Source organism: Bos taurus, chromosome 7 (assembly GCF_002263795.3).
Source record: "Bos taurus isolate L1 Dominette 01449 registration number 42190680 breed Hereford chromosome 7, ARS-UCD2.0, whole genome shotgun sequence".
NCBI classification, from domain to species: Eukaryota; Metazoa; Chordata; class Mammalia; order Artiodactyla; family Bovidae; genus Bos; species Bos taurus.
Window position 1 is genome coordinate 427,401 of NC_037334.1, and position 131,484 is coordinate 558,884.

The 131,484-nt window shown below is 45.9% G+C and overlaps 1 protein-coding gene and 1 non-coding gene across 5 annotated transcripts; one reads left to right on the forward strand and one right to left on the reverse strand.

Annotated features, from left to right (window-relative positions):
* Positions 1-54,885: 54,885 nt before the first annotated feature.
* Positions 54,886-55,004, reverse strand: LOC112447631 (5S ribosomal RNA). Its single transcript, XR_003035822.1, has one exon. It is a non-coding gene; the product is annotated as a 5S ribosomal RNA (ribosomal RNA).
* Positions 55,005-69,222: 14,218 nt separating this feature from the next.
* Positions 69,223-110,482, forward strand: FLT4 (fms related receptor tyrosine kinase 4). 4 transcript variants are annotated; one of them, XM_010806455.3, is made up of 30 exons: positions 69,223-69,312; positions 83,127-83,223; positions 83,911-84,155; positions 84,355-84,467; positions 84,592-84,754; positions 84,947-85,086; positions 85,364-85,532; positions 85,828-85,945; positions 88,594-88,748; positions 88,837-88,999; positions 90,478-90,607; positions 91,717-91,825; positions 92,813-93,175; positions 93,458-93,604; positions 93,703-93,834; positions 94,010-94,116; positions 94,378-94,513; positions 94,987-95,091; positions 95,641-95,754; positions 95,922-96,010; positions 96,131-96,281; positions 96,860-96,954; positions 97,327-97,449; positions 98,687-98,798; positions 99,959-100,058; positions 100,418-100,523; positions 101,123-101,271; positions 102,300-102,420; positions 103,495-103,580; positions 108,586-110,482. In XM_010806455.3, exons 1-30 carry the CDS (start codon positions 69,246-69,248, stop codon positions 108,776-108,778), a joined length of 4,098 nt encoding a protein of 1,365 aa, XP_010804757.2. In that variant the 5' UTR covers positions 69,223-69,245; the 3' UTR covers positions 108,779-110,482. The 4 variants fall into 4 exon arrangements, with proteins under 4 accessions (XP_010804757.2, XP_024850495.1, XP_024850494.1 ...); XM_024994727.2 differs by having other exon boundaries at positions 101,156-101,271; XM_024994726.2 differs by having other exon boundaries at positions 90,481-90,607.
* Positions 110,483-131,484: the final 21,002 nt, after the last annotated feature.

Below are 131,484 nucleotides of genomic sequence, written 5' to 3' on the forward strand. Positions count from 1 at the left end.
CATGAGTGTGTGGTAACTTTTCCTCCTTCACGACTCCCTTCCTGGGGTGCAGGTCCCCATCCTGAAATCCTTTATCTTTTTTCATCTGTATCTTTTGCCCTACCTCACCCTGAGTTGATTGATTTGCCTTTTCGGAAGCCTGAGGTCTTCTGCCAATGTTCAGAAGGTGTTCTGTAGGAGTTCTTCCATATGCAGATGAATTTTTGATGGAGTAATATTTGCTTTTCATTTGCTTATCATTTTGTTCCCCTGAATTTGGTGAGACAGTTAACCAGTTTCAGTCTTGAAGGGGTGTTCTTCTGTGGGAGAACCCCTATGCAGACTGTGTGAGCCCAGTACCTTTCGTGGGAGGGCTGACTTTGACGTGGATGACTGTCACATCTTTCCGCAGGGTATGCTGACAACTATCTCCATTGTAGTGAGTGATACTGGAGATGGACTGGCTAGAGCTGGTATCCAATATGAGGCAGGACTTTCTCTCTGCTCAGTGACTATTAGCCCAGAGCCCAAGTTGAATCTGAGCCCAAGTTGCTGGAGCCCTAGGGTCTGTCTTGAGCTGGCTCTTTTAAGTGCGTGTGTGTTTCCCCTTTCCTTGCACTGGAACTTTTGCCCAAGAGGAGGAAAGTGCTAAAGCAAGTTGGGCCTGGGTAAGATAGGTTTAATGCACTGCCTATGTAGGTGCCTGCAGCTCTATTCAGACACAGCCTCAGGTGCAAGCCCCTTTGTCTCAGTAGCTGAACACTGCATTCTGCCCCTTCCACCTCCTGTTCTGTTGTGAAGCCATTCTGCTGGGCTGGTAGGAACCTAAACAGATTCTCAGTGAGTTTCTAGAGTTGAACTGTGGTAAAGTGGTTGCTGTCAGATTCTGGGCTGCCACCTGATTAAACACCAACAAGAGCCACTGCTGTCCCACGCTGGCTCTGCCCCAGGATGAGACTACCTCTGTGCCCCATGACTGAGTCTTTTCCCTGATCATGGCTGCCCCAGATCCACTGCCACATTGTGGCAGGAACTGAAGACCTTCAGCTCAGCTGGGGCCAGAGCACATGGAGAGGCAGCTGTGGGAAACCTGACTGCTGCTAGAGTAGGCCTCTCTTTGCCTTCCCTTGGGGCCAGCCAGCATGCCTGCATTCTTCATGAGCAGAGTTAGGCTTGCTCAGCCCTTCTGTTTGTTGCAGTGCTCTTCCAACCAGCAAAGGGAACTCGTTTCCTCTATCTGCGGCCTCAGGACTGGGATACCCAGTCTGTGGCTTGATCTGCTCACTTCCCAGGTCAAATGTCCAATCCAATTGCTTTTTTTTTTTTTTTCCTTCCAACCCAATTATATGTGTATCTTCCTTACAGTTTGGTTGTGCAGATGTCCTTCTGCCAGTTTCTTGTTAAGTTTTCAGTGAGGACTCTTCCACACATACATGTATTTTTTACGTATTTGAGGCTGGGGTAGGGGAGGTGAGCTCTATGTGCTCATAACACTGCCATCTTGATCTCCCCTCCAGTCTTTCATCAAAGATGATTTTAGCTGAGGTTTTGTAGCTGCCCTTTGTCATATCAAGGAAGTTCCCTTTTATTCCTAGTTTGTTGCATGTTTTTGTTGTGAAAATTTCTTAGATTGTGTCAAATGCTTTCCCTTCATCTTGAAATGATCAACTAGTTTTCTTTCATTTTATTAATGTGTTTCATTACATTAATGATTTTTGGATGCTGAACCACCCTTGCATTCCTAGGCTAATTCCCACTTGGTTGTGACGCATAATCCATTTATTGTTGTTTAGTTGCTAAGTCCTGTCCAATTCTTGTGTGACCTCATGGACTGTAGCCCCCTAGGCTCCTCTGTCTCTGGAGTTTCCCAAGGAAGTATACTGGAGTGTTTTGCCATTTCCTTTTCCAGGGGATCTTCTCAACCCAGGAATCAAACCCATGTCTCTTGCAAGGCAAGTGAATTCTTTACCACTGAACCACCAGGGAAGCCCATAATCCTTTTATATGCTTCTGGATATGCTTTCTCAAAAGTTTGTAGAAGATTTATCTATATTAATAAGGCATACTGTTTTGTAGTTTTGTCTTGCAGTAGCTTTATCTGGTTATGCTATCAGGGTGATGCTGGCCTCATAGAATGAGTTAGGAAATCTTCTATTTTTTCAAAGAGTTTGAGAATAATTAGTGTTAATTATTCTTTAAATGTTGGTAGTTTTCATCATTGAAAATATTTGGTCCTGGTATTTATTATTGGGAAGTTTTTGATTACGGACTCAAACTCTTTGCTTTTTTAAAGATCTGTTCAGATTTTGTATTTATTTCCTGAATCAAGTTAGGTAGTTTTTCTGTTTCTAGGAATTTCTCCATGTCATATGTGTATCTAAGGTGTTGGCATACAATTGTTCACATAATTGTACTGGAATCCTTTTCATTCATATATGTAAGATCATTTGAAATTTCCAATATCACTTGTGACTGTAACAATTTGAGTCTTTTCTCTTTTTTCTTAGTCATTGTAATTAAAGATTTGTCAGTTTGTTGATTTTTAAGCAGAACCAGCTTAGTTTCGGTGCATCTTTCTATCACTTTCTGTTCTCCTATATTTATGGCTGATCTAATTTTTATTGTTTACTCCCTTGTGCTAGTTTTGGATTTAATTTGCTTTTCTTTTCTACACCCTTAAGGTGCTGAGCTTGGTAATTCAAATATTTTTTCCACTCTTTCTCTTTTACCCTTTTTGGACTCTAATTGTGCATATGTAGGTGTGCCAGTGTTATCCCATGGATCACTAAAGATCTGTTAATTTTATTCATTTTTTTTCTTACTCTTAAGACTAGATAATATCAGTTAACCTATTTTCAAATTTGCTAATTCTTTCTTGCTGCTGCTGCTGCTAAGTCGCTTCAGTTGTGTCCGACTCTGTGCGACCCCATAGACGCCAGCCCACCAGGCTCTCCCGTCCCTGGGATTCTCCAGGCAAGAATACTGGAGTGGGTTGCCATTTCCTTCTCCAATGCATGAAAGTGAAAAGTGAAAGTGAAGTCTTCTGCCTATTCAAATAAGCTTTTGAAACTCTCTAGTAAAATTTTATTTGTTAGTGGACTTTTCAGATATAGATTCTTATTTGGTTCTTTTTAATAATTTCTATATCTTTAGTGATGTCTATTTATCCTGACATCGTTCTCTTTTTTCTTTTTTTGTTTTAATTCTTTGTCCATGATTTCCTTGGTTTTGGGAGGCACAGTTAAGACAGTCGGTTTTAATGACTCAGCTTCCTCAGGGACAATTTCTTATATGTCTTTTCCCCACCCCAGACCATACTTTCTTGTGTCTTTTTGTCAAACACTAAATGTTTTGCATCTTATAATGTCAACTTTGGAAATTAAATTCTCTTCCCTACTCAGAATTTATTGTTGACACTTGTTCTGTTTTGTTGTTTGATTAGTGACTTTTCTAAACAATTTTCAGAAAGTGTGCTTTCTTCATTGTATGTGACCACTCAAGACTGTGTATCGTTAGCTTAGTGCTTAGCTCAGTGTTTGACAGAGATTTCCTTAGATGAATGAAGCAAAAAAATTCTCCCAGACTGATTTCATACTGGGGCACTCCTTCTTTGCTTAGCCAGGTCACTTACAACTCTACCTTAAGCCTTCTTCCTGTTTGCACTACCCTGAAGGTCAGCCAGAGGTGAAATTTGGGGTCTTCACAGGTCTTTACTGAGAATGCACATGGTCTTCTAGATTCTTCAATGTAGGCAGGAGCTTTTCAAAGATTTTAATCTCTTACATATCTTTTTCCTAGGCTTTTTGCTCTATTGCTTGCCTAGAATGTTATCCCTTGCCCCCAGCAACTGCAGGAAATATATTTGTGGTGAATAAATTTGCCTTTAAATGCTTCTGACACGTGTCATCAGGGAATCTGCTTCAGATGTGGAAGGCTCTGAAGTAGGTGAAACAAGTGTAATTCTTTCTGGGAGCCAACAGACAGGTCAGAATACACAAACACAGTAAGAATAGGTCTGTATTGAACCCTCTAATACCAGCAACAAGCAGAAACCTGCTGCTGTCTTTTTGGATGCTTCCAAGTTGGAGATTGGAGGAAACTAAGTGAGTAAGTTAAAATGCCATAGCACATTTACTAAAATTCAGCAGCTTTATTAAGCTTTCATTATTATTCATTAAGGCTTCATTGATAAGCATTGTTGTTGTAAGCTTTTAAAAATTGTGATACGAGTTGCCAGTCCAGGTTCGATGCATGATGCTGGATGCTTGGGGCTGGTGCACTGGGACGGCCCAGAGGGATGGTATGGGGAGGGAGGAGGGAGGAGGGTTCGGGATGGGGAACACATGTATACCTGTGGCGGATTCATTTTGATATTTGGCAAAACTAATACAATTATGTAAAGTTTAAAAATAAAATAAAATTAGAGAAAAAAAAATTGTAAGCCTGCCCAGTTGTTGTAAGCTTTTAAAATTAGAATCTAGACTTCTTAAAAAATTAATTCTGATGCTTTTGAAAGTCTGCTGCTTTTGTGGAGGAATGAGATATTAGAATTCCCTACTATGCTATTTTTTTATGACATCACAATTTTTTCTATAGCCCAGTAGTATTCCATTGTGTGGAAGTATTATATCACAGTTCATTTGCCAGTTGGAATATGTTTGTATTAGTCCCAGCTTCTGATGATTATGAATAAAGCTGGTATAAACAAGTTTGGTTAACATAAGCTTTCTCTGGGAGTAGAATTGATGAATAATAAGTGGATGTTTTACTTTATAAGAAACTGCAAAATTATATACAGTGTCTATACCATTTTGCATGCTTATGAGCAGTGTATGAGAATTTTGGTTGTTCTGGAGCTTCACAGCACTTGCTATTGACTTTTTTCTTTCTTTTTTTTCAAATTTTGCAATACTGGTGGGTGTGTAGTGATATTTCATCATTTTTATTTGCATTTCCATAGTGCTAATGATTATGAGTATCTTTTCTTGTGCTTATTTACTATCTTCATAACACTTATGATTCAGTTCAGTTCATTTCAGTTCAGTCGCTCACTCGTGTCCAACTCTGCAACCCCATGAATCTCAGCACACCAGGCCTCCCTGTCCATCACCAACTCCCGGAGTTTACCCAACTCATGTCCATCGAGTCAGTGATGTCATCCAGCCATCCATCCTCTGTTGTCCCCTTCTCCTGCCCCCAATCCCTCCCAGGATGAGGGCCTTTTCAATGAGTCAACTCTTCGCATGAGGTGACCAAAATACTGGAGTTTCAGCTTTAGCATCAGTTCCTCCAGTGAACACCCAGGACTGATCTCCTTTAGGATGCACTGGTTGGATCTCCTTGAAGTCCAAGTGACTCTCAAGAGTTTTCTCCAACACCACAGTTCAAAAGCATCAATTGTTTGGCACTCAGCTTTCTTCACAGTCCAACTCTCACATCCATACATGACTACTGGAAAAACCATAGCCTTGACTAGACAGACCTTTGTTGGCAAAGTAATGTCTCTGCTTTTTAATATGCTATCTAGGTTGGTCATAACTTTCCTTCCAACCATTCAATATCATGGTAATCCAAGCCTATGCCCAACCAGTAACACTGAAGAAGCTGAAGTTGAACGGTTCTATGAAGACCTACAAGACCTTTCAGAACTAACACCCAAAAAAGATGTCCTTTTCATTATAGGGAACCGGAATGCAAAAGAAGGAAGTCAAGAAACACCTGGAGTAACAGGCAATTTTGGCCTTGGAGTACAGAATGAAGCAGGGCAAAGGCTAATAGAGTTTTGCCAAGAGAACACACTGGTCATAGCAAACACCCTCTTCCAACAACACAAGAGAAGACTGCACATGGACATCACCAAATGGTCAACACCGAAATCAGATTGATTACATTCTTTGCAGCCAAAGATGGAGAAGCTCTATATAGTCAGCAAAAACAAGACTGGGAGCTGACTATGGCTCAGATCATGAACTCCTTATTGCCAAATTCAGACTTAAATTGAAGAAAGTAGGGAAAACCACTAGACCATTCAGGTATGATCTAAATCAAATCCCTTATGATAATACAGTGGAAGTGAGAAACAGATTTAAGGGACTAGATCTGATAGACAGAGTGCCTGATGAACTATGGAATGAGGTTCGTGACATTGTACAGGAGACACGGATCAAGACCATCCCCATGGAAAAGAAATGCAAAAAAGCAAAATGGTTGTCTGAGGAGGCCTTACAAATAGCTGTGAAAAGAAGAGAAGCGAAAAGCAAAGGAGAAAAGGAAAGATATAAGTATCTGAATGCAGAGTTCCAAAGAATAGCAAGGAGAGATAAGAAAGCTTTCCTCAGCAATCAATCCAAAGAAATAGAGGAAAACAACAGAATGGGAAACACCCAAAATTTCTCTTCAAGAAAATTAGAAATACCAAGGGACTATTTCATGCAAAGATGGGCACTTATGATTCAGATCAGATCAGATCAGATCAGTCGCTCAGTTGTGTCCGACTCTTTGCGACCCCATGAATCGCGGCACACCAGGCCTCCCTGTCCAACACCAACTCCCGGAGTTCACTCAGACTCACGTCCATCGAGTCAGTGATGCCATCCAGTCATCTTATCCTCTGTCGTCCCCTTCTCCTCTTGCCCCCAATCCCTCCCAGCATCAGAGTCTTTTCCAATGAGTCAACTCTTCCCATGAGGTGGCCATAGTACTGGAGTTTCAGCTTTAGCATCATTCCTTCCAAAGAAATCCTAGGGCTGATCTCCTTCAGAATGGACTGGTTGGATCTCCTTGCAGTCCAAGAGACTCTCAAGAGTCTTCTCCAACACCACAGTCCAAAGGCATCAATTCTTCGGCACTCAGCCTTCTTCACAGTCCAATTCTCACATTCATACCTGACCATAGGAAAAACCATAGCCTTGACTAGACGGACCTTTTTTGGCAAAGTAATGTCTCTGCTTTTGAATATGCTATCTACGTTGGTCATAACTTTCCTTCCAAGGAGTAAGCATCTTTTAATTTCATGGCTGCAGTCACCATCTGCAGTGACTTTGGAGCCCAAACAAAATAAAGTCTGACACTGTTTCCACTGTTTCCCCATCTATTTCCCATGAAGTGATGGGACCGGATGCCATGATCTTTGTTTTCTGAATGTTGAGCTTTAAGCCAACTTTTTCACTCTCCACTTTCACTTTCATCAAGAGGTTTTTTAGTTCCTCTTCACTTTCTGCCATAAGGGTGATGTCATCTGCATATCTGAGGTTATTGATATTTCTCCCAGCAATCTTGATTCCAGCTTGTGTTTCTTCCAGTCCAGTGTTTCTCATGATGTACTCTGCATATAAGTTAAATAAACAGGGTGACAATATACAGCCTTGATGTACTCCTTTTCCTATTTGGAACCAGTCTGTTGTCCATGTCCAGTTCTAACTGTTGCCTCCTGACCTACATACAAATTTCTCAAGAACCAGGTCAGGTGGTCTGGTATTCCCATCTCTTTCAGAATTTCCCACAGTTTATTGTGATCCACAGTCAAAGGCTTTGGCATAGTCAATAAAGCAGAAATAGATGTTTAGTATATTCAAATTTTTGCCCATTTAAAAAATTTGGTTAATTTTTTAATTGTTGCATTTTAAAAGTTCTTCATATTCTGTGTGTAATCTTTTATCTGATTTGCACTATTTATTCTCCCCGTTTGTTGTTTTTCCTTTCAATCTCTTAACAATGTCTTTTGAAAAGTAAATATTTTAATGTTTGTAATTTCAACATCATTTTTTTTCGTTCATGTATTGTGATTTTTCTCTTTTATCTGAAAACTCCTTGTCAAACTTAAGGCCAAACAGATTTTTATGTTGTCATCTAGGTATTTTAAGTTGTACATTTTACATTTAGGTTTATGATCAATTTTGAGCTAATTTTGTATACAGTGTAAGTATAACTTGAGTTTATTTTATTGTACTTGGATGTTCAATTGTTACAGCATCATTTGTTGAAAATACTCTCTTTCCTCTGTAATATTTTTACTGGCTTTAAACTGCCATAAAACTAATAAATGTTTGGCTCCATTTTATATTATTTTTCCCAAGGATATGATTTTTTTTTCAATATCTTACTTGAAATATTTAATCATGGGTTCATTTTCTGTCTAAGTTGTAGATCTAAGAATTATTTTTGCTCAATTGTTACACCATTTAGTATAAGATCCATTCCACTTGATATATACTCCTTTTTAAAAGCTTACTTTACCCCAAACAAAAAGAACAATCACAGGGGGAAAAAACCCATTATATCAATTCTGCTCTATTTTATTTTGGTACTCTACATTTCTGGGTTTTGTGCTAATATCAATAATTTTAAGGTGTGTTTTTTGACAATGTGTTCTAGTCTAATCTGTGTGATCGTTTGGCTTTCATACGTATTAATTTTGTTTCAAAGGAATGTTAATATCATTCTGTTAAAATATCCTTTGATGAATTAGATTTTTAACATCATTTGATTTGTTTGCATTAAAAATATATTTGCGTTTAACATGTTTCTCTTTGTACTTGATTTCCATGTATACTCCTAATAAAATCTTGAAGGGTTTTAATGTAAAATAATTGATTTTTTTAAAAATTGACTATATTTACAAGTATGGATCTATTTCTGGACTTCACAGATCTACTTATATATCTTTAGCCCACTGACACATTGACTTGAATCCTTTGGCTTTATAAAAGGTTTGACAGACAGTGCAAGTCTTCCCACTTCATCATTTTTCAAAGTTGTTTTGGCTATGTTAGGCCCTTTGCATTTCCACTTGAATGTTAGAAGCAACACAAAACTTTGATTTGTTGTATTTTAACTGAATCTGTAAATCAGTTTATGAAGAACAGACTTATTAACAATATTGAGTCTTCTCATCCATGAACAGAGAATCTCTCATACAGAGTTGGACACGACTGAAGCAACTGAGAACGCATAACTGCTGTGTAGTGGGGACAGCCTGATATCCATAGTTTTCCCATTTGAATGTGAACTGATATTCTGAATATTAAGTTTTTCCAAAAAGTATGGTATATGAAAGAAGGACTCATACTTAGGAGAAATAAATGGATAGAAATGGTCCATTGTTTGGGGCTTCTCTTCTATTCTCAGCTATGAGTAAAGCCTCCTCAGACAATCTTTTTTGCCTTCTTGCATTTCCTTTTCTTTGGGATGGTTTTGGTCACAGCCTCCTGTTTACTGTTATAAACCTCTGTCCATAGATCTTCAGGCATCCTCTCTATCAGATCTAAGCCCTTGAATCTATTTGTCATTTCCACTGTATAATCACAAAATGTTTAATCACTGTATAATCACTCAGTCATGTCTGAGTCTTGGTGGGACTGTAGACCACAAGGCTCCTCTGTCTTTGGAATTCTCCAGGAAAGAATACTGAAATGGTTTGCCATTCCCTTCTGCAGGGAATATTCCCAACCCAGGGGCCGAACCTGGGTCTCTGCAGTACAGGCAGATTCTATACCATTTGAGCCACCAGGGAAGCCTGTAAAATCATAAGGGATTTTATTTAGGTCATACCTGAATGGCCTAGTGGTTTTTCCCTACTTTCTTCAATTTAGGTCTGAATTTTGCAATAAAGTGCTCATGACATGAGCCACAGTCAGCTACAGTCTTGTTTTTGCTGACTGTTGACAGCTTCTCCATCTTTGGCTGCAAAAAATATAATCAATGTAATTTCAAAATTGACCATCTGGTGATATCCATGTGTAGAGTCATCTCTTGTGTTGTTGGAAGAGGGTGTTTGTTATTACCAGGTGCATGCTCTTGGCAAAACTCTGTTAGCCTTTGCTTCAGTTCATGCTCCAAGGCCAAATTTGCCTGTTACTCTAAATATCTCTTGAATTCTTACTTTTTTATTCCAATCCCTTATAATGAAAAGGACTTTTTTTGGTGTTACCTCTAGAATGTCTTGTAGGTCTTCATAGAACCATTTGACTTCAGCCAAAACACTAGTGGCTAGGGCATAGACTTGGCTTACTGTGATGTTGAATGATTTGCCCTGGAAATGGACAGAGATCATTCTGTTGGTTTTGAGATTCTACCCAAGTACTACATTTTGAACTCTTTTGTTGAATATGAGGACTACTCAATTTCTTGTAAGGGATTTTTGCCAACAATAGTAGCTATAATGGTCAATTTTAATTAAATTCACCCATACCCATTCATGTTAGTTCACTGATCCCTAAAATGTCAGTGTTCACTTCTGCCATCTCCTGTTAGACAAGATCCAACTTACCTTGGCAGAAAGTGAAGAAGAACTAAAGAGCCTCTTGATGAAGGTGAAAGAGGAGAGTGAAAAAGTTGGCTTAAAACTCAACATTCAGAAAATGAAGATCATGGCATCTGGTCCCATCACTTCGTGGCAAATAGATGAAGAAACAATGGAAACAGTGAGAGACTTTATTTTGGGAGGCTCCAAAATCACTGCAGGTGGTGAATGCAGCCATGAAATTTAAAGATGCTTGCTCCTTGGAAGGAAAGTTATGACCAACCTACATAGCGTATTCAAAAGCAGAGACATTACTTTGTCAACAAAGATCCATCTAGTCAAAGCTATGGTTTTCCAGTAGTCATGTATGGATGTGAGAGTTGGACTATAAAGAAAGCTGAGTGCCAAAGAATTGATGCTTTTGAACTATTGTGTTGGAGAAGACTCTTGAGAGTCCCTTGGACTGCAAGGAGATCCAACCAGTAAATCCTAAAGGAAACAAGTCCTGAATATTCCTTGGAAGGACTGATGCTGAAGCTGAAACTCCAAAACTTTGGCCACCTGATGCAAAGAACTGACGCATTGGAAAAGCCCCTGATGCTGGGAAAGACTGAAGGTGGGAGGAGAAGGGGACAACAGAGGATGTGATGGTTTGATGGCATCACTGACACAATGGTCATGAGTTTGAGTAGGCTCTGGGAGTTGGTGATTGTCAGGGAAGCCTGGGATGCTGCAGTCCATGGGGTCACAAAGAGTTGGACATGACTGAGAGACTGAACTGAACTGAACTGAACTGAACTGAACTGAACTGAATTTACCTTGATTCATAGACCTACCATTCCCAGTTCATATGCAATATTTCTCTTTATAGTGTCAAAATTTACTTTCACCAACAGACACATCCACAAGTGGGTGTCCTTTCTGCGTTGGCTCAGCCTCTTCATTCTTCTTCCTCAAGCTATTTTTCCTCTCCTCACCAGTAGCCTTTTGGAAACCTACTGACCTGGGGCCTCATCTTGCAAGGTCATATATTTTACCTTTTCATACACTTCATGGGGTTTTCAAGGCAAGAATGCTAAAGTGGTTTCCCGTTCCTTTTTCCAATGGACCACCTTTTGTCAGAACTCTCCATCTGTCTTGTGTGGCCCTACATGGCATGGCTCATAGTTTCATTGATTTACACAGGATGTGATCCATGTGATTGTTTTCATTAACTTTCTGTAACTGTGGTTTTAATTCTGGAAGCCATGGTATTGTACTTTTTGCTGCTTCTGTCTGCCCTCCAATGTATGAGAATAAGAAGCTTATGCAAGCTTCCTCAAAAGAAAGCTGTAGTAGTAATCCTCACATCAGACAAAATAGACCTTAAAATAAACAAGATTACAAGACATTAGACAGGACACTACATAATGATCAAGGGCTCAATCCAAGAGGAAGACATAGCAATTGTAAATATCTATGCACCCAACATAGGAGCACCTCAATACATAAGACAAACACTAACAGACATAAAAGGAGAAATTGACAGTAACATAATAATAGTAGGAGACTTCAACACCCCACTCACACCAATGGTCATCAAAACAGAAAATTAATAAGGAAACAAAAGTCTTAAACAATACATTAGATAAGATGGATCTCATTGATATTTTCAGGACATTCCATCCAAAGGCAGAATACTCCTTCTCAAATGCATATGGAACATTCTCCAGGATAGACCACATCTTGGGTCACAAATCAAACCTCAGTAAATTTTGAAAAATAGAAATTATATCAGTCATCTTCTCTGACAACTATGCTATGAGACTAGATATCAACTACAAGAAAAAAAAGAAAAACTGTAAGAAACACAAACACATGGAGATTAAACAGCATGTTTCTAAAAAACCAACAGGTTACTGAAGAAATCAAAGGGGGAATAAAAACTTTCTAGAAATAAATGACAATGAAAACATGACAACTCAAAACCTATGGGATGAAGCAAAAACAGTCCTAAGAGGGAAATTTATAACAACACAATCCTACCTAAAGAAACAAGAAACATCGAAGAGACAACCTAACTTTACACCTAAAACAACTGGAAAAAGAAGAACAACAACAACAACAAAAAAAAACAAACCCAAAATTAATAAAAGGAAAGAAATCATAAAATCCAAGTGGAAATAAATAAAAAGAAATGAAAGAAACAATCAGTTCAGTTTAGTTCAGTCGCTCAGTCGTGTCCGACTCTTTGCGACCCCATGAATCGCAGCACGCCAGGCCTCCCTGTCCCTCACCATCTCCTGGAGTTCACTCAAACTCAGGTCCATTGAGTCGGTGATGCCATCCAGCCATCTCATCCTCTGTCGTCCCCTTCTCCTCCTGCCCCCAATCCCTCCCAGCATCAGTCTTTTCCAATGAGTCAACTCTTCACATGAGGTGGCCAAAGTACTGGAGTTTCAGCTTTAACATCATTCCTTCCAAAGAACACCCAGGGCTGATCCCCTTTAGAATAGACTGGTTGGATCTCCTTGCAGTCCAAGGGACTCTCAAGAGTCTTCTCCAACACCACAGTTCAAAAGCATCAATTCTTTGGCGCTCAGCTTTCTTCACAGTCCAACTCTCGCATCCATACATGACCACTGGAAAAACCACAGCCTTGACTAGACGGACCTTTGTTGGCAAAGTAATGTCTTTGCTTTTCAATATGCTATCTAGGTTGGTCATAACTTTTCTTCCAAGGAGTAAGCGTCTTCTAATTTCATGGCTGCAATCACCATTTGCAGTGATTTTGGAGCGCCCAAAAATAAAGTCTGACACTGTTTCCACTGTTTCTCCATCTATTTCCCATGAAGTGATGGGACCAGATGCCATGATCTTCATTTTCTGAATGTTGAGCTTTAAGCCAACTTTTTCAGTCTCCTCTTTCACCTTTGTCAAGAGGCTTTTTAGTTCCTCTTCACTTTCTGCGATAAGGGTGATGTCATCTGCATATCTGAGGTTATTGATATTTCTCCCAGCAATCTTGATTCCAGCTTGTTTCTTCCAGCCCAGCGTTTCTCATGATGTACTCAGCATATAAGTTAAATAAACAGGGTGACAATATATAGCCTTGACGTACTCCTTTTCCTATTTAGAACCAGTCTGTTGTTCCATGTCCAGTTCTAACTATTGCTTCCTGACCTGCATATAGGTTTCTCAGGAGGCAGTTCAGGTGGTCTGGTATACCCATCTCTCAGAATTTTCCACAGTGTATTGTGATCCACACAGTCAAAGGCTTTGGCATAGTCAATAAAGCAGAAATAGATGTTTTTCTGTAACTCTCTTGCTTTTTTGATGATCCAGCAGATGTTGGCAATTTGATCTCTGGTTCCTCTGTCTTTTCTAAAGCCAGCTTGAACATCTGGAAGTTCATGGTTCACGTATTGCTGAAGCCTGGCTTGGAGAATTTTGAGCATTACTTTACTAGGATGTGAAATGAGTGCAATTGTGCAGTAGTTTGAGCATTCTTTGGGATTGCCTTTCTTTGGGATTGGAATGAAAACTGACCTTTTCCAGTCCTGTGGCCACTGCTGAGTTTTCCAAATTTGCTGGCATATTGAGTGCAGCACTTTCACAGCATCATCTTTCAGGATTTGAAATAGCTCCACTGGAATTCCATCACCTCCACTAGCTTTGTTCGTAGTGATGCTTTCTTTTTTTTATTATTATTATTTTTTATTTTTTAACTTTACAATATGTATTGGATTTCCCATATATCAAAATGAATCCACCACAGGTATACATGTGTTCCCCATCCTGAACCCTCCTCCCACCTCCGTCCCCATACCATCCCTCTGGGTTGTCCCAGTGCACCAGCCCTAAGCTTCCAGTATCATGCATTGAAACTGGACTGGTGACTCGTTTCATATATGATATTATACATGTACTTTCTAAGGCCCACTTGACTTCACATTCCAGGATGTCTGGCTCTAGGTGAGTGATCATACCATCATGATTATCTTGGTTGTGAAGGTCTTTTTTGTACAATTCTTCTGTGTATTCTTGCCACCTCTTCTTAATATCTTCTGCTTCTGTTAGGCAAAGAAACAATAGTAAAGATTAATAAAACTAAAAGCTGGTTCTTTGAGAAGATAAACAAAATTGACAAACCCTTAGCCAGACTCATCAAGAAAAAAAGAGAGAAGAATCAAATCAGCAAAATTAGACATGAAGAGGGAGAGGTTACAACAGACAATGCAGAAATACAAAGGATTATAAGAGACTATTATGAACAGCTATATGGTGATAAAATAGATAACCTGGAAGAAGTGGACAGATTCTTAGAAAAGTTCAACCTTCCAAGACTTAACCAGGAAGAAAGAAATTATGAATAACCCAATCACAAGCACTGAAATTGAAGCTGTGATCAAAAATCTCCCAAAAAACAAAAACCCAGGACCAGATGGCTTCACAGGAGAATTTTATCAAACATTTAGAGAAGAGCTAATACATATTCGTCTAACACTCTTTCTAAAAACTGCAAAGGAAGGGACACATCCAAATTCATTCAATGAGGCCACCATCACCCTAATATCAAAACCATTCAAAGACAACACAAAAAAGAAAACTACAGGCCAATATGACTAATGAACATAGATGCAAAAATCCTCAAAAAAATTTTAGCTAACAGAATTCAGCAACACATCAAAAAGCTCATACACCATGATCAAGTTGGGTTTATTCCCAGGATACAAGGATTCTTCAATATACAGAAATCAACCAATGTGATACACCATATTAACAAATTGAAAGATAGAAACCATATGATCATCTCAATAGATGCAGAAAAAACCTTTGACAAACTTCAGCACCCATTTATGATTAAAATTCTTCAAATAATGGGTATAGAAGGAACCTACCTGAACATAGTAAAGGCCACATATGATAAGCCTATAGCAAACATTATTCTCAATGGTGAAAAATTGAAAGCATTTCCCCTAAGATCAGGAACAAGACAAGGGTGTCCACTTTCCCCATTATTTTTCAACATAGTTCTGGAAGTCCTAGCTACAGCAATCAGAGAAGAAAAAAGAATAAAAGGAATCCAGGTCATAAAAGAAGAAGTACAGCTCTCATTAGAAAACCCTAAAGAGAGTATCAGAAAATTACTAAAGCTACTCAATGAATTTAGCAAAGTTGCATGATACAAAATCAATACACAGAAATCACCTGCATTTCTATATACTAACAATGAAAAATCAGAAATAAAAATCAAGGAATCAATCCCATTACCCATTGCAACAAAAAGAACTAAATTTGTTCTAAATTAGTTCTAAACTAAAGAACTTAAAGAGACAAAGGAATGGGACACAGAAGATTATAAGATACTAATGAAAGAAATCAAAGATGACATAAACACATGGAGGATATTCTATGTTCCTGAGTAGGAAGAATCAATATTGTGACAGTGACTATATTACCAAATGCAATCTACAGATTCAAGGAGATCCCTATCAATTTACCAATGGCATTTTTCACAAAACTAGAACAAAAAATTTCACAATTCATATGGAAACACAAAAGACCCTGAAGAGACAAAGCAGTCTTGAGAAAGAAAAATGGAGCTGGAGGAATCAACCTTCCTTACTTCAGACTATACTACAAAGCTACAATTATCAAGACAGTATGGTACTGGCACAAAAGCAGCAATATATACCAATGGAACAAGATAGAAAGCCCATAAATAAATCCATGCACTTATGGGTACCTTAGTTTTTACAAAGGAGACAAGAATACACAATGGGGCAAAGACAGCCTCTTCAATAAATGGTGCTGGGAAAACTAGACAGCTACATGTAAAAGAATGAAATTAGAAAACTTCCTAATACTATACACAAAGATAAACTCAAAATGGATTAAAGACCTACAGGTAGGACCAGAAACTATAAAACTCTTAGAGGAAAACATTGGCAGAACACTCAAAGATATAAATCAAAGCAAGATCCTCTAGGCCCACCTCCTAGAGTAATGGAAATAAAATCAGAAGTAAACAAGCAGGACCTGATTAAACTTAAAAGCTTTTGCACAGCAAAGGAAACTATAAGCAAGGTGAAAAGACAACCCTCAGAATGGGAGAAAATAATAGCAAATGAAACAACTGACAAAGGATTAATTTCCAAAATATACAAACAGTTCATACAACTCAATACCAGAAAAACAAGCCAGTCAAAAAGTGGGGAAAGACCTAAACAGACATTTCTCCAAAGAAGACATACAGATATATGGCTAACAAACACAATAAAAGATGTTCAACATAGCTCATTATTAGAGAAATGCAAATCAAAACTACAATGAGATATCACCTCACACCAGTCAGAATGGCACTCATCAAAAAGTCTACAAACAATAAATGCTGGAGAGGCTGTGGAGAAAAGGGAATGCTCTTGCACTGTTGCTTGGAATGTAAACTGATACAGCCACTATGGAAGATGGTATGGAGATTCCTTAAAAAAAAAAAAAAAAAAACTAGGAATGAAATAACAATTTGACTCAGGAATCCCACTCCTAGGCATATACCCTGAGGAAACCAAAACTGAAAGAGACTCATGTATCCCGTTGTCCATTGCAGCACTATTTACAATAGCTAGAACATGGAAGCAACCTAGATGTCCATTGACAATGAATGGACAAAGCAGTTGTGGTACATATATACAATGGAATATTTCTCAGCCATAGAAATGAATGCATTTGAGTCAGTTCTAATGTGGATGAACCTAGAACCTACTATACAGAGTGAAGTGAGTCAGAAAGGGAAAGATAAATACTGTAATCTAACGTATATATACAGAATCTAGAAAAATGTTACTGAAGAATTTATTTACAGGGAAACAATGGAGAAACAGACATAGAGAATAGACATATGGACATGGGGAGAGGGGAGGAGAGGGTGAGATGTATGGAAAGAGTAATGTGGAAACTTGCATTACCATATGTAAGAATCTGCTGTATGACTCAGGAAACTCAAGCAAGGGCTCTGTATCAACCTAGAGGGGTGGGATGGGGAGGGAAATGGGAGGGAGTTTTAAAAGGGAGGAGATATATGTATACCAATGGCTGATTCATGCTGAGGTTTGACAGAAAACACAAAATTCTGTCAAGCAATTATCCTTCAATAAATAATAAATAAATAAAATTTTTAAAGAACCTTATGCAAGCTTCCTGACAGGAGGGACTGGCTGTGAAGAAAACTGTTTCTTGCTCCGGTGGGCAGGGTCATGCTTAGTAAATCTTTAATCCAATTTTCTGTTGATGGATGGGGCTGTGCTCCTTCCCTCTAGTTTGGCCTTGAGCAGCTCAGTCCTGGGGTCTGCAGTCTCTATGGGATGGCGAATGGCTATCTCCTCAAAGAGGACTGATGCCAACAACTCACGTTTCTCATTGACTGCTGCTGCCAGTGACCCTGACTCCGTGGCAGGCCAATATCAACCCAAGCCTCCACAGGAGACTTCCAAGCACTCACAGGCATGTCTGGCTCAGTCTCTTTTGGGGTCACTTCTTTCACTGGGGCCCTAGTGCACCCAAGGTTTTATTGATCCCTTCCAAGAGTCTCTGTTTCCCCTAGTCCTATGGAAGTTCTGTAATCAAATCCTGCTGATCTTCAAACCTGGGGATTCCCAGTCCCTTTACCAGATCCCCAGATAGGGAAGTCTGATGTGGGGACTGGAACCTTCACAGCAGTGTGAAAACTTCTTTGGTATAATTGTTCTCCAGTTTGTGGGGTTACCCACTCATCACCTCTATGGTCGAGCTCCAGGCTCTATGGTAGGGCTAATGGTGACCTCTTCAAAGAGGACTTATGCCAACATGCTGTGCCTCCCAAGACTGATGCTATCAGTGCCCCTCTCACCGTGGCAGGCTACTGCTGACCCACGTCTCCACAGGAGACACTCAAACACTCACAGTCAAATCAGGCTCAGTCTCTAGTGGGAATCACTCTTACTTTTCCTGGGTCCTGGTGCACACAAGTTGTTTTGTTTTGTTGTGTTTTTGCCTTCTAAGAGTCTCTGGTGGGTATGGGGTTTGATTTTAACATGATTGCACCCCTATTGCAGCTTCTTCTTTGGACATGGGGTATCTTTTTCTTGGTGGGTTCCAGCATCCTCCTGTCAATGGTTGTTCAGCAGCTAGTAGCAATTTTGGCGTTCTTGCAGAAGAAGATGAGCTCATGTCCTTCTACTCTACCAGTGCAACCTTGTTTAACTCATTCAATTTCTACATAGAAGATCGTGTAGTTTGTTAATAAAGAGAGATTTATTTCTTTTCCAACCTGGATGACTTTCACTTCTTTATCCTGAGCTATTATGCTGGCAAGAACCATGAATGTAATATTGAATATGAGCTGTGTAATCAGACATCCTTGCCTGGTGATCCTAGGGAACAGCATTTTGTCTTTCACTGTAAACTATGATGAGCAGTAACATCAAAGACTGCACATTACAGGGAAAACAGCATTCAAAGGCAAGTCATTTAACAAACAAAAAAAAAGCAAAAACAACAAGCTCTGGAGGAATCAAAATTCAGAATTGCTACAATATATTATCTAGAATGTCCAATATGCAGAAAGAAAACAAAACTGTAAGACATACAAAGAAATAGGAAAGTGTAATCTACACATAGGAAAAAAGATAAGCAATAGAAATTACCTTTGGAGGCCCCAAATGTTGATTTAGCAAATGGACTTCAAAAAAAGCTAGTATAAATACCTTGAAAGAACTAAAGAAAACCATGTTTAAACAAAGAAAATTATGGTAACAATGATTTATCTAATGGAAACTAACAATAAAGAGATAGAAATGATATACCATAAAAGAACCAAATGGAAGTCCTGGAGTTGAAAAACAAAAATTTTCTAGAGGGGCTCAACAATAGATTTGAGCAGGCAGGGAAAAGAATTGGTGCATTTGAAGATGAACCAATAGAGATTATCCAATCTGAAAAAAAAAATTTTTTTTTAATGCAGAAAAATGAATACAGCCTTGGAGTCTTGCGGGACACAGAAAAGCACAATCAACATAGGCATAATGGGAATGCAAGAAGAGGAGCAAAATTGACATCAAAAGGGAAAAAAATGAAAGGATATTGGCCCAACACTTTCCAAATCTGATGGAAAAACTGTCCATACATCTAATGAATTCCAAATTGAATATATTCAAAGTCATCTACACTTATATCCATTATAGTCAAACTGTTCAATGTTGAAGACAGTGAGAAAGTTTTGAAAACAACGAGATAAAATTGACTTATGTACAGGGTAACAACAGTGGGAACAATAGCTGACTTTTCAGAAAAAGTGGAAGACACAGGTATAATAATTTACCCATGTGATAAAAGGAAAAAAACCTGGAGAAGGAAATGGCAACCTACTCCAATATTCTTGCCTGGGAAATCCCAGGACAGAGGAGCCTGGCAGGCTACAGTCTAGGGTTGCAAAAGAGTTGGACATGACTTAATGGCTCAACAACAAGAAGAGAGTCGATCTTAAAACATCTCATTTAAAAAAAAATTTTTTTTAACAGGCTGAGAGACTTAAGAGAACAAACATAAGATTGCCATGGGGAAAGATTAGAAGAATGGACAGTTAAGGAGTTTGGGGTTGACATGTACATGCTGCTATATTTAAATGGATAACCAAAATAAATAAATAAATAAAAATAAAATGGATAACCAACAAGGTCTTACTGTATAGCACAGAGAACTCTGCTCAATGTTATGTGGCAGACTGGATGGGATGGGAGTTTGGGGGAGAATGAATACATGTATATGTATGGCTGAGTCCCTTTGCTGTCCACCTGGAATTATCACAACATCGTTAATTAGCTCTACTCCAATAAAAAATAAAAAGTTGAAAAAGAAATAAAAGCTCTCAACTAAGAATCCTATATCCAACAAAGCTATCATTTAAAAACTGAAAGTAAGAGACAAGATGGCAAAGGAGTAGGTCGATGAGGAGTAGGAGTACATCTCTCTCCACAGATGCATCAGGAATATATCTTCAGGTGTGGAAAATCTCACAGAACACCAGGTGAGAGCTGAAAGAAGTCTCTGACAACTTGAAATGAATATATAGATCCATGTAATACTCAGTAAGATAAAGGAAGGAAGGAAAAAAGAAGAGTGAGCAGGACTGGACCTGCAACCAGGGAGTGAGGGAACTGAAATGGGAGTGAGATCCCCAGATCAGGGCAATTGTTTGGGGCAGAGGGGAAGCATTTGAGCCCTTGGAGAGTGCAGCAGCTCATCTGGGACAGTCTGAATGGAGTGACAACCCACACAAACAATCCTTCCCACAGCCCAAATACCCCAGACAGGGACATAAGTACCCTGGAATGTGTGATGGCTGGGAGCTGGAACATAGAGGTTGGAGAGCAGTCCCAGGGAGAGGTCTGCTATTGACTGCAGGGAGACAGTCCAAGGGGATGTGAGGGACGAGATCGCAGGAGGAAAGCTGGGAAGCCATGCAGACAAGGCAATGTTGCTGAATCATGTGCAGGGGATGGAGCCATCTCTGTAGCTTCTCTCTCAGATGTCAGTGCCAAGAGCTGACCAAAAGAGGAAGATCCCAGAAAGGGTGGCCCTTTGAGTGCCTCACATGCCAAGGAACAGAGGACCCCAACCAGGGAGGCCTTTGAATGCCAGCTGCAAAGGCTAGAAAAAGATTCTAATATCTGTGCTCCTGTGCTTGAGGCTGCTGGCATCCCTGCACACTTGGAGCCCCTAGGTCCCTGTGATCCAAGCAGCTGTGCCAGCTCCATGCTTGATCCACACTGTGGCAGAGCTACCAGAGGCTAGGAAAAAAGCCCTAACAGCCTCATATCTCCTAAGCCTGTGCTGCCAGCCCCACTGTGTACTTGGCACTCTTAGGGTCCCTGAGATCCAAGCAGGGACTATAAAAGTCTTTGGACTGTTTTTGTTTTCTTTGTGTGTGTGTGTGTGTGTTTCCCTTTGTTTTTGTTATTGTTTGTCTAGTTTTGTGTTTACCATCTGTATTTGTCATCTCCACAGCCTGTCCTCAATGGGGACAAACCCAAGTCCTCCAGGAGCAAACTCCTGTGGATAACCCAAATGCTGAGGTGGGGGAAAAAAACAACTGAGCTCCAGGCGCAGTGTGGCTAAGGAAGAAAACTGAAAGCTTTTCCACCAGTTGTACAGGTTGAAAATTAAATCCACACAATCAACTTGTTAGACTCTGTGTCTGTGGAATATATAAAAGGGCAATGAGTGTTCCTACAAAAGAACATCCTGGCTACAAAAGAACTAGCTCTGGCAGGTGTGGATGTGGAGACCGGATTAGAGTCTGAACTATCCCCACAACAGGTCCAGAGACGGGCATAGTATTGGAGGGCATCCAAGGGAGGCGGAGGTGGACTGTAACTCACAGCAAGGAAAAGGACACTGACAGCTGAGATTCTTGTATTTAGATTCATTCTATAGTTGTTTCTGGATTTTTTTTTTTTTCTCTGTGGCTGTGGTTGTTTTATTATTATCTCTATTTAAGCTCTTGAGAATTTTTTAAATCACAATTTCTACTTACATTACATATTTCTACCTCTATGTTAGCTTTTTGCAGTTCTGTGGATTTTTTTAAACCTTTTTCCTTTTTTAATGTTTTGTTGTTGTTTTTCTCATCGTTCTTTTCCTGCTGTAGTTATAGTTAAATATATGTAAATCTTTTTATAGATTTCTATTTAGCTTTGCTTTTCTATTTTTTCTTTTCTTCCTTCTCTTTATTTCATCATGTTTTTTGGTTTGTTTTATTTTTTTCGCTTTATTCACCAGTTTGCACTCTGCTTTGATCTTGTATTCTGGTTTGCATTTTAGTTAGTTTTGTTTTTAATCAGTCTATAAAATTTTTGGATGCTTTTGCTTGCCAAGTCACTCTCCTGTAGTTTGTTTTCTTTGGACTGTTTTCATTTTCTGTGTGTGTTCCTTTGTCTTTGCTATTGTTTGTCTGGTTTTGTGTTTACCATTTGTATTTACCATTTGGCTACCCGGGTGGCACTAGCAGTAAAGGACCTGCCTGCCAATGCAGGAGACAAGAGACACAGGTTCAATCCCTGGGTCAGGATGATCCCCTGGAGGAGGGCATGGCAACCCACTCCAGTGTTCTTGCCTGGAGAATCCCAAGGACAGAGGAGCCTGGAGGGCTACAAGTTCATATAGGGTGGCAAGGAGTCAGACATGACTTAAGTGACTTAGCACGCATGCATGCATGTGTGTGTGTTCCTTTGTTTTTATTATTGTTTGTTTGGTTTTGTACTTACCATTTGTCTAGTGTTCACTTTTTGTTTCTTGTTTATTTTTTGTTTTTGTGTATTTGTTTAAATCACCTTCAAGCCATTACAAATGGCTTATGGAATCTTGGTTCCCATCAGAGATTGGGCCTGGGCCTCTAGAGTGGGAGTGCTAAGTCCAGGACACTAGACTGCCAGAGAACTCACGACCCCAGGGAGTATAAATTAGTGAGAACTCCCACTAAGGCTGCCAGCTGTATCCAAAACCTGGCACCACCCAACTGCTGGCAGCACCAAGTGTGGGAGGCCTCACCCAAACAACAGGCAAGACAAAAGCTCAAACCAAATCAGCAGACAGGCTTCCCACAGACACCTCAAAACATACGACTTTACACATCCCTGTCCATTAGAGGGAAAAAACTCAGCTCCTCTCACCAGAATGCAGAGGCCAGTCCCCCCAACACAAACCTACACAACTACACAACCACTGGACCAACCTCACCCACTGGGGGCAGAAACCAAAAGGAAGAAGAAATATAACCCTAGAGGCTGGGAAAAGGAGATATCAAACACAGTAAGTTGGGAAAAATGAAAAAACAGAGAAATTTGCTGTATGTCTCAAGGAACTCAAACAGGGGCTCTGTGACAATCTAGAAGGGTTCGATGGGCAGGGAAGTTCAGGAGGGAGGGGACACGGTGTACCTATGGCTGATTCTTGTCGATGTTTGACAGAAAAAAAAAACAAAATTTTGTAAGACAATTAACCTTCAATTAAAAAAATAAATAGATTTTAGAAAATAATCGAGTGACCAAAGGAGTCATAACTGATTTAATGGACTATCTTCAGTTTCATTGTACTGGCCATGCACACTTATGCACGACTTAATCTTTGAGATAAGTATGTTACTGGCAGAATCAACCAGGTAGAGAGAAAAAGATATATATATTCCAAAAGGCATGTGGAACTGCTGCAATTGCTTCCATAGCCTTCCTGTTAATCTGCTTGATAATGAAGCCCTTTCTGCACAGCATCAGAGTACAAAAGTGTCTATAAATGACAAAACACTTAAAAATCATGGTTAAACATCTGATCAATTGACAAAGGGCTTGGATAATGTTTATTCCTTAATCAAAGTAACCAGAGATCTCAAAAGCAAATATAAATCATTTAAAGGCAGAGAAACTCATATAATCTGTATCAAAAGTGCATTCCAAGAAAATTTTCTCTGAACAGAAAAAGAAAAGCCATATCCAAGTCTTAGGAAATCCTGATCATGCATAACTCTTTTCAGTATTCTTTTTTTCCCTCACATCTTCTTTTACTGAAAACACATATTAGTTTACTACAGTTTTTTCCACATTGAGGTACATTTTGGCTGACAAATTTATAACAGATATAATACCTTATTTATGTCAAACCTAGGCATCGGCGAAGGCAATGGAACCCCACTCCAGTACTCTTGCCTGGAAAATCCCATGGATGGAGAAACCTGGTAGGCTGCGGTCCGTGGGCTCGTGAAGAGTCGGACACGACTGAGCGACTTCACTTTCACTTTTCATTTTCATGCATTGGAGAAGGAAACGGCAACCCACTCCAGTGTTCTTGCCTGGAGAATCCCAGGGGATGGGGGATCCTGGTGGGCTGCCGTCCACGGGGTCACACAGAGTTGAACACGACTGAAGCGACTTAGCAGCAGGCATAATGAAAATATTATAATTAATAATATGTGTAATATGTTGATAAAAAGACATGTCTATTTTATTACTATTAGATCAACAAACTTAAACATTAATACCAGGTACTAATTTAATATTAAATATTTCCAAGTTCATGTGAATCTGAAACTCATTTTAACTTGATTTCTCTTGTATTTAGAAATTTTTTTTGTTTATAAACCCTTATTACTGTTATTCAAGCCAATTAAATCAAACCCTTTTTACAAATCAAATGCAGCGATGTTATTTAAAAAACACACACATACACACAAACAATGAGGCTTCAGCTCTTCCTTCAAGATTTCAGCTTTGAGTCAGGTACAGCAATGTAAAACCATCAGTTCACAAAAGAGGTTGGATTAAAATTGGGGTTCTCACAGATAAAACAAGTCACGCTGTCTTGGCTAGATGGCTAAATATTAATATTTATAGAAAAAAAAAACTTTTAATTACCTTGGACAGGCAACTTCTAAATTATTTAACCTTTTCTAAAATTTGCATTTAAAAAGACAGCAAAGATAAAGACTATTGATGTGACCAGAGAGGATATTTGCACCTCAAAGATTCAGGCAAGTTCTTCTTAGTATGACTTTGTTTTCCCTTTAATATTTACAAGCTTCATGAGATGAACAGGGAAGATATTGAGAACAGTGAAAGGATTTTTGGAACCATTCTTCTGATCCTGTAAAGACCACATTTGTAAACCAAGAACAGTTTTGTTTTTCCCTCCTTTCCCAAAAGAATTGGGTGGCTTCCCCAACAAGGACTGACACATCTATCCGCCCATGTTAGAAAGCTTCACCACCTCCTACTCTAGCCTAAGAGAGAAGGTCTCTAGGGAAGGCCCAGAGGCAACACCCAGGCCCCTGCAAATCAATCAGGACTGAGGGGGAAAGAGGCAAAGGCAACAGGAAAGACGGGAAATACAGACTGAGGAATCCACCCTGTAATCCCATTGACTTGGTCCTTAGCATAAGGGAAGAAGGGAAAAGGAGTACCCTTACTCACTTGGGTGGCACAAACTGAGGCTCAGTGACCAAAGAAGCCATAACTGATTTAATGAACTATCTTCAGTTTTATTGTACTGGCCATACACACTTATGCACGACTTAAGTGTGCATAAGTGGGCCTTTGGAACACACCAGAGAGTAATCCCTGGCCAAAGTTCCTCAATTGCTTCCACACCCACTCGCCTGTTCCCAGAGGGTTCAAGGAGAAAGAAATGAGAAAACTGTAGAGGAAGACTTGGATGAAGCAGTTAGAACCAAATGTCTGTGCATTACCAAAGTAACCAGAGTAAACCAAAACCTAGCCAGCTGGAAAGTCACATTAACATGACTTCCCAATCCCATTAGATCAGTGACCTTTCTCCAAAGCACCTTATAAACAATTTCCCTTCTCCCTGTGAAGCCCCCCAGATGGGAGCTGAAGCTCTCCAGACTGGACAAGGTCAAAAAGGCCCCAGTGGGACCCTGATGTCAAGCTGTTCTGGGGAAAAGATTATTTGAGTGTTTAATTTACAAAGGAGAGTAGCATATATTAGAAAGCCAATCAACTTGTTCCCCACTGTCAAAGTTATATGGGGCTTTGGGGCTCCTGTAGGGGAAATTAGAACTGGAGGCCTGAAGTCCAAGGGACCCCCACCCTGACCCCAGTCATGTTCATTATCAGAGAGTTCCTCTCCTTTGTAAAGCACTTCTGACTGCCAGATTGCTTAACTGTGAGCCATTCAGGGGCCATTGTTCTTCTCATTTTAAAATATCTAACATGCACCCCAAAATTCTTTCCTTCAGGATAGATGAAATATGTCCCATTTTTATAAGCTTCATAACACCAAAACACAATAGACACAGACAAATTCTAACAAAAATGGCACAAGCCCAACAGGGTAATAAGTTTACCCTACAAAACAAATGAACTAATTCCAACTAGGCTACCCACCACACAAGAACTAGCTCCCAAATGAACCAGTTCCAACTGGATCAGTTCCCAAATCAGGTAAATAAATTTACCCTACAAATGAGCTAATTCCAACTAATGTGGGCTTCCCCCATGAGAACTAGTTCATGAACCGGTTCAGGGTAGAGTTCAACAACACCTCCCTTCCACAAAGGGGTACCCCAACCAAACTGTTGCAGGAAGGGGGACCCCTTCCAGGGCCTGAAACTGGGCTCTTGTCTAACACTCAGAAATGAATTGTCCAAGGAGACACATGTGCTGACAAAGCAAGAGATTTTATTGGGAAAGGGCACCCGGGTGGAGAGCAGTAGGGTAAGGGAACCCAGGAGAACTGCCACGTGGCTCACAGTCTCGGGTTTTATGGTGATGGGATTAGTTTCCGGGTGGTCTTTGGCCAATCATTCTAATTCAGAGTCTTTCCTGGTGGCGTACACATCACTCAGCCAAGATGGATGCTAGCAAGAGGGATTCTGGGAAATGGACGGACAAGCAGTGTCTCCTTTAGACCTTTCCCGAACTTTTCTGGTTGGTGGTGGCTTATTAGTTCAGTATTCTTTACCAGGATCTCCTGTCATAAAACAACTCATGCAAATGGTTACTATGGTGTCTGGCCAGGGTGGGCGGTTTCAATCAGTGTGTTTCCCCTAACAGTATGTCGTTTCCATAGATACTGGGCATATAGCTCTAAGTTCACAGTCCAGCCCAAGATGGAGTCCTGCTTTCAAGATAGAGCCTGTTCTGTTTCTTCCTTCACTTTTATGGATCAGAGATGGCAGTGGCGGGGAGGTTAGGAAATAAAAAGACTTCAGTCCTTGCAAATGTCCCCTAAAATTGCAAGCCTCAGGCATGGGAATGTGTTAGTTTTCCTTACAATCCTTCATAGGTGGGCAGCTCAAGTTGCAGGCCATTATGTATGCTTCAAAAGTCTCAAAGTGAAAGTTGCTCAGTCGTGTGTGACTCTCTGTAACCCCATGGACTACAGAGACCATGGGATTCTCCAGGCCAGAACACTGGAGTGGGTAGCTTTTCCCTTCTCCAGTGAATCTTCCCAACCCAGGAATCGAACTGGGGTTTCCTGCCTTGCAGGCAGATTCTTTACCAACTGAGCTACCAGGGAAGCCCTATTATGTAACAATTATGTAATATGTAACAATAACAAAAAAGAGTTAAAGTCACAGGAGCATATCCAGTGTAAATTTAAAATTAACCCTCCCCAATTACAGAAACGCTGGGCTGGAAGAGCACAAGCTGGAATCAAGATTGACAGGAGAAATATCAATAACCTCAGATATGCAGATGACACCACCCTTATGGCAGAAAGTGAAGAGGAACTAAAAAGCCTCTTGAGAGTGAAAGAGAAAAGTGAAAAGGTTGGCTTAAAGCTCAACATTCAGAAAACGAAGATCATGGCATCTGGTCCCATCACTTCATGGCAAATAGATGGGGAAACAGTGGAAACAGTGTCAGACTTTATTTTGGGGGGCTCCAAAATCACTGCACATGGTGACTGCAGCCATGAAATTAAAAGACGCTTGCTCCTTGGAAGAAAGGTTATGGCCAACCTAGATAGCTTATTGAAAAGCAGAGACATTACTTTGCCAACAAAGGTCTGTCTAGTCAAGGCTATGGTTTTCCCAGTGGTCATGTATGGATGTGAGAGTTGGACTGTGAAGAAAGCTGAGCGCCGAAGAATTGATGCTTTTGAACTGTGGTGTTGGAGAAGATGCTTGAGAGTCCCCTGGACTGCAAGGAGATCCAACCAGTCCATTCTGAAGGAGATCAGCCCTGGGATTTCTTTGGAAGGAATGATGCTGAAGCTGAAAGTCCAGTACTTTGGCCACCTGATGCGAAGAGTTGACTCATTGGAAAAGACTCTGATGCTGGGAGAGACTGGGGGCAGGAGGAGAAGGGAACGACAGAGGATGAGATGGCTGGATGGCATCACCGACTCGATGGATGTGAGTCTGAGTGAACTCCGGGAGTTGGTGATGGACAGGGAGGCCTGGCGTGCTGCGATTCATGGGGTCGCAAAGAGTTGGACATGACTGAGAGACTGAACTGAACTGAACTGAATTACAGAAATGCATCTCATGGTCTTGGATTGGAAGAATTAATATTGTTAAGATGGTCATACTACCGAAAGCAATCCCTATCAAAATAGCCATTACATTTTTCAAAGAGCACGTATTAATATATGGAAACAGAAAAGACCAGAATTGTAAAAGCAATCCTGAAGAAAAAGAACAAATTTGAAGGTATAACCAACCCTTCCAAACCTCAGATAATGCTCCAAAGCAACAGTAATCAAATAGCATGGTATTGGCAAAAATATACATTAGATAGCTAGGTGTTTGTTACAAGATACCGTAAAGAAATTTTAGACACAAAGTTCTTTCAGGGAAGTTGTGACTTTGAAGCTGGGAAAAGCTTAGGTTTCAAACAGGGAAAGGATGTGTCTTCCTTTTTGTTTGCATGTAAAGGCTTGTTCCACTTTAAATACGTAGATGTTTTTTGCAAGCTACATGAATGAACTTTTTTGTACTGAAATATATTTAGTTTACAATGTTGTGTTAGTTTCTGGTGTACAGCAAAGTGAATCAGCTATATATTCTTTTCCACTTGCTGTTACATTATGAATTATTAAAGATATTGGGTATAGTTACCTGTGCTATACAACAAATCCTTGTTGTTTATCCATTCTATATACAATAGTTTGCATCTGCTAGTCTTAAATTCCAATCCAAGCACACATCCATCTCAAGTTTGTTCTCTATGTCTGCAATTCTGTTGCTGTTTTATAGATAAATTCATTTGTGTCATATTTTAGATGCCATATATAAATGATATGATATAGTATTTGTCTTTCTCATCCTAACTTCACTTAGTATGATAATTTCTAGGCTCATCCATGTAGATATAAATGGCATTATTTCATTCTTTTTTTTTTTAAACAGCTGAGCTGTATCCCAAAGTTCAAAGGAACATTTCATCCAAAGATCAGCACAACAAAGGACAAAAATGGTAAAGATCTAATATAAGTGGAAGAGATCAAGAAGAGATGGAAAGCATACACAAAAGAACTGTACAAAAAAGATCTTAATGACCAGATAACCACGAGGGTATGGTGACTTATCCAGAGCCAGACATTTTGGAGTGTGAAGTCAAGTGGGCCTTAGGAAGCACTGCTGTCAATAATGCTAGTGGAGGCCATGGAATTCCACTAGTTATTTAAAATTCTAAAAGATGACGCTATCAAAGTGATGCATGCAATATGTCTGCAAATCTGGAAAACCCAGCAGTGGCCACAGGACTGGAAAAGGTCAGTCCTCATCCCAATTCCCAAGAAGGGCAGTACTAAAGAAAGTTCAAACCACAGGACAATTGCACTCATCTCCCATGCTAGTAAGGTTATGCTCAAAATCCTGCATTCTAGGCTTCAGCATGAACCTAGAGCTTCCAGATGTCCAGGATGGGTTTAGAAAAGGCAGAGGAACAAGAGATCAAATTGCCAACAATCACTGGATCATAGACAAAGCAAGGGAATTCCAGAAAAACATCTACATCTGTTTAATTGACTATGCTAAAGCCTTTGTGTGGATCATAGCAAACTGTGGGAAATTCTTAAAGAGATGGGAATACCTGACCATTCTACCTATCTCTGAGAAAACAGTATGCTGATCAAGAAAACAGTTAGAACCCTGTATGGAATAACTGACTGGTTCAGGACTGAGAAAGGAGTAAAGCAAGGCTGTTTATTGTCACCTTATTTATTTAACTTATACACAGAGCACATCATGAGAAATGCCAGGCTGGATGAATTACAAGCTAAAATCAAGACTGTTGGGAGAAACATCAACAACCTCAGATATGCAGATGATATCATTCTAAAGGCAGGAAGCGAAGAGATACTAAGGAATCTCCTGATAAAAAAGGAGAGTGGAAAAAGCTGGCTTAAAACTAAATATTTAAAAACTAAGATCATGGCATCTGGCCCCATCACTTCATGGTAAAAGAAGGGGGAAAAGATGGAAGCAGTAACAGATTTCCTCTTCTTGGGCTCTTAAAATCACTGCGGGTGGTGACAGTATGGTGAAAGTCACTCAGTCATGTCTGACTTTTTGCAACCCCATGGACCATACATTCCATGGGAATCTCCAGGCCAGAATACTGGAGTGAGTAGCCTTTCCCTTCTCCAAGGGATCTTCCCAACCCAGGGATTGAACCCAGTCTCCCACATTGCAGAAGGATTCTTTACCAGCTAAGCCATAAGGGAAGCCTGCAGATGGTGTCTGCAACCTTGAAATTAGAAGACAATTGCTTCTTGGCAGGAAAGCTATGACAAACCTAGACAATGTGTTAAAAAGCAAAGACATCACTTTGCTGACAAAGATCCATAAAGTCCAGGCTATACTCTTTCCAATGGTTGAGTACAATTGTGAGAGCTGGATCATAAAAAGGCAGAGTGTCAAAGAATTGATGCTCTCAAACTGTGATGCTGGAGAAGAGTCGAGTCCCTTGGACAGCAAGGAGATCAAATCAATTCTCACAGGAAATGAATTCTCATTGGAAGGATACTGAAGTTGAAGGTCCAGTACTTTGGCCACCTGATGCAAACAGCCAACTCATTGGAAAAGATCCTGTTGCTGGGAAAGATTGAGGGCAGAAGGGAAGAGGGTGACAGAGGATGAGATGGCTGGATGGCATCACTGATGCAATGGACTTGAACTTGGGCAAACTCTGGGAGATGGTGAGGGGCAGAGAGGCCTAGTGTGCTGCACTCCATGGGGTCTTGAAGAGTTGGACATGACAACAGCACAACAACAGCAATATTCCATTGTATGTGTGCTGTGCTAAGTTGCTCAGTCGTGTATAGAATGAAGTAAACTTTAGGATCAGCATTCTTTAAATGAAAGGAAGTAATATGCACTGAGTCGTGGAAATAGTGAGTTGTATTATGGATTTCTATCACCATTGTTTTGAAGGCTATATTTAAGTGGCTAGCAAACTAGCTTTAAAACAAGAAAACTTTAACTTCCTTTATATCTTCATCTCTGAAACACTTTTAAATGTTTCTGGCATACTACCTGAAAGAAATTTAAGGCATACTTTTTTTTTACTGAAGGGAAATAATAGTCATTGAGTCATCATTTCAGTGATTTGTCTTATGGATTTGTATCACCAAGACTATACTGAAGTTTGAAAACCTTGCCCTTTTGAAGATATATAGATGGCAAATAAACACATGAAAAAATGTTCAACATCACTCATTATTAGAAAAATGTGAATCTAAACTATAGTGAGGTATCACCTCCTTCCAGTCAGAATGGCCATCACCAAAAAAATCCATAACAATAAGTGATGAAGAGAGCGTGGAGAAAAGGGAACACTTTTGCATTGTTATTGGGAATGTAAATTGGCACAGCCATATGTAGAAGAGTATAGAGATTTCTTTAAAAAAAAAAAAAAAAAGAACTAAAGCTGCCATCACTTCAGTTCAGTTCAGTTCAGTCACTCAGTCGTGTCCGACTCTTTGTGACCCCATGAGTCGCAGCATGCCAGGCCTCCCTGTCCATCACCAACTCCCAGAGTTCACTCAGACTCATGTCCATCGAGTCAGTGATGCCATCCAGCCATCTCATCCTCTGTCATCCCCTTCTCCTCCTGCCCCCAATCCCTCCCAGCATCAGTCTTTTCCAATGAATCAACTCTTCGCATCAGGTGGCCAAAGTCAGACTGGACTTTCAGCTTTAGCATCATTCCTTCCAAAGAAATCGCAGGGCTGATCTCCTTCAGAATGGACTGGTTGGATCTCCTTGCAGTCCAAGGGACTCTCAAGAGTCTTCTCCAACACCACAGTTCAAAAGCATCAATTCTTCTGCACTCAGCTTTCTTCACAGTCCAACTCTCACATCCATACATGACCACTGGCAAAACATAGCCTTGACTAGACAGACCTTTGTTGGCAAAGTAATGTCTCTGCTTTTGAATATGCTATCTAGGTTGGTCATAACTTTCCTTCCAAGGAGCAAACATCTTTTAATTTCATGGCTTCAAGCTGCCATAGGACCCAGCAATTCCACTACTGGATATATACCATGAGAAAACCATTGTTCAAAAAGATACATGTACCCCAATGTTTATTGCAGCAGTATTTACAAGAGCTAGGACAGGGAGGCAACCTAGACGTCCATCAGCAGATGAATGGATAAAGAAGTGGTGGTACATATACACAATGGAATATTACTCGGCCATAAAAAGAATGAATTTGAGCCATTGAACTGAGGTGGATGAACCTAGAGCCTGTTATACAAAGTGAAGTAAATTAGAAAAACAAATATTGTATATGAATACATATATATGGAATCTAGAAAAGTGGTACTATTGAACCTATTATTTGCAGGGCAGGAATAGAGACACAGAGAACAGACTTGTGGACATAGCAGGGGAAAGAAAGGATGGGATAAACTGAGAGGAGCATTGAAACATATACATTACCATATGTAAAATAGACAGCCAGTGGAAAGTAGCTGCATAACACAGGGAGCTCAACCCGGTGCTCTATGATAACCTAGAAGGATGGGATGGGGGGGTGGCGCGATGGAGGTTCCAGAAGGAGGGGATATATGTGCACTTATGCTGATTCATATTGTTGTATGGATAAAACTAATACAACATTGTAAAACAATTATCCTCCAAATAAAAAATTTTTTTAAAGCCTTGCTTATGTTGTCAGTGAAATACATGCTCTTTAGAAATAATCAAATAGCCTGTGGAAACTCTAGTGTTACATGGAAAACACTACCTAGTGTCATTATTTGGGGTAAGTTCCATACATTGAAAACTACACTGTGCTGAAGAGTTCCCTAGTCCTCATTGTGAACATACTTTGCAGAAAAAAAGGAAGCCTTGGCAAGCACTCACAAGGATTTTGCCAGTAAATGCAGGGTTTTTCCCAGATTTTGATGCAACTTCACCAAGAGTTGGTTTGCAGAACTCCAAGCCTCTTCTAAGCTTCTCCAGACTGGGGCTTCAAGTACCGTACTCTGAAGGAACAAGCCATGTAAAACGTTCTTCCTCTAACCTCTATGATAAGGATATTTTCCATTAGTGGGAAATCAGCCTTTTACTAGAAGGGAAAGGCCTTCACAGCTTTTGGTGATTACACATCAAAATGAACACAATCTTAGAGTACCTCTCAAGACAGCAATATTACAGAGCTCATACAGTATTCTTCTAGCAACACAGTTCAAATATATCTTCCACTCAAGGAAAGAATGTGGTGCCTAGAAGTTGTTTCATAGGGTCATAGGGTAAGAAAGAATTGATTATATTCCTTCTGTAAAACTCATGTGTTACTTTGCCATTTTAAAGGCTTTACCATCTCACTGAACATACATTGCAAAGCTGCAGTCACCATCTGAAGTGATTTTGGAACCCAAGAAAATAAAATCTGTCACTGTTTCTACTTTTTCCCCACCTATGTGCCATTCACTTTTTACTTTCATGCATTGGAGAAAGAAATGGCAATCCATTCCAGTGTTCTTGCCTGGAGAATCCCAGGGACAAAGGAACCTGATGGGCTGCCATCTATGGGGTCGCACAGAGTCGAACATGACTGAAGTAACTTAGCAGGAGGAGCATGGGACCAGATGCCATGATCTTAGTTTTTTTAATGTTGAGTTTTAAGCCAGCTTTTTAACTCTCCTCTTTCACTCTCATCAAGAGGCTTTTTAGTTCCTCTTCACTTTCTGCTGTTAGAGTGGTATCATCTGCACATCTAAGGTTGTTGGATTTGCTGGATTTCTGTTGGAATTGCTGGATTTCTCCCAGCAACCTTGATTCCAGATTGTGGTTCATCCAGCCTGGCATTTCGCATGATATACTCTGCATATAAATTAAATAAACATGGTGACAGTATGCAGCCTTGACATACTCCTTTCCCAATTTTAAACCAGTCCATTGTTTCATGTCTGGTTCTAACTGCTGCTTCTTGACCTGCATACAGTTTTCTCAGGAGGCAGCTGATACAGTCTGGTACCCCCATCTCGTTTTTTACACATTGTTGTGATCCTCACAGTCAAATGCTTTCTCATACATAGTCAATGAAGCAGAAGTAGAATTTTTTTTTACTGGAACTTTTTTGGAAATTCCTTTGCTTTTCCTCTGATCCAATGTATGTTGGCAATTTGATCTCTGGTTCCTCTGTCTTTTCTAAATCCAGCTTGAACATCTGGAAGTTCTCACTTCATGTACTATTGAAGCCTAGCTTGAAGGATTTTGAGCATTACCTTGCTAGCATGTGAAATGAGCATAATTGTGTGGTAGTTTGAACATTCTTTGACATTGCCTTTCTTTGGTATTGGAATGAAAACTGACCTTTTCCAGTCCTGCGGCCATTGCTGAATTTTACAAATTTGCTGACATGTTGAGTGCAGCCCTGTAGCAGCATCCTCTTTTAGGATTTTAAATAGCTCAGCTGATATTCCATTATCTCCACTACCTTTGTTCGTAGAAATGCTGTCTAAAGTCCACTTGGCTTCACACTCCAGGATGTCTGGCTCTAGGTGAGTGATCACACCATCCTGGTTATCTGGTTCATTGAGATCTTTTTTGTAAAGTTCTTCTGTGTATTCTTGCCACCTTTTCTTAATCTCTTCTGCTCCTGTTATGTCCCTGCCATTTCTGTCCTTTATTGTGCCCATCTTTGCACAAAATATTTCCTTGCTGCTGCTGCTGCTAAGTCGCATCAGTCGTGTCCAACTCTGTGCGACCCCATAGACGACAGCCCACCAGGCTCCCCCGTCCCTGGGATTCTCCAGGCAAGAATACTGGAGTGGGTTGCCATTTCCTTCTCCAATGCATGAAAGTGAAACGTGAAAGCGAAGTCACTCAGTCATGTCCGACTCTTAGCGACCCCATGGACCTCCCCCGAAAGTATCTCCAATTTTCTTGAAGAGATCTCTAGTCTTTCCCTATTGTTTTCCTATATTTCTCTGCATTTGTTCACTTAAGAAGTCTTTCTTATCTCTCCTTGCTATTCTCTGGAACTCTTCATTTAGTTGAGTATATCTTTTCCTTTCTCCTTTGCCTTTTACTTCTCTTCTTTCCTCAGCTATTTCATTATGTAACATTTTGAGTTCTTTAAAGATCTTTTTGCACTATTTTTTTGTTATTTCCTTAGTGATTACTCCGGAGAAGGCAATGGCACCCCACTCCAGTACTCTTGCCTGGAAAATCCCATGGATGGAGAAGCCTGGTAGGCTGCAGTCCATGGGGTCGCTAAGAGTCAGACAGGACTGAGCGACTTCACTTTCACTTTTCACTTGCATGCATTGGAGAAGGAAATGGCAACCCACACCAGTGTTCTTGCCTGGAGAATCCCAGAGACGGGGGAGTCTGGTGGGCTGCCTTCTATGGGGTCGCACAGAGTGAGACACGACTGAAGTGACTTAGCAGCAGCAGCAGCTAGTGATTACTCTTGGGCTTACATATACATCTTAGTCAACCAGAATCTATTCAGATATACTGTAACTTAATTTCAGTGAGATATAGAAATATTACTACTATATAGCTCATCTCTATCTGATGTTCAAGCTGGTTTTAGAAAAGGCAGAGGAACCAGAGATCAAGTTGCCAACATCCGCTGGATCATGGAAAAAGCAAGAGAGTTCCAGAAAAGCATTTATTTCTGCTTTATTGACTATGCCAAAGCCTTTGACTGCATGGATCACAATAAACTGTGGAAAATTCTAAAAGAGATGGGAATACCAGAACATCTGATCTGCCTCTTGAGAAATTTGTATGCAGGTCAGGAAACAACAGTTAGAACTGGACATGGAACAACAGACTGGTTCCAAATAGGAAAAGGAGTACGTCGAGGCTGTACATTGTCAACCTTTTTTATGTAACTTATATGCAGAGTACATCATGATAAACGCTGGGCTGGCAGAAGCACAAGCTGGAATCAAGATTGCCGGGAGAAATATCAATAACCTCAGATATGCAGATGACACCACCCTTCCTGCAGAAAGTGAAGAGGTACTAAAAAGCCTCTTGATGAAAATGAAAGTGGAAAGTGAAAAAGTTGGCTTAAAGCTCCACATTCAGAAAACGAAGATCATGGCATCTGGCCCCATCACTTCATGGCAAATAGACGGGGAAACAGTGGAAACAGTGTCAGACTTTATTTTTCTGGGCTCCAAAATCACTACAGATGATGACTGCAGCCATGAAATTAAAAGACGCTTACTCCTTGGAAGGAAAGTTATGACCAACCTAGATAGCATATTCAAAAGCAGAGACATTACTTTGCCAACAAAGGTTCATCTAGTCAAGGCTATGGTTTTTCCAGTGGTCATGTATGGATGTGAGAGTTGGACTGTGAAGAAGGCTGAGCACCGAAGAATTGATGCTTTTGAACTGTGGTGTTGGAGAAGACTCTTGAGAGTCCCTTGAACTGCAAGGAGATCCAACCAGTCCATTCTGAAGGAGATCAGCCCTGGGATTTCTTTGGAAGGAATGATGCTGAAGCTGAAAGTCCAGTACTTTGGCCACCTGATGGGAAGAGTTGACTCATTGGAAAAGACTCTGATGCTGGGAGGGATTGGGGGCAGGAGGAGAAGGGGACGACAGAGGATGAGATGGCTGGATGGCATCACTGACTCGATGGACATGAGTCTGAGTGAACTCCGGGAGTTGGTGATGGACAGGGAGGCCTGGCGTGCTGGGATTCATGGGGTCACAAAGAGTTGGACACCACTGAGCGACTGATCTGATCTGATCTGATTCCTATTTCCCACTTTTTGTGGTATTACTTTTATACACAATTTCATCTATAACTATTTAAGATACAATATATTGTATAATTATTACTTTAATTTTATGTCCTTTAAAGAAACTGACAAAAGAGAGGAGATCAAAGATACAGTTAATAACTTTTGTCATATTAGCCTTATCACTTCTGGTTCTCTTCGCTTGTTCCTGAGGCTTCAAGTTAACATCTGGAGTCATTTCCTTAGCCCAACACAGTTCCCATACTCCTCCTTTGAGCTACTGTTTATATATTTTAAAGGCTCAAAACACTAATATATTTACACATTATTTCATACAATTGCGTTTTAGGTCTGTCAGGAGTAGAAAGAAAAGGAAATATGCATTTATACTATCTTCAATATAATTACTTTTACTGGTGTTCTTTGTTTTTTTCATGTGGAATTAAATTACTCCCTGAGATTACTTGCTTCCAGTCTGAGGAGCTTCCTTTGGTATTTCTTGTAAGATGGATTTTCTGGCAACAAATTCTCTGAGATTTTGTATGAGAATGTCTTTATTATGTCTTGGTTTCTGAAATATAACTTTCTTGGATATATTATTCTTGGTTGACTTTTTATTTCATTGAACACTTAGATTACATTATCCAAATGTCTTCTAGCATCCATTGTTTTTGCTGAGAAGTAAAGAAATCTTACTGAGGATACCTTGTAAGTATTTATTTATTTTTCTTTTCTTGCTTTAAAAATGTTCTCTTTGCCTTTGTCTTTCAGCATTTTTGTGTCTGCTCATGAATCTCTTTGTGGTTACCCGACTAACAATTCCTTGATCTTCTCAAATGTGTAAAGTTTTCCCTCAAATTTAGAAAATTTTCAGCCATTGTTTCTTCAAATATTTTTTCTGCTTCACTATCTTCTATCCTCTGGCAGTCAAATTACACATATGTTTATGCACTTAATGTTGTCCCACATTTCTATGAAGTTCTGTTCATTTTTATTTCTTTTTATATTCATTCTTCTATTGATATAATTTCCATTAATCTGCATTCAAACTCACTAATTCTTTCTTCTGATAGTTTACTGTTGTGCCTACTATGATGAATTTTTCATTTCAGTTATTATACTTTGCTCTAGAATTTCCATTTGATTCTTTTTAATCACTTCTACATCTTGTTTATATCTTCTATTTAATGAGACATTTTCATGATACCTCCTTTACTTTAAGCATGGTTTCCTTTAGTTCTTTGCACATATTTATAATGACTGCTATGAAGTCTTTGTCTGTCAAGTCAGACATCTATTCTTTCTCCAGGCAGTTTCTGTTTCATGCTTTTTTCTCCGGGTACAGGTCAGATTTTCCTGTTTTATTTCCATGTCTTGTAATTTTTTTTGTTGTTGTTATTGTTGGAAACTAGATATTTTAGGTAATTCAGTTCAGTTCAGTCACTCAGTCATGTCTGATTCTTTGCAACCCCATGGACTGTAGCACACCCTGTCCATCACCAACTCCCAGAGTCCACCCAAACCCATGTATATCGAGTTGGTGATGCCATCCAACTGTCTCACCCTCTGTCATCCCCTTCTCCTCTAACTTTCAATCTTTCCTAGCATCAGGTCTTTTCCAATGAGTCAGTTCTTTGCATCAGGTAGCCAAAGTGTTGGAGTTTCAGCTTCAGCATCAGTCCTGCCAATGAATATTCAGGACTGATTTTCTTTAGAATGGACTGGTTGGATCTCCTTACAGTCCAAGAAACTCTCAAGAGTCTTCTCCAACATCACAGTTAAAAAGCATCAATTTTTTGGCACTCAGCCTTCTTTATGGTCCAACTTTCACATCCATACATGACTACTGGAAAAAAACATTGTTTTGACTATAAACTCTGTCGCCAAAGTAATGTCTCTGCTTTTTATTATGCTACCTAGGTTGGTCGTTGCTTTTCTTACATGATCTTAGTTTTCTGAATGTTGAGTTTTAAGTCAGCTTTTTCACTCTCCTCTTTCACTTTCATCAAGAGGCTCCTTGGTTCCTCTTCGCTTTCTGCCATAAAGGTGGTATCATCTGCATACCTGAGATTATTGATATTTCTCACAGCAATCTTGATTCCAGCTTGTGGTTCATCCAGCCAGCATTTCACATGATGTACTGTGCATATAAGTTAAATAAGCAGGATGACAATATACAACCTTGAGGTACTCCTTTCCCAATTTGGCAGCAGTCCATTGTTCCATGTTTGGTTTTAACTGTTGCTTCATGACCTGCATACAGATTTCTCAGTAGGCAGATAAGGTAGTCTGGTATTCCCATCTCTTTAAGAATTTTCCACAGTTTTCTGTGATCCATGCAATCAAAGGCTTTGGTGTCATCAATAAAGCAGAAGTAGATGATTTTCTGGAACTCTCTTGCTTTTTCTCTGATCCAATGGATGTTGGCAATTTGATCTGTGGTTCCTCTGCCTTTTCTAAATCCAGCTTGAACATCTGGAAGTTCTCGGTTCACACACTATATTTTAGGTAATATATTATAGAAATTCTGAGGACTGGTATCTGTCCTCCCCCTCCCCATGACTTGTTGTCATTATTTGTTATTTGTTTACTGACCCATTGAATTATTTTAGTGAAGTCAGTTTATCCCCTGCAGTGTGAAGCTTTAGAAGGTACAGGCTTAAGCATGTGCACAGTCACCCCGGGAAGACAGAGTGATTTTTGCCTCTCTGTCTCCCTGTCCACTCCCAGATGTTAAGCTCCACTAATTGCTGAGTGACTGCTCTGTTGTTGTTAATAATGCCCAGGCATTTAAACTGCTACACAGACTGATCAAATTTAATTGAGGTTTCTGTTACAAGGATAGAGTTTAAACTCTGTGTTTGAGATTTGTTCTGATAACAAAGAACCTTAAGAATGCTCTTCTTAGCAGACTCATTTCTTGGTTCTCTCTGGTAAACTAGACACCTTACAGTTTAGCTTACAGTTATAATAAACCTAGAGGCTTCCCTGATAGCTCAGTTGGTAAAGAATCTTCCTGCAATGCAGGAGACCCCAGTTCAATTCCTGGGTTAGGGAAGATCCACTGGAGAAGAGATAGGCCACCCACTCCAGTATTTTTGGGCTTCCCTTGTGGCTCAGCTGGTAAAGAATCCACTTGTGATACAAAAGCCCTGGGTTCTATCCCTGGTTGGGAAGATGCCCTGGAGAAGGGGAAGGCTACCCACTCCAGTATTCTGGCCTGGGTCACAAACAGTAGGACACAGCTGAGTGACTTTCACTTTCTAATAAATCTAGCAATGTTTCCTTTTATTGTTTTTCACCATAACCTCCATTATTTTTAGCATAATGCTAAACAGTCCTTAGGTTTGAACAACCCTGCTTTCTGTTGCAAATAAGCTCAGTTCCTTTTGGAAGAGCTTCAAAGTATTCTGTTTTACACCTACTCCTCCCTCTGGGAAAAACCTCTGAGCCACAGCTCTAGAGTTGGGGGTGCGGACAGTGGCATGCTTCTCTCCGAGAAAAAACACCTGTTTTAATAATGAGATGTTCCATAAAAGAGAAGGGGAAGCTGCAGCCTCTGGTCTTCTTGGTTTGCCTCTCCTGGTATGGAATCTCCACTTTAAATACTAGCTGGGGTGAGGGCAATCAGGGCCATCGTATTCTCAGTAGACCACACTCAAAGTACAGCCTCTCTTCTGTGAGTGGAGACTGACAGAATATGGGAGCCCCCACTTCTTGACCACATTCACCAGGAATTAACCTTTACAATGGATATCCAAGGGCCAAATGAGAAATGCTGATCCCCTGCTTGCCCTTCCTGGGTTTCCAATTAGGAGCTGAGGGAAAGGATTCCCTTTTTGTGTGGCTGTACCTGTCTGGAGTGGAGTTTTCAACACCCTGAGCTGAGGGATGGGAAGGAAGGAGCAGGTTCTGACTCAGATGCCACAGATGCTCACTATTTTTTACCAATATTTAGATTTTCTTGAATAAACATTTCTTCCTTTTCTGTATGCTTCAGACCATTTTAGAGACTTTAAATGTTTGTTTTAAAATAATTTCCACCAGTGTCCATAGAGCTTCTCATACTGTCATAACAGGAGAATCTGTGTTACAATATTTACTAGGTTCCCATCTTTTGCATGTGTCCCTAATGAAGTTTTTTAATGTTATACCCCTGTTGCAGGAAGGGGAACACCTTCCAGGGCCTAAGAGTGAGCTCTTGTCCAACACTCAAAAATGAATTGTCTGAGGAGACACATGAGCTGACAAAGAAGAGATTTTATTGGGAAGGTGTGCCCAGGCAGAAACCAGTAGGGTGAGAGAATCCAGGAAAGCTGCTCTGCCACATGGCTTGCAGTCTTGGGCTTTATGGTGATGGGGTTAGTTTCTGGGTTGTCTCTGACCAATCATTCTGACTCAGAGTCCTTCCTGGTGGTGCAGGCATTGCTCAGCCAAGATGGATGCCAGCAAGAAGGATTCTGGGAGGTGGTCAGACACGTGGTGTTCTCTTCTGACCTTTCCTGAACACTTCGAGTTGGTGGTGGCTTATTAATTCTGTACTCCTTACCAGGACCTCCTGTCATAAAACAACTCATGCAAATGGTTACTATGGTGCCTGGCCAAGTTGGGGAGTTTCAGTCAGTGTGCTTCCCCTTACAGAACCTCCTGTTATAAAATAACTCACACAAATTGTTGCTATCATCCCTGGTCAGGGTAGACAGTTTCAGTCAGTGTGCTTCACCTAACAACTCCCCCCTGAGAGATTTCATACTCAAGATGCTTCTTGGGAATTGGGATGGAGGTCTCATTCTGTAATTTCTTCCTGCTGTGCCTGGGTGTAATCTTGCCTAGCAGAGCAGAAGTCTCTCTCTACCTGATCTAAGTCAAGGTATTCACCCTGAAACCAGCATGCACCCTCCTAGTAATAGCAGTTTAGCCTGAAATTGTTGGACCCTGTCATAGATGAGACAGGGGCCAAACAGGAGACCTAACAGGATGATCATCATCGGGCTTCAGAAACAGAAGGCAAATTTCAGGATGAGGGTTGCAATGTGTGTGGTTTTCTTCTGATTGCTTGGTGGTGAAACAACAGAGTGGTGCTCCAGGAATCTTGTGCTCAGCCTAAAGTTATCATATTCCACCTGGATGGGGCCCCAGTTCTTCAGAAGAACTCAAAGATATTGTTATGTATATTGCTTAAGTAAGAACCAGCATCTTGCCCCAAGGCTGTACCACCATTTGATTGTCCCTCCTGTTTCTGTATCTCCTCCTTTTCTGATTGGCAACTGTTTGACTCCACCCTTTGAAACTCATGGAAGGTCAAGGAGGCTGAATGAAGCCTATATCCCATGAATAAGAAATGAGGAACACAGAAAGGATCTGTACTCTAGAGCCCCACAGAGTCCCGATCAGTTCTAATTCAGGGAACTGGGCGACTATGACTCTGGTAACTTCCTGTCAAAATGTGGCATAGGGCTGCCTCAGTTTGGAGACTAGACACTCAACTGGAAGCATTTCTGAGTTTCAAGTCATAGATTGGAGACTTGCATGATTTAAATCTCAACCCCTTGGTCTGCCATTTTGATATAATAGACCAATTAGAAGTAGTTGGAAGAGTAACAACTGGAATTTTAATAGACGAAATAAATCTCATTTATTTTCAGAAAAATAAGCCTGAAACCCAGGCTGGACCTGGGACTTTGGGGAGACTTGTAGCTGGGTAGCCAGTTGCCTAGCTTTACAAAAAGTAAGGTTGGGGTTACTAGCTGACAGCTGACATTGTTTTGAGACTGTGGCATCCAAGTCTGACACAGCTCAGATCAAGTTCTTAGCAATACAAGGACTAATCTGAAATTACACCCATAGGGTCACCTAGTTATTTCCTTGGATATCTGAACCATAGCTACTCTATTTTGACTTTTAATTGTAATATTCTCCGTAATAACCAAAGCAGATGTCACCATTAATGATGTCAGTGTTCCTCTAGGTAGGAGAAGATGCAAGAATTGGGACTCATAAAATCTTCCAATGGAAAAAATCTAACCATCTGAAGGCCAGTTCTGCCTGTTTTCCGCAGAGTACTGAGTGCCTCATTCCTGTTTCCACCCTGCACTCCTTTCAGAGGTGTTGAAGGTCAGAAGCTGTAGTGGCCATGATTTAATATTTGTAGAGGTAGATGACAAGTGTCAGTTTCCAGTTGGGAGGGCCCCTTCTTGGTCATAAACTTGATCATAATTTGAGGTCGGGGGCTGGCTTTCATGACCATTTCATCCCACAGTGCTGAGAATGTTGATTCCCAGGTCTGGCAAAGATTTTGTTGGCAGGCCTCAAAGTGCTGTTACTGGACTAGGCCATGAAACAATATCCAAAATTCTCTGGACCACTTGTCTTACTGGCCTCTTAGTCTAAAAAAACATTCCCTCTTGTTACTTCTTCCCAAATCTAGAATTACACTGTCATCATCATTGATCTCATATGGAACAATATATTGTTTTATCAGAGACTCAGTCACACATTTGGCAGTGTAAGAAACAGCAATTCTGTAAAACAGATGAAATACAAATAACATAGCTAGCAGTATTAGTAAAGTCTTAAGTAAGAATTAAGCCAATAACTTTCATTAGGTGCAGCCCAGTAATATCCCAGGTCATCTGACTTAGTCTATTCTGTTCCAATCCTTATCTTCCAGGGAAATTATACATTGGCACTGTCTATAAGGCACATAGCCCAGTTCCTTAGTGTTACTAGACTGATTATCCTTAGTATGATTTAATTGTTTTTAAAATAGAGGGACTTTAAACTTAAGTTACCATAGCCAGGTATTATCTACATAATTCCATCCTATAGTTATGGGAGTTTTCCTTTTAATAGATGAGAGGTTACAGTTTTTTTATTGAGACTTAGCTTATCACTCTGGTTGAGTTTGAATGACCCTAAAAGAAAGGCTTGGCGTGCTGTGATTCATGAGGTCGCAAAGAGTCAGACATGACTGAGCAACTGAACTGAACTGAAAAGAAAACTTAAATCTATGACCAGGGTCAGAACACACTATTCTGAATTAACGAGGTGAGAGGAATATCAATAGTGACCTGAACATGAACTATAATTTTCTTTTTAAAGTAAATTTCCTAGGGGCCAACCAATTAGAGTTTCAGAGTAAAGAAGTTCACCAAGATAACCTAGAACTAGACACAGGTAATTGGCCACAAACCCAACAATTAGGTTGATTTCTAAAACTACATGGTGTCATACCTATGATAGAAAAACATTTGATTCGTAGGAAAAGGTCCAAGAAGTGAAGAAAACATTATAAATGATCATTCAAGTCATGTCGAGGATCTTGGACCACCTGTCTACTTCTGATGTCATCATCGTCTTGTCCTAGTATAATGCAGTTTCTTCTGTTTGAGCATCTTTCTAAGGTGTGATCAGGTCAGCTGTTCTCTCTGTAAGGAAGTCCAGTGTAGGGGCCTTTGGAAGTGAGAATTAATCTTAGAGTCGATCTCCCTTCAATTTTTCTGTGCATGAATTAGTTAAGAGTACCGGATAAAAAGTTCCTTCCATCCAGGTTGGAGATTGTCCCTTAAACTATGTCTTTTTCCAGTCCTGGTTGCAGGTCATGAGGCATCTGATCTTCATCCAAAGACAGATTACTGAGATAAGCTTCAGAAACAAACTTAGGGTGTTCTTTAAGAATTCAATTAAATTTTATATTAATATTCCCATAACAGCAAAGAACTATCCAGGAAATGAGTCTTCATAGATATGGACCTCCACTAAAAAATTGGGATTTAGCATTCAGTGAAACATATTTTTCTCCCTAAAATCACCCTCATTTTTACCAAATACAACCAAATTAAGACTAGCTTGTTTGCAAAATAGGTCTGGTCTCAATACACTTGGCCTGATGATTTATATAACCATAAATGATCACTTCACTTCACTAACTGATCATAGACATTTTTGCTTTGCTGAAACTTTTATAGAGTCTCAGACTGATCTTTTAAAATAAAACCTTTCACAGCTAAGAAAGTCATGCCAAGAGCTTATCATAGATTTGTTAGGCTAATCCCTCCCTTCTCAAGTTATCAAAAATTCCTTGAGATTTTTGTACTTGTTAGTGAGATAATCTTTCTAATTTACCTAATAAAGTTATGAGAAATCTAAGAGTTTCCAACCTCCAGGTTCAGATAGAAAAGATAAATGTTTCAATTTTTTTTATAAAGTTTAATTTTACCAAATAACTTTCATAATTAGTTTAAGGGGAAGGTTTTCCCTACTCCTGAAAAACACAGATTCAAACCTGTAACTTTTCAGATAGAAACCATAAAAGTTACAAGCACATTTGCCAGTTAATTCAGTCCTTTTGTTATCCTTTGTGAAGTCATCAGGTTTCCCATTAGAATACCAGAACATATCAGAATTTTAGTAACTCTATATAATTTCTAATATATCTATATTAGTGATATTTACCATACAATATAACCTGAGATGATTTATTACTCTTTTGATAATACTTCCCATGTAATTTAACCAACCAAATAAACACAATTAGTTTAGTATCTCTCTTTGAGATGTTTCAGGGGTTCTTTGAAGCATCCCAAAGTTAGCTGAGGTCAAAAGAACTGCAATAGAATTTGACTTAGGAACTTTTATCCAAAAAATCAAAAGGGTTTAGAACATTCAGTCAGATTTAGCCAATGCTGGTGGGTGTGTCACTTAGTTTGCTGATATGTTATAATGTGTATATATAGACTCCAGTCTAGTGAAAGTCAGCTCTACCATCTTGGACCTAGTTGGCTCTGAATAACTGTCCTATGGCTGTGCCATTCCTAGCAAAATCCTTTTACCCAAATAAATGCAATCCAATCTTAGAAAATCCTGATCATGTATAACTCACTTATTTCAGTAATTTTTCATTTCTCACACCTTCTTTTACTGAAAACACTTCCTTGAAAAGTTTTATTCCACATTGAGTTCCTTTTCTTGTTGACAGACTTGTAACAGATAGAATACAGTCATATTTGACCTCTAGTCAGTCTAGGTACAACAGAAGTATTATACTTATTGATGGTTCTAAAGACATGTCTATATTACCAGGTACTAATTTAATACTGAATACTTCCTAGTTCACATGAACATGAAATTCATTTAGCTTAATTTGGAATTGTTTGATTTGTAAGTCCTTATAGATAGCATATTAAAAAGCAGAGACATTACTTTGCCAACAAAGGTCCATCTAGTCAAGGCTATGGTTTTTCCTGTGGCCATGTATGGATGTTAGAGTTGGACTGTGAAGAAAGCTGAGAGCAAAAGAATTGATGCTTTTGAACTGTGGTGTTGGAGAAGACTCTTGAGAGTCCCTTGGACTGCAAGGAGATCCAACCAGTCCATTCTGAAGGAGATCAGCCCTGGGATTTAGCATGCTAAATCTGAAACTCCAGTACTTTGGCCACCTCATGTGAAGAGTTGACTCATTGGAAAAGACTCTGATGCTGGGAGGGATTGTGGGCAGGAGGAGAAAGGGACGACAGAGGATGAGGTGGCTGGATGGCATCACCGACTTGATGGACATGAGTTTGAGTAAACTCTGGGAGTTGGTGATGGACAGGGAGGCCTGGAGTGCTGCAATTCATGGGGTCACAAAGAGTTGGACACAACTGAGCGATTGAACTGAACTGAATGAACTTTACTGTAAGTCAATTAAACAGGACTCATTTATAAATTAACAACAGCAATATTATCCAAAGACACATAGTGAGACATACACATATCCAGACAGACACAACCAGAGATTTAGCTTCATTTTCTAAACTTAGTCGTGAATTAGATATTACAATATAAAATTTACTAGTTTATAAATAGCAATTAGAATAAATAAAATGTTTACAGGCTTCTTCATATTTTTCCTCAGTCTCAGGAGTTGGAGATGGTCTAGATACGTATTCCTGAGCCCAGGTCTCAAGTTCTAATAAAATGGCAGCATGTCTAAACCAAATGGTGGCCACATAGAGCAAAATGGCCATCACAAATCACAACACAGAATACAAAGCATAAAACACACACATAAACCTAGCAGTCCTAATCAGACACTCCCTTAAATACAAGATTACAGTCTCTCAGAAAACCTCCTATAGATACACAGAACTTCATATCCAAGTACTAACAAAATAAATGAAAATATCTCAGGTCTTCAAAGATTTCAAAGGGAGAAAAGGAAGGTAGATTAAAAGAAGAGGGAGAAGAAGGCAGGAGAGGGGGGCAAAAGGGGTGAGCTTATAGACATCTCTTGCCAACTGCAGATAAGCAATATGGAACTTTTAAAACAATTCGTGCAAATGGTTACTATTGTGCCTGGTCAGGGTGAGCAGTTTCCATCAGTGTGCTTCCCCTAACACCTGGTCCCATTTCCCCGATATACTCTGTGATTTTAATTGCGGAATTTTGTATGGCATGTTGAGTTTTAAGAACCTATATGGTGAATTAAAACAGAATTGATTATGGATTGGAAGGAAAAACATAATAAAAGATAAACGACACAAAAACAAAACAACAACAACAACAAAAAAGAACTGGTGTGGCTATGATAAAGTCAGACAAAGTGTGCTTTAAGTAAGTTGTATTACAAGAGATAAAAGTTACAAATATTACATACAGCTAAAAGGATCAATTCCATAAGAAGATATAAGCAGTCTTATATTTGCATGCTTCTAACAATATTACTTCAAAATACATAAAATTGATGATAGAAGCTGCCAAGGCACATTGTAAAGGGCATAGATACAGAGAGAAGTAAAGGATAGTAGCCCCTTTGCAAACTTCACATTAATTGAAGAGAAAAAAAAATAAAATACTTGATTAGTCCATTAAAAAGTTAAAAAAACCAATTTCATTAACTCATACAAAGAAGATACATAAACATATAATAATATATATTGAAATTATGTAAAACAAAAATTAACAATTTTAGCATACCTCTTTCAGAACAAGAAAACAAACAAATGGAAGGTTACAGATATAGAAGACTTGGACAGCATGATTAAACTCCTTGATTTAGGTACCATGTACAGTACCATGCTACACCAAACAACCTTTTCAAGATTGGTAATTTACCATGATAGGCCACATGCTCAGCCTAAAAGCAAGCTTCAAGAAATTTCATTGGATTGAACTCAGTAAGAATACATTCTCTTATAACATATTTTTTTTTCTATTTTATCTTTTTTTTTTATTTTTTTTTATTTTTAAACTTTACATAATTGTATTAGTTTTGCCAAATATCAAAATGAATCCGCCACAGGTATACATGTGTTCCCCATCCTGAACCCTCCTCCCTCCTCCCTCCCCATACCATCCCTCTTGGTCGTCCCAGTGCACTAGCCCCAAGCATCCAGTATCGTGTATCGAACCTGGACTGGCAACTCGTTTCTTACATGATATTTTACATGTTTCAATGTCATTCTCCCAAATCTTCCCACCCTCTTCCTCTCCCACAGAGTCCATAAGACTGTTCTATACATCAGTGTCTCTTTTGCTGTCTCGTACACCGGGTTATTGTTACCATCTTCCTAAATTCCATATATATGCATTAGTATACTGTATTTATGTTTTTCCTTCTGGCTTTATAACATAATTTTAAATTATAAATAAAAAATCACCAAGTATTTTTAAATTAAACAACATATTTCTAAATAACCCATAGTTCAAAGAAGAAATAATACTGTAAATTATAAAACTCTATGATCTGAATTACAATAAAATAAAGTAAATCAAAACTATAAAATATTATACATATAAATAAAAGAGAAATTAGGTAAATGGATGGACATAACATATTCCTGAGTGAAAACTATTAAGATGATAATTGCTCAATATAATTTCAATCAAAGTACTAGCATATTTTTCATTTCTGAAAATTGACAAGCTGATTCTATAATTAATACGGAAATGAAAAAGCCAATAAAAAGCAACACACTTTGGAAAAAGAAGCATAAATTTCATGAACAAACATGACTACATATTAAAAGTTATTATAAAACCATCATAATTAAAATTGTGTGGCATTGTGCAAAATGGGCAAGTAGACAAATGAAACAAAACAGTCTAGAAACAGACTAATCCATATAAGGTGACATGGATTATAACAAATGTGCATCTGAAATGTAGTGAGAAAAGCTTTGTTATTTACATAAATTATGCTAAATCAATGAAATAGCAATCCAAAAAATCTTGATATCAATCTTATACTATATACAAATCAATTCTAGGCAGGTAGTCAATCTAAATGTTAAAAGGAAAATTAATGTACTGAGGGGAAAAAGTGGAGAAAAATATCTTTATGACTTTGGAGTAAGCAGGAAATTTTGAAAGGAGAACACACAACATGCACTAAAGGAAAAATTATAAAAGGTACTATGTAAAATGTAATAACTTCCATATTCCACTAAAATTCTTTCAAATAACTTATATTTATCAAAGATAGTGTAAAAGTCAATTCTGTAAAGTAGTTATCCTTCAATTAAAAAATAAATAAATTTGTGTCGGTATTCTGATGGGTGGAGTTGTATTTCTTCTCTTTGTTCATAAAAAAGATTCAGGGGACTGACTTAAATAAATTTTTTATGAAAAAAAGCACTAAAGTAATGCAAAAGTAAGTCACTGAGTAGATGATGTTTGCAATAAATGTCTAGCAAAGGTATCCTACATAAAGAAGTTCCACAGATTAAAAACAAAAAGACAATCACATAAAAAATAACTGACAAAAAAACTGAACAGAGTTTAAAACAGACAATATCTAAATAACAAGTATACACATAAATGTAAGTTCAACCAAAATTGGAAGACTACTTTCACCATGACTAATTTTCCCTCTGACTATAAACAATTAGAAAACCATACAAAATTTGTCAAACAATGTTTTTCAGGTATTGGCAATCAAAGTGAGTTCTACAAATTGTCCAACCATCATACTAAAATTTCAAATTTCTGTATCATGGCACGAGGAGAAGAAACCCAAATAAGGCTTAATAGACCTGCTGAGATAAGGAAACATATCTTAGAATTAGGGAGGCCAAGGCAGCTGGAATTTATAGTACAAAGTTCAGGATAAGATTATGTTATACATAAAAAGTACTCCAGAAATTTGTAAATGAGTCACCTCAAGTTTTCTGTTGAGTGTTAAGCTGCATTTACCTTTCATAAGGACTTGGCCAGAATATTGGAGTGGGTAGCCTTTCCCTTCTCCGGGGGATCTTCCCAACTCAAGGATCGAACCCAGGTCTCCTGCATTGCAGGCAGATTCTTTATCAGCTGAGCCACCGGGGAAGCCTAGATATTCATAGATATAGCATGTAAAATGTCTAAAATCTAATAAAAATTATTAGATAAGCAAAGAAGCTGGAAAAATGTGACACAAAACCAAGAGAAAAACCAGTCAACAGAAACAAAACCATAATTAGAGAGATGATGGGATTAGTGGACAATGACTTTAAAAGTTACAAATATGTTGAAGAATCTTAAAGGAAAACAAATGAACAAAATGAACATATAGTAAGAAGATATATACAACATCAGAAATAAACAATTCACTGGAAGTGTTAAATAGCAGATTAGCAGAAGAAAAACTTGAAAAAAACCAAGAAACTTGAAAAACTACAATAGAAACTATCCAACAAAATCACTTTCTTTCACTTTGCTTGACCCAAACCAAAAACAACACCCAGCTGTGGATGTGAATGGTGATGGAATTAAAGCCAGATGCTGTAAAGAACAATACTACATAGAAACCTGAAATGTTACATCCATGAATCAAGGCAAATTGGAAGTGGTCAAACAGGAGATGGCAAAAGTGAACATTGACATTTTAGGAATCACTGTATTAAAATGGACTGGAATGGGTGAATTTAATTCAAATAACCATTATATTTACTACTGAGGGCAAGAATCCCTTACAAGACATGGAGTAGCCATAACAGTCTACAAAAGAGTAAGAAATGCAGTACTTGGATGCAGTCTCAAAAATGACAGAATGATCTCTCTTCATTCCCAAGGCAAACCATTCAATATTACAGTAATCGAAGTCTATGCCCCAGCCACTATGCTGAAGAAGCTAAAGTTGAATGGTACTATGAAGACATACAAAACCTTCTAGAACTAACATCAACCAAAAATGCCTTTTCATCATAGGGGACTGGATTGCAAAAGTAGGAAGTCAAGAGATACCTGGAGTAACAGGCAAATTTGGCCTTGAAGTACAAAATGAAGCAGGGCAAGGGCTAACAGTTTTTCCAAGGGAACATATTGGTCATAGCAAACACCCTCTTCCAACACCACAAGAGATGACTCTATACACGGACATCACCAGGTGGTCAATACTAAAATCAGATTAATTATATTTTTTGCAGCTGAAGATGGAGAAACTCTATACAGTCAGCAAAAACAAGACCTGGAAGTGACTGTGGCTCAGATCATGAACTCCTTATTGCAAAATTCAGACTAAAATTGAACACCGCTAGACCATTCAGGTCGGAGAAGGCAATGGCACCCCACTCCAGTACTCTTGCCTGGAAAATCCCATGGATGGAGGAGCCTGGTGGGCTGCAGTCCATGGGGTCACTAAGAGTCAGACACAACTGAGCGACTTCACTTTCACTTTTCACTTTTCACTTTCATGCATTAGAGCAGGAAGTAGCAACCCACTCCAGTGTTCTTGCCTGGAGAATCCCACGGACGGGGGCTCCTGGTGGGCTGCCGTCTATGGGGTCGCACAGAGCTGGACATGACTGAAGCGACTTAGCAGCAGCAGCAGCAGACCATTCAGGTATGACCTAAGTAAAATCTCTTATGATTATACAGTGGAAGTGACAAATAGATTCAAGGGATTAGATATGATAGATAGAGTGCCAGAAGAACTATGGACAGAGGTTCATAAATTGTACAGGAGGCCGTGACAAAGACCATCTCCAAGAAAAAGAAATGCAAAAAGGCAAAATGGTTGTCTGAGGAGGCCTTACAAATAGCTGAGAAAAGAAGAGAAGCAAAAGGCAAAGGAGAAAAGGAAAGATATATCCATCTGAATGCAGAATTCCAAAGAATACCAAGAGGAGATAAGAAAGCCTTCCTAAGTTGTCAGTACAAAGAAATAGAGGAAAACAATAGAATGGGAAAGGCTAGAGATGTCTTCAAGAAAATTAGCGATAACAAGGGAACATTTCATGCAAAGATAGGCACAATAAAGGACAGAAGTGGTACGGACCTAACAGAAGCAGAAAATATTAAGAAAAGGTGGCAAAAATACACAGAAGAACTATACAAAAAAGATCTTAATGTCTCAGATAACCACAATGGTATGATCACTCACCTAGAGCCAGGCATCCTGGAGTGCAAAGTCAAGTGGGACTTAGGAAGTATCACTACAAACAAAGTTAGTGGAGGTGATGAAATTCCAGCTGAGCAATTTCAAATCATAGAAGATGATGCTGTTAAAGTGCTGCACTCAATATGTCAGCAAATTTGGAAAATTCAGCAGTGGCCACAAGACTGGAAAAGGTCAGTTTTCATTCCAATCCCCATATAAGATGATGCTAAGATTGTTCAAACCACCACAGATTGCACTCATCTCACACGCTAGCAAAGTAATGCTCAAAATTCTCCAAGCCAGGCTTAAACAGTACATAAACTAAGAACTTACATACATTCAAGTTGGATGTAGAAAAGGCAGAGGAGCCAGAGATCAAATTGCCAATATCCGTTGGATCATAGAAAAAAACAAGAGAAATCCAGAAAAAAATATCTATTTCTGCTCCATTGACTATGCTAAAGCCTTGGACCATGTGAATCACAGCAAACTGGAAAATTCTTCAAGAGATGGGAATACCAGACCACCTTACCTGAGAAACCTGTATGCAGGTCAAGAAGCAACAGTTAGAATCAGACATGGAAAAACAGACTGGTTCCAAATTGGGAAAGGAGTAGGTCAAGGCTATATATTGTTACCTTAATTATTTACCTTATATGCAGAGTACATCTTGTAAAATGCTGGACTGGATGAAGCACAAGTTGGAATCAAGATTTCATGGAGAAATATCAATAACCTCAGACACGTAGATGACACCACCCTTATGGCAGAAAAAGAAGAACTAAAGAGCCTCTTGATGAAAGTGAAAGAGGAGAGTGAAAAGGTTGGCTTAAAACTCAACATTCAGAAAACTAAGATTATGGCATCTGGTCCCATCACTTCATGGCAAATAGATGGGGAAACAGTGGAAAGAGTGACAGACATTATTTTCTCAGGCTCCAAAATCACTGCAGATGGTTACTGCAGTGATTAAAAAATTAAAAGACACTTGCTGCTTGGAAGAAAAGCTATGACCAACCTAGACAGCATATTAAAAAGCAGAGACACTACTTTACAGACAAAGGTCCATATAGTCAAAGCTATGGTCTTTCCAATAGTCATGTATGTATGGATGTGAGAGCTGGACAATAAAGAAAGCTGAGCACCAGAGAATTGATGCTTAATTGATACACTTAAAATCTGTGTATTTTATTATATGCAAATGTTACCTCAGTTGTTTGTTTTTGTTTTTGTTTTTTTAAGATACCAATAGCAAATCCACCAAGGAACACTAAGATTTTTGTTAGCTTCCTTAAGGAAAAGTCCTATTATCCAGGCACTACCAACCTAGATAGCATATTAAAAAGCAGAGACATTACTTTGCCAACAAAGGTCCGTCTAATCAAGGCTATGGTTTTTCCAGTGGTCATGTATGGATGTGAGAGTTGGACTGTGAAGAAAGCTGAGCGCAGAAGAATTGATGCTTTTTGAACTGTGGTGTTGGAGAAGACTCTTGAGAGTCCCTTGGACAGCAAGGATATCAAACCAGTTAATCCTAAGGAAATCGATCCTGAATATTGATTGGAAGGACTGATGCTGAAGCTGGAAACTCCAACAATTTGGCCACTGGATGCAAAGAATTGACTCATTGGAAAAGACCCTGAGGCTGGGACAGATTGAAGGTAGGAGGAAAAAGGGTCAACAGAGGATGAGATGGACTTGATGGACATGAGTTTGAGCAAGCTCTCTGAGGTGGTGATGGACAGGGAAGCCTGGCGTGCTGCAGACTATGGGGTTGCAAAGAGTTGGACATGACTGGGCAGGTTAACTGAACTGAATGGAAATTCACTAGGGGGAATTCCCTATTGGCTCAGTGACTAGGACATCACACTCCCAAGTGTAGAAGGGGCCCAGGACTAAGCCCTTGTCAGGAAACTAGATCCCACAAGCCACAACTAAGAGTTCATATGCAGTAACTAAAGATTGCACACGCTGCAACAAAAGACTCCACACATCACAAATAAAAGATCTCACATACACAACTAAAAAAAGGACACACATGCCACAAGGAAGATCGAAGAGCCAGTGTGCCACAACTAAGATCCAGTGCAGCCAACTAAATAAAAACATACATATTTTCAAAAACAATGTTACTGAGTACAAGCGCACTCTGCTCACTGCACAAGAGGCCAATAAATCCAAGGGACAAGGTGTTGAGGGAAGGCATACGACTTTATTTGGACCAGCTGACAGAGAAGATGGTAGACTAATGTCTCAAAGTAACCATCTTGTTGGGGTTTGGAAGCCACATTCTTTTGCAGGGCCAAGGAGAGAGGCTATAAGGAATCAAAGTCAAAAGGCAGAATAGAGAAGGAGAGGCAGTGGGGAAATAAAGTGAAAGGATCTTCAGTCTTGCAAAGCATTTCTAGTCTTTGGAAGATGAAGTGAAGTCGCTCAGTCATGTCCAACTCTTTGCGACCCCGTGGACTCTAGCCTACCAGGCTTCTACATCCATGGGATTCTCCAGGCAAGAATACTGGAGTGGGTTACCATTTCCTTCTCCAAGGGATCTTCCCAACCCAGGGATCGAACCCAGGTCTCCCACATTGTAGGCAGACGCTTTAACCTCTGAGCCACTAGGGAAGCCCCAAAAGCCTACAGCACCTGGTATTCCCAGGCGGTCTCCCATCCAAGTACTAACCAGACCCGACCTTGCTTAGCTTCCGAGATCCGATGAGATCGGGTGCGTTTAGGCTGGTATGGCCATAGACTTTGGGGTGTGTTAATGTATTCTATTCACAGGTGGGCAAGGTCAGATTATCTCTCTGTGAGCTGAACAAAGGCACTTTAGTTTAAGTTCAGGTAACAGGTCAAGGTCCTCTGAGGCAGGCAATTATGTATGATTATAATAACAAAAGCAATGAAAAGCAATAAAAACAGTTTCCAACATAGAGTCAGAGTTTGTTTCTTCTGTGCCAAAGAAACATATCAGAAAAAAAGGGTAAAAAGGAAGGAAAAAAAAAAAAAAAAACTCAATTTTTTAAAAACGGGCAAAGGACTTGAATAGACATTTCTCCAAATATGTACAAATGGCCAGTAAGTACAAGAAAAGAGGTTGAACATCACTAACCATGAGGGAAATGCCAATCAAAACCACAAAAAGAGATTGATTCAAGATTACAGAGTAGAAGGATATGCACTCATCTCCTGCGAGACCACCAAAATCACAACTAGCTGTTGAACAGTCATTGACAGGAGGGTGCTGGAACCTACCAGAAAAAAAGATATCCCGTGTCCAAGGAAAAAAAGAAGCTTCAACAAGACCATAGAAGGGCACAATCATGATAAAATCAAATCACACACCCACTGGGAAGGTGGCCCACAAACTGGAGAAAAATAAACCAAAGAGGTTCTCTCACTGTTGTGAAGGTGCACATGTTTCTGTTGTGAAGGTTCAAGTAAGGCTTCCCAGTCTGGGGATCCAGCAAAGAAACTAGGAATTCCCAGAGAGTCTGACTTACCTTCAAGGCCAGTGAGATTTGATTGCATGACTTCCACAGGACTGGGGAAAACAGAGATTCCACTCTTTGAGAGTATAAACAAAACCTTGTCCACAACAGGACTCAGAGGAAAGGAGCAGTGACGCTTCAGGAGACTGAAAAAGACCTCCCTGACAGTGTTAGAGGGTCTCCTGTGGAGGCATGGGTCAGCAGTGACTTGCAGCAGGACACTGGCAGCAGCACTCCTGGGAGGTAACCACTGGCATGAGCCAAACAACTAACAGGGAGGGAGTACAGCCCCACCCATCAGCAGATAATCAAATTAAAGTTTTATTGAGTAAAACTGGAGAACAACAGAATGGGAAAACAACAGAATGGGGAAGACTGGAGATCTCTTCAAGAAAATTAGAGATACTAAGGGAATATTTCATGCAAAGATGGGCTCGATAAAGGACAGAAATGGTAGGGACCTAACAGAAGCAGAAGATATTAAGAAGAGGTGGCAAGAATACACAGAAGAACTGTACAAAAAAGATCTTCACCACCAAGATAATCATGATAGTGTGATCACTGACCTAGAGCCAGACATCCTAGAATGTGAAGTGAAGTGGGCCTTAGAAAGCATCACTATGAACAAAGCTAGTGGAGGTGATGGAATTCCAGTGGAGCTATTTCAAATCCTGAAAAATGATGCTGTGAAAGTGCTGCACTCAATATGCCAGCAAATTTGGAAAACTCAGCAGTGGCCACAGGACTGGAAATGGTTAGTTTTCATTCCAATCCCAAAGAAAGGCAATCCCAAAGAATGCTCAAACTACCGCACAATTGCGCTCATCTCACACACTAGTAAAGTAATGCTCAAAATTCTCCAAGCCAGGCTTCAGCAATACGTGAACCATGAACTTCCAGATGTTCAAGCTGGTGTTAGAAAAGGCAGAGGAACCAGAGATCAAATTCCCAACATCCACTGGATCATCAAAAAAGCAAGAGAGTTCCAGAAAAGCATCTATTTCTGCTTTATTGATATGTCAAAGCCTTTGACTGTGTGGATCACAATACACTGTGGAAAATTCTGAAAGAGATGGGAATGCCAGACCACCTGACCTGCCTCTTGAGAAACCTGTATGCAGATCAGGAAGCAACAGTTAGAACTGGACATGGAACAACAGACTGCTTCCAAATAGGAAAAGGAGTATGTCAAGGCTGTATATTGTCACCCTGCTTATTTAACTTATATGCAGAGTACATCATGAGAAATGCTGGGCTGGAAGAAACACAAGCTGGAATCAAGATTTCCAGGAGAAATATCAATAACCTCAGATGCAGAAGACACCACCCTTATGGCAGAAAGTGAAGAGGAACTGAAAAGCCTCTTGATCAAAGTGAAAGAGGAGAGTTAAAAAGTTGGCTTAAAGCACAACATTCAGAAAATGAAGATCATGGCATCTGGTCCCATCACTTCATGGGAAATAGATGGGGAAACAGTGGATACAGTGTCAGACTTTATTTTGGGGGGCTCCAAAATCACTGCAGATGGTGATTGCAGCCATGAAATTAAAAGACGCTTACTCCTTGGAAGGAAAGTTATGACCAACCTAGATAGCATATTCAAAAGCAGAGACATTACTTTGCCAACAAAGGTCCATCTAGTCAAGGCTATGGTTTTTCCAGTAGTCATGTATGGATGTGAGAGTTGGACTGTGAAGAAAGCTGGGCACCGAAGAATTGATTCTTTTGAACTGTGGTGTTGGAGAAGACTCTTGAGAGTCCCTTGGACTGCAAGGAGATCCAACCAGTCCATTCAAAAGCAGATCAGTCCTGGGTGTTCTTTGGAAGGAATGATGCTAAAGCTGAAACTCCAGTACTTTGGCCACCTCATGGGAAGAGTTGAGTCATTGGAAAAGACTCTGATGCTGGGAGGGATTGGGGGCAGGAGGAGAAGGGGACGACAGAGGATGAGATGGCTGGATGGCATCACTGACTCAATGGACGTGAGTTTGAGTGAACTCAGGGAGTTGGTGATGGACAGGGAGACCTGGCGTGCTGGGATTCATGGGGTCCAAAGAGTGGGACACATCTGAGCAACTGAACTGGACTGAACTGAGGGCAATACCCAGTTTTCTCCACAGCCCATCCCTCCCATCAGGAAGCTTACATAAGCCTCTTAACTTCATCCACCAGAGGGCAGACAGAAGAAGCAAGAAAAACCAGAACCCCACAGGCTTCAGAACAAAACCCACAATCATAAAAAGCTAATCAAAATAAAAAGGATTATGTCCCAGATGGAGGAACAATGTAAAAATCCACCCCCCCCCCAAAAAAAAAAAACTGCTAAATAAAGTGGAGCTAGGCAGCATTCCAGGAAAAGATTCAGAATAATGATAATGAAAATGATCCAGGATGTTGCAAAAATAATGGAGAAGGTAAAAGAAATGTTTACCAATAACCTAGAAGAACTACAAAACAAACAGAGATGAACAATACACTAGAAGGAATATACAGCAGAATAACTGAGACAGAGCAGATAAATGAGTTGGAAGACAGAATGATGAAAATCACTGCCACAAAACAGAATTTTTAAAAAAAGAAAAGAAATGAAGACAGCCTAAGAGACCTCTAAAACAACATTAAACACAGCAATATTCACATTATAGGGATCCCAGAAGGAGAAAAGGGAGAGAAAGGACCCAAGAAAATATTTGAAGAGATAATAGCTGAAAACATCTGTAATATGGGAAAGAAATAGTCGACCAAGTCCAGGAAGCACAGAGAGTCTCAGACAGGATAAAACCATAGAGAAACACACCCAGACACATAGTAGTCAAAGTGATTAAAATTAAAGACAAAAATAAAATATTAAAAGCAACAAGAGGAAAACAACAAATAACATACAAGGGGACACCCATAAGGTTATCAACTTATTTCTCAACAGAAACTGTAGAAGTCAGAAGGGAATGGCATGATACATTTGAAGTAATGAAAAGGAAAAACCTATATCCAAGAATATTCTAACTAGCAAGACTCTTGTTCAAATCTGACAGAGAAATCAAAAGTTTTACAAACAAGCAAAAGTTAAGAGAATTCAGCCTCTCCAAACTAGTTTTGCAACAAATGCTAAAAGAACATCTCTAGGCAGGAAACACAGAGAAGGAAATATCTACAAAAAATAAATCCAAAACAATTAAGAAAACAGTAATAGGATTACTGTTGTTGCTATTTAGTCACTAAGTCGTGTCTGATTATTTTGCAACCTTGTAGCCCACCAGGCTCCTCTCCCCAAGGGACTTCCCAGGCAAGAATACTGGAGTGGATTGCCATTTCCTTCTCCAGGGACTCTTCCTGACCCAGGGATTGAATCCACATCTCCTGCTTGTCAGGCAACTTTTTTTTTTTTTTTTTTTACCAGGGAGCCACATGTGAAGCCCAATAGGATCATATATATCAATAATTACCTTAAATATAAATGGATTGAGTTCACCAACCAAAAGACATAAACTGGCTGGGTGGATACAGAAGCATGATTTTATATATAAATACACGTATATATAAAATCTTATACACACACACACACACATACATACACTGTCTATAAGAGACTCACCTCAGACCTAGGGACACTTACAGATTGAAAGTAAGGGGATGGGAGAAAGTATTCCATACAAATGGAAATTAACAGAAAGCTTGAGTAGTGATATTCATATCTGACAAAATAGATTTTAAAACTTAGACTGTTGTAAGAGACAAGGACACTACATAATGATCAAGAGTTCAATTCAAGAAGAAGATATAGCAAATATATATACAACCAACATAGGAGTACCTCAATATGTAAGCAAATTCTAATAACCATAAAGGGAGAAGTCAAGAGTAACACAATAATAGTGGGGAACTTTAACACCCAACTTTCATCAATGGACAGATCATCCAGACAGAAAATTAATATGGAAACACAGGCCTTAAGTTACACTTTAGATCAGTTTGACATAACTGAGGATTCCATCAAAAAGTAGTACACTATACATTCTCCAGGACTGACCACCTGCTGGGCCACAAGATGAGCGTTGGTAAATTTAAGAAAATTGAAATCATATCAAGCATCTTCTCCAATGACAACATTATTAGTTTAGAAATAAACCACAAGAAGAAAAACTATAAAAAAAACACAAACATGTAGAGGCTGCACAACTAAACAACCAATGGATCACTGAAAAAGATGAAGAGGAAATCAAAAAATATCTAGAGAAAAGTGAAAGCACAATGATCTGAAAACTCTGGAATGCAGCAAAGCAATTCTGAGTGAAGTTTGTGGCAATACTTAATCTTTCCTCAAGAAACAAAAAAAAGTCTCAAGTAAACGGCCTAACCTTACGCCTAAATTGTTTTATGTGGTTTTTTGTTTACATCTAATTGTTTTAACAATTAGAGATAGAAAAACAAACAAAACCCAGAGTTAGTAAAAAGGAAAGAAATCATAAATATCAGAGCGTAAATAAATGAAATAGGGACAAAGAAAACAGTTGCAAACATCAATGAAACTAAAAGCTGCATCTTTGAAATTTTAAACAAAATTGGTAAATCTTAAGCCAGAATCATCAAGGGGGGAAAATGGAGAAGACTCAAATCAATAAAATTAGAAATCAAAAAGAAGTTACTGACTACATGAAAATACCAAGGATCAATTCACTCACTCAGTCATGTCTGACTTTTTGCGACCCCATGGACTACAGCATGCCAGACTTCTCTGGAGTCCATCATCAACTCCCAAAGCTTGCTCTAACTCAAGTCCATCAAGTCAGTGATGCCATCCAACCATCACATCCTCTCTCTCTCTCTCCTCCTCCTGCCTTCAATCTTTCCCAGCATCAGGGTCTTTTCCAATGAGTCAGTTCTTTGTATCAGGTGGCCAAAGTATTAGTTTCAGCTTCAGCATCAGTCCTTCCAATGAATATTCAGGATTGACTTCCTTCAGGATTGACTGGTTTGATCTCCTTGCAGTCCAAGAAACTCTCAAGAGTCTTCTCCAACATCACAGTTCAAAAGCATCAATCCAAAACCAAGGATCATAAGAGACTACTATTAGCAACTGTACGACAATAAAATTTGGACAACCTGGAAGAAATGGACAAATTATTAGAAAGGTACAATCTCCCTAGATTGAACCAAGAAGAAATAAAGCATATGAACTGACAAATCACAAGCACTGAAATTTTAACTGTAATTAAAAACCTCCCAACAGACAAAATCCAGGACCAAATGGCTTCACAGGCGAATTTTATCATTTAGAGAAGAGTTAATACCTATCCTTGTGAAATTGGAGGGGAAGGAAAACTTCCAAACTCATTTTACAAGGCCACAACCACCCTGATACCATAACCAGACAAACATACCACACACACACACACACAAATTACAATGATGAACAAAGATGCAAAAATCCTCAATAAAATACTAACAAACAGAATCCAACAGTACATTAAAAAGATCATGCACCATGATCAAGCGGGATTCATCCCTGTGAGAAAGTGAAAGTTGCTCAGTTGTGTCCGACTCTTTGTGGACCCCATGGATTACACAGTCCATGGAATTCTCCAGGCCAGAAAACTGGAGTGGGTAGCCTTTCCCTTCTCCAGAGGATCTTCCCAACCCAGGGATCAAACCCAGGTCTCCTGCATTGTGGGTAGATTCTTTACGAACTGAACCACAAGGAAAGCCCAGGGATGCAAGCATTTTTCAATATGTGCAAATCTATCAATGTGGTACACAATATCACCAAATTGAAGAATAAAAACCATATGATCATCTCAATAAATATAGAAAAAGCTTTTGACAAAATTCAGCACCCACTTATAGTAAAATCTCTCTAAAAAGTGGGCATAGCGTGTACATGCCTCCACATAGTAAAGACCATATATGACAAAGCTACAGCTAGCATCATACTCAATAGTGAAAAGCTGAAAGTATTTCCTCTAAGATCAGGAAAAAGACAAGAATGTCAACTCTCACCACTTTAATTCTATTTTTTCTATTATTTTCTGTGGACCAATCATGATACAATGGTATTAAGTGAATAATACTGACATAATCACAATAGCAAAAGATCTTTACCAGTTTTCACAATCAATAGCCAGACAAAATATAAAATATAATTACAATTGCAAGCCATAATGGAAACATGATTAACCTAACAATATAAAATAATTATGTAGAATTTGGGGGTTAAGTGGAATGATGTGGTAAGTGGAAGGAAAATTATTATATACATGCAGATGTTTTCATCTGCCCAGCCAGTCTTTGTCTTGTGGTTTGTGAATTTAATTCATTTCCAGTTAAGATAATTATCAATATGTATGATCATATTAACATTTTCTAAATTGTTTTGGGTTTATTTTGTGTAGGTCTTTTCCTATGCTTGCATTTTCTGCCTAGAGAAGGTCCTTTAGAAGTTGTTGTAAAGCTTGTTTGGTGGTGCTGAATTCTCTTAACTTTTGCTTATTTGTAAAACTTTTGATTTCTCTGTCAAATTTGAACAAGAGTCTTGCTAGTTAGAATATTCTTGGTTATAGGTTCTTCCTTTTCATTACTTTAAATGTATCATGCCATTCCCTTCTGACTTCTACAGTTTCTGTTGAGAAATCAGTTGATAACCTTATGGATGTTCCCTTATATGTTACTTGTTGTTTTCCTCTTGTTGCTTTTAATATTTTACCCTTGTCTTTAATTTTCATTCATTTGATTACTCTGTGTCTTGATGTGTTCCTCCTTGGGTTTATCCTGCCTGAGACACTCTATACTTCCTGGACTTGGTTGACTATTTCCTTTCCCATATTAGGGAAGTTTTCGGCATTATTTCTTCAGTGTTTTCTCAGGTCATTTCTCTCTCTCTTCTTCTGGAACCCCTATAATGCGAATGTTAGTGCATTTAATGTTCCAGAGGTCTCTTAGGCTGTCTTTTTTTTCCATTCATTTTTCTACATCCTGTTCTACAGCAGTGATTTCCACCATTCTTCCCTCCAGGTCACTTATCCATTCTTCTGCATCACTTATTCTGCTAATTGATTTCTTCTAGTGTGTTGTTCATCTCTGTTTGTTCTTTAGTTCTTCTAGGTCACTGGTAATTATTTCTTGCATCTTCTCAATGTTTGCCTCCATTCTTTTCCCAAAATCTTGGATCATCTTCACTATCATTATTCTGATTTCTATTTCTGTAAGGTTGCCTATCTCCATTTGGTTGGTTTTCTGGAGTTTTATGTTGTCCTTTCATCTGGGACAAAACTCTATGTTTTTTTCATCCTGGTTAACTTTCTGTGGTGTGATTTTGATTCCAGCCACTGTGGAATTGTGGTTCTTCTTTCTTCTGCTGCTGCCCTCTGATGGATGAGGCTAAGAGGCTTGTATAAGCTTCCTGATGGGAGGCACTGGTGGTGGGGAAAACAGGGCATTTGTGGGCAGAGCCAATCTCAGTAAAACTTAAATTTAAAAATCTGCTGATGGGTGGTGGTGCTCTCCCTTCCTGTTAGTTGTTTGGCCTATGGGGATGCAGCCCTGGGGTCTATGGAGACTCTATAATAGGGTTAACAGTGACCTCCAAGAGGACTTATGCCACGGAGTTATTTCTAGGACAGCTGCTGCCAGTGCCCCCATCCCAGGGTGACCCATTGTCACCCCCACTCCTCCACTGTAGACCCTCCAACACTAGCAGGTAAGTCCAGTTCAGTCTCCTGTGGGATCACTGCTCCTTTCTCTTTGGTCTAAATGTGCACAAGGTTTTGTACGTGCCATCAAAGAATAGAGTCTCTGTTTTCCCCAGTCCTGTGGAAGTCCTAAAATCAAATGCCACTGGCCTTCAAAGTCAGACTCCCTGGGGATTTCCAATTCCTTTGCCAGCTCCCTAGGCTGGGAAGCCTGATATGAGGCTCAGAACCTTCATAACAGTGGGATTCTTTGGGTATTATATGGTTCTCCAGGTTGTGAGTTGCCCACTCAGTGGGTATAGGATTTGATTTTATTGTGTTTGCACCCCTTCTACCATCTCGCTGCAGTTTCTTCTTTGTCTTTGGATGTGCAGTATCTTTTTTGCTGGGTTCCAGCATCCTCCTGTCAATGGCTGTTCAACAATTAGTTGTAATTTTGGTGTTCTCAGGAGGAGAAGAGCACAGGTTCTTCTACTCTGCCAACTTGAACCAGAGTCTCCCTCTGGGGTTTTATCTTGTCCCTTTATCTGGGGAACTAACACGCTGCTTCTTCATTCTGATTAACCTTCTGTGATGTGGTTTTCATTCTAGCCACTGCAGGATTGTAGTTCTTACTTCTTCTATCTGCTTTACCACTTTTATTCAACATAGTTTTGGAAGTCTTAGCTATAGCAATCAAAGAAGAAAAAGAAGTAAATGGAATCCAAATTGGAAGAGAAGAAGTTAAACTGTCACTGATGGCAGATGCCATGATACTATATGTAGAAAATCCTAAAGGTGGTACCAGAAAACTACTGGAGCTCATCAGTGAACTTGATAACGTTGCTGGTTACAAAGTTAATACACAGAAACCTGTTGGATTTCTATACACTAACAAGGAAAGATCAGAAAGAGAAATTAAGAAACATTTCTATTTACTATCACATCAAAAAGAATAAAATACCTAGGAATAAACCTACCTAAGGACATAAAAAGCCTGTACTCCAAAAACTATAAGATGGTGATGAAAGAAATCAAAGTCATAAACAGATGGGAAGATATATCAAGCTTGTGGAGTGTAAGAATCAATACCGTCAAAATGACTAAACTACCCAAGGCAATCTATAGACTCAAGGTAATTTCTATCAAACTACCAATGATGTTTTTCAGAGAACTAGGAAAAAAATCTCAAATTTTGTATAGGGACACAAAAGGCCCCAAATAGCCAAATCAATCTTGAAAAAGAACAATAAAGCTGGAGGAATCAGGCTCCCTGGCTTCAGACCATACTACAAAGCCACAGTCATCAAAATAGTATGGTACTGGCACAAAAATAGAACTATAGATCAATGTTACTGTATAGAAAGCCCTGAAACCCATGCACCTATGACAAAGGAGGCAAGATTACACAATATTGGAAAGACAGTCTCTTCAACAAATGGTGCTGGGGAAACTGGATAGCTACATGTAAAAAAAAAATGAAATTAGATCATTCTTTCTGTAATATCATTCACAAAAGTAATCTCAGAATGGATTAATGACCTAAATGTTAGATCAGATACTATAAAACTCCTAGAGGAAAACAGGCAGAACACTCTCTGACATAAATCACAGCAATGTCTTCTTCAATCTGTTTCCAAAAATAATGAAAATAATAACAAAAATAAATGCAAAAGCTTCTGCACAGTAAAGGAAAAAATAAACAAAATGAAATGACTACCCAAAAATTGGAAGGAAATATTTGCAAATAATATGACCAATAAGGATTAGTCTCCAAATTTTACAAATAGCAAATGATGCCTAATGGCATCAAAACAAACAACCCACTCAAAACAATGGGCAGAAGACCTAAATAGACATTTCTCAAAAGACATACAGATGGCCACTAGGCACATGAAAAGATGTTCAACATCGCCAATTATTAGAGAAATGGAAGTCCAAACTACAACGAGATATCACCTCACACCAGCCAGAATGCCTATTACCCAAAACATCCACCAACAAGATTCCTTTAAAAAGTGGAAATAGAACTGCCATATGAACCAACAATCCCACTGTTGGGCATACACACCAAGGAAACCAGAATTTAAAGAAACACATGTACCCCAAAGTTCATTGCACACTGTTTACAATAGCTAGGACATAAAAGCAACCTAGATGTCCATTGGCAGATAAATGGATAAGGAAGTTGTGATGCATATACACAATAGAATATTACTCAGCTTTAAAAAAAGAATTCATTTGAGTCTTTTCTAATGAGGTGGATGAAACTGGAGCCTATTATACAGAGTGAAGTAAGTCAGAAAGAGAAACACCAATACAGTATATGAATGCATATATATGGAATTTAGAAAGATGGTAATGACAATCCTATATGCAAGTCTGCAAAAGAGACATAGATGTGAAGAACAGACTTTTGTACTCTGTGGGAGAAGGCAAGGGTGGGATGTTTTGAGAGAACAGCATTGAAACACGTATATTACCATATGTAAAATAGATGACCAGTGCAAGTTTGATGCATGAAGCAGGCACTCAAAGATGGTGCTCTGGGACTACCCAGAGGGATGGGGTGGGGAGGGAGGGGGGAGGGGGTTCAGGATGGGGGACACCTGTGCACCCCTGGTTGATTCATGTCTAAGTATGGCATAAACCACCACAGTACTGTAAAGTAATTATTCTCCAATTAAAACAAAATTTTTAAATCAACAAACAATAAATGCTGGAGAGGATGTGAAGAGAAGGGGAATCCTCCTACACTGTTGGTGGGAATGTAAATTGATACAGCCACGATGGAGAACAGTAAGGAAGTTCCTTAAAAAACTAAAAATAGAGCTACCATATGTCACTGCAATCCCACTCCTTGGCATATATCCAGAGAAAAACATGATCCGAAAGGATGCATGCATCCCAATATTCATTGCAGTGCTGTTTACAATAGCCAAGACATGGAAGAAACCTAAATATCCATCGACAGAGGAATGGATAAAGATGTGGTACATATATATATAGGAATATTACTCAGCCATGAATAAGAACGAAATAATGCCACTTGCAGCAACATGGAAAGACATAGAGAGTGTCATACTTAATGAAGTAAGTCAGACATAGAAGGAGAAATATTGTATGACATCCATTATACATGGACTCTAAAAAGAAATGATACAAAGAAAATTACTTACAAAACAAGAGACTCACAGACTTAGAGAACTTAAGGTTGCCAGGGGAAGGACAGGGGGAAAGGGTAATTAGGGATTTGGGGATGGACATGTACACACTGCTATATTTTAAATGGATAACCAAGAAGGACCTAGTGTTATAGCACATGGAACCCTGTTCAATGTTATGTAACAGTCTGGATGGGAGGGGAGTTTGGGGGAGTATATATATATGTATATATATATATATATAGCTGAGTCCCCTCACTGTTCACCTAAAACTATTACAACATTGCATTGTTTGTTAACTGGCTACACCTCAATACAAAATTAAAAGTTTTTTTTAAAATAGATTAAAACATTTCAGCAGCCAAAAGAAAAAAAAATGCCTACAAATCAATAAGAAAAAGACAATAGGCAGTGCTAAGAAGCAAAAGACTTGACATTCAAATGGAAAATTATAAAAATGTACTCAAATTCAACATCAATTAGGGAAAATCTAGTGAAAACCATAAAGAGATGCCACTACAAATCAATTAAAATGGCTAAATTCAAAAACTAAAACTGACAATATGTGTCAGTGAAGGTGTGGAACACAGGGAACTAATTACACTGCCATGGAGTGCAAAATATACAAATAATGGAAGAATAATTGGTACCAACTACAAAGTAGAAGAAATGTAGTAGTATCATTCTTGTACATATAACTTAGAGAATAGGGCACATGTATACCTGCTACTGCTGCTAAGTCACTTCAGTCGTGTCCGACTCTGTGTGACCCCATAGACAGCAGCCCACCAGGCTTGCCCATCCCTGGGATTCTCCAGGCAAGAACACTGGAGTGGGTTGCCATTGCCTTCTCCAATGCATGAAAGTGAAAAGTGAAAAGTGAAAAGTGAAAGTGAAGTCGCTCAATCGTGCCCGACTCTTAGCGACCCCATGGACTGCAGCCTACCAGGCTCCTCCATCCATGGGATTTTCCAGGCAAGAGTACTGGAGTGGGGTGCCATTGCCTTCTCCGACATGTATACCAAGAAACATATAAAAGCATGTTTGTAGCAAAAGTTGGAAACTGGTAACAATTCAAACTTCCATCAACAGTGCACAAATGAACTATGTTGCATCACACAGAAGACTATGCATCAGTAAAAATGAGTGAAGTATTGGTCTTCAGTGAAGTATCGGGCGTGCCCGGTGGCTCAGTCTGTAAAGGATCTTCCTGCAATGCAGGAGACCTAGGTTCTATCCCGGGTCAGGAAGATCCCCTAGAGAAGGAAATGGCAACCCACTCCAGTATTCTTGCCTGGAGAAATCCATGGACAGAGGAGCCTGGTGGGCTACAGTCCATGCGGTCACAAAGAATCAGACAAGACTGACTGACTAACACTCACTTTTTCATAGGTCTTCATAGCGATACACATGAATCTCACAAAAGATGCTGAGCAAAAGATTGTGCAATGAATCCATTTAAATAAGGTTAAAAAACAAGCAAAACATGTCTGGGAAATAAAATGATAAAGAAAAGCAGGGAAATGATAAAGTCAGGATTTGGGGATTAAGGAGGAGAAAGGGAAAGCTTCTGGAAAGCTCGCGCCATTTTATATTCTTTAATCTGTGGGACTGAAACAGAAGTATTTGCTTTAAAACTTGCATTTATAATACATTGATTATATATCAATATATTAAAACTAAATACAATATATTAAAACTAAATTTCAATATATTAAAACTAAAAACAAAAGTTGAAAGAAAATCAACATGTGGTTGAGGAAAAGGATCTAACTTCATTTATTTGGTTGCCTACTTTTCACATTATTTATTAAATACTCCATATATGATTACAACTTAAATTCAATTCTTTCTTGCATTAGAGATTAGTAACAATTGTTTTCAACAATGGTTTTTGACAAGGATGAATGGACTTTTGCAGGTGGTAGGGGGAGGGATAGTAAAAGTGTGATTATGAAAGCAGGAGAGGGAGACAGTCATGCTCATGGGATTTGTTTTTAAATAGGAAAATTCTAGAGACAGAACTGAAAAGAGAAAGGAAGTCTATGAAAGGGTTGCCAAGTCAGAGAGCAAACTGTCACCTGATGAAAGGACTTATGAATGAGCTCAGAGCAAAACTATTTGGAGGAAATCTAAAGAGGACATGCCTGCAGGATAGAGGTTAGTTATACTGGGTGCCTGGCCCCAAGGGTACAGTCTCCATCTTCGCCACGTAGGCAGTAAGATAAAGTTTACTGAATGGTCTCAAAGATTTGATATATTGCTATTTTAAATTATATTGCTTTCTTCTTTTTCCTACTTTAAATATAGTATTTATTAACTGAAGAAAATTACAGAAAAATACGTGCTGCCACGTTTTGTCCAATCTTGGCGGCTGGGTTCATGCCCTTTTTAACTCACAATGGCCAGCCTGAAGGGTTGTGGTTGACTCGGAAGTGGGGCAAGGACCAGCCTTCCCTCCCACCAGCACCCTCACATCTCTGGGGCAGTCTCCTAGGCTAGAGGGCGGTCCTAAGAGGTGCGAGGGCTGCTTTTCGATTCCCAGGCCCGCCGCGGGCGCCCCGGCCCCGCCCCGGCCGGGTCGCAGCCCCGCCCCGGCCCCGCCTGCGCGGTGCCTCGCGCCCACACTCAAGCGAGAGCTGCGGTCGCACGTTTGATCCGCGCCACCGCGGCCGGAGATGCAGCGGGGTGCCGCGTTGTGCCTGCGCCTGTGGCTCTGCCTCGGACTGCTCGACAACGAGCGTGGTGAGCCCTCCGCCTGCCCCAGTGCGCAGCTGGCCACGAGCGGGGACGCTTTCCCTGGGCAAATGGTGGGACTGCAGGGACGCGAGACCGGTCGGGGGACGGGGCCCGCGGGACCCTTGGGCACGAGGGGAGACAGGGTTGAGAGCCAGGAATTCAGATCCCGGAAGGAGCACAGAGTCGGGCCGAGCTTGCCGGGATGAGGAAAGAGAGAGGACGGGCCGCGGGGCAGCCCAGCAGCGTGGAGATGGGTTCTCGACTTCACTCCACGGTCTATGGTTCAGCTCCCTTTAACCCGGGCCCCTTCGCGCTGCATCCTCAGCCTGAATCCTTTTCTTGCTTGCACGCTTTTCTGCGGAGTCGGGGCACCGCACTACTCTATCCTGCGATCTGCGGGCACTGAGGTCGTCCCCCAACGCAGAGGTTGCAGTCCCCGCCGGGTTGTAGTCTGGGGTGCGCACTTCCCCGTGACTCTAGTCTGCGCTCAAGATCAGTACTCCTGAGGGAACTCTGGTTGCTGTTCACTTTCCCCAGGCCAAGGACTGCTGGGGCAAAAACTCGGGACGGAGGGAGACAGGCGTAATCCGGGAAGACTGGGTGCAGGTGTTGGAATTTGAGGCTAATCTTGAGTCAGCAACTCGTAAATGATCAGCATGGCAGGAGAGGCAGAAGGCCGGCCCTCGCCATGTTTGAGGGGTAGCACCCTGGATGGCCAAGCTAAGGATCATAAGGCAGGGGCTGCAAGGAAGGGTCTTCAACACAGGAGAGGCAGTGTGGAAACAGGGTGATGGGAACATGACTAAAGGTTGCCTCTGAGGGATTGGAGGGAAGAGAATTTGGGGGGTGAGGGAGGGATGGCTGTTTGGAGATGTCAGGGGTAAAGCATCGGGAATGAGAGGTAGATGAGCTGGAAGCCCATGAGAGATCCAGTGACCCTGGAGGTCAGAGGGTAGAGGACCGATTATGGGTCCCCAGTGTTTGAGGGAGTAGTTCTGAGAGATCTGAAGGGAGAAATGGGTACCTCTATTTTTAAACACTGTTGGCTTTGAATACTGGCTTTACATGTTTCATTTCTTTTAATCCTCACAAGGAAATGTTAGACCCTTTTTACAAATGGGAACACTTGGACCAAGGACAGGGGTAACTTCCCCCAAAGTCCTCAGGAAGCCAGTAGTAAAGGACATGTTCAATCCAGGTCTTTGGGGTACCTGAACCCCGTTCTGTGTGTCTATATAGGCTGAAGGGCTGGGGAGAGTGGAGTGAAGGGACGTGTGGGTGAACCTAGGGGGAGGAGGATGGAAGAAGACATCTTCTGGCCTCCAAGTCAGGGCAAGTCTGAGCAGAGGGGCTGCCTCTTTGCTCCCCTGCACCCTTCCCAGGACCAAGCTTTCACAGGTGCCGTGGTTGGACTTCAGGGCTGAGGAGTGGGAGACCCCACCTTGAGAAGACATCCGGCGGGCAGTGGGTATAGTGTCCAAGGCTCAGAAGAGAGGCTAAAGAGGAAGCTGTCCCAGGATGGGACCGTCTTCCCCAAGGAGGGGACCAGAGAGCGAGAGGCTTCCAGGGAGACAGAAAACATCCAACGTGCAGGGTGTAAGGAAAACCAGGAGAGACTCATGTCCTGGTGCTCCTGAGTAGAGCAGAGTGGAAGGTGGCAGACAGAGCGGGGATAAGTCAGTCTTGCAGTGAGTACAGGTGGTTCTTACCAAAGTTGGGCAGTGAGGGAGAAGAGAGAGAATGAAGCTAAGGGGCCCGTGGAGGGGGATGGCCTTGGCTGGACCAGGGCATGGCTGGTAGGGAGATAACCCATTGAGAGCAGACCATGGCCACAGTCCCTGAGCCTTATACTTGTGCCACCCATTTGGGGCTGAAGAGGACCTGAGAAGCCCCTAGACTGATGGGGGTGCTGGAGCAGAAGCACAGACATTCCAGTGCTGCCAGCTGTCAGCGTGGCCACCGTGGGAGGCCACGTGCTGGCAGGTGAGCAGCCTGGCCCTGAAGGTGACCCTCAGAGATGCAGTGCTTGTCCCAGAGCTGGCTCCTTCCTGGCTCTACCCCTAAATTACTTTCTCTGTTGCCTGGACCCCTCCCTTCCTCTCCTTGTGCCTCAGTTTGTCCACACACAGCACTGCAACAAGCTGGCAGGCTCTGAGGGGCTGTGCTTGGCGCTGGACTCTTTACCCCAATCGTGTCCCTCTAGAGAAAGTAGATGGCAGAGGCCACCTCCCACAGGCTTTATCTCTTGGGGCTTAGACTCTAGAAAGGTTGTTTGTGCCTCTGAACAGTGGGCAGTCAGCTCAGGGACATGTGGGGAAGGAGGCAATTGCCAGGAAGCTTGGTTGGCCTGCCATGAGGATACTGGCTCCTGCCACGACTGAGACACACATGACCATCCCAGCTCTTCACCGTCTGTGCTCCTCAGCCCTGAGCCAGAGCCAGATGTGGACAGAGGTGTGGCAGTGGGGTGGGCATGTGAGTCAGTGCGGGTGGAGCACTGGCCTTAGCTCAGTGCTCTGAGGACTCACACATACAGGTGTGCTTACATACCCAGAGTGCTGGAGGCACTGGGTCAGTGTGGCCAAAGGACTCTTTGCCTCCCCACAGCACAGTGTCCACATGACCCAGTGCCAGGCTGGGCACGAGGTGTAACAAGGGGACTGTTTGGCCATCTCCTTGCCGTGCCACCCCCACCCTGACCCCCAGGCAGTGGCAGGCAGCCTAACCAGGGAAGGGGACTGTAGTCCTGTGCAAGGTGAAAGCTACAGTGTCTGCTCAGGGTGGCAAAGGGAAGATTTGGACCAAGTCCACTCTGCAGGAGCTTCTCAAGTGCCAGACTTGCAGGGACACAAACATGACATCGGAGCCCAGGGGTGAGAGTGCTCAGTGACCAGTGAGGTCCAGCTGGTGGTGTGGGCTTCACCAAGTTGCTTCCAGCTTGGAGCTTCCTGGAGGGGTCTGCAGACTCCAGGAAAGGGGTTCCAAGCAGGGCAAAGACTGCCTCAAAGGCCCAGAGACAGAAAAGTCAGATGGTGATCAGATGAGGCTGGAGTCCTGGGGGCAGAGCGACGGGGTGGAAGAGACAGGAAATGGAGACGCAGAAGCTAGCAGCACACCTGGAAAGGGCGGGGTGTGAGCAGGGAGCCACGTGGTCAGACTCTCCTGAAGGCATCACCAGAGGGGCAAGAGCAGATACAAGGCCACAACAAGGAGGCTGCGGGTGCACCCAGGAGATATACCAGGGAAGGAGGCCGCAGGGGATGGTGGAGAGAGAGGGACGAGTGCCAGTCTCTGGCTGAAGTGGCAGAATAGATCATGAAATTGTTTACCAGATGGGAACCCTGAGAAGAGGAGGAGATGGGGAAAGATGAGGCGTTCCACTGGGGAGGCAGGGCCTCCAGTCAAAGGCAGGAAGGAAGAAAGTTGGGAGTGTGATATGATAGAGGGAAGTCAGGGAATCCAGGGGAATTAAGTGGGGTCTCAGTCACGAAGGGAAGTTTTTCCCTGCGTCTAGCTTACACCCCTCCTGCTGCCATTTTGGTGTTTCCCGCCACCATGCAGATTTCTCTGCACTAGGACCCAGTCCGTGCCCCACAGTCCTGAGATATCCCTTGGCGAAGGGGAATGGGTAGGGAGAGGAGTCCAGAGACTCCCACACTCCTTGCACCGACCTCTGAGCAAGACATGGCCCATGTGTCCAGCTGGAGCCAGGGATTCCTGAGTTTCGATCCTTTTCAGACACTGGCTTCCTCTGGGATCTCCGTTTTCCGGTCACACCGAAGGGAGAAGTCTGGGAGCAGGAAGATGCAGGTTTTGGGACTGGCTGCCACTGAGGCTGGGTGTGGCCCGAAAGAGGCACAGCCCTGCCTGGCTCCAGTGTCCCAGGCCACCCCCATCTCCGAGGCCCGGATGGGGTGCGGATGGCCCTGTGAGCACGCACAAGTCAGGGTGGCAAGTGGGGGAGCCCCGCCACGTGGCCAGTGAGGTCAGCATGGGTTCATGGGAAAGGACTTGCCGGCCACAGGAGAGGACATCCTGCCTGCGTTCCCTCTTCCTGCAGCAGGAGCCCGTGGCCCAGATTTAGCAGCACTGGGGGGCCACCTCTGAGCCAGCTGGGCTGTCTGATAACACTGCCCGTCCTGCCGCCACAGAACAGAGCCCTGACCCCAGAAAGGCCAGGGCAACTGCCTGGTAAAGCTGGCTGCACCCATGACTGCTGCATGGGGATCCCTACACCTACTAAAGTGCTCTTCCCCCATCTCACCCCCTGTGGGTACTCAAGCAGCCTACAGTCCCACTCAGCCTCTCCAACACTCCCTGCTTCCAAAAATTGCTTTAGCAGGACCACTCTGAAACACAGATCTGAGCCTTCCTCAGCCCCTCAGTCCTCTTGGGCTGGTGGTACAGGCCCTCCTGCTAGAGGGCCTCCTCCAAGAGAAGCCCGAGCCCCATATCCACCTAGCCTGCACCCACACCACAGCCTCAGTGTGTGAGCTTTCTTGTGCTCCACATACATGCCAGAGGCTGCTAAGAATTTCAGGCAGAAGGTGATGCTGCACCAAGTGGGAGGGATCTACTAGGGCAGGAAGAGAGCCTCATTCCCCACCCCTTGTGTGCCCCAGGAGCACAGAGTCTAAGCTTTAGGGTAGGTTCACGGAAAGCTCTCATCCTTATCCAACCTAAACACCATCCTCAAAGCTCTTCAGAATTCTACCTAATGAAGTTTTGTTTGTGTGAAGCAGCACTCATGCACACACATACACATATGTGCACACACACTGCCAGTGAGTCCCACCTCAGTCTGAAATGGTTAATCAAATTTCTCCACACGGGGTGTGTGAAGATTTTAACCTTGTGATGTAGGCTACTGTCCCCATTTTGGAGATTAGTAAAATTAATTAGAAAATTAGAGGAGTGAAACGGCTCATTAGATTGTCAGAGCAGCTCTGAGGGAAGTGACAGGTGTCTGGGGTCTGGTGCCAGATGGCATAAGGGCTGAGGAGCAGGAAGGGGCAGGCATAGCTGGTGTGCCCATATTCCAGCAAGGTGGGCATGTGGGGTCCTAAATTGCTGACCACCTTGTGGACATTTTCACCTAGATGCCCCAGAGAGCTTTCAAAAGCAGCATGCCGCTAGATACGTTGCTTCCCCCTGGACCTGCCCCTGACAGATGTGCCTGCTTCGGTGCAGGACCTCTGCCCCTCCATCCCCACCTCCACCTCTGCCCACACACTGTGCACTCTAATTTTGTTCCCTGGATCCTCAAAGCCAGTCAAGAGCAATCCAGGGCCAAGTCCCATGCTGGCGATGCCACCCTGGAAAGGATCTAATTCTTGCACTGAGGAACTGTTGAGTGTAATGAGTCAAGCTGCTGCATGAAGCTGTGGACATGTGCAGAGAGGCTCCCAGGAACCTAAAAATGCAAGCCTAGGGCTGGAGTAGGTACCAGGCAAGTGACAAGTGTGACTAGAGAGTCATATGAGAAGCTCAGATTCCGTCTCCAAGCAGCAGAGAGGCAGGAAATGGTTTTAGGTAGAAGAAGGATTTGTGTTCTCAAAGAATCCTCTAACCACTGCGAAAGGCCTGGACCAGCGGGGAGACGAAAGTGTGGTAACCCAAGGATGGGACACTGAGGCTGGCCAGTCAGTCAGATGGCGAGGAAAGGGGCTGAAAAGGGCAGTCCCAGAACATCTAGGGGTCGCACTCAGGCTAGAGGACATCTACTGCTCAGTGTTGGAGCTCTGGGAGTGCAAAGCACTTTGCCAGGGTGGTAGGGAGAGGCGAGGAGCAAGCCTGGTGCTTCCAGCCACTCTGCTGTTGGTGCTGATTCTGAGGAGGTATAGAGTAAACAGCAGTCTCCATAATCCTGTCACCCAAAGATAATCTGTGACTAGTAAGTGAACCTCTGTGTCTTCGTTTTTTCATCTGCAAAATGATCAGGATAGTACCCACCTCAGGGGGCTTCCCTGGTGGTTCAAATGGTAAAGAATCTGCCTGCAATGCAGGAGACCTGGGTTTGACCCCTGGGTTGGGAAGATCCCCTGGAGAAGGGAATGGCTACCCACTTCAGTACTTTTGCTTGGAGAATCCCATGGACCGAGGAACCTGGCAGGCTACAGTCCATGGGGTCGCAGAGAGCCGGACATGACTGAATGACTAACATTTTCACTTTCTTCTTTCAGGGGGGCAATAGAGGGGTGTGGTATGCTCAAGTGTGTAGGCTGTGCTGGCATACAGAAAGTGTTTGCGCTTGTTGTCTGTTGTCGTAACAGGATGTATTGGAGTAAGCAGAATTTGAGGGTCAAAGTGAATGAGCATAATTTTCATTTCTGTGAGTGCCTGTTTGCCCACAGCCTTGCCAATACTGGGAATCCTCTATCCTTTTAATGCTTGCTTATCTGGGCTCGGGGACACTTCTGTGCTACCCTGTGGCTCCTTGTTCTCCTCAGTGGTGGGGATGGTCTAGGTCTTAGGGCTGGGGGCACTTGGCAGGAAACAGCTGGGAAGCAGAGCCCCCTAGGGCTGGCGCTCAGGAGAGCTGCCAGAGAGGGTGGGGGAGCTCAGAGGTGGGCTTGAAGTCTTGGGGCTCTAGACTAGAGGGTTCTAGACAGCCCCTCTAGGAGGAGGAAGCGCACCTTAAGCAGGGCTCCAGTTAAATGAGCCTGCCAAGAGCCTAAGGCTAGGCCTGTGACCCATGGCCCCACTCTGGGGCCTTATTGCCGCATGCTGTGCGCCCCCTCCCTGACAGCTCTGCCTGCCTGACAGCCCAAGGTCACCAGCACTCTGCCACATGGCCCTCTGCCCTCTGCGCCCTCCTCCTGGACCAGCGATTTCTTATTCATTCTACAAAGTCCTTTTCAACTCATGTGAACACTCCCTTCCACTGGTAAGACTTTCTCTGACCACCCCGCAACCTTGGCACTGTGGCCAGGGCACCAAGTCACAGTAGCTGCTCCAGCTGTGAAAGGCAAAGCTTTTCCAAGGCTGGGAGAGGCTCTCAGTGTGCCTCTCAGTGTGCCTCAGCCCACAACAGCACATTCTTACCACGGTTCTTCGTGTGATCGTACGTTATTTGTGGTCTGTGGTTCTCAATGATCCTGGGGACAATTCTCATTTCATAAGCGTGGATGGGGGAAGTGACTTGCCCAAGGTCATACAGTCAGAGTGACACTGGAGGGGACACGGCTGGGTTCTCAGGGCTGAGCACTCTCTCTGAACAGCCCCTCCCGGCGTAGCCTTCTCAGCCCTGCAGGGCGGGAGGTGGGAGGACCGATGCCCTCACCCTTGTTCTCTGGAGGCACAGAGACTGCCATCTACGTGGGGCTGGAGGGGAACGCCAAGGCAGAACACGCCGTGAGCCTTCCCCCAAGGTCAATGCACAAGCCTGGCCCCAAGAGTGATGGGAGAGCAGGCTCTCCAACTTGGCTGAGCCCTGGGACTGCTGCACAGAGCCCCCACCTGGCCTCACCTGGCCCTGGTGCTTCCCCCTCAGCTTGCCCCCAGTCTGCAGGGCATAGCTGCTCAGGAGACCATGGATCCGACTAGCAGAACTGCTGTACAGCCCCTCTTACCCACTGGGTGATCATGACATGGCCTGAAATAGGAAATTGCCAAATGCAAAAACCACTACTGCAACACACTGCCAGAGGTGGAATGGCACCCCCGAGCTGGAGCACCATCCTGACATCATGGGCCTGGGCTGGTAGGGCTGGACCTCAGGACAGAGACGTGGCCCAGTGACACCCTGGCCCTCAGGAGCCACTCAGTGGTACAGCCCTTCCCTGTGTGGTGCGTGAGTGCCTGGGGTGCTCCGCGGGGGACGTTGGGTGTGGCTGATACCCTGACTGTGTGGCAGAAGCATTGGGAGGTGACCAGGAAGGGGGCCAGTGGGGCAGGGCAGAGCTCTGGAGGCTGGGCCAAGGGCCTTTACAGATCCAGAGGGCCACAAGGAGCCAGGGAAGGTGTCCTTTGGGCTGAGGGACAAATTGGAGGCCAGGGAGGAGACTGCTAGGGAGCAGAGAGGTCAGGAGACTGGCACTAGCAGTGGCAATGGGCAGGAGGAGATGGAGAAGTGTGAGGGCCAAGTCCCGGGCAGGGTTGGGCCTGGACTTGGGCAGACTTGGGCTCCTGCACAGCTGCTGGTTACCACTGACGTGGAGGCTGGAGCCCCAGTGTCCTCCCTGTTGACTGGACTCCCAATCCATCCCTCTTTCCCAGTAAGTGTAAGGATCAAATGAGGCGCTAAGTGCTGGGATGTGGTCAGTATCTAGCCCACCGGCCTTCCCACCCTCCTGTCTACCCTCACCCAAGATCCCGGGGTGCTGCTCCCATACCCAGCACCTGCGGCTGACCCCACGGCCCCCCGCCCAAGGCTGCTGACAGCACAGGGAAGAGGAGGGATGCACTCTGGCCCCCTGACCTCAGCCTGGCGCCTACCCTGACTGCTCTGCTCAGGCCAGGGGGCCAGGGCTGCTGGCCAGGGGAAGGAAGAAGCCAGTTCCTGGGCCAGGAACAGGAAGGCAGGGGGAGTGCAGCAGAGGCCAGGATGACAGTGCTTCCTGCTTCGGGAAGGGAAGGACAGCGGGGACAGACAACAGCCAGGCAGGAAGGATGCGCCTTCTTTGGGGTTGCACGTGGGGGCTGGGCAGTATAGAGCCTCAGGCATGGCAGCACAGGCCTGAATCTTCCCCAGCTGCTGAGCAGTCTGGGTTATTCATGGTCACCAGGGGACCTGGCCTTTAAAACTGGAATCTTTTACAAAGGCACAACAAGGTTCGAGAGAGTTTTAACCCAAAGGTTGACTGCAGAGGTTTGTTTAGCCAACCAGCCATTCGTTCAGTCAGCCATTCATTCATCCTTCTCTCCACCCATCCATTCATCTTTCTACCCATCCCTCCATCTGACTGCCCATCTGTCCTTCCATCTAGCCACCCTTTCTTTTTTCCACATTTCTATCCTTCCGTCCGTCCATCCACTCATTTGTGCTTTTGTCCATCTGTCCATTTGTTTATTCATTCAACAAGGGTTTATGGAGCCTTGACTCTGTGTCAAGTACAGTGCCCGGCATGGAGTGGGCTGGAAAAGGGACTGTTTGGGTCTTTATACCATTGAAACTTACTGTCTAGGAGAGGAAATGGAAAAACATAACTTAAGTACATAACAAAATTACATATTATGACAAGAAGAATGAAATAACCAACCAGGAGGTTAAGGTGGAGCTTAAAGGAGGACTTAGGTTTTGGGGGTGGGAGTGCAGAGACCATGTCTAAGCTGAGGCCTGAAAGTGAGAAGGGCCTGGCTGTGCAAGGCATGTGAGCAGAGGCTCATCAGGAGGAGAGGTGTGTGTAAAAGCCTGGGGTAGGAAGGAGCGTGGCATGATATGGAACAGCCTAGGGCCACGGGGGCTGAAGACAAGAGCAGGAGGTGAGAGTGGTCACACCTCCTAGTCAGGAGGGTATGGAAAGGGGATGACGGCCAGGCCACAGTCAGAAGTTTGGATGTTCCTTGAAGTATAGTGGAATGTCACTAATGACATTTAAGCATGATTTTGTCCCTTAAAGCTGCAGTTGAGAGAAGGGGCTCTGGGCTGGAGGTAGAGATTTTGTAAGTACTGGGTCGGCCAAAAATGTTGTTCAGGTTTTTCCATATGATTGTATGGAATAACCTGAATGGACTTTTTGGCCAACCTAATACATGACCACTTAGGAACAGTATTTGGTGCTGGGCAGAAGGGATGGAAGACAAGGGGAGGGTGAGCTCACAGAAGCTAGCAGAAGAGGGGACAGCTCTGCTCCCTGCCCTGGAGAGCCTCCTGCAGCGGCACAGAGGCCACAGGATACCTTGCCAGTGGCTCCATGAAGTAGAGGGAGGCTGCACTCTGTGGGAAGATGAGGAAATGTGAAAGGAAGGAGGCAGTGAACAGAATTTTTGCTATGAATGGGGGTAGAAAAGGGGAAGGGAATACAGGATCAAGGAAGTGGAGAGTTTTTGTTTATTTGTTTGTTTACAAGATGGGAGATGATTGCATAGAGGAAAGTTGGTAGCCAGAAAAGAAAGAAATGATCTGCAGAGGTCAGATCTTGGGGGGGGTTGGGATCCCCGACATGTTGGATGGCTTGGCCTTGGGAGCAGGAATGTCAGAGATGTGGGTGTGGGAAGGGTGTAAGATTAGAGTGTGGGAAGATGAGGGGTCTCCATCTGATGCCTCTACTTCATTAGTGCTGAGAGGGAAGGAGGAGGGACTGCCCTGAACTTCAGCCCGAAGCCACTCAGGCTCTGCCACCAGGAGAGTGGGGAGGCAGCACGGGTCCCGGGCTTTGCGCTGCATGCTGAGCCTCTCAGGGGCATGGGCACTGCAGGGCTGGGGAAGCAGGCAGGGGCAAGGGAGCGTTCAGGATGATGGGCTGTGGGCCATGCAGTGCCAGGAGAGGGGTGGGGCCAGGAGGAGGTGGCAGTGCAGAGGGGCTCCTGGCCTGGATATTTTGATGAGGTTGAAGGACTTAGCACTGGTGAGATTTAGTAGGAGACAGAGGAGGCAAAGCAAGAAGTACAGGAAAATAGGCTCTTGATGGTGACAGCTTCTGGTGCGGACCAAGACCAGGGTATGCCCAGGAAGTGAGGGGTTGAACACGGGGGACAATGGGGATGAGGACCGCAAAGGCGGGGTGCTGGTGACTCAGTCCTGTGGCTGCCGAAGTTCTGAGAAATGGCCTGGATTGAGGTCGGGGAGCCTGAAGAGCCAGGAGCAGAGAATGAGGGGAAATGACCAGGACAGGGCTGATGACAGCTTTAGTGGGGAGTGGGTGGTGCTGCTGGAAAAGGGGAAGTGACCACAAGGAGTTCTCCAACATGTGCAATGGGGAGCAGTAACCACCCCAGGGGCAGCGGTGTCCTCAGAAATGCAGATTTCAGTTAAAGCAGGAAGGATGGAGGAGGCCAGTGATGTGTACAGCACAGACGACTGCTCACACAGGGTGCAGTGGAAGAGGCGGGGGAGAAAAGGAGCACCGGGGAAATTCAGGGCATGTGGCAATAAAGGAAAGGCTCTCAGATGGGTGAAAGGGTCAGCAAGCATAGTGGATGCACCTCCCATTTAGCACAGTGATTCAGATGCTTCCTTTGGTGGTATGGTAGCCTCTAGGAAGGAAGCTCCTATAGGCTCCATACCCCATCCAGCCACTCAACCCACCATCCTTCCACATATTCACCCATTCATTCATCTGATCATCCTTCATCCATCCTACCATTCTTGAATTTGTTGTTGTTCACTCACCAAATCATGTCCAACTCTGCAGCCCCATGGACTGGAGCACATCAGTCCTCCCTGTTGCTCAACAATCTCCCAGTTTGCCTACGTATTCTTGAATACATATCCTCAATTTTAGGTGTGTACCTCTTGTGTACTAAGGTTAGGAAGATGAATAAAATGCAGTCTCTGTTCAGATGTGACCAGAAAACCATGATTCAGTCTAGTAAGTGTTCTAGCAGCATGAGCCTAGGGGCCAGCACCACCTGAGTCTCTCCTGAGTGACTGCCCCTTATAGAGGGACTCGTGAATTAGAACCTAAAGAGGAAGATCCACAGGAGGGAAGAAGTACAAATGTCCAGGGTGAAAAAATGAACACAGAGACTTCAAGATGAAGTCTGGCACTCTGGGATGATAGTGAGAAGTCTGTGCCTGTCAGATGTCTCGATAAAGCCGGAAAGAAGAGGAGTGGGCAGAGGGAGAGGCCTAGGGTCTCCCCGCTTTATCTTGGGAGCAAAGGAGAGCTGCCAAAGGAAGCTGGGCTGACGACTGCCGTAGCTCTAGTGCCAAGGGCATGCCCTGGAGAAGCACCTCAGGGACGGAGGCCCTAGCTTGGCCTTCCCGGGGGCCCCAGAGTAACACTACAGCCCTCACAATGGGGCACAAATGACCCAGGGCAAATAGGTCCTGGCTGCTGCCTGTCTCCTCTGGTGCCCAAATGCCAGCCTCAGGCTTGCCCCCTGAGTGGTCCACTTGGGAGCTGGTTCTTTCATCCCTTCACACAAACCCAAGTTCATCATCCCTGCCCCTCCTCCGCTTCTGTAGCTCAGAAGCCAGTTTGTAGAGTGGCTTTATTCACATTCCACTGCCTGGAAAATCCTTTCTCTTTCAAAACCCACCTTAGAGGTGTCCTCCTGGCATTCACTCCCAGCCCCTCACCACCAGAAGGAATCATCCCCACTGTGGGGCCTCTCCACCTGAGCAGCCCCAGGGCCAGGTGAGGAAGTATGATGGGGAGCCAGAACCCACCCTGGGAAAGAATGGACCTGCTACTTTCCCACCTGGGGATCCCAGGGTGGGGCCTCTGTCCTGAGTGCCAGGAGTGGGTGCACTGGATTCAAGCTAAGGAGAGACTGCATAGTGGTCCCAGCAGCTGGCCACGCAGTCCAGCTGGAAGGCCTCAGGTTCCCTGGCTGGACTAGATGCTAGTTGGATTAGATGCTCAATGAGGACCTTCTGCCTCTGACCAGTGGTGGTGTGGTACATAGAGAAGTCTGGCCAGCAGGAGGCCAGACCCTGGGAGCTATCTTGTCCATGTGATGCTGAAATGAGATCTTGGTGTGCAGAGTGTGCCATCCTGTGCTGCTTTCTAGGGCAGCTTGGGGTCAGGGTGAGGTAGAACCCACTATAGTGGGGATTCCTCCAAGGTCTGCCTCCCACAGTTTGCTGCCAGGGCAAGACTCTAAGCCTCAGGAAGCTGAACTGGGGAGGGCAGAGGAACTGGACCTGTGGGACTGGGGCCTAGGGCAGGGCAGTGGGCTGTGCCCCCCAGGAGGACAGGGACTCGGGGGAGGGACAGAACACAGCCCTGGGCCTCCAGCCACACAGTCCTCACTTCCTGTTGTCTCAGGATGGTCCTGGCAGGATGCATCTGCCAGAGTTCTAGGCCCAGACCTCCCCTGGGGCCTGCTCCCACACTCCTCCAGGATCATACGCACACACACACACACACAGACATGTCAGTAACACACATGCACAAAATCACACACACACAGCACTCATCATCAGTCCTATAAACACAGATCTATGCCCACAGACGCCCATGCACACAAAGATAACACACACGTGCACACATGCACACACATGTGTACACACGCACGCAACACTCTCCTGCTGGGAGGAAGATGGAGACTAAGAAGCCATGTGGGCAGCAGGGCCGAGGTCCTGGAGGGCTACAGGAAGTGTTTAACCAGGCGAGGCAGTTCTCTGTTTGGGGATTAGACCTGTTGGAATCATGGAGGGGCTGAGGCAGGGGGAGCAGGGAGTGGGGAGCAAGGGCAGCCCGAAGGTCCCTTGGGGGCAAAGGGAAACTGATGGAACCAAGCACATGTGAGATGGACTCCATGGGATGTAGAAGAGGGTAAGGCCACAGGAAGAATCCCAGGGAGAAACCAAGGCCTCAGTCTGGGGCGTGTTTGGGGAGCTGTGCTGTGCAGGACCCCCTCACAGGCAGTGGCTGGGGGGGTCTTAATGCCAAGGAAATGTACTGCAGGCTTCGCCTAATGTGGGAGAAAGCCTCTGGTCTCCCCTGTTGACTTCATGTCGGCAGCTCCACTCCTGGGGGACCAGAGGCCTGAGTTCAGCCCAGGCCTCAATCAGGGCTCACTTGGGGCTGCAGCCAGTGGGCAGGCTAAGCCTGAGGCGGAGGTTCCCAGATGTCTTGGGCCGTATCAATCCTGCTCTGGGCTGAAAGGCTAGGCAGCACCTGCCCTGCAGAGGGGCCCGCCAGCACCAGATGGATATCGTCCTGTGAACTTATGACCCAATCCCACGCTAACCCTATCTCCCAACCCAGGCCTGGCCGGTGGCTACTCCATGACCCCACCAACCCTGAACATCACGGAAGAGACATATGTCATCGATTCCAGTGACAGCCTGTCCATCTCCTGCAGGTATTCCGCCCTCACCCAGGGGGGCTTGGGCCTGGGTCTCTCCTACCTAGCAGACCATGGAGACTATAGAAGGCAGAGCTGATGGTGGCAGAGGACTCAGAAGGCAGCACCCCAGCCCCAAGGCAGAGAGGCCTCAAGGCTTAGGGGTGCTCCCAGGTGGCTTCAGTGTAGGTTCCTAGAGGCACAGACCATCCCCTGCCCTGTAGACGCAGGCATCCTGCAGCCTACCCCATTTCACCCATACCCACCTCACAATCTCCTACAGACCACAGATCTATCACCCTGCATCCATTCTTGAGTCAACCCGTAGTGACCCAGGCCACCCCATGCCCACCCCCAGGTCACCCTACACGGATACTGCCTGCACCATAGGTTGCCTGCACCCACACTCAGCCACCCTTCACTGGCCCCAGACCCACCCGCACAGACTGCCAAGCTGTGATCTTCCCTTCAGCCCCAGCTGTAATCTGAGGCTCAGGCTTTTCTGAAGGACAGCCTGCCAAATGCAGGCCCAGGAGCCAGGTCGAGGCCCCAGGAGGCTCAAGGGTACCCTCCCCAAGTGCTGGTCTACCCTGACCTCTGAACGGGATCAGCTATGAGCAAGGCTGGGCCTCTGAGAGGCTCCACAGGGACTGTCCCCCAGGGCTGTGGCCTGGGCCTCTCTTGATGTCCTGTCTCCTTCGCCAGGGGGCAGCACCCCCTGGAGTGGGCCTGGCCGGGGGCTCAGGATGCACCAGTCCCAGAGGAGAAGGATGGTGAGGACACGGGGACCGTGCGAGACTGTGAAGGCACAGACACCCGGCCCTACTGCAAGGTTCTGCAGCTGCAGGAGGCCCACGCCAACAACACAGGCAGCTACCGCTGCTACTACAAGTACATCAAGGCTCGCATTGAGGGCACAACCGCGGCCAGCACCTACGTGTTTGTGAGAGGTGAGACAGCCCAGCACCCACCCCCAAGGGTACTCAGGAGCCATGGGCAGGGTCCTGGGTCCTCAAGAGGTGGCTGGCATCTGTGGCTGCAACCCCAGCCTTGGGACCCTGGGGGAGGGGGCGCTGCCCTGCAGCTCCACACCTGGGCAGAGACTCCCTGAGCCCCGCCCCGCCCCCCCACCCTGTCCCCTCTCTTCAGACTGGGAGCAGCCATTCATCAACAAGCCAGACACACTCCTGGTCAACAGGAAGGACTCCACGTGGGTGCCCTGCCTGGTGTCCATCCCCGGCCTGAACGTCACGTTGCGCTCGGTACAGCCCCACCCCAATCTCTACCCTCAATCCGGCCCTCCAGTTCTGTCCCTGGGAAAATGGCCAGTCGTCTGGCCAAGGGGCAGGGGGTAGCTGGGCCCTGACAGCCACTGCGTCCCTACAGCAAAGCTCAGCACTGCAGCCTGATGGACAGGAGGTGGTGTGGGATGACCGCCGGGGCATGCGGGTGCCCACCCCTCTGCTGCGCGATGCCCTGTACCTGCAATGTGAGACCACCTGGGGCGGCCAGGCCTTCCTGTCCAACCCCTTCGTTGTGCACATCACAGGTAGGGGGCTGCCTGGGGCTGTAGGACCCTCCCCAGCGACTACTCCCCATGTCCTGGACAGGAACCCTCTAACTCCCAGCAGTGGGGCTGTAGGTACCATGGTTTGGCTGGTCTCAGGGGATGCCCTGTGCCCTGTACTCTACATGCACTGTCCTACAAAGGGCATGGGGGTCCCTGTGCATGTGTCACCAGGCAATGAGCTCTATGACATCCAGCTGTTCCCCAAGAGATCGCTGGAGCTGCTGGTTGGGGAAAAACTAGTCCTGAACTGTACCGTGTGGGCCGAGTTCAACTCAGGTGTCACCTTTGACTGGAACTATCCAGGGAAGCAGGTGAGCTCAGCATCCCTGGCAGGGGCTGTACCTGAATCATCCCCAGGAATCCCTGTCGCGGCCCACACTCACCCTGGTCTGGCCCACACGTACTTCCCTCTGTCCCAGGAGCCCCTGTCTGATAGGGAAGTTTTCCTATGCCAAGGAAAACTCAGAGTCTGAGTCCAAGGCTTCTGGAGCTGCTGCTGGTTGGGCTGGGGGGAGGGGTGTGCCTACGGGGGTCAGTTCTGTCAGAGCCAACTTGCTCTGACCCTGTTCTTCCCCTGGTCCTGGGCAGGCAGAGCGGGGTAAGTGGGTACCAGAGCGGCGCTCCCAGCAGACTCACACAGAGCTCTCCAGCATCCTCACCATCCACAACGTCAGCCAGCGTGACTTGGGCCCGTACGTGTGCCAGGCCAACAATGGTATCCAGCAGTTCCAGGAGAGCACTGAGGTCATTGTGCATGGTACGGCCTGTCAGGCCATTGTGCCCAGCATGGCCTGGGCTAGGTTGGGTGTCAGTTGTCAAGCCTGGAGCACAAGGGTTCTTGTGCAGTGTGGGCCCAGGGTCATAGGTCATGGTGCACCCGAGTAATGTGGAGTCCAGCCAGAGGGAAGGGAGGGTCATGAGTGGATGGACTGCCCAGTTCCCACGCCCCAGAGAGCAGGGCATCTGGCCACTGGGGGTGGCTGCAAATCCCTGGGTGGTGGTGGGTCAGCCACACCAGCCCTGGCTTTACCCTGATGTCTCCTGTCTGACAGAGAAGCCCTTCATCAGCGTCGAGTGGCTCAAGGGTCCGGTTCTAGAGGCCACGGCAGGAGATGAGCTGGTGAAGCTGCCCGTGAAGCTGGCGGCTTATCCCCCACCAGAGTTCCAATGGTACCTCCCTTGTTCCTGCCCCTCCCTACCCACCAAGTCCAGTGCAAGAAAGAGCCACAGAGAGGGAAGGGCAAAATTCCCCCCATCAGGGCCTACTTCCTGAGACCTAGATGGGGACCTGTGCCTGGAGTGGGGGACCCCCTATGAAGATTCCAAGGAATATACACATCATGTGGTATTTTGGCTAGAGGGAAGATTGGCCTGAATTGCTGCTAAACTGTGAAAGAGTGTGAATACTGGCCTCCTGTTATGTGTGGGTGTGGTGGGCATAGCACAGGGCTTTATCTAACTCTTTCCTGCACCCACTCAGCCTGAGGGCCCCCACTGGAGGGGATCATACAGGAATGGCTTCAGGTCTCCTAGGCTCCTCTCCAAACAGGTTGCCACCCCCAGGATACTTCTAACCAGAATTTTAGAGATATGATAAGAGTTTCACAAGGATTTCTGGGCTGGGCCCGAGAGCTGTGTGCCAGTGAACTAGAGCTTCCAGGAGGCCTACAAGTTCAAGATCCCTGCTCTGTGTGTGACCTGAGAATAAGGTACACCTTGCAGGGTATGCCAAGAGTCAGAAAGAGGTCCCTCAGTGGTGGCTTTACTTTCACCAGATGCTCCCCGAGAACTCGGGAAGGCACAGCACCCCACCATGCACCCTTCAGCCTCCTGAGCAGTCTATATGGCCTGATCCTGGGAGATCACACTCTAGTCTGACTCTCATCATACACAGGAGGGAAATAGGCCAGGAAAGGGTAAAGGCATTCCTGCCCAAGCCCTGAGCCTCCCGGGACTCATCTGCTCTTTCACAATTGGCCAGGGGAGCCTCGCCTTTCTAGCCTGGAGCACCTCCTACCAGACAGGATGACCTTTTCTGAAAGGCTAGAGCTTGGCAAGAAGAAGCCCAGACATTCTCAGCCAGCATCCCACTTCTCTGGCCATAGTCCGGAAGCAGGCTTCTCCTGGGAGGGCCCTGGAAGCCCTGGGCCTGGGACTTCTGTGACTCTCCCTGTGAGGCACAGGCTTTGGGGTCCGTCAGGGCCACCTGGTGCAGGACCGGGACACTTGAGATAGTATCCTGAAGGGCACTGGTGCAGTCTGGACTAAGGCCCTGTCCCCTGCTTTCCAAGGCCAGTAGTACTGACCCTATCTGGGAGAGTGGCCAGCTCTGTTGCATCAAAGATCTGGTCCAGGCCTGATCCTCAGGCAGCTGACTTCCTCTTGCCATTCCCACCACATCTGACCCTTTCTTTTTTTTCTCTCACTTGGTCAATATCTGCCTCCAAGAAGTGCTCTGCTGGGCCCACTGTCCACTGGGACACCTGCCCCGGGGCATTAGTGGTGAGCATAGCCCCACCAGGGTCCAGTCTTCCAGGTAATCATGTGGTGATTACTAGCAAGTGAACAGACAGAAATCTAGTGGACAGGCTGGTCCTCGCCCCCGAAGCAGCCTTTGTGTGTCCAGCACCATGCTGACCCCAAGGCTATATCTTGGGAGACCTGACCACACCTACAAGAAGGAGCATTTGGTTTCCCTGGTTTTTAGGTGAAGACTCGGGGGCTTGAGGCAGTGAAGGAGTGTGCCTAGGATCACAAACGCAGTAGGTAGCAACTAGGATTCTGCACCAGAGCCCAGCAGGCCTCCCAGCCTGGCCTTACTCTGCCCTGCCCTGCTGTATTACTTCTGGCAAGTCAAACCTCTTCTGAATGGGCTGTGGTGCAGCAGTTGAGAGCCAGGCCCCTATATGCCCCTCGCTGTTACTTTCCATCCCGAGGGCTGTGCTTTCCTCGTGTCTCTCTGGCTTAGTAAACCAGAAGATGATGCCTTCCTGAGGGCTACTTCCAGGCAGAGGCCAGAGCTTGCGTTCATTCCCAACTCAGGACTGGAGAGGAGTCTCCTTTGGGGTATGAGTCATCCATTTATACCCATGTACACTGAGAGCCTATGTGTGCTGGGTGCCGCTCTTCACATAGGGCATACGGCAGTGGCCGTACGTACAGCTCAGTGTGGGAACCGACAAGCAACACGCGCCTGTGTGAACACTAGCGTCCAGACATGGAGGGCCAGCTAGCGTGCAGGGCCGAGGGCCAGCTCCTGGTCCACACAGCTGCTCTGATGGCTGGATGATGGTGGATATAGGAGAAAGAGAGCCCTGCAGGTGTCTAGCATCCAAGCAAAGCAGGAAAGTGAGTACAAAGGCCCTGGGAAAGGGGGCAGGGCAACAAGAAGCCCACGCATCTGGAGAGCTCCAGGAAGGGCAGAGTCAGGGTCAGGGCTCCCAGACCCACACGTGGTCAGGGTCTGAGCTGCGCCCTCGGGGACCACTCCTCCACTCCTTCACAGCACAGCCCCGTGAAGCCTATGGCAGAGACAAGGGCCCCTGGGGACTCTCGTTGGTCCTGAGCCTGGGGGTGTTGTGAGCCCTTGCAGCTCAAGCCCAAGGACCATCTGCGCAGCTGTCTGTTCCCCAGTCCAGAGTTGGCTGCCACAGCCCTCACTCCTGCTGCTCATCCCAGAAGCAGGTCTGGGGCGGGGAGGCCTCTCCCACTTCCTGACCGTGTTCTAGTGGTCAGGGCTGGGGCGCTTCAGAGAAGAAGGGACAGGACAGGGCTGGGGCGGAGGTCACACAGCCCCCTGAACTCCTTCCCTGGGCCAGGTACAAGGACAGAAAGGCAGTGTCCGGGCGCCACAGTCCCCATGTTCTGGTGCTCAAGGAGGTGACGGAGGCCAGTGCGGGCATCTACACCCTGGCCCTGTGGAACACTGCGGCTGGCCTGAGGCGTAACATCAGCCTAGAGCTGGTGGTGAATGGTAGGTGTGGGTGGGGCAGGAGAGGGAGAGGGGACAGGGGGGTGTCTGGGGGTACGCTGACTGACTGGCTGTCTGCCTGTGTCTCCAGTACCCCCCCACATCCATGAAAAGGAGGCCTCCTCCCCCAGCATCTACTCCCGCCATAGCCGCCAGGCCCTCACCTGCACGGCCTACGGGGTGCCCCCTCCTCTCGGCATCCAGTGGCACTGGCGGCCGTGGACGCCCTGCAGGACCTTCAGCCAGCGCAGCCTGTGAGTGTAGCTCCACCCCGCCTCCCCTACTTCCCAGCCCCATCCCCAACTTCAACCATAACCCCCTCTCACTACCAGCACCCCTCCCCATAGCTCCGCTTTAAACCCAAACCCTATCACGATTCATGCATTGTAAGTCAATCCCTGACCTCACCTTGCCTGAGCAAGGCTCAGACCCTCCCTTGTACTGTCAGGCCAGGCTGGACACAGGAATGGTGCGGCCCCCACCATCCTCTCCCTTGAAAGCGATGCTCCCCAGACACGCAACTGCACGTCTGGAGGGGACCAAAGGACATGCCTCTGGGCACTAGGGAGGACACCCCTCACCAAGCAGGCAGGCCTGGGCTGGGTTTGTGAGACGTGTACTGAGTGAACTCCAAGGCACATTAAGTTCATCTGTGTAGTGCTCACCATTACCCCTTAGAGAGAAACAGTGAGGTTGGAGAAGGGACACGACTTTCCTAATGTCATGGCAGTAAGCAGCAGAGCTTGCCCAACTGCTGGGCCACACTGCCCTACCTGGGTGCCAGTGGGACAGTCAGTCCAGGAGAACGGAAAACTTGAACCAGCAAGGGCCAGGAATGGAGGGCTCCAAGATGGTTAGTGGTCTGGAAAGCACTAGAGAGATAGTGAATGGTGCTGAGCAAGGGAGGGACTAGTCACATTTGCCATTTAGCAAGAGATCCTAAGGGACAGGGGACAGGGTCACAGGCTGGGGAAGGACAGTAGCTGAGAAACCAAGGGAGACGAGGCAGCCACACTGGCAGAGAGACTGTGGCCCTTGGCATGGTCAGTTAGGGAGGTTCAGTAGGGGTGGGCAGCCCACAGCACTCGAGGCTCATAAGAGATTCTTCTGGACCATGAGGCTGCAGATCACTGGCACCTCCAAATGTGCTTCCATCTGATGCTCTACTGTTAGGCCCTGTATGACTACAGAGCCCTAGGGCGAGTTCTGCTTCCCTAGGGCAGACAAGAGCCTCCCTTGAGCCATGCCTTCCCCCTTAAACCCTCATCCCAGCAGAAGCCCAAAGGTGCTGGGATGCACAGCCGTCCCAGGGAGGGGCTGCAGCTGTAGAAGAGGGACGGAAGGAGAGGGCTTCCTGTAGCAGGAGTTAACAGGAGTGACTTTGCTGCCCCAGGAGATCTAGGTGGATTTTGCAGGAAGGGACACATGAGGGTAGGGGCAGGGGGCACAGCAGACCAGAGGACTAGCACAGAGTCACAGGCATGTGATGCTCTGCAGGCACAGATCCTGGTCTACTGGGTAAGGCTGGGCCTGGCAGCCCATGCAGGATGGGTTGCTGAGCCCTGAACAGTGTGCCAGCAACAAAGCCCCTGCCCTCCTCGCTTACTTTGGGGGACCAACCTTCCCCACCATGAGATGAGATGACCCTGAGTATGAGAAAAGCTTGACCCTACCCTTAGTGTAGTCCCCTCTGCCTGGATCCCTAACTGCCCTTGTCCCTCCTTGTCTCCAGCAGCCGGCGGCGGCAGCAGCGAGACCGAATGCCACAGTGCCAGGACTGGAGGGAGGTGACCACACAGGATGCTGTGAACCCCATTGAGAGCCTGGACACCTGGACGGAGTTTGTGGAGGGCAAAAATAAGGTATGGACCAGCCAGGACACTGAGTGTCTGAGGGAGAAGAAGAGAGAGATGAGGTCCTTTCTTCAGAAGAAGAAAGGTGGGATCAGAAGGAGAGGTGGGGTCCTCTCCTAGCCTTCTTGGTCTCCACTGGACTTGCAGAGTTCTTGCAATAGCATCTGAGAGTCAGTAACCTTTCTGCAATGTCTCTGGACATCAGCTTCCCTGCCTGCAATAGACTGCAAGGGCCTGACCTGCCGCTGCTTCCCAGAGAGGGAAGCTGAGATTCACGGCTGTGGGCCCAAACTAGCAAAGGCTGGGAGAGTTGGGGCTGGGGACAAGCTTTATCCTCCCCGAAGACGTCTGGCCCAGGCTGGGGGCAATCCCTAGAAGAGGCCAAGCAGGGGAAGGACTGAACAAAGGCACCCACTTCCTACAGTCACTTCCTGTTTTCCTACACACCTCCAGAGCCTCTTCCTGTTCCAGGCTGGCCAGGAAGTGCCCGGCTTGAGGTTGGGGGGTGGGCTCTTGGGCTGGTAGGCAGAGCCTATGGCCCTCTCTCTTCCTCTGCCTCCAAGCTGCCCACTCCCCCAGGCCAGAGTCCTTCTGGAGCCCTGGACCCCGTCTCCTCCCCTTGCCACAACCTAGAGCACTGAGAGGCGCTGCAGGCAGCCCCGAGGTGTCTGTGGGCACACAGCGACTCCTGGGACCACAGGCTGACGCTTGATGTGACCAGAGCGCATCGGAACTCTGGCTTGGACCAACCCAGTGCCACCAGGCCCCTGTCGCCTCCCCAGCATGGCAGTAGCCTGAGCCCATCTGCAGCCAGAGGTCTCTCTGGTCCTGCCTAACACTGCCTTCTGACCCCAGCCACAGCTGAGGCCAGCTGTCCATCATGCTGTCCCTTGAGTTTTCAGGGGAGCCACCGCTTGCTGCTGCCCGAGGACCTCATCACCTTCTCCTTGCCTCACCAGTCCTGGTACTGTCTCTGAGCGTTGGTCATCTCCAGCCCAGAGCCTCAGTTTCCCCCATTATTCTAGTGGGCACAGCAACTTCCATGCAGAAAGAGGAGGTTAGGGTAGGGGAACTTAGGCAGGGAATGGATCCTTACACCTGACATGTATCCTGTCCAGACGGTGAGCAAGCTGGTGATCCAGGAGGCCAATGTGTCCGCCATGTACAAGTGCGTGGTCTTCAACAAAGTGGGCCAGGATGAGCGTCTCATCTACTTCTACGTGGCCAGTGAGTGACTTGGGCAGGCCTGGATGGAGGTCAGGAGCCAGGTGGGCGCAGGAGGAGGCCAGGCATGGGAGGAGAAAACACACCTGCGTTGAGGCCCCAGTGAGTGTCTTGTGAGGCACCAGGAGAAACCCCAGCCCCCCGGGCCTCTGGGCCTTGGCAGGAGGACAGATTTGGAGGCTATAGGCATATGAACTGGGATGAGGCAGCGCCATCTGCCCCTAGACCAGGAGGTGCCTCCCGAGGGGTGCCATCTTGTTCCCCACAGCTCCACCTACCTCCGCTTCCCTCCCACCCTCTTCCTGAGCCATGGATCCTGCACAGCAGCTGGTTCGTATGTGCATTTGGCCCTGGGAAGAAGGTCCATGGTTGCCTCAGATTTTTCAAACCTGTTAATGACCTCAGGAACAGTAAGAAGACCATGGAAGGACAGTCACTGGGCCCAGAGGTTTAAATGCAGGCACCTGGAAGAGAGGTGGAGCCAAAGAAAACACTCTACAGGAGAGAGGAGCCCATAGGAGCTCGACAGTGGACAGCTAGAGGGACGAAAGGAAATCGGGAGCCACTGCCAAAGGCTAATGGAACCAGACTGTGTCAGGAAGAGGACAGGGGTGGGAGTGTGCTCAGCAGTGAGGGAGAATGGGCCCTTGTGCCCTTGCTCAGCTGCTGGCAAGAAACTCATTGGTGGCCTGGGCTCCTGGGAGAGGTAGGGGCAGTACCCAGCTGGGGCTTGTTCAGGAAAAACTAGAGGGAGGCACGGCAGGAGGAGCCCCTGGTGGAATTGACTTGAGAGAGTCGGTCTCTTGTCAGGGAGAGGGAGAGGAGGTCTCCAGAGTGGTGTCCCTGGCCGAGGTAGGGTGACATACACCCTTATTTGAGAGCTGAGTGAGTTCAAAGGTCAATGAGAAAGAGAGAGAGACAGTCCCTGAGCAGGTGGGTAGGTTCGCCAGCACCTCACAATGTCACAGTGAGTGGTTCCTCCTTCCCCAGCCATCCCCGATGGCTTCAGCATAGAGTCAGAGCCATCAGAAGAGCCCCTAGAGGGCCAGACCGTGCGCCTGAGCTGCCGGGCTGACAACTACACATATGAGCATTTGCACTGGTACCGCCTCAACCTGTCCACGCTGCATGACGCGCAGGGGAACCCACTGCTGCTTGACTGCAAGAACGTGCACCTGTTTGCCACGCCACTGGCCGCCAGCCTGGAGGAGGTGGCGTCCGGGGAGCCCCACGCCACGCTCACCCTCACCATCCCCAGTGTGGCACCAGAAGACGAAGGCGACTACGTGTGCGAGGTGCAGGACCGGCGCACCCACGACAAGCACTGCCATAAGAAGTACCTGTCCGTGCAGGGTGAGGCAAGCCGGGCCAGAGGGGCCAGTCAGGGCAGCGCTCCCCAAGGAGCCTTTACCCCCGCGCCCCGCACGCGCCTGGGCAGTCCATTCACAAGCCCGAGCCTGCAAGAGCATCCATCCCCGTCTCCTTCCCCTCCAGGGAGGTGCACAGCCCTGCCCACCCCGAGCTCAAATCCTGACCCTTCAGCTTGGAGAGCTCCTAGCACTGGAGGGCCCTTTCCTGGAGTGCCCTCCTGCTTTCTGCAGCTCCACTCAGCTCTCTCTCGACCCCCGCCCCCAGCCCTAGAAGCCCCACGGCTCACACAGAACCTAAGCGACCTCCTGGTGAACGTGAGCGATTCCTTGGAGATGCGGTGCCCAGTGGCTGGGACGCACGTACCCAGCATCGTGTGGTACAAAGATGAGAGGCTGCTGGAAGAAGAGTCCGGTAGGGGGATGGATATAGGTGGAGGGCGGGGTCCGGAAGCTCTCGAGGCCAAAGCCCCAGACCTACTTGAACTCAAACGTCCACCGCCCTCGCTGCAGGAATCGACCTGGCGGACTCGAACCAGAGGCTGAGCATCCAGCGCGTGCGCGAGGAGGACGCGGGCCACTATCTGTGCAGTGTGTGCAACGCCAAGGGCTGTGTCAACTCCTCTGCCAGCGTGGCTGTGGAAGGTCCCACCTCCCCCTCGCGCCCCCCAGCCCACCTTCTGCCCGCACTCGATGCCGTCTCCTCACGGCCACCTCACTGCCAGTTGTGCCCACCAGAAGGGCTGCCGCCGGAAGGGTACACCCTCTCCCCCATCACAATATGTGCACAGTAGCCACCCCCCTCTTTCTGCCCACTCAGGCTCTGAGGATAAAGGCAGCATGGAGATCGTGATCCTTGTTGGCACCGGAGTCATCGCTGTCTTTTTCTGGGTCCTCCTTCTCCTCATCTTCTGTAACATGAGGAGGGTAAGCACTCCTCGTCCCTAGCTGCTCATGCCCAGCCCTTAAGTTAAGGAATATGGTTCACCCTGGCTCACCTGGAAGCCTTGTATCCTGGGAGGCCCCCCAGACCCCTCCATGCTTCACTCTTAGAGGACAAGAGGTTGTCCATCTGTCCCCTCCTATATCAGAAGTCCCTAAGGAGAGGCCATCTGTCCTGAGCACAGTTTTACCAAAGCCAGGATGGTATGGCCAAGTCAGTGAGCTGTCCCCATCCCCACCTCCCAGCCAACCCATGCAGACATCAAGACTGGCTACTTGTCCATCATCATGGACCCCGGGGAGGTGCCTTTGGAGGAGCAGTGTGAATACCTGTCCTACGATGCTAGTCAATGGGAGTTCCCCCGGGAACGGCTGCACCTCGGTGAGACCCGCTCCCAGCCTGCTTCACCCACCCAGTCCTGCTGGGCAGACACTGCTTCAGCTGCTCTGGGGTCAGACAGGCTGGAGCCCTGCAATCCCTCTATTCTCAGAACTCATGCCAGAAAGTCCCACCTGGCCCCCACCTGGCCTGACCTGTCCATCTAGGCACGCATCCCCAGAACTATTATAGGGGCTCTCAATTCCCAGGCCCCCCGAGGTCACTTCCTGCTGCTCTGAGCAGGGTGGGCCTGTCACACCTGCTGGGAGAGGATGCAGGCCTTCCTGTCAGTCTCTCTCCTCCCTCTCTCCCCACCCTGCTCCCCATGCACTTCCTGTTTGGCAGGGGGGCTCCTGACTTTCCTCCCCCTCCTGGGCCTTCCTTCCTGGCCCTCCACAGGGGTTGTCCCTTCTGCCCAGTCCTCTCCACCCACACCCCCATACAGCTCACCTGGAACCGGCTCCCTGCGCCCACAGGCAGAGTCCTCGGCCACGGGGCCTTTGGGAAGGTGGTGGAAGCCTCAGCCTTTGGCATCAACAAGGGCAGCAGCTGTGACACTGTGGCCGTGAAAATGCTGAAAGGTGTGGGGTCATGGGTAGAAGGGGTGGCTGAGCTGGTGAGGATCAGCAACTCTGGGTGGGCTGGTGGGTCTGTGGTGCCGGAGGGGAAACAGGTTCAGAACAGATTCTTACCAGAGGTTATATAGGGAATCCATGGCCTGGAGCTCACCTCTGAGTAATACTTATCAGTCCCACCTAAACCTTTTGCCTCAGAGAGGGAGGTGGTATTTGCTGCACCCCCACCAGTAAGAGTGCTGGCCAGGCCTCAGCTCAGCTGAAAGTGAAAGTAGTCGCTCAGTTGTATCCAACTCTTTGCTACTTCATGAACTGTACCCCACCAGGCTCCTCTGTCCATGGAATTCTCCAGGCAAGAATACTGGAATGGGTTGCCATTTCCTCCTCCAGGGGGTCTTCCAGACCCGGGGATCAAACCTGGGACTCCTGTGTCTCCTGCATTGTAGGGGGATTCTTTACCATCTGAGCTAGTGGCCAGCACAAAGGGATATTCAGGGCCTGGGTCAGGGGCCAGGTGGAGCCGGGAACCAAGCAAAGCCCCCATGTTGCTTCCAGAGGGCGCCACAGCCAGCGAGCATCGCGCCCTGATGTCGGAGCTCAAAATCCTAATCCACATTGGTAACCACCTCAACGTGGTCAACCTCCTGGGGGCTTGCACCAAGCCCAATGGTAAAGAACTCGGGCGCCCTGCGGGGAGGGCGAAGCCCCAAGGTGCCCTTATCTTTGTGGGTGTGAAGGGCCAGCTGGGCCGGGAGTAGGCGGGACACAGGAGGGCTTGGGGGCGGGGCCGTGGCTGTGGTGCTTGCCCTCCAGCGCACCCTCCTGCCCTGCCCCAGGCCCTCTCATGGTGATCGTGGAGTTTTGCAAGTATGGCAATCTCTCCAACTTCTTGCGCACCAAGCGAGAGGCCTTCAATCCCTGCGCGGTAGGTGGGCGCCCCACCGAGGGCCAGGCCTCTGCTGGTGAGCCGGGTGGGGAGGGCGGAAAGTGCCTTTCCAGTAGATGGCGAGCCTCCTCCCGCTCCGACCTGCTTTGTGCATCGCAGGAGAAGTCTGCTGAACAGAGAAGGCGCTTCTGCTCCATGGTGGAGGACGCCAAGGCTGACCAGAGGAGGCCAGGGAACTGCGACATGGCCCTCCTCACAAGGCTCTTAACGGGCAAGGGCGGGGCAGGGCGGGCCGCTCCAGTCCAAGAAGGTAAGAGTCTGGCTTCCCCATGCCCGAAACGGCTGGCATGCTCCAGGACCCTGGGATAAGCCAACCTGGGGCCCTCCTGGAGGGACTTAACGTGGGAGCGTATGAAATGCACTCTGCCTTAGGCCACCTCAGGAAGCAAAGCCCCCATGTTCCCGCCAGAGGGCGCCATAGCCAGCGAGCCGTGCGCCCTAATGTCGAAGCTCAAAATCCTAATCCACACGGGTAACCCCCTGAACGTGGTCAACCTCCTGGGGGTGTGAGACTTCTGATGTTTGATTTGGTCATCTTCTAGATAAATAAGAGTTTACCCTGCAAACATGGTGGGGAGCGGTCCAGGCAGAAGTAGCAGAGGCAGAGGTTTAGTGTGGCAACAGTACTCACTGCTCTAGGAGTAGTTAGTGGATACCACGGAGAGAAGGGAAGCTGAGGGGCAGGAGAGTGGGCCAGCAGGCTTGTTAAGCCTGGCCAGGAGGGACACAGCCAGGTTCAGTGAACACGTAAGTGCTCCCTTTGGGGCTGGGTGGAAAGTGGGAGTCACAGCTGAGGACCCTCCTAGCCAGCCTCACTTCTTTGTGCAGCCAAGGACCTGTGGCTGAGCCCGCTGACCATGGAAGACCTTGTCTGCTACAGCTTCCAGGTGGCCCGAGGGATGGAGTTCCTGGCCTCTCGAAAGGTGACTGCCCCAGCAGTCTCTTCAGAGGGGAGAAAGGCCAAAACTCACCAGCTTACCCCACGGTGAAGCTGTAGTCAAGGCACATCTCTCCCACTTTGCAGAGCTGTAGACTGAGTCCAAAGGGTAGAACCGAACTCCCAAAATATTCCGCTAGTCAGAGGCAGAGCTAGGTATAGAGCCAGTCTGTCCTACTGCACAGCCTTCTTCGCTGTCTGCACAGTGCCACCAGCTCTCTCCATGGCAAGTTATGGGGCACACAGAAATCTCTCCTCAAGAGAGCGGGACTCACGCAGGGCATCCTGGAGCTCTAGGTGGGGGTGTGGCCACAGGGGTCTGCTCTGATCGCCTCACTGCTCCTCTTCACCCCCCTAGTGTATCCACAGGGACCTGGCCGCTCGAAACATCTTGCTGTCAGAAAGTGACGTGGTGAAGATCTGTGACTTTGGCCTGGCCCGGGACATCTACAAGGACCCTGACTATGTGCGCAAGGGCAGCGTGAGTACAGGCCACAGAGCGGGGCTGGGGGCTGTGGGCCACGGAGCAGGGTGGGGGACTCACTGCCATCGACCTGGAAGGTCTGCACCCACAGGGATCCTGGAGATCCTGCTGAGGCACCTGGAGCAGGTGAGTGGAGACAGGAGCTGGCAAACAAGGGCCCCAGTGCTCCGAATGGAGCTTGTTTCTGGCCTTTTTGGTCCACTAGGTGGGCACTGACTCCACACACCTGCTCAGTAGGGGCCGGCCATACAGAGGTAGAGCCTACGTGGCGTCTGTCCTCGAGGTGGACACACCTAGTGTAGCACAATCAGAGAAAAATACCTGGGTGCTAGCGGCAGCTTGTGTCTCCTTGGTGGTGCTCAGAGGTAGCCAAGCAGGCATCTGAGCATCTACATTTGTTTAGGGTTTTGCCCCAGGGGATGAAGGAAGAGGCTTAGAGGGAGATTGACAGGCAAATTGGGTCCAGGCTGTGGAGAAGGGAATGGCAACCCACTCCCATATTCTTGCTTGGGAAATTCCATGGACAGAGGAGCCTGGTGGGCTACAGTCCATGGGGTTGCAAGAGTCGGACACGACTTGGCGACTAAACAACAGACAATGAGAGGCCCACCGTGCAGGCTTCTGTCCTTTATTCTGACTCTCAGGTGTGTGGGGACTGTGGAGATAACAGTCAGCTGTCCAGAAACTCCCTCTACAAGCTATAACAAGAGAGGGGTGGGGGGTGCTAGGGTGGAGGCAGAGGCAAGTCAGGAAGGCCCATGGTCCTCAAGGCTCCCAGGTCGAAGCCATAGGAGGGAAGTCACATTAGGAGCCACCAGAGGAGGGGTCAGGAGTGATGCCAGGTTTCCAGTGTGGGGACCAAGTGAATGGATAGAGGTGGAGTTGGTGAGGGTGTGCAGGGATACAGCATCCCTCAATATACTGGGCCAGAGGGTCTGGAGCTGGAGACAGGCTACAAGTTTTCTCTGGGAGAGCACAGGGGAAGAGAGGGACCGGATGTCTGCCCAGAAGAGTAGCAGGGAAGAAGCCTTCAAAGAAGTCACCAGGCACCTCTGGAATGGAGTTGGGGGAGGCGGCAGGGACAGAGCCAATTGCAGGAGCCATCTGAATACACGCAGGGTGGTCCTGACCAAAGAGCCTTTCTTGGGGAGAAGAGGGGCAGGGGAGGGATGCCCCTGGGTTTGGCCTCTCTCCATTCTTCCCTTCCCCATTGGGACACACGTCCATCTCACAGGCCCGGCTGCCCCTGAAGTGGATGGCCCCTGAGAGCATCTTCGACAAGGTGTACACCACGCAGAGCGACGTGTGGTCCTTTGGGGTCCTGCTCTGGGAGATTTTCTCCCTGGGTGAGTACAGGCAGGGGGCAGGGCAGGGCAAGCTCAGCAGAGATGCACACCTGGGCCGAGCAGTCCCGCTCATTCTGAGACAGTTGTTTGGAGGGCCCCCTGGGTCCCCCTTCATGTCCAGCCTGTGCCCACAGCAGAACCCCGTGTTCACCCAGCAGCTCCTGGGCTCGTTACCTGTCACAGAGGGAAAGGCCGTAGGAGTTCCCCAGACCCCTCCCTCCCTGGCCGAGCCCCTTCCCCACAAGCCATTGGGGACACTGCTCCTGGCTTCGTGGGTCTGGGGAGCATCTGGAAGGAGACCAGCTGCTCCCTTGATGACCACAGCTGCTAACGCCTCACATAGTAAACCGGGCCTCGCTGGATCCAAGATGAGGGGCCCCAACCAGGGTGGGAGTGAGGCGGGAAACAAGTAGAAAAGTGAAAAGGCTGAATGGCAACCATGACCGGTACTGTTAGTAAAGATAAAAGCGCACGGGGAGCACAGGAAGGACGGTGCTGGGTGTGAGCCAGAGGGGCCAGGACGGGCAGGCTAACGACGGTGGGTGGGCTGGAGGCAAGAGGGCCTGCACAACAGCAGTCCAGGGTGCAGGGTTGGTCAGGGCCGTGGTCCTCGTGTTGGGAGCTGAGCAGTGTAAGCAGTCAGCATTGGGAGATGCCGCAAAAGCTTGTGCTGGTGGTCCAGGCAGCCCCTGCAGGCCCTCTGGGGTGAGGGCCTGGGATTTAAGTCTACTGGGAGCCGTGCAGGGTTTGAGGGAGGGACTCTTGTCTTAAAAGGGCCTTTCCACTACTGTATGGCTTGCAGGAGCTAGGTCCTTTTTGCTGGTAGAGCCCACAGGACTTAAGGAAGAACTGGAGAAGGCTTCTCTGAAGAGGGCTCACTGTGACAGGGCCACTCAACTGGCTCAGCAAAGCTCTACTGACCCTGACGGTCCCAGGGTGGGAAGTATTTCCGCCAGTGTGCCTGTGAAAGCTCTGATGCTCATGGCAGTTCTCACAAGCGGGTGCCACCATCCTCTTAAACAAACAAAGAACTCGTCCGAGGGGAGGGGGGCAGCAGGGTGAGCTCCCTGCCATAAGGGGCCGGGGAAGAAGCGGGTCGGACCTGAGCTGAACAGCGGTAGCCTGCTCCCCACCCAGCCCCCATCCTGTTCTACCATCAGGGGCCTCCCCATACCCTGGGGTGCAGATCAATGAGGAGTTCTGCCAGCGGCTGAAAGAGGGCACCCGGATGCGGGCCCCGGAGCTAGCCACTCCTGCCATGTGAGTCTCTCGGGAAGCCGCTGGCACTGAGGGGCCGTAGGGGTGGGTGGGCACCAGGAAAAGATAAGGGGGGTTGTGTGCAGGCTTGGGAAAGGGGGCTTGTCAGCAGGGGTGGGAGGCGGGAGGGAGTTCAGGCACAGAAGCCGGGCTGGAGGCCTGCAGACACCGCCTCTCACTCCACCATGGGTCTGCTGACAACTCTCCTCCTTGCAGGTAGGAGGGACGGCCCGCCTAAGCCCGGGGGAGGGAGGCAGGCAGAGCAGGTGTGAGGGATCGGCGGGAGGTGGGAGACTTGGGTCTGCTGGGCTCGGGTGCAGGGTGCACTCAGACTGCCGTCCAGCATCCAGCTATACCCACAGACGCCGCATCATGCTGAGCTGCTGGGCGGGAGACCCCAAAGAGAGGCCTGCATTCTCAGATCTGGTGGAGATCCTGGGGAACCTGCTTCAGGGCAGGGCCCAGCAGGTGAGGCCCCGACTCTCCCTGTCCTGCTGCAGCAACCTCTGGCCCTCAAGCCAGGGACCATCACATGGATGGTCAGAGCCCAACTTTCCCACGAAGAGCCCCAGGCTGATCCTCAGGGAGCCAGCAAGGAGCCCCCACCTCCTGGCAGAAGAGTGGCATGTTCTTCTCCCTCCCTCTTTGCCCCTCTGCCCCCTGCACCCACCTCTGACTTGTATCTCCCTCCCCAAGCTCAGGGCTGGCTCAGGGCAGCCCTGAGACCTGGAGGAGGAAGCAGGGAGCTGCCTGCTGCCCCAGCCTCAGGGACTTGAGATGGGCACTTGGGGGCCAGTGCTCCCCCAAGGTGAGGGTGGGAAGTGCCAATGTTCAAGGCTGTAGGACAGCCAGGCTCTGAAACGAGGATGCTGTTATTATGCCTGCCTCCTCCTTAGATGGGGCACCTGGAAGGGCTGTGGGGAGAACTTGCCCAGCTCCTTTAGCCCTTGGAGCCCTTGAGAATAGCACTTGAAGGATCAGGAACTCTAGAAGTCCTGAGTGCAGGAGTAGGGGCGAAGTGGGGCTAAGGAGCCTCTGACCCTGGCTTTTTGTGCCATTCCTGCCAGGAAGATGACTGCGTGGCTCCTTGTGGTTCTCAGAGCTCGGAGGAAGGCAGCTTCTTGCAGGCATCCACCACGGTCATGCACATCACAGAGACGGATGCTGACACAGAGGACAGCCCGCTGAGCCTGCACCAGCACAGCCTGGCCGCCAGGTCAGCCCCCTCCCCCGCCTTCAGATCCAAGGGTCCCCCAGGCAAGGGGAAAGCAGTTTGGACAAGTAAGTCATCAGTCATCAAGGAAAAGTGAAGGAGAAGGACTTAAGAGGCCATTGTTTATCAACTCAAAGAGCTAAGTGACAGCATCGCTGATGCCCTGGTGGGTGTGGTCAGTCTCAAGTCCTTGCAAGCCCATGTGGCCTCTGAACTCTGCTTTTCTCCGTGCTCCCTCAGTTCTTCCCTCTGGCTTCCTCCGCTTGCCCACACTCCTAGGCCCTGAAAGGCCCTCCACCATCAATTTCAAGGGAGCGCCGCTCTCAGGCACCACGGCCTGGCCAGCTCCACCCTGTAAGGAAATAAAATGGAGCAGGCGGGGAGAGGGGCAAGTTCCCAGGGACCCCAAGGGTGGGGCTGGTCACTCACTAACCTTATTCAGGATTTAGAATGGAGCCTAAGTATCCAGAGTTTGGGGTCAGAGGCTAGTGAATATTTACATTCCAAGAAGGTCATACATCCACATTCGCGTTGGTGTTGCTGAGAGAAGAGCTCGGGACTCTCCATGCCATCTTCCCCAGCAGAGAGCAAGGCTGAGCCTGGGGAACAGGAACAGCCAGGTGGTTTTTGCCAGGTTCCTTCCACCAGCCCCGCCGTAGGCACTCGAATGTGCACACACACGTACACACGTGCAGGTCAGGCAGGGGCTTGTGACATCAGTGTACTGCCTGCCCTGCATAGGGTGGCCTGTCCTGGAGGGAAGTCCTCCCCCAGCCTCTCTCCAGCTCCACATCACACCCAGGCCAGGTGCCCTCTGCTGCTCACTTCCCACATCCTCCCGAGCAGTGGCCTCAGGGAGGTTCGCTCGTCTTGCCTGGGAGCAGAGGCAAGACTCGGGGGCCTGGGGAGCCGTCTAGACCAGCCCCTGGGGTCCTTCCCGAGAGGAGAGGGGTGCAGAAGGAAAGGTGGAGAGAGCGTTCAGGAGGGGTGCTGGACGGCACTTCTCAGCACTTGCCGTTTCCTCCCCACAGATATTATAACTGTGTGTCCTTTCCGGGATGCCTTGCCAGAGGAACGCAAACCCAGGGTTCCTCCAGGATGAAAACGTTTGAGGAATTTCCCATGACCCCAACTACCTACAAGGCCATAGTGGTAAGTGGGGTGAGTGGGCCTGTGCCCCTGCCCCAGGTCAGGGCCACTGGACTCCTTCCACAGGGAGCTGAGCTGGACGTCAGGAAGTCCTGAGGCTCATGGCAGAAGCCAGCTCAGCACAGGGAGCCCAGTGCCACCATGTCTTTGCTCCTTTCACCCGAGCCCTCCTCACTCACCCAGGGCCCCCCCCCCCCCCCCCGCCAGCACCCAGCCTCTTTCTCCCAGCAAGGTAGAAACCCCAGTAGAAACCCAGTGGAAAGTCAGCTCCTCCTTCTAGATGGTTCTCCTGGGATTGACTCGAGTCAGGGCCCTCCTTGGGTGGCCATCGGGCCCCGTGACTGGAGAGAAGATGGTGTCACTAGACAAGAAGTCTAGGGTAAGAGGCGCGGGAAGACCACTCATGTTCTCAGATGCGGTCAAGCAGAGGAGACCTCTTACAGCTCAGTGACCGTTGTGTAAAAGCACAGCCTTCTAGCCTCCATCCAGATGGGGCTGGAGTGAGTACAGGCCCGGGGGGTGCTGGGTACAGGGGCTGCGATGGGTGTCCTGAACCAGCCATGCAGACCCGACCTCCCATCCCCAGGGTCAGATAAAGGCATAGGGGGAGGGCCTCCCATCTTTGATGAGAGTGCGGTTCAGTCCCCCTCCACAGAAATCAAGACCACTCCAAGTCACACTGATTGTGACATAGCCCTGCCAATCCTTGGACGCATCTGAGGATCCTTTTTCTGTACTGTGAGCTGTCAGGTTCTTTCTAGACTTCCCCTGTTTCTCCCGGTGCTCCTGCTCTGCTGTGTCCTGAGCAGGTGTATGGCTGCCTTGTGTATCTCCCAAAAGGGGCGTCCCAGTCTTGCCACCCTCTTGAATCATAGGGTGTGGCCCCACCAGTCACAGTTCCTCCCTCTGTGGCAGGGGTGTGTAACCCTGACCAACAGCCTCTGGATGGAACGGAGGCCTGTTTCCCACAGGCAGGATGAGTGTCCAGGCAGCAGAGGGGCAGGTCTGAGGGGCAGCTGCCTACAGACGGGCCTTCCTAGGGCCCACCCACAACCTTGGCGTGATCTCTCTGCGCAGGACAGCCAGACGGACAGTGGGATGGTGCTGGCCTCTGAGGAGTTTGAGCAGCTGGAGAGCAGGCACAGAGAAGAGAGCAGGCTCAGGTAGGGCTTCTGGAGGCCCCCTCCTGGCCAGGGCCCAGTGCAGGGAGGCCAGGCCTGCATGTGCCTCTCACTCTCTTACCTGAAACTTTTCATGTCTCCAAATTACCTTTTTGTGTGTTCAAGGCAGACCACACTGGGACTTGAGGATTTTGTCCACCAGCCTTCCCATAAGCCCCACCCCTCGTCACTGTCCTGACCCAGCACCCTGGTGCTGGTCCCCAAACCTCCCTCCCCTTTGACAGATACTAGACAATAACCTCTTTGTGAATCCAAGAAACATCGGCTGTGTCCAATGGATGTAACACCCTTCACCCAGCCAGGGGAGGCCACAGATCATGTGACCTAGAGCTGGCTGTTGTACTTTTTTGATGAGAATACAGTTACAGAGAAATCTTCCAGCGTGCTTGCATAGGGGGTGAGCTCCATAAACAATGACCTCCATTTTCCAAGAAGATATCTCCACTCTTTAAAAATAGATCTGAATATTTAAACTTTTAAGGGTATACATTAAATAGTTAAATGTGTGCATTTTTTTTTAAACTTTTGATCCATTTTTTCAACTTCATAGAGAAGCACACAATTCTTTTTTCACACAGCATCTCTTAAAATCCAGTGGAAACTGCACATTAAAGATGGGTCTGGGCAATGGCCTAAGATACTCTGTTGCATATAGAACCATAAATGAAGATTAGTGTCTTTTTGCATGCAGTCTTTTAACTTTTTATTTGTATTGGGGTACAGCTGGTTAACAATGTTGTGATAGTTTCAAGTGAACAGTGAAGGGACTCAGCCATAAATACACACGTGTCCATTCTCCCCCAAACTCCCCTCCCATCTAGGCTGCCACATAACACTGAGCAGCGCTCCATGTGCTATACAGTACATCCTTGTAGGTTGCCTTTTTAAATATAGCAGTGTATACATGTCCATCCCAGACTCCCTAGATATCCCCTCTGCCCATCTTTTCCCTCAGCAACTGTAAGTTCACTCTTTAAGACTGTGAGTCTCTTTCTGTTTTGTATCATCTTTTTGGATTGCACCCACATGTAAGGGATGTCGTATGATCTTTGTCCTTCTCTGTCTGACTCACTTCATTCAGTATGTATGACAGTGTCTAGGCCCATCCATGTTGCTCCAAGTGGCATTATTTCGTTATTTTTCATGGCTGAGTAATATTCCAATGTATATATGTACCACATCTTTATTCATTCCTCTGTCGATGGACATTTAGGTTGCTTCCATGTCTTGGCTATTGTAAACAGTGCTGCAATGGATACTGAGATGCATGCATCCTTTCGGATCATGTTTTTCTCTGGATATATGCCCAGGAGTTGGGATAGCAGGGCCATGTGGTAGCTCTATTTTTCGTTTTTTAAGGAACCTCCATACTGTTCTCCGTAGTGACTATATCAATTTACATTCCCAGCAACATTGAAGAAGGGCTCCCTTCTCTCCACACCCTCTCCAGCATTTGTTGTTTGTGGGTTTTTTGGTGATGGCCATTTTGACCAGAGTGAAGTGATATCTCACTGTAGTTTTTATTTTCATTTCTCTCATGGTTAGTGATATTGAACATCTTTTCATGTGCCCCGTATCCATCTGTGCTGCTGCTTATTTACTTTAGTAATTGACTTGCTCATAGCTGTTTAAATGATAGAACCTAAAATATTATATTAATATAAAACAGTGCTCTTTTTTGCTGTTTCCAGATCCTTGTGTGACACCTGTGTCTTTCAGGGACCCCTTTTGGGGCATCTGGTGTAGTTCCACTTGTCTTCTGCCTAGGCTGTTTTTGAATCAATAGGTGTTATCATTGAATAGTTTACCCGAGACCACAGGTGTTAGTTTGTATCACAGTAGGATAGTTGAGGTCATTCTTCACCTTTCTGGCAGGTATCATTAAGATCTCTGCAACTTAGCCAAATATCTGTTACCTTCCCAGCAGCCCGCAAAGGCATGCGTGCAGCACTGTGAACACGCAGGTTTGTGGGGTCGCATGCTTGCAGATGACTGCTGAACCTCTAGCATGCATCTTGGCCTCCTTCTTTGTTTTCATTGATTCTGTCAGGTAACCTCTATGAGTAACTGAGTTTTGAAAAATTAATGCTTTTTATTTATTCAACAAAAATAGTTTCTGGCTAATTTTTCTTTACCAAACTTTTTTTTAATCTCCCCAAAAAGTATTTCAGTAAGAGGATGAGCTGAGGATGTTAAGTACTTAAATTCCAGTCTCCACACATCTTTCTAAAATCAGCACTTGAAACAAGACCTCTCAGAGTCCGTGACTGTGACATAAGCAAGGGAGAGACTCCAGTTGTGTGTGAGTAGAGAACTCAGCAGCAGAACCAGCAGAGCCATGCCCACAGCCTGGCTGGGGAGAGCCATCTGGGAACTGCCCCCTGAGAGGGGACCTTCCAGGTCCTTGGGACCATGGCCATGCAGACTGAGGAGATTCCAGAGTGTGAGCACTAGGACAGTGGCCTTAGGAAGGCTCTGCTTCTGAAAGGACAGTGAGCAGGAGGGGAGCGTGCCTCTCAGGTGCCTCGTGGGGAAGGAAGAGGAGAGTTGGAGAAGAGTCTTATAGAAGCAAGGTTATATTAAGAGTTGAAAAGACAGTTACACACCCAAGGGTCTCTTCATTACAGAAACTGCACATCATGATGGAAGCAACAGAGGACATTATTCTCTTCCCGGGTTCCCTTAGAAACACATTGTGATGAGCCACAAAGAGGTGTAGCTGGTCACTTGGCAAATGGAACATTCCCCAAACAGATGTAGAGGTGGGATGGAACGTGCCTTGAAAGCATCTGTCAGGGAGAAGGAAGGAGTTTATCTCCTCAGTTCTTTCCTATCTTCTGTTAACCACTGGTTAGTACTCACCCTGCGGAAAGTTAACTCATCCTCACTTCAAGGTGACTCACCCAGTCCTTTCAGTGGCACTTAGGATGCCATTACCCATTCCCTGTGACATGGCAGTTCATCCAACTCTAGGTGAAAGGGAGATCTGCAAGCCCTGGGCTTGTGGTTGGTCAGTGCGGCTGCACAGCAGCAGCTGGGGAGGTGTCCAGCACTCCCTCTTAAGTGACTGGCAAGTCCCCACTGGTGATACAGCATGGGACGTGAATGGAGCCTTTGGAGAGAGGGATGCAGTTGGATTCAAGGGGTTATGGTGTTACAGTACTCCTGAATGAAGAAAGCTACGGAGACACCTACATTCCTGGCCCTCCTGCCATAGGGTAGTTCAGTTCAGTTCAGCCACTCAATCGTGTCCAAATCTTTGCAACCCCATGGACTGCAGCACGCCAGGCTTCCTGTCCATCACCAACTCCTGGAGATTGTTCAAACTCATGTCCATCAAGTTGGTGAAGTCATCCAACCATCTCATCTTCTGCCATCCCCTTCTCCTCCTGCCTTCAATCTTTCCCAGCATCGGGGTCTTTTCCAGTGATTCAGTTCTTTGCATCAGGTGGCCAAAGTATTGGAGTTTCAGCTTCAGCATCAGTCCTTCCAATGTATATTCAGGACTGATTTCCTTTAGATGGACTGGTTTGATCTCCTTGCAGTCAGATCAAACCCATTAAGGTAATCTCAGCCTGATAAGCATGAACAGAAAAAAAATGAGCACTATCCATACAGTTATTATAAGAATAAAAAAGAAAATCAGAATTAAAACTTTTCAGTAGCCATAAACACTCCAAAAATAGCATGGAAAAACTGTGAAACAACACAGCAGCATAAATTCATAATGAAATAAGTAGCTGTACTATGAATCATAAATTCAAAAATTCAGAATAAAAATGGACGAAGTGTAACAATATCAAATGGGAGCCGACTAAATTTATGGAAGAAATTGAAATAAAAGACAAAGCCTCTCAAAAATGAAAAGCAGAGTGCCCAAGGGACAATTAAATACGATCAGACTTGCAGTGGAGGGCACATTTGATAGGTATGAAAAGAGGTCAAGAATAAATCAAGAGGTCTAAAGGGTCAGAAGGAATGTAAAAATTTTAGAAGTTAAATAGAAAACTCCCACAGATGTACAACTGGTGTCTCTGAAGAAGAAAAATGCCAACAGTGAAATAGAACTAATATTTAAATATGTAATTCAAGATAATGCTCTTAAATAAAAGGAGACCAAATCTACATATTAGAAGGGTACCTGGGAAAACTGGTCCAAAAAGAGTATAAACTCTGAGACATATCCCAGTTGAACTATCAAGTTCAGCTAGAGATAAACATCCAGGTAAAACACCAAGTCACCAAAAAAAAAGAGAGAGAGAGAGATTGAAGCATCAGGCTTTTCAATAGCACCATGCAAAGCAAAAACAATGAAACAACCTTGCAGAAATCTCAAAGAAAATGAATGCTAAGGAGGGGGAATCACTGGGCCATCGGTGAGGCAGGAGGGGACCGGAAGCTGCAGGGCCTTCTGGGCCTGGGGCAGAAGCTTGGACTTTATTCAGAGAGTGAGTTGTAGTGAATGAGTTGTGTTGAAGGGTGTAACTTGAAGGATCTCTGAAGGCTGGCCTATAGGGAGGCATGAGTGGGAGAAAAAAAGATGTGATAGGGCAGTACAGAGCACGCGGTCATGGCAGCTCACTCTAAAGAAGAGGTGGAGCGTGCATTTCAGCTCGGAAAGGACAGGACTGCCGTGTGGGCTGGATGTGAGGGGTGAGGGAAGGGGAGGAGGAAAGGATGACACCTGGGTGCTTGAGACATTAAATCAACGTTGGTGCCATTTACAGAGATGAGCAAGACTGGGAGAGAAGCAGGTTTGGGGGGATGGAGTCAGGCTTTCTCCATTGTCCCGTGCCCAGGCATGACAAAGAACGTCCTGGTGTTTGCCAGCAGGCACATTGCTTTGTTTTTCTATTTAAGTCAAATGTGTGTGTGTTTCCATTGGCTTTGCTTGTTGCTCTGGTTGTTTCTGGTGATTCCAGTCAGACCTGAACACAGTTCCGATCGTTACTCTTTTCTGACTGATGTCACCTTCCTCTCTCTGCAGCTGTAAAGGACCAGGCAGGAATGTGAGCATGACCACGGCACACCTCGACCCCCAAGGGAGGCGGTGGCCCGACCCGGGGCCCCGGGGCCAGGTGTTCTACAACAGCGAGTACGGGGAGCTGGCAGGGCCCCCGGAGGAGAGCGCCAGCACCCTAGCCGCCCGATCGCCCTTCTTCACAGACAGCAGCTACTAAAGCAGCTTCAGACAAGCCACCCTGGACCCTGGGCTCTACAGTGGGTGGGGGTCACGCCTGGCCAGTGAACAGAGGGCTAGAGACCCAGGCTGGAAGCTTATCTCATCTAGTTTGGGCCAGGAAACATTTCTTCCTCCTTAGCTAGGAAGAGTAAAACCCAGGTTCCAGCGTTCCCTTCAATTCCATCACCATGCCTGCCCAGGACACCCTGCAGATCTCTGGGGCTCTCCTCCCCTTCAGATTCAGATTCCACTGAGTTCAACATCCACAGGGGCCAGCTCTGGGCTGAGCACTCTCATAGGAAATAATATCTCTTTGGGTGCCTCTCTCAGCATGGTAGATGGTGTGATCCCTGACTTCTGATGAGAAATAAGAGAATAACATAATAGTCCAGGTCGAACTGTGGTCTCCCAGCCCTGCCCCAAATACTGCCCCTTCCTGTGGGAATGGCTTTCTTCATTTGCCTTTCCAAGGCTCAGACAAGGTGCCATATTTCCAACTCAAAGCAACAAATGAGAAATTTGAGTGGAGAGGAATGGAAGTCTCCTTTCCTGAGCCTGACCAAGCAGCTCAGAGTAGCCATCTCTGCAGTTCCAAACCAGTTACAGCAGCCTTCTTCTCCTGAGTGCTGAGAACTATTCAACTTTTTTTTTTTTATTAGAATTTCAGAGGCTATTTGAGCTGCTGTGAAGAATTTACTTTTAAAAACTTCAGTCTGAAGGGAACCCAGGAAAGGTGTTTCTGAATCTGGAAAATTCTTGCCTCTGACACCCAGTCAACTGCTGTCATAAAAGACCCCACTGTGGCTACCACTTCTTTCTGGAGAAGGCCCCCAGCCGTACCTGCCTGGTCCAGAATTGGAAGAGTCATCTGATGGTCTAGAGCTGCCCATTGGAAAGCCACCTGGTTCTTCCCTCTGGGGCCTGGATCTGCTACCCAAGGTGCCACCCAAGCTGTGAACATCCTTATGAGAGGCAAATACTATGGGTTCCTTCAAGAAAGGCTTTGGGGCTGGCCCAGAGGACCCACCAGTATTACTGTATACCAGGAGGCAATCCACAGATGCCCCTACACCCCCATGGAGGCCCCTGTCTCCTGCCCCCTGATCTGTACCTGACATCAGTGGTCTGGCAGGTCAAGCCTCTGCTGCCACAGAACAGTGGAGGGCCCTCTGGAGGCTGGACCATTCCGCACTGCCTGGCCACCCACACCCCAGGAGAAAGACCCTCATCCCAGTTAGTATCACGGAGGTTGACACCCCGCTCCCCACCATGAGACGCTTGCAGGACAGGCGGCTGTGCAGCGAGCAGGGGCGTGCCCGGCAGGAACCACCGCCCCCCCCCCCAACTCCAACCACGTTGTATATTGTTCCTTTAAGATACATTGAATGTAAGTGTGGCTGTAACCCTAACTGTCCCCAGGTGTCCTTCTCCCCTGATATCACCTGCTTGTAAGACCTGGGTCTCAGGTTTACCTGGTTGAGGTCCAGAGGGTGTTTCAATCAGAGAAGCATCTCAAGGACTTCCGTGCAGTGGCCCAGGCCCAAGACCCCTCCCGACATGTGTCCACCTATGCTCCTGTCACATAACTGCACACACAAAAATGTATTGAGAAGAAAACCTCCCCCTACCCCTTGCAGAACATATGCTCCAAAAAGATAAAGTATTTAACAAAAGATAATAATAAATTTGATGCCAGTCTTGAGTTACAGTGAATAGATTCTCAGCTAAATTCCAGATCTCTATTAAGATTTTATTCTAGCCTTCCTCCCACCTGATCATCAGCCCTACAAGCCCATTGGACAGGCCATGCAAAGGAAACGGCAGTAGAGGTAACTCATGCCCCCTTTCTCTGCCCAAAGGTTGTTATTGTTCAGTCACTCAGTTGTGTCTGACTCTTGGCCACCCTGTGAACTACAGCACGCCAGGCTTCCCTGTCCTTCAGTATCTCCAGAGTTTGCTCAAACTCATGTCCATTGAGTCAGTGATGCCATCCAACTATCTCATCCTCCGTTACCCACTTCTCTTGCCCTCAGTCTTTCCCAGCATCAAGGTCTTTTCCAATCAGTCAGTTCTTCACATCAGGTGGCCAAAGTACTGAAACTTCAGCTTCAGCATCAGTCCTTCCAATGAATATTCAGGGTTGGTTTTCTTTAGGATTGACTGGTTTGATCTCCTTGCAGTCCAAGGGACTCTCAAGAGTCTTCTCCAACATCACAGTTCGAAAGCATCAATTCTTCAGCACTCAGCATTCTTTATGGTCCAACTGTCACACCCATACATGACTACAGAGAAAACCATAGCTTTGACTATATGGATCTTTGTCAGCAAAATGATGGCTCTGCTTTTTAATATACTGTCTAGGTTTGTCGTAACTATTCTTCCAAGGATCAAGTGTCTTTTAACTTCGTGGCTTCAGTCACTGTCCTCTGATTTTGGAGCCCAAGAAGATGAAATCTGACACTGTTTCCACTTTTTCCCCATCTGTTTGCCATGAAGTGATGGGACCAGATTCCATAATCTTCGTTTTTTGAATGTTGAATTTTAAGCCAGCTTTTTCACTCTGCTGTGTGGCTTTCCTGGTAGCTCAGAGGTTAAAGCGTCTGCCTGCAATGTAGGAGACCTGGGTCCAATCCCTGGGTCGGGAAGATCCCCTGGAGAAGGAAATGGCAACCCACTCCAGTATCCTTGCCTGGAGAATCCCACGGATGGAGAAGACGGGGGCGCTACAGTCCACGGGGTCTCAAAGAGTCGGACACTACTGTGCAACTTAACTTTCACTCTGCTGTGGAGTCCCCCAAAAGCCACCAGCAGAGGGCGCTAGAAGCAGTGGGACACTGGGGCTCAACTCCACTCAGTTAAGTGCCTAACCTGGCTTCTTCTGTGGAAAATTCTGAAAGAGATGCGAATACCAAACCACCTGACCAGCCTCTTGAGAAATTTGTATGCAGGTCAGGAAGCAACAGTTAGAACTGGGCATGGAACAACAGACTGGTTCCAAATAGGAAAAGGAGTACGTCAAGGCTGTATATTGTCACCCTGCTTATTTAACTTATATGCAGAGTACATCATGAGAAACACTGGACTGGAAGAAGCACAAGCTGGAATCAAGATTGCCGGGAGAAATACTAATAACCTCAGATATGCAGATGATATCACCCTTATGGCAGAAAGTGAAGAGGAACTCAAAAGCCTCTTGATGAAAGTGAAAGAGGAGAATTAAAAAGTTGGCTTAAAGCTCAACATTCAGAAAATGAAGATCTTGGCATCTGGTCCCATCATTCATGGGGAATAGATGGGGAAACACTGTAAACAGTGTCAGACTTTATTTTTCTGGGCTCCAAAATCACTGCAGATGGTGACTGCAGCCATGAAATTAAAAGACGCTTACTCCTTGGAAGGAAAGTTATGACCAACCTAGATAGCATATTGAAAAGCAGAGACATTACTTTCACAACAAAGGTCTGTCTAGTCAAGGCTATGATTTTTCCAGTGGTCATGTATGGATGTGAGAGTTGGACTGTGAAGAAAGCTGAGCGCTGAAGAACTGATGCTTTTGAACTGTGGTATTGGAGAAGACTCTTGAGAGTCCCTTGGACTGCAAGGAGATCCAACCAGTCCATTCTGAAGGAGATCAGCCCTGGGATTTCTTTGGAAGGAATGATGCTAAAGCTGAAACTCCAGTACTTTGGCCAGCTAATGAGAAGAGTTGACTCATTGGAAAAGACTCTGATGCTGGGAGGGATTGTGGGCAGGAGGAGAAGGGGACGACAGAGGATGAGATGGCTGGATGGCATCACTGACTCAATGGACGTGAGTCTGAGTGAACTCCGGGAGTTGGTGATGGACAGGGAGGCCTGGAGTGCTGCGACTCATGGGGTCACAAAGAGTCGGACACGACTGAGCGACTGAACTGAACTGAACTGAAACCTCCTCTACCCACACTGCCTGAGGCCCAGGGCATTCTCAGTCCAGGAGCGCAAGTGCCAGGGAAAGAGCTCTGAGGATGAGAGAACAATGGGGGCATGAGGCCTGACCGACACCCAGGGAGGGGACTTCCTGACTTCCTCGGGTCTGGGCAGGGGCCAGCGTCCAAATGGGAGAAGAAATAGTTGAGAAGAGAGGGGAGAGCAGTACTGGAAGCACCCAGGACTTGCTGGATGGAGTGGCAATGCTGGGCTCCTGGAGAGATAGAGGGACACCCGAGTGGGTCAGCTAGGATGCCCAGCCCTGTCAGTGCCCTCAAACATGCAGGATCCATGAACTCAGTGTTCACTGTCTGCAGGAGGAACCCAGAAAGCAGCTTCCAGCACAGACACTGGCCTCCCTCACCCCCACGTGGATCCCTCAGGCCGCTTGTCTTTAGCAGTGCCAGGCCAACTTGAGGCCGGACACTCAGCCCAGATAATCCGCTGGAGACAGTGTCTGAGGCACTAGCCAGTGCCTATGTCCTGGGGTCCACCCCACCAGATGTCCACATGCAGGTTCATAGCGGGAACTGCAGCATTGCCAGGATGGAGGCCTGCCCCTGAGCTCCCCTGAGTGGGGCCCGGGTGCCTTGAGCCACCGGGCAGAGAGCCTGGGCCAGGCTGCTCTGCAGGCTTCTCACAGCAAAGAGTGGTGACTACGGCACCCTGAGGCTGCGTGGCCCTGGGCCAGGCACTGCCCCTTTGGGCCTTAGTTTCTTATTTGTGACTTGCTATGTTGCCACCTTGACAATGAGGTAACAATTTAAATGCCCCTAGGAGTGACCACACTGAGGAGGAAGCCCTGCCCTCACCAAGTCATGTCCTTCAATGCAACATTAATTCAGCTTGAAAAGACCCTGTCTGAAGTGGTACCCAACACCAACACCTCCCATGCTCATCATCCAGATACCCACTGTGCCATCCATCCACCCATCTGTCCACCCATCCATCTATCCACACCCATGCACGCATCCATCCCTCTCTCCATGTATCTATCTATCCATATGTGTGTGTTTGTGTGTGTGTGTGTGTGTGTGTGTGTTAGTCGCTCAGCCGTGTCCAACTCTGCAACCCCATAGACTGTAGCCCGCCAGGCTCCTCTGTCCAAGGAATTTTGCAGGTAAGAATACTGGAGTGGGTTGCCCTTTCCTTCTCCGGGGGATCTGCCCAACCCAGAGATCGAACCCAGGGCTTAAACCCAGGTCTCCTGCATGGCATGCGGATTCTTTATCGTCTGAGCCATCAGGGAAGCCCCGTATCCTCATACAAACATACATCCATTTCCACACCCATTCCCCATGGCAGAATAAATGGGAACTCAGCCACCCACAAATACCCCTCTCAGGAATCACAGAGACTTTGGGGGCTGCAGCCACAGGATGGGGACAGAGTTATTCTCAGCTAGTTGGTTAGGGCTTCAGTAGGAGAAGGTGGAAAAGCCTATTTTTAGGAGGATTAGGGTCAAGATGACGTTAATAGAAGAAAATGTATTGCTTGTATGAGACCAAAGGGGCACCTTCTGGAAGTCAGTGAGCCTCCTCTGAGGCTCTGCTAGAGCAGCTGGCTGCAGCCACCACTGTGAGTGAGTCGTCCCTGGCCTGGTGCACAGCGAATGAGAGCACCTCTGTCTCTTTAGATCCAGGTGGAAACCCCTTTACTTTCCAGCTGTAGCCAGAGGAGGTAAAGTTTGTCATCAGCTCAGTGCTGATGTGCGGGGGAGGCAGGGTAGGGGGTGAGGGATACTGACAGGGAAATACAAAGGGGCTAAGGGAAGAATTCAGAAAGGTTGGAGAGACAGAATTGAGCGCTTAGGAAGGTGGTAAGGCAGCATTTTTGAAAGCCTCAGTCAGCCTCCATGGGACATGAGGTCCAGTTAGGTCAGAATGTCTCCCAGGGTGATGTCCATCAGAGCTGGTTTGTGTAGATCAGTACAGTCAGGCATGGGCACCCTAGAAGGGGGTCTGCCCACCCTGGGCACTGATGGATATCATGGTTCCCTCCATGGCCTGTGAGAGATGGGAATAACAAAGGGATTGCTATCAAACCCTTGGGTTTGAAGCTGTTGAATAAGCTTCAGAGCGTCCTCACTTTGGAACGGCAGGGAGTACATCTCTGTATGGGTGGGCTCTGGGCTGGGATGTCCCTCGGGGCTTGATCCACCAACTCCCACTGCTCAGCTGGCAGATGGCTGCCCCCAGCCCCTGTGTGTAGAGGCAGCGCAAGGTGCTAGTCAGCGGGGGACCTTCCAGTCCTGAGCGGCACTAGAAGGCATAAGGTGAGACCAAGGAGACCCTGCAGACACACCCGGAACTGGCTGCAGACCCCTGGCAGGTCACCAACATTCTCTGAGCTGCCTTTCTTCTGATTCACAAGGGTGATGCCACTCCATGTAAGGAACCACTGCTGACCATACCTTCAGTCCACGAATTGTAGGACCCCACTCTAGCTCAGGCTGAAACAGGCAAACTGGACTTAATTATGCAGGACACAGCTTGGCCACTTGGAGCAGAGCAACACTGGGCCTAAGGATAGCAGCTTGTCCCCCTAGCCTGAAATAGTGTCTGAGGTTTGGTACTGCTGGCTGCCAGACACCTAGCTGAAAAGGCAGAATTTCATTCTTTGCTTAAGCCATAGCCCATCACTTTTACCAGTGCAGTGCACCCCTTTCACACAGCAAAACCATGTGGATGGCAGCTGACCCTGTCTACCCTCCCCACAGCAGGGCTCTGAGAGAAGGAGGGCCCTGCACAGGGGAAGGGAAGAAGGAAGTAGCTGAGGGAGCCAGATAAATATTGACCCAAGGGAAGGTGCCCATGGAGGCAGGAATAGAAGTGCTGGTGACATAGTCCAGAGCCCAGGGCCCAGATGAATGAGCTAGGAGGAGGAGGGAAGAGCCAAAAGTTGGTATTGGCCGAGATTCACGGTGTGACCATGGGGAGGACCACACAGCTCCGAGCCCAGCAAGCTTTCTGCTCTGGCCCTCCCCCACCGGCTTACCATCAGCTGCTCTGACCTGTACAAGGGAGAACCCTGAAGCCTTGCTGGGACGGCCTCATCTGGGCTCCCAGGAAGGCCCTGGGCATGACTGCCTGAGTCGTGGTGACTACTCAGGACAGGAGAGGGAGGGATCTTCTCCTGGTTGGTTGGTGTGGCAAGTCCTGGCCCACGAGGACATCCCTGGGAGGGGAGAGGGGAGCCATAAGGGCAGGGGGAGTCTCTGAGACCAGGCTATGGCAAAGGGGCCTCAGGACCCTGGGAACCAACTCAAGACTGCCCTTCCATCCCCACCTTCCTTGGGAAAGGAGCACCAAGGAATGAGGCAAGGCACCATGGGGGCTGTTTCCAGGCTTGTATGTGCACTGGCTTCAGAGATTGACTCAGGAGTTTATACTTGAGAAACATCACAAATATGAGGAGACTACACCATAGTGAGTTATTGTAAAAAAAAAAAAAAAAAAAAAACTGTGGGCATCAAGAGCCCTCCAGTGATGTACAGTAACCAAGGCTCCAGCTGCCCACTGGTGTGAAAGGCGAAGCTGGGTTAGGGCTGACCCTAACCCTAACCCTCAGTGAGAAGTGGAATTGGTGTCCATAATCTGTTCCAGTTTGCTTAATAATTTACTTAGCCAGACTCTCAGGCAGAGCTCAGAAACACAGATGCTAATCTAACAGAAAGAGAATGGGACGAGACTGAGGGATCTCTTGGAACCTCAGGGGCAGGGAGTGGCTTGCAAGGTAGCCCCAGCCCAGTGTGAAGGAGCCACTGGTCCCTGTCACAACACAGTGCCAGATGCCCTTCCCAGGGGTTTGCTGAAGTCAGAGCCACAGAGGAGGCCCAGGCAGAGGTGGCTGCATGTGCCCTCGGCTCCCTGTGGAAGCACTCCGTCTGAGCACCTGGCTCCCAGGTCTGGTTAGCCCCAGGGTCTGCCTCAGCCCCCAGATTTGGTATGTGAACTGCACCTGGGACTGTCAGAGCTGCCCAGGACAGGCTGGTCATGTCATCTGTAGGAGGGGCATCTCTGTGCCACCCCAGCCCCTGCCAGCAGGAAGAAGGCGTGCAGGATCCAGATCCGGGAGGCCCAGGTGGATCCGGATGTCTTCTGCTCACCTCTGCACCCTCGCCCTGAGCCAAGTGGGCTTCCAATATCCCTCTGAGCACCCTCTACGGACTTGATGGGGATGTCATGCAGAGCCTTCAGGATGAGGTGGCCTTAGAAGTATCCCTAAAATATCCAGCTTCCAATTCCTGAACCTCTGAATGTTACTTTATGTGGAAAAAGTCTCTCAGCATATGTGATGAAGTTAATTGCCTTGAAATAAGATTATCTTGGATTATACAATGAGCCCTGAATGAAATCACATATAAGTCTTTTAAGAGGGAGGCAGAGACTTTTCTTTCTCTCTCACACACACATATAAAAGGAAGGGGCAGTGTGATCATGTGTGATCACTCAGATACTGGAGTGGTGTGGCCACAAGCTGAGGAATGCTGGCAGCCACCATGTGGGGAGAGAGCAAATTGACCAACATGGCCTGTTCAGGCTCTCTCACCCCACATTTTGTAAATAATGACTATGTAACAGCTGAGATCATTTGTAGCACTGCCAATGAGCATCATGAGGTGCTCACTTGGTCATGGGCTACTTTGTGTTGTAGGGATATATGAGCTCCACCTAGAAAGCAGTGGCGTTTACTGCTGTTTCATGGCTGTGTCCCTTGGGTCAGCCACTAGACGAGAGAATATAGTGTGTCTGCCGCTATGGTACTGCATCAGCCAGGAGAGAATAAACGTGTCTGCAGTTCCTATGGCTCTTCGAGTCTTTTTCCAGACTCTTAGCTTGTGCCTTGCCTACCCTGGGTTCAGCAAGGCTGAGATACAGTGTCTCACTGAGATACAGTGAGACAATTGGCATCACAAACAGGATCAGCCATACAATAGGCAGTCAGCCGAATACCCAGCAGGTAGGGGATGGAGGCTCCACTGGATGGAGGAAGCCAGTAGCCACCATATAGCATGTGGTGCCATGTGGCTGCAATTCTCTCAGTGTGGGCTCTGGTGGAAGACTGGGAAGCAGTGGACGGTTCACTGGATAGCAGTGAAAGGCATTACAGGTGGTGAGTTCCCATTTGCCAAACAAGAATGCACGGACTGCTGCTGGCACTGGGGGGTGGATTTTCCTGATTGACCTGAAGGCAAGTATGTATCATGCCCTCTGTGTTGCCATGCTAGTGCACAATGTGCAGAGACGCTTGGAAGAACTAGAGCAATGTATATTGGTGTTACAGCAAGAACCCTGTGGCCCTGAAGAACCCAGCATCTCTGACAGCAAGGTGGTAAGTGACAGTGATGATGAACGTTTTGAGACTGAGGGTTCCCACTTGGCAGAGAGGCCCATTGTGCAGCAAAAAGTGAAGCACGAGCACCTTATGGCCCAGGGGGGACATCCTCAAGGGGCCCCAGTGTGACTGAGTTGATGACGTATCAACCATATACTCAGGAGCCATTGGTCCACTGGGGTAAGTAGTTTTGGCAAAAAGCAAGGGGAAACCTTGGCAGCTTGCCTTTTGCAATTCTGGAACACAGGGGTGGGCCCAGCACCTGTGGGGGGTTTGTGGGTCCTCACCAAGAGAAGTAGAGGGATGGCATGCAAGACTACATTTTAAAAATGTGAAGATCCCAAAGGGGGCCTGAGCTGGCAGGGGTCCCACTGGGTTATACGGATGCAATGTGGGCTGATTTGTGTGAAGTTGTACTATAAAGCTGTGTCCTGTGATACAGATTTAGAACAGAGTACTGTAGAGGCTGTGTCCTAGGATGTAGATAGTGCGTTAGAAAGACAGTGTCCTCAGATTAGGACAAAGTGTGATCATGTGAATGCTGCAAAAAAAAAAAAAATCCCACGGCAGTGGAGTTGCCCCTGTGGAGATGTTCCTGCAATTTCACATGGACAGACAGTAGACTGAACTTGGCCATGGAAGATAAAGGCACTGTGCCTGTGGTGGGTGGCTCTTCTAGCCCCATGAGTGCAAGGACTGGAACACGAGTCCCAGGTGATACCTGGCATTGGGTTTTGCAATGTACTGGGGAATGTAACTGTTTGTTGTTGTAGCTACTGCTGTTGCAGGAGGTAAGTCCAAGGGTCAGCGTTATTCATCAAGGCAGTATCGCAGAAGATGGACTGTGCATAGAACATGAGGTGAGAGACCCTCAGCGGGTGGAGTGTGGGGAGAGAGCAAATTGGCCATGATGGCCCGTTCGGGCTCTCTCACCCCACATTTTGTAAATAATGACTATGTAACAGCTGAGATCATTTGTAGCACCACACATGCACGTCACGAGGTACTCGCTTGGTCACAGGCTGTATGAGCTCCACCTAGAAAGTGGTGGTTTTAATGCTGTATCATGGCTGTGTCTGTTGTGTCAGCCACAAGAGGAGCGAATGTAGTGTGTCTACTGCCACAGCTTGTGCGTCAGCGAGGAGACAATACTATTATGGCTGCTGTGTCAGCCAGGAGAGAGGTTGTGTAGTGTTAGGTTATGCTATGGCTGCCGAGTCAGCCAGGAGAGAATAAAGGTGTCTGCAGTTCCCATGGCTCCTCAAGTCTTTTTCCAGAATCTTAGCTTTAGCCTTGCCTACCCTGGGTTCAGTGAACAGTGAACACAGTGAGATACAGCAAGACAATTGGCGTCATGAGCAGAATGAACAGAGATACACACCAGAAGCTGGGAGAGGCCCATAGAGCTTCTCTGACAACGTGCTAGGTGTTCTCCAGTTACTTCTGTTCAGGGCTGATGCTCTCCATAAGATACGTGAATTCCAGAGAAGAGCTAAGGACCAGTGATGCACTTAGGACATGGAAAGGTTTCATTGTATTTCGCTTTAAATCAGAAAAACATCATAGTAATGAACATATATAGTTATATATATATATATATATATATATAAAATAATGGGTCCAACATGGATTATATTTTTTTATTGACGCATCAGTTCAGTTCAGTTCAGTTGCTCAGTCGTGTCTGACTCTTTGCGACCGCATGGACTGCAGCATGCCAGGCTTCCCTGTCCGTCACCAACTCCCGGAGTTTACTCAAACTCATGTCCATTGAGTCAGTGATGCTATCCAACCATCTAATCCTCAGTTGTCCCCTTCTGCTCCCACCTTCAATCTTTCCCAGCATCAGGGTCTTTTCCAATGAGTCAGTTTTTCCCATCAGGTAGCCAAAGCATTGGAGTTTCAGCTTCAGCATCAGTCCTTCCAATGAATATTCAGGACTGATTTCCTTTAGGATGAACTGGTTGGATCTCCATGCAGTCCAAGGGACTCTCAAGAGTCTTCTCCAACACCACAGTTCAAAAGCATCAATTCTTCGGTGCTCAGCCCTTTTTATGGTCCAACTCTCACATCCGTACGTGACTACTGGAAAAACCATAGCCTTGACTAGATAGACCTTTGTTGGCAAAATAATGTCTCTGTGTTTTAATACGCTGTCTAGGTTGGTCATAACTTTTCTTCCAAGGAGTAAGCATCTTTTAATTTCACGGCTGCAGTCACCATCTGCAGTGATTTTGGAGCCCCAAAAAATAAAGTCTGGCACTGTTTTCATTGTTTCCCCATATATTTGTCATGAAATGATGGTACTGGATGGCATGATCTTAGTTTTCTGAATGTTAAGCTTTAAGCCAACTTTTCCACTCTCCTCTTTCACTTTCATCAGGAGGCTCTTTAGTTCTTCTTGGGCTTTCTGCGATAAGGGTGGTGTCATCTGCATATCTGAGGTTATTGATATTTCTCCCAGCAATCTTGATTTCAGCTTGTGCTTCTTCCAGCCCAGCGTTTCTCATGATATACTCTGCATATAAGTTAAATAAGCAGGGTGATAGTATAGAGCCTTGGCATATTCCATTTCCTATTTGGAACCAGTCTGTTGTTCCATGTCCAGTTCTAACTGTTGCTTTTTGACCTGCATATAGGTTTCTCAACAGCAGGTCAGGTGGTCTGGTATTCCCATCTCTTTCAGAATTTTCCACAGTGTATTGTGATCCACACAGTCAAAGGCTTTGGCATAGTCAATAAAGCAGAAATAGATGTTTTTCTGGAACTCTCTTGCTTTTTCAATGATCCAGTCGATGTTGGCAATTTGATCTCTTGTTCCTCTGCCTTTTCTAAAATCAGCTTGAACATCTTGAAGTTCATGGTTCACATACTGCTGAAGCCTGGCTTGGAGAATTTTGAGCATTACTTTACTAGTGTGTGAGATGAGTGCAATTGTGCGGTAGTTTGAGCATTCTTTGGGATTGCCTTTCTTTGGGATTGGAATGAAAACTAACCATTTCCAGTCCTGTGGCCACTGCTGAGTTTTCCAAATTTGCTGGCATATTGAGTGCAGCACTTTCACAGCATTATCTTTTGGGATTTGAAATAGCTCAACTGGAATTCCATCACCTCCACTAGCTTTGTTCATAGTGATGCTTCCTAATGCCCACTTGACTTCACATTCCAGATGTCTGGCTCTAGGTGAGGGATCACACCATTGTGATTATCTGGGTCATGAAGATTTTTTTGTACAGTTCTGTGTATTCTTGCCACCTCTTCTTAATATCTTCAGTCTCTGTTAGGATACAATTTCTGTTCTTTATTGAGCCTATCTCTGCATGAAATGTTCCCTTGGTATCTCTAATTTTCTTGAAGAGATCTCTAGTCTTTCCCATTCTATTTTTTTCCTTTATTTCTTTGCACTGATCACTGAGGAAGGCTTTCTTATCTCTCCTTGCTATTCTTTAGAACTCTGCACTCAAACAGGTATATCTTTCCTTTTCTCCTTTGCCTTTCACTTCTCTTCTTTTCACAGCTATTTGTAAGGCCCCCTCAGACAACCATTTTGCCTTTTTGCATTTCTTTTTCTTGGGGATGGTCTTGGTCACTACCTCCTGTTCAGTGTCACAAACCTCTGTCCATAGTTCTTCAGACATTCTATCAGATCTAATCCATTGAATCTATTTGTCATTTCCACTGTATAATCATAAGGGATTTGATTTAGGTCATACCTGAATGGTCTAGGCTAGGCCCTAGTCCTCATTAATTAATTTGATCCAGAAGATTAGACAAAGTACTAGAAAACGTTATCTGCCCCTTGGGTGCCATTAGATGGGTTTTGGCCAAGAACCCAACGAATTCTGCCTTGCTTCAGTGAGAAGCGATGGCAAAGAAAAACAAATGCCAGAGTACTTTGAGTCCTGAACTCATAGGTCTGTTATGTTGGATTGGAGCCAAGAGCCTAGATCACAGGCCTAAGGGCTTGCTTCCTGGTCCTATATCTGTGAGAAAGAAGAGCCAAGGGGCAGAGAAGGTCAGCACTGGGTGAAAAATAGCCACCAGGAAAAAGAGGAAGAGCAGTGGGCTGACCACTGAGGGACCCACCATCAAACTATCCAAAGCATGGAACTGGCTGGCAGGAGCTCTCTTTTAGGAGAGGCTGGAGTGAGAAGCAGAGGAGCTGAGTTCTTCTTCCCTGGTAGGGAACTTGGTCCATCTTTTTCTTCCTTCTGGAAACCCTGTTTTCAGGGTTTCAACTGTTTCTTGAAGCTAAAGGTGTGGCCTCCTAGGGAGTCAGAACTTCCTGACTCTGGTCTTCAGGGACTTGGCTGTAGCTCATGTATCTTAAAGGACGCTGCCTAGATGCAGCTCCAGAACTGTGAAGTGGTTCAGGAATTATGTTGACTCTGAGGACCCACTAATGCCAAATTCTGCCATGTTCCATTTCCAATTGGGAATCATGCTGAGTTGTACTCTCCAAGCTCTACAGGTAGGGCTGCTCTTTGACCAGCAGATGACAAAGGGATCTGGGTGAAGTCAACAACCCCATGACCTGCAGTTGGCCATCTGTAGGAGTGCAGTCCCTTCCAAAATCCCCACAACCAAATATCAACTGACGAAGCTGTGACTCAAGTCCGCACAGCCAATGGCAGTCTGACCTCAGCTCTCCTCAGCCTTTCCGTGTGGCTCTCCCAGGCCAGAGACCCCTTATGCCCACCACTGCTGGCCCACAGCAGGTGGGGACACTTTGGCTGTGGGTGGGCCTGGGCCGTCTGGGACCCCTGGGAACCACTGACATTTCTCCCCAACCCCAAGTTGGCATGAACCATACATGCTCTTGTAAGACCCATGTCCCTAAGTCTCAAAGGGACAAAAGGGCATATAAGAACATTCTAGCACCAACCAGCACCATGCTCCCAACACACACACACACACACACACACACACACACACACATACACATACACACACACGCATGCACATTGAAGAAACTTTACTGACAATTCTGCCCCAGCAGATTCTCCTCAGGGCACATATTCTCTATTCCAAGCAGAGGAGGTGTTCCTGGGAAAGGACACAGTGCAGAGGACACCATGTCCCTGTCCTTAGGCCTGAGAAAATGGCAGGAGACACGCTAATATGGGGAAGAGGAAGGTGGGCAAAGACAGAATCTCCTTGGTTTGAAACTGGGAGAAATTTCTCAACTGTGTCTGGTTTTCCTTATCCAAGTTGTGCTATTGTTCCCACTCACCCGGGAACCAGTATCCAATTTGGAAAACCCTTAGGCCTTGAGTTTCATAGAGAAACTCCTCTGGTTTTACCCCACCACTGGCACCCTCTGCCTGCTGGGGAGATGGTTACCCTGGCTAGTAGAAAAAGGTAACCTCACCTTTTCAGGAGGCATCCACTTGAGAAGATGAGGCTCGGGCTCTGGAGGTGGCCATGGCCATCTGCCTTTCCCACCCTGCTGCAAAAAAAAAAAAAAAACAAAAAACAAACAAAACAGTCAAGGAAGAATGGGAGAAAGGAGTGTGAGACCATGTGAATGTGCACACAGTCATCTGGGCTATTACCAAGTCATGCAGTGCCTGCAGGAGGAAGAATATGAAGCACCTTGCAGAGGCGACTATGGAGAAAGGGGCCTGGAGATCCCTCCAGGCTGCAAAGGTCAAGACCCGCTTGTAACCACGATGCGGGTATTCTAAGACATTCCCTAAAAAGTCATTGTCCCTCTGATGCACCAGTGTCATGGGGCTAAATGTTTTGTTCATTCTCTCTGCAGTCACAGATGTGTGAGGACTCCAGGAGGAACCCCTCAGTATGTAGACTGATTTCAAAGATGAAAAAATGTCTGACATCCTTCTGTTTGCTTTAGTAGCATTCTGTGGCCTTACTAACGGGGGAGGTGGCCAGGAGTGAGAACTGGACACCTGAAGGGCTACCCAGAGTTTGCCCCTGGTCAACCTCACTAGCCTCCCCAGGACCAGAAGGAGCCACAAGGACACCCACTGCACAGCATTTTACGGTCTGAGAGCAGAGGAAAGGACTAGAGTCATATACCTGTCCCTTTCACACCCACGGTACTACTGATGGTCAGATGGTATCAGGCTAGAGAGCTCTCCAGACAGGTGAAGGCCTGGGTGAGCCTTGTGCAGACAAAGCACAACCTCTGTTCCTGCACTCACAGGAGGGCCCAGCCCTCTGGCCCAGGAGACTGCCAAGAGGAAGTCCCTGAGACCTGGGATGGGGTGGGGGTACAGGTCTCCTAGGACCCACTGGCCTGAGCAGGAAGTTGACCAAGGCTCTTCCTGTTATCTGAGCAAACAGTACATTTCTCAGGAGGATAGAGTGAGGCCCTGGTCCTGGAGAAGGGTGAGGATGGGGTATATGAAGCCCAGGGCCAGGCTCTAGGAAGAGCAACTTTGGTCCTAGGAGCATCCACAGAGCCCAGCCTGCCATGAAGCTTGCCACCACCTTCCTGGAGCTCTGTGTGGCCCTGCTCAGCTACTCTGGTGAGTGCTGTCCGGCCTTGGCTCTTGGCTGCACAATGTGCTCCTAACATGGGATCCTTGTCCCCCTCTTCCATGCCAGCTGTTCTTGCCCCTGCTGCTTCTGCACCGTGGGCACCAGGCTCCTCATGCCCATCCCGCCAGTGGCCTGGATGAACCAGGTCATTCCTCTGCTTACCGCCTCCAAGGCTCCCCATCCCTCAGGGCAGGAAGTCTTGCTCCTCCCTAAAGTCTTCCAGTCCTCTGGGGTCTGTCCCCTGAGCCCTCAGGCCTCCTGCCCATTCCAGACTCTCTTCTTTACTCACCAACACCAGGCTTTCCCACCCTCAGTCTAGTGCAAGTGCAGGCCCTAGTCTGGAAACACTGACTTGATCTCTGCTTCAGTCTTTACAGCACAGCCCAGGCATCGCCACCTCTGGGAAACCTACCCTTGCTCCCACACAGCTCAGTTTCCCTCCTTCCACTCCCAAGCTGCCTCCTATGTCCTTCCATCCAACCAGACCCTTGCTGGGCCCCAGCTCTCTGGTTACACAGCCACGTCTCCCCACTGGCCAGGCCTGCCTGGACTCAGCACAGGGCAGACATCAGTGAGGATGGAGTAGGTGGTCAGGGGTGCTGGTCAGCTAAAAAGTCTCTCTAGGCACCTCCTGGAGGAGACCAGCCTTCAGCAAGCCTCCTCAGGACCCCCAGGTCCAAGTGAGTGGCTCGTCTCTACCTATGTTCACAGCCGCTGCTTTCTTCCTAAGCTCAGTGGTCAAGTGTGTGGTTCCACAGGCAGCTACCCTTCCCCCGCCACGGAGGCCAACCCACTTCTCAAAGATGTCAACCCTCTGAAGTTCCTGCCGTCCAGCCTGGGAATCCCAGTGAAGCATCTCGCGGAGAGCTGAAGTGTGTGGCTGAGCTGAGCCCTGAGGCCACAGGGTTCTTGAAGGTTCTATTGGTAATTTGGGCACCTTCCCTGTGGAGGCAGTCCTCTCCAGCCATCCCCCAGCAAAGTGGAAATACTCCACTCCTCAAAATCCTACAAGACACATCTGGGTCTCATGTCACTGAAACCTCATTTCCAAGTCAATCCTAAAGGAAATCAGTCCTGAATAGTCATTGGAAGGACTGACATTGAAGCTGAAACTCCAATATTTTGGCCATCTGATGCAAAGAACTAACTCATTGGAAAAGACCCTGGATTGGGAAAGATTGAAGGCAGGAGGAGAAGGGGATGACAGAGGATGAGATGGTTGGATGGCATCACTGACTCAATGGACAAGAGTTTGAGCAGGCTCCGGGAGTTGGTGATGGACAGGGAAGCCTGGCCTGCTGCAGTCCATGGGGTCACAAAGAGTTGGACATAACTGAGCAACTGAGCTGAACTGAACTGATCCAGACTTAACTGGCTCGAATTAAACACAACTGACTCCAACATCGGGAGAATAACACAGGGAAATATCTTATTGTTTAAGCCATGCAATGCTTGGAGGATATACAAGAGTATTTCTTAGCAACAATTAAAATAACCTTGATTAGTGAAGCTGGGTTTCAGATGCAATGAATTTAACCAGCGATTACCCACAGTTTCAATAGACCTGACCTTTTTCTTTTCCTATTTTTGACAAGTATATGTAGTGAGTTAAAATTTGTGTGGGGATCATTTTGATGCATTCACAGTCAAATTAGGGTAGGGAGGAGGCCACTTGGATCCAGATTAAATTTAAATTTCACTGTCAACACATTGACCACAAGGTTCTCAAGAGTTCTAAATCTTTGTGTAAAGCTCTGGTCTGGACAAAAATGAACCAGTAATGAGAGGAATTATTATCTCTGGCAAAGAAGGCAGGAGGGACATGACCTGATCCCAGGCCAATCTCTTCCAGCATTATACACGTATCCAGGCTCCTTGCAGGTGGTCTGGTAACGGTTCCTCAGTTAATGCACTGGATTAAAACATTCAAAGGGATCTCTGAGAGAACACTGTATGCACAAAACCTTGTTGGAACTGACGGTTGGCTTGGGAACTAGACCAAGGATTCCATCATGACATGGCCCTGCTACATTCCACCTGGGAAAATCAGTTCGGGAAACTGAACTGGAAACTTCTCAGGAAAATCAGTTCAGTTCAGTTCATTTGCTCAGTCATGTCCGACTTTTTGCAACTACATGAACTGCAGCACACCAGGCCCCCCTGTCCATCACCAACTCCCAGAGTTTACCCAAACCCATGTTCATCGAGTCGGTGATGCCATCCAGCCATCTCATCCTCTGTTGTCCCCTTCTCCTGCCCTCAATCTTTCTCAGCATCACGGTCTTTTCAAATGAGTCAGCTCTTTGCATCAGGTTGCCAAAGTATTGGGGTTTCAGCTTCAACATCAGTCCTACCAATGAACACTAAGGACTGATCTCCTTTAGGATGGACTGGTTGAATCTCCTTGCAGTTCAAGGGACTCTCAAGGGTCTTCTCCAACACCACAGTTCAAAAGAATCAATTCTTCAGCGCTCAGCTTTCTTTTTTTTTTAATTTGTGTTTATTTTTTTTAATTGTATTTAATTTTTAAACTTTACATAATTGTATTAGTTTTGCCAAATATCAAAATGAATCCACCACAGGTATACATGTGTTCCCCATCCTGAACCCTCCTCCCTCCTTCCTCCCCATACCATCCCTCTGGGTCGTCCCAGTGCACTAGCCCCAAGCGTCCAGTATCGTGCATAGAACCTGGACTGGCATCTCGTTTCATACATGATATTTTACATGTTTCAATGCCATTCTCCCAAATCTTCCCACCTTCTCCCTCTCCCACAGAGTCCATAAGACTGTTCTATACATCACTGTCTCTTTTGCTGTCTCGTTCACAGGGTTATTGTCACCATCTTTCTAAATTCCAGTGAAAAAGTTGGCTTAAAGCTCCACATTCAGAAAACGAAGATCACGGCATCTGGTCCCATCACTTCATTGGAAATAGATGGGGAACCAGTGGAAACAGTGTCAGACTTTATTTTTCTGGGCTCCAAAATCACTGCAGATGGTGACTGCAGCCATGAAATTAAAAGACGCTTACTCCTTGGAAGGAAAGTGATGACCAACCTAGATAGCATATTCCAAAGCAGAGACATTCCTTTGCCAACAAAGGTTCGTCCAGTCAAGGCTATGGTTTTTCCTGTGGTCATGTATGGATGTGAGCGTTGGACTGTGAAGAAGGCTGAGCACTGAAAGAATTGATGCTTTTGAACTTGGCGTTGTTGGAGAAAGACTCCTGAGGGTCCCTTGGACTGCAAGGAGATCCAACCAGTCCATTCTGAAGGCGACCAACCCAGGGATTTCTTCGGAAGGACTGATGCGAAAGCTGAAACTCCAGTCCTTTGGCCACCTCACGCGAAGAGTTGACTCATTGGAAAAGACTCTGATGCTGGGAGGGATCGGGGGCAGGAGGAGAAGGGGACGACAGAGGAGGAGATGGCTGGATGGCATCACTGACTCCATGGACGTGAGTCTCAGTGAACTCCGGGAGTTGGTGATGGACAGGGAGGCCTGGCGTGCCGCGCTTCATGGGGTCGCCAAGAGTCGGACACGACTGAGCGACTGATCTGATCTGATCTGATGTGCTGTCCGTGATCTCACGTGCCTTTCGGGCATGGGTGATGGAGACGGACACCAAGCGGCAGGGCGGCCATCTGGCATCTCGGCCTAGAGCGGTTTCACAAGTGACATCTCAGAACCGGGGCTGAGACAGCCATCCCTCCCCGGGCCCCCCTCGGTGGTGGCCGGGATGGGGGTGGGGTGGGGGAGTGTGAGGTTAGGGAGACGGGAGTGGGGGGGCTGGGCTAAGGGTCGGGGTCAGGGGGGCGGCGCGCGAGGCGAGGGGACCGTCCCAGTCCCCCTGAGAAGTGAAGGCAGGTTCCGTCCCCCTGAGAACTTCCTGCCTTCAGGCGTGTGAGAGGCGTAGGTTTCTCTCCAATCCACGGCCACGCATCATTTTCCGCCCTGACAGGAAAGCAAAGCAAGCATGGCAATAAACATTTTCTCAGGAGAAGCTGGAGATCCCTGTAAGGAAGCTATTCCCCGTGCCTGGTGGCAGAGTGTTTTTATTTGTCCCCAAGTGGGTATGGAGGCATTCCGGGTCGCCTGAGTCAGGCGGCCTGACACCCTTTTGTGAGGCCGGCGCTCAGCTTTCTTCACAGTCCAACTCTCACATCCATACATGACCACTGGAAAAATCATAGCCTTGACTAGACAGACCTTTGTTGTGAAAGTAATGTCTGCTTTTTAATATGCTGTCTAGGTTGGTCATAACTTTCCTTCCAAGGAGTAAGCATCTTTTAATTTCATGGCTGCAATCACCATCCGCAGTGATTTTAGAGCCCCGAAAAATAAAGTCTGACACTGTATCCACTGTTTCCCCATCTATTTGCCATGAAGTGACGGGACCAGATGCCATGATCTTCATTTTCTGAATGTTGAGCTTTAAGCCAACTTTTTCACTCTCCTCTTTCACTTTCACTGATAGGCACTTTAGTTTTTCTTCACTTTCTGCCATAAGGGTGGTGTCATCTGCATATCTGAGGTTATTGATATTTCTCCCAGCAATCTTGATTCCAGCTTGCGCTTCCTCCAGCCCAGCATTTCTCGTGATGTACTCTGCATATAAGTTAAATAAGCAGGGTGACAATATACAGCCTTGACGTGGAGGGGAAATCAAAGTGTCTAGAAAAGGAAGACCATGAGTATCACTTGAAGTCCCAAGGCTAGCTGCAATAGCTAGATTCTTTCTTTCTGTAGATTCCTGAGGAAGATGGAATATGGTGGAGAGAAAAGCTAGATCTCTTTAATATCTTATTTTGCCAATTTGAGTTTGTAACCATGTAAGTATTTTACAAGACTAAAAATAATTAAAGCAACATCAAAAAAATTAAATTAAAAAAAAAGAAACAAGAATATCCACAGGCATATGAAAAGATGCTCAATATGGTTAATCATCAAAGAAATACAAATTAAAACTACAATGAAATACCACTTCACATCTGAAATATCACCGCACAAACTAGTGACAGGGAATATAGCCAGTATGTTGTAATAGCTGTAAGTGAAACGTAACCTTTAAAAATTGTGAACCACTATGTTGTACACCTAAAGCTTATGTAATGTTGTACATCAACTACACCTCAATATAAGTAAATGAAACAAGGTGGCACACGTGAAAAGAAGCTTAGCATTGATAGTCATCAAAGAAATGCAAATGAAAGGCCACAGTGAGATACCACCTCACGTCTGTCAGAAAGACCACAAATAATAATGTTGGTGAGGATGTAGACAAAAAGGAACCTTCATACATGGTTGGTGAGAATGTAAATCAATGCAAGTGGAAAACAGAATGGAGATTTCTCCAAAAAGTCAAACTAGAACTACCATATGATCTAGTAATTCTGCTCCTGGGTATATCTGAAGAAAATGAAAACACTAATTCAAAAGACACATACACCCCAATGTTCAGAGCAGCATTATTTACAATAGCCAAGACAAGAAAGTTGGCAACCTAAGTGTCCAACAACAGATGAATAAAGATATGACAGATACACACACAAGGGGACATTACTCAACCATACAGAAAAGAACGAACTTCTGCCATTTCCAAGAATGTGGATGGAGCTAGAGGGTATTATCCTTAGTGAAATAAGTCAGAGAAAGACAAATACTGTATGCTGTCATTTATATGTGTAACCTAAAACATAAAATGAATGAATATAACAAAACAGAAACAGACTCATATATATATATATAAAGAGAGGAAACTAGCAGTTACCAGTGGGGAAAGGAGTGGGAAGGAGGAGCAAGATAGGGGTAGGCAATTAAGAGATACAAACTATTACTTACAAAATAAATAAGCAACAAGGATATATTGTGCAGCACATAGAAATATAGCCACTATTTTGTAATAACTTTATTTACTTTTTGGCTACACTGCATGGCTTACAGGATCATATTTCCCTAATCAGGAATTGAATCCAGGCCCCTATAGTAAAAGCATCAAGTCTTAACCACAGGACTGCCAGGGAATTTCCTATAATAATTGTAAAAGGACTATGATCTATAAAAATTTGCATCACTGTTGTGTACAATTGAAACTAATATAGTAAAATCAACTATACTTCAATTAAAAAAAATTTAAAGAAACATATAAACCAAATCTTGTTTCCAGTGGTGGTATAATCAGCAGAGAGAAACTATTTCAAGTAACATGAAAATTCAGTAATTTGGGATTCTACATCCTGCACCCCAAGGACAAGAACTGTAAAAACAATGAAATTTTCTGGTTGGTAGCATTGCTATACTGAGGCTATTCTAAGCCAAATGAGTAATTATGTTAATGTCATTGAAACCTGGGGATTCCCTGGTGGCTCAGCTGGTAAAGAATCTGCCTGCAACGCAGGAAACCCCAGTTTGATTCCTGGTCAGGAAGATCTGCTGGAGAAGGGATAGGCTACCCACTCCAGTATTCTTGAGTTTCCCTGGTGGCTCAGATGGTAAATAATCCACTTGCAATGCGTGAGACCTGGGTTCGATCCATGGGTTGGGAAGATCCTTTGGAGAAGGTAACAGCTACCCACCTCAGTATTCTGGCCCGGAGAATTCTGTGGACTATATGACTGTATGGGGTCTCAAAGAGTTGGACACGACTGAGCAACTTTCACTTTCATTGAAACCTGAGATTTCTGGCAAAGTTGATACCGATATGAGATGATCAAAGTAAAAATCTTATACCTCAAGATTTGAACTGGAAGTATAATTATAATTGTATGGTGTATTTTTCCTTAGAAGGGAAAACCTCTTATCTCTGTCTCCAAAAAGGACCCAGGAACAGCCTAACCCTATAACTTAACTAATGAGAATTGTGGCCTCTAGATAACATTTCTCACTAAAGGAA

Coding starts and splice junctions, on each gene's coding strand:
- FLT4 (XM_010806455.3), top strand. CDS start 69,246: ATGCAGCGGGGTGCCGCGTTGTGCCTGCGCCTGTGGCTCTGCCTCGGA. Junction 85,533..85,827: donor CACTGAGGTCATTGTGCATG/GTACGGCCTGTC, acceptor CCTGTCTGACAG/AGAAGCCCTTCATCAGCGTC. Junction 94,117..94,377: donor TCTTCTGTAACATGAGGAGG/GTAAGCACTCCT, acceptor CCCACCTCCCAG/CCAACCCATGCAGACATCAA.